General features: G+C 42.3%; 4 protein-coding genes, 1 long non-coding RNA gene and 1 other non-coding gene across 13 annotated transcripts; 4 read left to right on the top strand and 2 right to left on the bottom strand.

Annotated features, from left to right (window-relative positions):
• Positions 1–16,991: 16,991 nt before the first annotated feature.
• On the top strand, positions 16,992–19,059 carry Comtd1 (catechol-O-methyltransferase domain containing 1). Its single transcript, XM_020175039.2, has 7 exons — positions 16,992–17,201; positions 17,367–17,479; positions 17,762–17,867; positions 17,956–18,074; positions 18,162–18,216; positions 18,473–18,606; positions 18,811–19,059. The coding sequence occupies exons 1-7, from the start codon at positions 17,108–17,110 to the stop codon at positions 18,961–18,963; spliced, it is 774 nt and encodes a 257-aa protein (XP_020030628.2). The 5' UTR covers positions 16,992–17,107; the 3' UTR covers positions 18,964–19,059.
• A 1,962-nt stretch (positions 19,060–21,021) lies between these two features.
• Positions 21,022–33,834, bottom strand: Vdac2 (voltage dependent anion channel 2). 3 transcript variants are annotated; one of them, XM_020175038.2, is made up of 10 exons: positions 33,678–33,834; positions 33,424–33,478; positions 32,317–32,385; positions 31,296–31,345; positions 27,872–28,024; positions 27,728–27,780; positions 27,052–27,279; positions 26,048–26,198; positions 22,882–22,939; positions 21,022–21,764 (listed from the first exon to the last, which is right to left on the bottom strand). In XM_020175038.2, the coding sequence occupies exons 2-10, from the start codon at positions 33,452–33,454 to the stop codon at positions 21,673–21,675; spliced, it is 885 nt and encodes a 294-aa protein (XP_020030627.2). In that variant the 5' UTR covers positions 33,455–33,478; positions 33,678–33,834; the 3' UTR covers positions 21,022–21,672. The 3 variants fall into 3 exon arrangements, with proteins under 3 accessions (XP_020030627.2, XP_073935323.1, XP_073935322.1); XM_074079222.1 differs by lacking the exon at positions 21,022–21,764 and having other exon boundaries at positions 22,925–22,957; XM_074079221.1 differs by lacking the exons at positions 21,022–21,764; positions 22,882–22,939 and adding an exon at positions 23,302–25,639.
• An 18,457-nt stretch (positions 33,835–52,291) lies between these two features.
• On the top strand, positions 52,292–113,118 carry LOC141424819 (uncharacterized). The gene is made up of 4 exons (XR_012449752.1): positions 52,292–52,616; positions 94,430–94,587; positions 95,337–95,499; positions 112,707–113,118. It is a non-coding gene; the product is annotated as an uncharacterized lncRNA (long non-coding RNA).
• Positions 68,593–127,198, bottom strand: Samd8 (sterile alpha motif domain containing 8). Of its 5 annotated transcripts, XM_020175033.2 has the most exons (7): positions 127,042–127,160; positions 107,377–107,585; positions 92,497–93,089; positions 82,166–82,261; positions 79,669–79,786; positions 73,486–73,636; positions 68,593–73,307 (listed from the first exon to the last, which is right to left on the bottom strand). In XM_020175033.2, exons 2-7 carry the CDS (start codon positions 107,548–107,550, stop codon positions 73,003–73,005), a joined length of 1,437 nt encoding a protein of 478 aa, XP_020030622.1. In that variant the 5' UTR covers positions 107,551–107,585; positions 127,042–127,160; the 3' UTR covers positions 68,593–73,002. The 5 variants fall into 5 exon arrangements, with proteins under 5 accessions (XP_020030622.1, XP_020030621.1, XP_073935321.1 ...); XM_020175032.2 differs by lacking the exon at positions 107,377–107,585 and having other exon boundaries at positions 127,042–127,198; XM_074079220.1 differs by lacking the exons at positions 107,377–107,585; positions 127,042–127,160 and adding an exon at positions 111,158–111,181.
• On the top strand, positions 100,920–101,025 carry LOC141425232 (U6 spliceosomal RNA). Its single transcript, XR_012450319.1, has one exon. It is a non-coding gene; the product is annotated as a U6 spliceosomal RNA (small nuclear RNA).
• Positions 127,199–129,992: 2,794 nt separating the features above from the next.
• Positions 129,993–142,712, top strand: Dusp13b (dual specificity phosphatase 13B). 2 transcript variants are annotated; one of them, XM_020175029.2, is made up of 7 exons: positions 129,993–130,133; positions 131,418–131,625; positions 132,437–132,640; positions 133,858–133,952; positions 137,598–137,771; positions 141,346–141,566; positions 142,257–142,712. In XM_020175029.2, exons 2-7 carry the CDS (start codon positions 131,539–131,541, stop codon positions 142,457–142,459), a joined length of 984 nt encoding a protein of 327 aa, XP_020030618.1. In that variant the 5' UTR covers positions 129,993–130,133; positions 131,418–131,538; the 3' UTR covers positions 142,460–142,712. The 2 variants fall into 2 exon arrangements, with proteins under 2 accessions (XP_020030618.1, XP_020030619.1); XM_020175030.2 differs by lacking the exon at positions 132,437–132,640.
• Positions 142,713–144,179: the final 1,467 nt, after the last annotated feature.

Below are 144,179 nucleotides of genomic sequence, written 5' to 3'. Positions count from 1 at the left end.
AGAGGGCTCATGGTCACAGGAGACAGCCCTGCCTGCACTCAGAGCAGAACCTTCCAGACATCTACCCCTTGGATGGTCTCAGGGACTGTAAACTACTTTGCTGCCTTCTCCAGCCCTCACCCTACATCTAGACCCTGGTCCTGCTCTGCAGAGGTCTCCCATTGTAATACCCAGAGACGTAGAATGGTAAAGTGAGAAGAATTCACAGAGACCCAGGACTGGATCCTGGCTCTGCTGTTGACCTGGGCCAAATGACTTGACCTCTCTGAACCTCAGTGTCTCCATCAGTAAAACTGGTGTTGATAAAAACCCATCTTGGTGAACAGGAGGAAGGATTAAATGAGATAATATACTTTAAAATTATTCTTCTCCTTATTTATTCTGCTCTCCAGCCACCCCTGTTTATTCTGGCCTTGTTCGTAGAACTCACCAGCCATCTTCCCACCTCAGGGCCTTTGCACTTGCTGTTCTCCATGCCTGGAATCTTTCCCTAGATATCCACAGCTCAAAGGTCACCTTTCAAAGAAGCCTTCCTTTACCAGGCCACATAAGACAGACCCTCAACAACCCCAACCTTCTCTACGTTTGACCCCACTTTAATTTTCTTCAAAGCCCTACAGTTCCCTAACGCACAGAAGTACTAAGCTCCCTCACCTGCCTTCTCTCCCCACAGGAGGGCAGAACCACATCTGCGTTGCTCCCTACTGTGTTCCTAGCATGAGGACAGCGCCAGGCACATAGTAGGCACTCAACAAGTGTTTAATGAGATGACAGGAGGAGAAATGTCTGATTGCATGAGACAGTTGCCTTGTACAGAGCCTGGGCCACACTGGGCCTAGCAAACAGAAGTCATTGTTTCTAACTTGGACTTGCTGGAGAGGCCCCGGAGGAGATGGGGCTGGACTCGGCAGTGGGGTCACAGAGAACTCAGTCAGACTCGGAGTTTCCCATGACCTGTGCTAAGGCCAAACACCACAGGCCAGGGAGGTGCCAGCTCCCCACCCCCACCCCGACAGCTCCCAGTCTGAGGGCCCTGAGTCCCACCCATGGAAAGCCCTGCTTCCAAGATCCTCTGGGACCTGGGTCGGATGGGTAGGAGACTGAGACAGGCCTGGCCCTAGGCTGGACAGGACCCACACCTACACCCTCACCTGGTCGTGTGTCCCGCTGGCTCCTGCAAGGGGCCTGGCAAGAGGCTCTCTGTCCCCAGAGGGAGTCCCAGCAGCAGGAGGGATGTGTCACAGGCTGGCATTTGCCATGAGACTCCAGGCCAGGTAGGGAACAAGGCCAGATCCCAGCCAGAGGCACGAGAGCACAGAGTCATGAGTGTGGAGCCCTAAACTGTGACACAGGGGCCTCGCACTGTCCAATTCAGAAAAGCCAAACTCTAGAATTGTGGAGGAAAGGGCAGCTCCATTCCCCTAGCTATGTGATGTCTGGGAAAATCATGTAACTGCTCTGAGCCTCAGTTTCCCCATCTGTCAGGGGAAACTAGTGATATCCATTTCAAGGTGCTGATGGGATGATTATTTTTTTTAAAGAAAACTAACAGTTACCATGTACTAGCACTCTGCTATGTGTACGTTAGGGGTGACCTCCCTCAACTTTCCATGGAGGAAAGCAGGTTCAGAGAGGGTAGTGACCAGTCCAAAGTCACACAGCTAGGTAGGATCAGACTGAAACTGGACTCAAGTCTGCCAACTGTGAGGCCCCATTTCAGCCACCATCTAGAGAATGACCACACTGACACGTGGCCACTGGCCATGCCCACACAGGTCCCCAAGGGATGGGACTCTTTTTCTTCCTTCCCCTTTCTTCCTTCAGATCTTAGGGAAGGTGACCCTGCCTATAGGAGCTGGGAGGGTAGGGGGCCAGGTGGCCCTAACCCAGCACAACACTCCTCCCCATCCCAGGCAGGCTAGGGTCATCCTCCCAGCAAAAGTTCAGCGGGGGCAGGCCGGCCCCTTTCCCACAGCCCCTCAGTGACCCTTGCTGTATTTCCATTTACCTTTGGGAAGAGTCCCCTGAGGCTCCCGCACAGAGCCTCCTGGCCCAGGCTGCCATTGGCCTTGCACCCTCAAAAGGGACAGTCCAGCTCATGTGTGACCCACACCCATAAATCAGGGAGGGGCAGAGGGTGGAGACATCCATAAATCCATATCAAACAGCCCCCAAATTATGACAGATGACATGGCAGTCATAAAATTGCACAAGCAAAACTCACCAAGTCATTAATTTCATGGCCGTAGAAAATAAACAGACACATTTTTTCGCGGCCCTAATAAATTTTTAAAAACTCAAAGAATGGTCCATCTGCTTCGAATAATTTTTAATTTCCTATTCTGTCTCATTCCCATTAGCTATTCCACTGAGATATTTGCAAAATTCTTTCATTTACCTCTTCCCATCTGTATTCAATTACCTTATTCCCAAATAGAGCGAGGTTTTGTTTCTCCTATGCACGGGACAAAATACCCCCACCTGTACCCTAAAGCAAATGTTATGTGTGTTTTATTATCTGCTAGACCGTATGAGTCATTCTAACAACTCGATCGCCGGTTCGGAAAGGCTTGGAGAGCAATGTGATTTTGATGTTTTCTGGCTGGGGTGGGAAACACCTGCCCAGTTCTCAGAGGTAATCTATTAACGTGGTAAACGCTGGAGCAGATGTTCCCGAGTGAGTGAGGGGCCACACGGGGCTGTGACCAGGCCCAGTGTTGGGCGCACCATGGAATGCTAGAGATCAGAGGCCAGTGGCACCAGTAGGGGCTAAGCTGTCACAAAGCCACATTTTCTGGTTGTTCCCCTGGCTCTGGCTGCCTGGAGGCTCCCTGCTGCCTCCCTGGGCTCTCGGCAGCCACTAAGGCTACAAGGACATTTCAAGGTCATGTGGTCCACCCAGCCCCATCTCATTTTTACTAAAGGGAGACTGGGGACCAGAGAGATGTGCCTTGCGCGATGTCACACAGCACACAGGAAATGGAGCGTGTCCTAAGAGGTTGCAGGTAGGTGGGAGGAGATGAGCCGATGGTTGGAAGCATATCTCAGCACTTTCTGTCAGGGAAGACCACATCGCTTACAGTATTTTCAGTCTTAAATTCTATGTGGCTGTTTTTCCTTCTGTGTGGCCAGGCGTGTAAGTCAACTGAGAACTGAGAACATAGCTGAGGGGCCACAGCCTCGCTTCTGGGCAGTCTGGCAGTCTGGTTTCAGGACTTTACAAAGTAAAGTCCTTTGTAAAGCAATGTGATTTTGATGTTTGTAAAGCCCCGGAACATGGGCTTCCAGGCTGAGCTGCAGATCCAGGGGATCCAGGGTCCTCCCAAAGCCACACAGGACAGGACTCTCACAGGTGCACTGTGGATGCTCACGTCCCCGCAGCCCTTGTTACTGCCACACTGTGATCCCTGCATCGCTGCCCGAGAACTTGTTCGGCCTGGCATCGAGTCTAATCGGCCCTTGGGACAGGCCAGAAATACAGGATGTTGACATCCCCAAGAGCAGCCCAAATGATGAACTGAAGCTCATGTGTAAGTGCCTCATCAGCCTTGCCGCTTGGGTGAAGCATGCTGGGACACGCCCTTCCCCAGTGGTTCTCAACCACAGATAATTTTGCCCCAATGGGGACATTTGACAATGCCTGGAAACATTTTGATTGGATGGTTGCTATTGGCGTCTAAGATAGAGGCCAGAATGCTGCTAGACACCCCACATCACACAGGACAGCCCCCACAACCAAGACTTAACAGCAGTGCCGAGGGTGAGCAACCCTGTCTGTAGCCTCTCCCAGTTCCCACTGGGATTGCAGGCCAGAAACCCACAGCCATACCCACTCATCTAGAACACGCTCCTGTCCTTCCCCCTCCCTGGCTCGCACCCCTTACTGCCCGGCCTATGCTACCTGGTACCACCCCCCAAATAACTGCTTTCACTCAAATCCTCATCCAGAGTCTACTTCTTGGGGGACACAATCTAAGATCGCCCATAACAGCAGTCATGGTGAGAACCTTAGGAGAGTCTAAAACCTTATGTTTCCATTATAGCCGTGAAGACTCTCACCACACACTCAGTCCCAGTGACACCCACACTGACGGGGCCACCAGAAGATGCCATGGGCCTTGGGCCCTACTCTAGTGGACCAGCTCATTGAGGAGTGCTCACCCCACCCAGTGGAGCACAGACCCAGTGTAGCCCCATCAAAATCCAGATGACTTCTTTGCAGCAATTCACAAGCTGATTCCAAAATTCATATAGACTTGCAAGAGATCTGGCATGGCCAAAAAGACCTTCAAGGAACTAGCAGGAAGACTCACACTTCCTGATTTCAAAACTGGCTCTAAAGCAACAGTAATCCACAGAGCACAGTACTGGCACTGGATAGAGAGTAATAATAGCAAAAGCTAACTCAAAAGGGATCAAAGACCTAAATGGAAGAGCTAAAACTACAAAATTCTTAGAAGAAAACATGGGCTTTGTGTGGTGCTGCCCGCCTGTGATCCTAACACTCAGCGGGAGCCTGAGGCAGGAGGACTGCAAGCTCAGGGCCAGCCTGGGCTATGTGAGACCCTGTCTCAGGTAAACAGGAAAAAAAAAAAAAGAAGAAGGGCTGGCAAGAGTGGCAGAAGAGCACCTGCCTAGCAAGTGAGAAGCCCTGAGTTCAAACCCCAGTACTGCCGAAAAAGGGGGGAGGGGGCGTGCAGAGACAGAACATGGACTGTGTTCGCACTCTCCCTTGGGAAAAAAAAAAGAGAGAGAACATGGAGGTTAGATGGATCTAGCAAACGATTCTTAGATATGGCCCCAAAAGCATGAGTAACAAATTTAAAACTTTTGTGCTTCTAAAGACAGTATCAACACAGCAAAAATACAAGCTACAGAGTGGGTGAAAATGGTCATAAATCATATTATCTGATGTGACGGTTTACCTTGTCAATTTGATTGGACTGAGAAGAGCCTGGGGGATCTGTAAAGCCCACCTCTGGGTGTGTCTGTGAGGAGCAACTGACGGGGAAAGACCCGCTCTGAGTCGGGGCACAAGTGGAAAAAAGGGAGTCTCTCTCTACTCTCTAAGGATTTCTTTCCTTTATTGCTTCTTTTTGAATCAATTGAGCTTTTTTTCTCTCATTCCATTTTTTCCCTGATGTACTAGTTTGAAAGACAGGCATTGTTGTTTGCTCAACAACATGTCCTCCTGTTCCATTCACGTGACCATAAGTGACAAGATTTCATCCTTTTATAGGTGAATAGTTTCCCACTGTGTATATCTACCACATTTTTATCTGTTCACCCAACATCTTGGTTGATTCCATGCCTTGGCTATTGTGACGAGTGCTGCAATAAACGTGTGTGTGCAGGTGTCTCCTTGATATAATCATTTTATTTCCTTTGGGTATATACCCAGAAGTGGGGTTGGTAGATCATATAGTAATTGTATTTTCAGTTTTTTGAGAAATCCCCAGTTTTCCATGAGTATACTAGTTCACATTCCTACCAACAGTGCATGAGAGCTCCCCATCTCAGCATTTGTCATTTTTTGTTTTGTCTTTTTGATAATAGCTGTTCTAACTGGGGTGAGGTGCTATCTTATTTTGGGTTGTTTGTTTGCTTTTTGCAGTACTGGAGTTTGAGCTCAGGACCTCACACGTGCTAGGCAGGTGCTCTACCACTTGGGCCACTCCACCAGCCCTGTTTTGAGTTGGGTATTTTTGAGATAGGGTCTCTCAAACTGTTTGCCTGGATTGGCTTCAAACCATGGTCCTTCTGATCTGCCTCCTGAGTAGCTAGGATTACAGGTGTGAGCCACCAGCACCTAGCTTTATTGTGAATTTTATTTGCATTTCCTTGATGATTACGGATGTGAAGCATTTTTTCATATATTTGTTGACTATTTGTATATCTTCTTTTGAAAAATATCTATTCAGATAATCCCTATTTCCTTTCTTTGTGGTGCTGGGGATGGAACCCAGGGTCCCTTTCATCCTAGACAGGCACTCTAGCACTGAGCCACACCTCAACCCTCATTTGCCCATTTTTAAGTGAAAGGATTTGGGGTTTTTGCTGTTGACTTTTCAAAGTTAATATTCTTCTTTCATTGTTACAATTGATACTGTTACTACTGTGGTATTCTTCAATTTGACAAAGTATGGACTTCTTTTTATTTACAGTGTTTGAGATTACTGGAATTTCTAAATCTTAGAACTTAATGGTTTTTAAGAATCACCAAAAATCTTCAGCTATCATTTTGAATATTGCCTTTTTATTCTATCCTGCATGTCTCTTAACCACTTTCATATTTTCTATTTTATATACTGCATTATGTGTAATTTTTTCACATCTATCTTCCAGTTCACAAATTCCATCTCCAGCTGTGTCTATCCTATTTAACTGTATTATTGAATTTTTTTCATGTGTAATATATTTAAACTTCTTGCTTGGTTCTTTATCAGATCTTCCTGATCATTTTTATAATCTCTTGCTTCTTGCACAAAGACTCAAGGGAAGTTTTAGGCTACCTTGATATCCTCGAGGTGTAGAGCAGTTTCAGTAATCACTTATTTCCCTGGGCCAATATTTTTTATTTGTTCCTGGTGTCTGGTAATTCTCCTACTTTTTTATAGGCTCTTCCATTAGTGGAAAGGGATTTCAAACATTTTATTCTAGCATTGTTAGATGATATGTGCCTGATAGATGTGTAAATATTTAGTCATCACATGTGTATTTAAAATCCTTTTGTTCTTTTTCCAGAAAATGACTATAAGAAACCTACTGTTTGCCAAGAGGACCCAAGGAAAAACAAGACAGAGCCTGTCCCTGCTCTAGGGTTGTTTACAGTCTCCAGGGAAGCCAGACACTTACCCAGGCAACTGCACTGCACAGTTAATCAGTGTTCTGATGGGGTACACCAGGCCATCCTGAGGTACACAGAGTCCAGAAACACTCTAACATTCAAATTTACTCTCTTTAAATAAATGTTCAACATTTACTTAAGAGGAGGAAATATTCCACAAAGCAAAACCCAAGTTCTTTCCCTACCTCAAAAGGCATTAGGGAAGCTACCTGTGGTTATTCAAGTGCATGTTGTTACTGAAACATACATATTTGGGGCAGAAGATCTTGTTCCGGTCCCAACTCAAGCTATTTAGAAAATCAATCATTCCAACTACAGGTAGCAGCCTCCTGGGGCTTGGGGGGGGGGGGGGGCGGGGTTCTGGGAAGTTATTTCATCTCTTTACATTTCTACTGGTGTTTTAGTTGGAGGCAGCCATCCCTTCATTCTATTGTTCTGAGTAACCATGGCTACATAACGACCACTCCAAATGATAGAAGTTGAACTTTGTTCCCCAAAGACATATCTTGAAGTCCTCACACCCAGTGTTTCAGAACATGACCTTGTGTAGAAAAGGAGTCATTGTAGATGTAATCAGTTAAGATGAGTCAAGAATGAATAGGGTGGCCCCTTTCCAATAGGACTGGTATTCTGGTAAGAGAGGGAAAATCTGGATGCAGGTAGAATCCACTGTGAAGAAGGAGGCAGAGACTAGCGTGATGCAGCTACCAGCCCAGGGAGGCCAAGCTTCGCCTTCACCACCAAGCCACGGCCAGGAGCAGATTCTGCCTCAGAACCCAGAAGAAGCCCACCATATCAATACCTTGAGTTTGGACTCTCACCTCTGCAACTGCATCCCTAAGTTTCTCTGTTTTACCCAGTTGATGGTCATGGTCACCTAGGAAGCCGTTGGAAATGAACTCTGCTTATGAACCTAAAGGCTGCCTGTACTCAGGTAGGCAATTCTCACTCTGGGTCCATCATGCATTGCAGACATTTGGTGACTGAGGCTAGAGACATCTCAAAGCTTCTTTGTGCAAATGTCTGACATCTGTGGTCCCTGCACATGGTGACCTCTGGGCAGAAAGACTTTTTGCAGGGCAGCTGATGGCTCACATAGCAAGTTCCCAAGAGAACCTGGGAGGAAGCTGGGTGGCCTGTTCTAACCCGACCTCGAAATCACACAACATCATCATTATATTCTGCTTGTTTAAAGGTCATCCCAGAGGCCTACACAGGTTCAAGGCAGGAGACAGATGCCAACATGTTTTTAAACTACCACAACAGCTGGGTCAAGGAACATCTGGCCAGGGGACTGGGGAGGCTCCTGAGACAGCAATGCCTGCCTCCCTGGAGCTCTAGGCTCAGGGACTGGCCAGGTAAGTAGGGTGAGCTCCAGGGAGCAGAGCTCATAGCCTCCTGGCTAATGGCAGAAAACTGCCCCCTTCCCTTCTTCCTCCACCAGCCTCCAGGCCTGATGGAGCCCCAGCTCTGGGTCAGACCCAGGAGATGCTGCTCAAAGTCAGCCCTGGGTTCCTCTCTGCCCCCCAACAAAGGTGGCAAAAGAGAAAAAGGTGTTTCTGGGCCTGGCAAAGGTCCTTCCTTTATTTGGCGGGGAGGGGAGCAGTACTGGACTTTGAACTCAGGGTCTTACCCTTGCTAGGAAGGCATTTTACCACTTAAGCCACTGCACCAGAACCTTTTTTGAGATGAGTATTTTTGAGATAGGGTCTTGTGAACTGTTTGCCTGGACTGGCTTTGAACCTCGATCCTCCTGATCTCTGCGTCCTGAGTAGCTAGAATTACAGGCATGAGCCACCAGCACCAAGTTGGGCCCTTCCTTTCATCCTATCTAAGGTCTCTGTGTCCCTGCCTTCCCCCACTATTCTGGAGCAGACAATTGGTCCCTCACAGCGGGCCTCCCACAAGCCTCCAGGATTTAGGAGCTCAGCCCCAGGGTCTGGAGCATTACTCTCCCCCTTCTAGCCCAGCTGTGGCTGCCCCCACCCCCAATTCTCTGCCTTCTTTTTTTTTTTGTGGTATTGGGTTTGAACTCAGGGCCTTACAGTTGCTTTTTGTTGTTTTTCTGGATAGGATCTTGTTTTTACCTGGGGCGGCCTGGGTGGTGATTCTCCTACCTATGCCTCCCTTGTAACTGGGCTGACAGGCGTACACCACTAAGCACAGCTTCTTTGTTGAAACATATCTTGCTAACTTTCTGCCCAGGCTGGTCTTGAACCTCCGCTCCCTGAGTAGCTGGATTACAGATATGACCCACCATGCCTGGCCCCAGCTCTCTGCCTTCTGAAGGATCTGCTTAAATCTCCCTGCCCTCACCCCACACACTCTGTGGATAAGGAGAAATTGGCCAAGGGCTCTAGGGGCCCAGGTCAGGTATTTCCAGAGAAACAGCTGGTGCCCCAGAACTGGATTCCATGTGCACGTCAGCAAGGTAAGGGCAGGAAGATTTCCACAACCCAGATCCTGCCACAGGCCTTCAGAACTGAGAGATCCTAGAGAGTTTCCTCTCTCCCCAACCACACAGATGGGGAAACTGAGGCCCAGCGTGAAGTGACCTCCTCACAGTCACACAGCAGAGTCAGAGCCAGCAATTGTGAGCGCCGAGCCCCTCTTGGTGTCCAGGGACTCAGGCCTGGCTTCTGTGACCTCAGTTGCCCGGTTCACAAAATGGGTTCCCTCCCAGCTCTGCCTTTCTGAGCTCCTGTGGGTCCCCATCCTCCTCCAGACTCCTCACTTCCCCAGCAGTGGGAGAACAAGTCACCTCCATGTCACCAGGCCCCAGCTCACCAGGGCAAGGCACTTTCTTGTCATGCCCACCTGCCTGCCAGGGACAGATGGAGTCAGGCCTTGTGCGTGGCTGGTGCCACCATGACAGATCCCAGCCCAGAGAGTCTGCCAGGACTGGAAGGCACAAGGAGAGCCTGGTGTTCCTAGGGCTGGAAGGAGTTATATACAGAGGACAGTCCTCTTCATCCTCTAGGGAACCGGCTGAGGGCACCTGCAGGGCCACCTGCTCCAGGAGGCCATGGACAGAAGATCAGGGCTCTCCCTCTTCCCACTGTGTGACCGCCAGCAGGTTGTTCATGAGCCTTGGTTTCTTCATGTATAAAACGCAGCAGTGATGTTGTGTTCCTTGCACCCATACTCCCTTTTCTTAACATGTAATCGCTAAATTAAGACTATTTATTGAAGAAAGGGTGACTTTGTGAATAAGTGCTGGTCAAGGGAATGCAAGAAAAAACATCTATGAAAACTCTCAGGAAGTTTTTTGGGTGTTTTTTTTTAACATGTTTATTAGTATCCAAGAGTTGTACAGGGGATTTCACTGTCGACATTTCCATATATTCTTACAATGTACCCCAATTTGGTTCATCACCTCCATTAGTCTCCCTCCTGCTTTTTAAAATGACTTTGACAGTTTTCAGTGCTCCATATTCCCACATGGACAGGAAGTTTTCCAATTTCCTGAAGACTGAAGGGAGTCCTGTTTTGTCCCGTTTTTCCCTGAAAATTAGAGTGAGAATGTAATAGCAGGAACTCAAGAAGCTATCTTGCTCAATGAGGATAAGCCATACAATATGGTGCTTAAGAACCATAAGCCTTAAAACCAGAGGACTGGATTCAAATCCCTACTCTACCATTTATAAGCTATACAATTTGGGGCAAGTTGCTTAACCTCTCTATGCTTCAGTTTTCTCAACTATAAAATGGGGCTGAAAATGGATCCTGGCCCTGTTCAGTGAGGATGTGAGGATCAAATGAGTGCATATGAAGTCATAAGAAGTGGCAGGCACACAGTAAGTGTGCTCTCTGGAGGGAAAGGACCCCCAGTGCAGTGGGGCACCCTGAACCCCCAGGTTGGAGTCCAACAGAGGGGATGCCCTCTGGAATCCCAGTGAGGTTTTAGCTCTGAGTGGAGCAAATCCGAGCTTAGGAGGCAGAGGCCAGCACAGAGGGACCAGAATGGAGAATGAGCGGTTTGAGGCCACAGGGAGCTGTGGGGTACCGCCGTCTGGGGCACTCTGCAGCCAAGCAGGCCAAGGCAGGCCAATCCCCACTCAAGTTGGAGTTCTTTGTGCAACCTGCTTGCCCAGTGCTGGCACCATTAGCACCAACACACCAGGCAGGCCAACGTCAGCCATGTCCCCGGCCAGCTCAGTGGCCTGGGTCCTGCGGGGAGGGAAATGGCTGTGTGGAGTGTAGGGTGTGAGGTGACGAGTGCAGGGGTGGCTAGAAGGAAAGGGCCAGGGACCTGTCCTTCCCTAGGCAGATGCTGGGGTGCACTAGAAGAGGGGCGCCCACCCTTGCTTGGGCCAAGGTCCCCCTTGTGCTGAGGCTACGCAACTCCCTAAACTTCAGGGTCTTCTCTGAGACTCAGTCTTTTGGCTTTTCTGCTGCCTCCCTTATCCAGTGGGAGGCAGATATGATGAGGCTGGGTCTGGATTAGGAGAGGCCATGGGGCCAGGCGTCAGTTGGCTCCCCAGGAGACAGCCTCTCCAGGCCAGCTCAGCCCAATATGGGGGGATGGGGGTGGAGGGGAGCTGCACCCAAGGCTTTGGGACACCCTGGGGCTCTGAGGACATGTTAGACTGGATTGCTGACCACACAGGGCCACCGCACAGAGGGTTTGCTCTCACACTTACCCAGGTAAGAAAAGGCTAAGCAGAAAAAAGTTTATTATCAGAAAATGTCCTGAGAAGTAACCCTCTTGTCTGTAGCCAGAAGTGGGACACATGGTCTCCCCTAGCAACCAAGGAGAGAGAGACAGCAGAGCTCTTGGGAAAAGGACAGGGATGAGACTGATCACAGCTCACCTCCCCAGGGTTGGGCATGTTGCTGAACAAACAATATCAGGCTCCTGGTGTTGAGGCAGAAGGAGGACAGGCTCTGAGGTTGACAGTCACAATGTTGGCTAGGGGTCCAGGAATCAGAGTCACGAGGAGGACAGTGTGCCAGGCAGGCTCTTCATCGTAAACACAGAAGCCACCTGAGGCAAATGGCATGCTCCAACCTCATTGCAAACAACAGAATTCACTTTGCTGCAAACACAGGCTCAGGGAGGAGCAAAGAATCAGGCTGGGATGCTGCAGAATGGGTCCGACACAGCAAGGAGCCCCATCCTGTCCCACCATAGGACAGCTAACAGAGACCACCGCAGCCCACCACCACAGCCAGGCTTGCTTCCCAGAGCGTGTCTCCTTCACTCTGCTAGTGCAAGGGCAGCCTGAGGTGGACAGAAGCCAGGCCCTGTGTCTGCAGGGGAGCTGGGAGGACGTTTGCGCTCACTGCGGACAGAGACAGCTGCACGCAGACCTTTGCCTGTTCTCAAAATAGCCCTGTGAAGTCTTTGCCACTTGAGGACTTGTGAGACTCAGCCAAAGTGCCCCGCAGAAGCAAGGACACACTCCCGGGAGTCACCCGGGAGTGACTGTGACGTGGTCATCCCCTACCAACAAAGAGGAAACAGGAAATGCCCCAAAACATACATGTCACTCTCTGGGGACTGCCAGGACCTGAACTGAGCCAGTGACATTGCTGGCACATGGCGTTCCCTCCCCTAAGAGCAGAATGAATTCCTGAAGGCTCCAGGGGCTCTGGACTTGGGCCCAGCAGTGAAATGACAAGATTTGATGGCTCTACCACTGTTGCCTGACCTCTGGAATCTCAGTGTGTGCATTTGCTCCTTTAGTGGGGTGCTGTGAGGCCCCTTCCCACCCTGCAGAAGGTAATCGGGTATTTAAATATCCAAGCCCAGGTTTGCAGTGCATACCTGTAATCCCAGTTACTTGGGAGGTGAAGATTGGGAGGATCAAGGTCCAAGGACAACCCTAGACAAAAATCAAGACCCTACTTGAAAAAGACCTAAAGCTAAAAGGTCTCGGGGTATGGCTTAAGTGGTAGAGAACCTGCATAGCAATCACAAGGCCCTGAGTTCAAATCCCAGTACTGCCAAATAAATACACACTCACACCCCCAAGCTGTGCTTCTTGAGGATGGAGAGAGGGACCAGGCAGGGACACTGCAACCTTATAGCCATTCTGGGAGGCTGGAGGCTAGAGGCTGGAGCAGGCAGAATTTTGGCCCTGTGATCTCCACCACCACCATTACTCCCTCAGATCTTAGCTTACATGGCAGAAGACTTGCAGCTGTAACTAAGGTGACTGCCAGCTCACCCCAACAGAGAGATTATCCTGCCTGGGGGGCAGGGGGTCGGGGCCACAGTGATCACTTGAGCCCTTAAAAGCAGAAGAGGAACAAAGAGCAGTTTGGAGCAGACAAGATTCAAGGCACCTTCTCTAATCTTGAAGATGGAGGGTTTTCCTGAGAAATGGCTGAATTGCAATGAGCTTGGAAGAGACCCCCAACCCCCAGCTAAGAACTGCAGCCTCTGACCTGAGCCCCGAAAAGCCAGCCTCACCTGACCTCTGACCTACACGCTATGAGACAACACAGGGGTACCATCTCTGTGTCCGTCAGATTTCCATCACTGACAAAATCCCTGAGAAATCAAGGAGTGCCGGGCATGGTGGTATAGACCTGTAATCCTAGCACTCAGAAGGCTGAGGCAGTAGGCATTCCAAGTCTGAGACCAGCCCAGACGCCGTAGGAAGAAATAGAAAAGAAAATAGAGGAAAGGTTTATTTTTGCCCATGGTTCCACAGATCCACTGTCACTTGGTTGGTTGCTTTGAGCCTGGTGGCAGGAGTCTTCCAGAAGGAAGACTCTGGGGTCCAGAAAGCAAAGAGAGGTGGAGGAGGGGAAGGTTGGATGTCCCCTTCAAGGACACACCTCCCATGACCTAACTACCTCCCACTAGGCCCCACCTCTTAAAGTTTCCACCACCTCCTGGTTTACTTTTTCATTTTACAATTTTCATTCTATCCTAAATATCATTATTCTAGCCTGTCCATATCTTTTTCAAAACAATCCATTTTATCCAGCTGAGAAACTGCACTCGCCCAGAAGGAACCCATGTCCATCTGATTCCAGAGCCATGCTGTCACTCTCCCATTTGTCTCTTAACTAAGGAAACTGAGGTACCAGATGACACTGCCGGTGTCAGCTCCCCAGCATCTCAGTACAGCAGCTGTGGAAGCAGGCTATGTGCCCCTCAGCCCCTCCCCAGCCAGTCTGAGGCACCCCAGAAGTCCCTGCATCATGCTCTGTGTCCTCGGTCCTCACACCAAAGGCCAAATTTCCAACCTTTCTTAAGGAACCAGAAGCTCTGGCCACACTGGGCCCATTTTCCCACCTGACAGCGAGAGCTGAGTGGCTGCAGCATCTTCCAGTGGAACGTGAGCTCTCAGGTGCCACAGCCCACACGTCCCCTATCATCCCCTATCACCCTCCCCTTGGTTGCCCCACCTGCCTGGCCCCTGGAAACAGTTACGTCCAATCCCTTGGCCCAACTTCATTCTGCGACCTTACCATTCTGCCCTGGTCCTGTCCAGTCCTGGGAGGCCCAGAGAGGAGGGCCCAGACTGTGTGATGGAAGCAGAACTGGGAGAAGCAGGAGTTGAGGGCATTAGGCGAGATACTCCAGGGTCTCTTCCAGACCTGTCTTTGTGAACAGCTGTTCCCAAAGACTCAGATTGGATAAAAATGTCTAGAAGTCTGAGTCCCTCTGCCTCAGTCTACCCGACCTGAATTGGCCCCGTTGCTGCCTGGTGTGGGCCTACAGGTAAATACCAACACTTATTTTTCTTCTTCTTCCTCTCCTCCTTTTCCTCCCCAACCCTCCTCCTCCTCCTCCTCTTTCTGTGATACTGGGGATTAAAATTTAGGGCCTCGTGCTTGCTAAGCAAGCATTCTGCCACTTGAGCCACAATCCCAGTCCCCAACACCCACTTTCTTTGCCCTAGGGAGCCTGCTGTTTCCTTGGGACCTACCAGTAGAGGCATTTACACAAAAGCCTGACACAGTGGGCGTGATCCTGTCCTCCCTGGGGCAGCTGCCCATACCAATGTAGCCCTTCGGGAAATCCCAGTGCCCTCCCCACGATCAAGACCACTGCCAAGGAGAAGCATCAAACCCTTCTCTGTCTTCAGCCCCCAGTCTTCTAGGAAAAGGTTCTGCCACACATTTGGAGGTGACACTCTGCTCCCTCATTGCGAGCTGAGATGCCGATGCCGCAAAGAAAGGGACAAGAAATGAGTAGCAAAAGGGGGAGGTGGAAAAATTAAATTTTGCATGATCAGCAAGGTTTCAAACAATCGCTCGCCAACTGAAGTGGGTGCCACGTCTATAAGTCATTCTGTTTTATAGACCATTAGGATCTCCAGAGAGAACCTGCATGGAGACCACTGCTTTTTGTTGAAATTAAAATGTCAGAGAAAAAGAAATAGAACAAAACAGGGAATCTGCAATTAATTACCAGGCCATAAAAATTCAATAATCAGGAGGCAGAGCGGCCGCAGGCCCAGAGGTATCAGAGCCAGCGTAACAAGAATGGAATACATTAATCTTTTCAAATTAGTTTTTTAATCTGACGGGGATATATGGTGACAAGCCTCCCCTCCCTGCCAGTTCACCCCACCTCTGCAGATCCAGCCTAAAGCCAGGATGGGGGAAGAAAGCTCTGTGTGAGCTGGGTGCCTGCAGGCAACCTGGATGCCCAGACAGTGAAGAGAGAGCCCAGCTGAGCCAGGGGCCCCAGGCCAGTTCCTTTGGTGGGACACACTAAAGGTTTCAGGAAAACCTATTCCCACTGGGTCCCAAGGCAAGAGATGTTACAGGTGCATGAGGGCCCAGGGTTTGGGAAAGCAGGACAGCGTGTAGGGTCCAAGCTTGGCCGGGTGGCAGGGCTGGTGGCAGGGTGGCAGGGAAGGAATTTCAATTCCTTCTCTAGAAAATGAGAATATCACTGCCCCATAGAGGCGCTGGATACCTTGTGCTGGAACCCAGCAGGTGCTCAATAAAGTGCTCCTGCTGTTACTGTTTTCACTGCTGGCAGCTCTGGCAGCAAGGTGTATGGGCACAGCCAGAACGCTATTCAGAAAGCATTTATTTAGCACCTGCTGTGTACCTGGCCCTGACAGGAAGGTTTGGTCCTTACCTGTGGAGTAAGATTCACAGTACATACAAAGCCAAGCAGGAGGCAGAAGGTCAATGAGTAGAGGACAAGGAGCTTGATCTTGGAGCAGACCCACTGCCTGGTGACAGGTCCTGGGAGGAGCTGGGAAACGGGGCCACTACTCACCCACCAACCTGGGTGAAAGCAGGCTCTTCCCCACCTTAGAGCCACCACTCCAGAAACCTCTGCAAGGCAGCAGCCAATGGCCTCCTGCCTTCAGACTGTACCTCCTTTGAAAGGTAACTTGGGCAAGGCCTTCACTTGGATTTTCTCATTGAACCTGGTAGGTGGTGGGAACGCTTAATAACTTCATTGTACAGAAAAGGGAATCGTGAAGCTACCAGTTCTGCCTGCCCTGTTGTCTGGAAACCACTACAGGGTCTTTTGCCTGTGCCAGAGCTCCGCATACAGTAGGCATTCAATCAATGGTCAACTGCTTAGCGTCCTGGCAGAACAACCCTGCAAAGGTGCCTCTTCCGCTGGCCTGTCACTAACCACCCAAGATGTCTTCAGTCCAACCAACGATCATAGTAGCTGCCATTACTGAGCTCCTGCTGTTGCCAGGCTGAGGCTCAGGGAGACTCACAGCCTCAAGATCACACAGTGATGATTGCCACCCAAGGGTAAGATTTCAGCCGCTATTGTCTCAGAACCCCATCAGCTAGGCCAGACCCAGGGCTCCTAAAACCCCACCGCTGTGTGTCCAAACCAAGTCCTTAACTCCTTTACCCTTGGGCACCTCACCTTGATTCTCTCTAGGGTTCGTGAATTTGTATCACTTGTACTGGCTACGTTAAACCGACATCCTACACACATACACAACCACATATGCCCTAGGGACCTCAGCAGAAGTGGTGGCAAGGGAAATAAGTCTATCGGGGGAGATGAGAGCAGTGGAATTAGATTTGCGTCCTGGGAGCCAGGCGTCTAGACCGCGGACTCAGGGCAGGAGAATTCAGACACTAGCTGCAGGGTCTGAGCCTCTCCTCGGCGCAGTTCCGAACTCGGCCACCAGATGGCGCGGGGCTCCCTCGGGCGGAGCTTGCAGTAAGACGATGTGGTCACCAGATGGTGCTCTCAGCCTTGCCCGCCGGGCCGGGACAAGGTGGAGCCCAGCCGGCCGGCGAGAGAAATCGGGTCCCAGCGGCTCCAGTGCTCGTGACCCGCCGCCGCCTGCTACCCGCGCCATGACGCAGCCGGTGCCCCGGCTCTCTGTTCCCGCCGCGCTGGCCCTGGGTTCGGCTGCGCTGGGCGCCGCGTTCGCCACCGGCCTCTTTCTGGGTGAGCATGGCCGTGCTGCCGCAGCCGCCCCGGGCGGGCGGGAGGGCGCGGGTCAGAGCCTGCGAGCCCGCGCAGGTGGCCGCGGCTCCGCGCAGGTGGCGTGGCTCAGGCTAACCCTTGGCGCCTCTGAGCCCCAGGTCCTACCCAACACCCTCTCCCCGGCAGGGAGACGGTTCCGGCGACATCAGCGCCTACTGCCCCCTGAGGACAATCCCCTGTGGCAGTATCTGTTGAGCAGGTCCATGCGGGAGCACCCCGCGCTGCGCAGCCTGAGGCTGGTCAGTAGGGTTGGGGCCAGGAACGGGCATCCTGACCGGCTTGGTGGGTCCCACGTGGCTGTGTGACCTTGGGCTGGAAGGTGGCCCTCTCTGAGCTTCCGGGTTCCGCAGTCCGGTGTTAATGGATGTTCCCAGAGGGACTGTCCCCCTCTAGGCAACGCCCACGGCCGCACCTCTGGGGGGGTAAGGGGGTACGGAACTTATGGCGAGGGAGGGAGGTACGGAACCTGTGGAGAGGATGGGTGACTGGCAGAATTGGTGTCACCCTGTCCCCACACACAGCTGACCCTGGAGCAGCCGGAAGGGGATTCCATGATGACCTGTGAGCAAGCCCAGCTTCTGGCCAACCTGGCGCGGCTTATCAAGGCTAAGAAGGCACTGGACCTGGGTACGGGCGCGCGGTCTGGATCTCTGGGGCCCGGGTCTCTAGGGTGTCCTCCACCCTGGTCTGAGCCTATCCATGTCCCCGTCCCCAGGAACTTTCACCGGCTACTCCGCCGTGGCGCTGGCCCTGGCGCTGCCCCCGACCGGGCGCGTGGTGACCTGCGAGGTGGATGCGGGGCTCCCCGAGGTGGGGCGGCCCCTGTGGAGGCAGGTGAGGGTCCCACACACTGAGGCCGCGGGGGCTCCGGGCGAGGGGGGGCAGGCATGCCGCCTCTGACCTCGCTCGCTCCTTCCGCAGGCCGAGGTGGAGCACAAGATCGACCTTCGGCTGAAGCCCGCTCTGGAGACCCTGGGTGAGCACCGGAGCAGGAAGGGCCTTGCTCTTTTTCCCAAACGGGACCACTGACGGAAGTTGGTGGCCAGGTCTACCCGGAGGCACTGACAGCGCCCCCCAACCGCCTGGCCTCATGGTAGGCGGCCACTCATGGGTGACAGGCCTGGCATCCCAGCCCGATGCCATGTGTCACAGCGCCTGGGCCGGCCTGGTCAGGGGCTTCCTGCCACCGGGACTGCAGACTCAGCTGCACCCGCCCCTCTTTCCCCCGTAAGACGAGCTCCTGGCGGCGGGCGAGGCCGGCACCTTCGACGTGGCGGTGGTGGACGCGGACAAGGAGAACTGCGCTGCCTACTACGAGCGGTGTCTGCAGCTGCTTCGCGCTGGAGGCGTGCTCGCCGTGCTCAGAGTAAGGGCTCCACCCGGCTGGAAGTCAGCACCCTCTCGGGATGGGCCCTTCCCTTCGTCCCAAAGCCCCGTCCAGCACTTGCAGGCGCCTCCGCTGGGGTCCTGGGTCTCCAGCTCTCGCCCCGCCCCCTACTCGAGCACCTCCCCCGGGCCCCGCCTCCGCGGCTGTCGTCCCCACCCCTCGTGATGCCCCGCCCCTCCACAGGTCCTGTGGCGTGGAGAGGTGCTGCAGGCTCAGCAAGGGAATGCAGCAGCGGAATGCGTGCGAAACCTAAACGAGCGCATCCGGAGGGACACCAGGGTGTACATTAGCCTCCTGCCCTTGGGCGACGGCCTCACCCTGGCCTTCAAGATCTAGGACTGGCTCCCAGGGAGTGGACTTCACAGAAGGAACCTAGGAATCCCCAGGCATTGATCCAGAAGTCCTAACAATAAAGTGGGCTGGGACACATGACTTTCTGAGTCTCCCTAACTGGCCATCGAACGGGGGGTGTGAGGGTGGGGACCCGGTGCAGGCAGTTTTTCCGCTTAAAGGAGGCCTTCAGATCACAGCTGGTCACGCCCTCCTTGCACCAGTGTTGTAGCTCTATGGCCAGGTAGGATGTCTTTTTAATTTATCTGGCAGTGTACCTAGCTCCTCAGGCTTGCTTCCACCTGGCAGGGGCTGATGGTTAGATACAAGGTTGAACTCTCTTGGTCTCCCTCCTACATCTCTGTCCCAGGCAGGTGAAGTTCCTGGGACTGGTGAGAAGACCACTCCTGGGATCTGACAGTGGAAGAGAGGACCAAATACCAAGAATTTTTGTAGGTTATGCCAGTTGTGCTGGCAGTCTGTCACGTTCTCACAGAACTGCCAGCTTATCCAGCCTCACCTCTGCCGTAGAAGCCCTGGTCAGTGGCCTCTTGGTCTAGACCTGAATACCTCAAGGTTGACTTGAAATCTCCCAGCTCTCCCCCTGAAGTCCTGAAGGAAGGTGAGGGGACTGCCGCTGTCCAAGGTAAAACCGTTAATCTTTAACACATTTCCTTGAGGAAGACAAAGAACTTCAGGCTTTCCTGTACCACCCTTTAGTGGGTACTAGAGCCAGGCTTTACCCAGCACCTTCAAGCCAGGTATTTTGCTTCTCCTTCAAATCTCCCCAATCCCACACAATGTTACCTCACTAACACTACTTCAAGGCCACAGGCAGGAGTAGCTGTATGGAACACAACACTAAGGCCAGGGTGGTAGAAGTGCACCCGGAAACTGTTGGAACCATAGCCACAGGAGCTGCGAGAACCCAATCCCACCACTCATAGTTTACCTTGCATTCTGCACACCCTCAAGACCCTGGTAAACACTGCTCTTTCTCCCTAACTCCTAGAAGCATACTGGGGTACACATGGGTGACTAGATCCAATCTTATTTAAGGAAATCCTTGACAAACTGTAACTTACTTGGGCACTTCAGTCTACACTACTGAGCCAGGTGAGCTCCAACTGCAGCATGAAGCACACTGGTTAACTGAAGGGCAGCAGGCCATCCAGAGGGCTTCAGGGCCAGCCAGTCTTGTAACCAGACTTCCTGCTGGGCACCAGGAGTAGTTTGATCAGTTATCTGTGGGTCTATGTTGAACTGACATGCTTTCATGCCTAGCTTGGACATTTACCTTTTCCTATTACCTTCCCACCTGAATAAGGTCCTGACTCAAAATTCCAACCTGTTGCCATTGAGACATATGTCTGGGGAAAGCCTTTTGAAGAATCAATCTGATTCATGTGGGCCACCCCAGCCAATCCATTAAAACAAACCTAATGAGACCAGAAGGGGTTTCTGTGTCCCTCTCAAGTCAGTGTGGAGAGCTTGCTTGAACTCCACCTCATCAGATTCATCTCAACCTACAGGATTTTAGCATATACCTAAGGGTATACCATTTTCTTACCTGTTTCTCAAGCTTCAAACTCAACTTCAGGTCTCATATTCCAGATGTGCTAAACAAATCTCCCCCCCTTTCTCTAACCTTTCATTTTATCCTTCAAATTGCCTCCTCCCACCAGAAAATTTGCTCTTTTCCAGTGTTTCAAGCAGAATCACCCATCAATCATTCACACCCATAGGAAGTCCAGGTAAAGGTCAGGGAGGTTGCCCCTGGTCTCATACCTTGGTCCAGCATTTTCATGTATCTGCTGGAAGAAAATGAGTAATAACATCAGGCTAGGGCCCGAATATTTCCCTCGCAGCTCTTTCAGTTTCAGACACTGTCTACACTTTACTCCATCCACTGATCTAGAGCCTAGTTCATCATCTACAGCCATGGCTGAGGTATGCCCTTTGTGCACAAACTTTCAGCACCATTCACACGTTTCCCTCTGCCACTTACTCTCCAATTACCTCTAGAGTTAACCAGGATTCAATGTAACTTTGCAACAACTTGGAAACTTTAGATGTCCTCTTGTTTTTATTGTAATCACGTTATTCTAGGGACACAAGGAACTTTGTGGCACAGATTTAAGTAAAGAGCAAAATGCTCACCAAAAAAAAATCAAGTATTAACTAGATACCGGGGAGATTTGACCCTAGCTGGCAAATTTTTAACTCTGCAAATACTTGGAGTCATTAATTATGTACACTTGTTTTATTCATAATTTGTAATGTTCTGGAATACCAAAGTAATTCTAATGATGGTTAAATTTAACAAAAAATCTTCAGCCTCACCTTAAAACATCCACTGATCTATCTCACTTAATGGCAATAGTCAATGTTTTGGAGCATAAAAACAAACATGCACACATCGCACAGTTTTCATAAAGGTCTATTTCATTATTGGTGGGTAGCGCATTTAACAGTTAAATACATTTAAATAATGTATGGGTGACTGCACGACCGCAGCATTGGTAACTAGATAACCAATTCAACTAGAAACCAGCTAACAAGTAACTGTCTAAATATTTAAAATACAGCTCTTGTTTAGATTATCCTTTGTTTTGATCACCTTCTTAGGGGAGAAAAAAAGCCTGCTGGTCACAATGGAAATATATTAAGGCCAAATCTTCTGATATCCATTTCCAGAGGTTTCTTTCGGCTGGATTAAGCCTCCAATTCCAGGGCAAGCCCAAGTTTGTGGCCTCCAGCATTAATGCTCTTCCCATCTACCAGAGCAGACAGTGTAAGCTTCACACCTGTAACAAAGCAAACCATCATGATGACCCTGGAAACACTTCACTCCCAGTCTGAGTCTTCACTATCACTTGCTCAGCCTGTCACTTGACATACCAGTGCCAGCCACCAGAGGGCACGTGGAAGTACTGAGAGACTAATAAGGCACCAGGCTGGGTAAAAGTAAGATGTCAGAGCATAAAAAGGTTAGTAATAAGAAACACATTCAAAGTGTTCTTAAAACACTATCCATATTAAAAGGTACTCAGAAAGATTTAATAATGATTAGACTCTACAAAGGAAAAAAAAACCATAAAGAGACATTTGGGGACAAGTGGGGAAATCTGAATACCGATTACATATTAAGAAAATTAATGCTGATTCTCTTAGCTGTGACAATTGTGACAGAGGAAAATGCCTTACTCCTAGGATACGCATGCTATGGCTATAAAGCACACACTTTTAAGGTATGTAAGAAGGGAGTTTCGTGTACCAGAGAGAATGGTACTGTCAGTAACTGGACAGGTTGGGTGTTCACTGTATCATTCTTTCTAGGTTCCAAAATAGTTAAAATAAAATTGGGGAAGGAGGGGATCCCTATTAGGAGGGGAAAAAAAATCTCCCAGTACTTTAGAACCTTGTAAGTCAAATAGTTTATGAAGCTGTGAACTGAGCTCATCAGAAATGTAGAAGTCCCCATCCTGCCCTACTGGATCAATTTCCATATGAACAAGACTCCCTAGGTCACTCAAGCCCACAATGACATTTGAGAAGTGCTGGTCTAGAACACATAGCAAGGAGCAAAAAACATTATGTAAAATAAGACTTCAGAGATAGAACCAATGAAATCAATGGGTGAACTTTTCAGACACAAGTAAGGAAACTGAATGGGGAATGGGTGTAAATAATGAGTCAGTGCTAACTTTCTTAGGTGTTGACAATAGTATTGTGGTGATGCAGAAGAATGTTCTCATTCTGAAAAGAAGCATGGGGGGAATGATAAGCTGCAACTTCCAATTTAAAAAAAAAAGGAATAATCAATTCTTCTATATGCATGAGACATATGTAATTGAAGCTAAGAAATAAAAATTAATTCTTAAAATAATGTCAAAACAATCCTACTTTATCAAGAATACTTACCAGGCCTCAGAGTCTGAGTGTAGCCCACTCCAATTAAACTAGAGTTATTAACTTTTGCCTAAAACAAAATGAACAACTGTTAAGAATTTTTGAATGGAGAGACAAAACTCCTGCACGTTTTGCTATCATGCATTATGAAGAGTACAACTTTTTAATTCACATGTAATAAAATTTAATATTGTATACTAAGCCAAAAAAAAAAAAAAAAGTGCCACTTAAAACTTATACATTAACAAGCCAGTGCCAGTAGTTCACACCTGTAATCCTAGCTACCTGGGAGGCTGACTGGAGAACTGTAGTTCAAGGCCATCCTGGGTAAATAGTTTATGAGACCCTACCATCTCCAAATTAACCAGAGCAATAAAATGTACTGGAGATGTGGCTCAAGTGGTAGAGCACCTGTTTTGTAAGCACAAAGCCCTGAGTTCAAAACCCAGTCCCATCAACTAAATAAAAATTATCCATCAACTCAAAATCAAATTTTAAGTAGAACCCAACAATACCCTTGACACCAATTAAGATGTGTCCACAGACCGCCCCCCACACACAAAATGCCCATACAACACAAAAACCAAACTGCTCTCATTAAAAAAAAAAAAAAAATCATCCTTACTGAGGATTGGTGGAATGGCTCAAGTGGTAGTGCATCTGCCTAGCAAGCAGAAGGCCCTGAGTTCAAACCCCAGTACCAATAAATTAAAATAATAAAATAAAATCTACCTTTAAAAAAAAAAAAAACCCCATCCTTACTGAGTCTAGTCTAAGCATAAAAGCAGGTCAAAATGTGGCTGGTGAAGCCTCCCAGGCTCACTACAGGTAGTACACACCAGCTTTGAATACAGGGTGTTAAGTTCCATTCATGATTTAGAAAAATATATTACTACTTTTAGAGCTCTTCCTAAAATCTTTAAATGACAAGTACTTCCTCATATCTCTAAGTCACTGGGTCTAGCTTTGGGGAACTAGTCTGTACCTCCAAGAGGCTCCAAAGGAACATGGCCTATCAATCAAAATTCTGCCATCCTTACATAATACTAACACTCACATTTGAGGATTTAGTCACAGACCTTTCAAGGGCTGGGAGGAACCCAAAATATGGAGGGCAAAATATGTTAAAACAGAAGCTCCTTCTAGCTCTATTCCCCACCTCTGACATCATGAGGCTATACTAGAGACTCTAAATGGGAACACCTTGCGCTCATCTCAGGGCGTAGGCAGCCTAGCCAGGCAACCGTGTCCTCCAGATCTGAAAACTATGGTATGAAGGTAACATACAGTCTGTGAGGAAAACATATTTGGAACGGATGTGGTAACTATACTGTTAACACATAACATGGAAACACATAGTCCAGAGAAAGAAATGATTTAACTGTACAGGCAAAAGTCATACAACATGTGCGGTCACTTAATATTATAGCCAAATCTTCGTAAGCCTCCAATGACCATGTGAGTTATTTGTCTAAGGAAGAAATACCCTCACTAATGACCATCGTTGGCCCAACATATTAAAAGTCTCAAATGTCACATACAAGTTTTTACTATTTATCAATATTTAATAACCATCAAACTAGCAACAGCAGCTCTATCTAGGTGGGAAATGCTAGTTAACTTTCCAAACTAATTCTCAGTAGTCACTCAATGAGACATGAATGCCAAGCTTCCTTCCCATTTTAGCCTAGTGGCTGAAAGGCACTTCTGACAGCTGGCCTTCAATCTGTGATGGTAGCTGGGCTCTGGTGGCTCATAACTATGATCCTAGCTATTTGGGAAGCTGAGATCAGAGGATCAAGGTTCTACATCAGCCTGGGCAAATAGTTCTAGAGACCCCATCACCAAAAATAACCAGAGCAAAATGTACTGGAGGTGTGGCTCAGGTGGTAGAGCACCTGCTTTGCAATGAAGCCCTGAGTGCAAACCACAACCCCACCAAAAATAAATAAATAAATAAATTCTGTGATGGTGCCACAGACATACATTTGAAGAGAACAGCAACTTATCACAGAATAGTGTGTTGGACTTTGCCAATGGGAAAAGTTTTCTGGATGTTGCCGTTCTATCTGATTATAACTGTGCTAAAGTAAAACAAGAATGGGAATAAAACTTCACTGCCTAGACTATAGAACCCAGTATGCAGCAATGCCTTCCTACTGTAAACAGAGTGAGGCATAAACTTTCAATGTGTTTGGCAAATGTAGGAGGCCCTGTTTGGAATGGTGAGAAATTTATGGTAGAACCAGCTTATATAACTTACTTCAAAGCCAAAAAAAAAAAAAAAGAAAAACCTTTGACTGCCTAAATTACCAAAACATACTGTCCTCAGGCATAAAGAGTACTTTATGTAACAGAAATAACTCATGGATGGTTTAACTTTCTTTCATTTCCAGTACATACAGTACAGGCAGTCTCTGACCTGTAAGCAATTAACTCACAGGAACAGCTGCTGAAAGGAAGCCAGCCCCTCAGTACCCTCACACTGTACTTTCTCCTAATTCAACTCACTGTGAAGGGATAAACAGCAAAAAAAAACTGAAGGACAGGACTAGAGTGGCCAACCATCCTGTTTTCCCCTTTGAAGAGTGGGTGGGATTCCTCAGACTGCTGAGCTTTTTACAGGGACTGACCCAGGCAACACAGGATATTCTGCTTACCCCAAACGTACTGAAATCAAGACATGGGGTCCACTCCTGACTCCCTTCCCCTGCCCACTCTACAGCAGTATTGTTAAGTACTTTCCCTTGCCAAGCTTCAGTTTCTTCACCTGTAAAAATGGCATGTGTACCAATGACCAGTGATCAAATCTGAAGTTACTTCATAAACCATAAGAAACAAAGAACGTTTCAAGTACTATTATTCCCTAACACAAGTAAGAATTGCCCAGAGCCCGAAACACTGGCTACCCCCAGGAGTAAGACAGGCTCGGAGCTCAGGATTATTATCAATACTAATTCAACAACTTTTGAGGTTAAATGAATTTCTGTGGCCTGGCCTGGAAAGAAACCTCTAATACTGTCTCCATGGGAAAAGCAGCATTCCAAATTCTAATCCCAATTGATCTGCAAACTGGGGATGTTTAAATCACACTTTAAAATTTCAACATGACTCAATATACCCAAAGATTAATTCCCACAACCAAAAAACCCCATTCTAAAGCTACAGAAGTACTCACAGAAATGGAAGCAGTGGGATCCAACTGATATTTAGCTGCAATGCCAAAACGAGTACAGTTGGTACCTGATGTCCAAGCAAGATTTACTGAAGTATCAAGATCTTCACATACTTTCTGATAAATTGATCCTCCAAATTCTGTTCCATCATTGCTATAAAATATTTTAAATTAGTAAGTCTGCAATAAACAATGTAATCATCTCTAAGGCAGAGGCTAATATTGTAACATTACATTTAAATGGGCCACTGCTAGAGTTGGGGAGGTAGCTCAATGGTAGAACATTTGCCTAGAATGCACCAGGCCCTGGATGCAATCCCCAGAACCAATAGAAAGCCATTGCTCATGTTGGTCTCTCCTGTCTATTGAAAACTTCAAAGTCTTAAAAGGTCTTTTTTCTAACCTATATCTCAAACACAAGGATTGATAAAATAATTCACAGTACATTCATCCAGTAAAATTCCCACACAATCATGCTGTAAAACACATAATACGATGAGAAAATCATCAAAATTTAAAAGGGTTTTAAAACATCCCAGGCATGCAGACAGACACAACACAACCTGAGGGTGTGGCTCAGTGATACACTAAAACATTAACATAAAGACTACTCAAAGGGAAAAAAAAATCTAAGTCCTCTCTATTATATAATTTGGGTTAGGTAAAAGCCCCACACATTTTAGACAATCCTATCAAGTTGGCACCACACACATCACAGCTAGTAAGTCAGAAGAATGCACTGGCAGCAGTCTACCAATGTCTAATACCTCTAGTTCTAAAGACACAGAGCTTATCAAGCCAAATGTGAACAACATTTTCTCTCTCATCACTCAAAATCAAACTAACATTTTCATTATATACTTCTGAGGTACACCTTTTGTTTTTGTTTCAAATGCTGAAAGAAAACCTTTAGGTTGCAACAGGAGTGCTAACAGGTGACAAGAGATGACATCAAATACCATCCTCTAAGGGCCTCTATCACAATAATTTACAAAAGAAATACTTACACATTAGTATGTAGCTGGAAGTCTCCAGTCCTGTAGCCCACTGCGAAGTTATTCCTTGTCAGCTTTGATTTGGCACTGTCAAAGGTCATCTGGTACCCAGCAAGCCAGCCCTCATAACCAAAGACAGCTGAACCATGGATTGCAGGCCCAGCAAAATCAAAGTCAACATCACAACCAAGGTTTATACACTCCCTCTTGTAAGAGGACTTGATTTTACCACTTTTCTTTCTGGAAGAAGAACAAACTGACTTAAAAATGATGCCAGCAAAAAAAAAAAAAAATTGATACATATAATTTCTGCACATAGTGCACAGTATGACTGGAGTAAAGGAAACACCATAGGTTAAAAACAAAATCATAGGTTAAAAAATAGTAAATGAACTATGGACAAGGGCACAGGGTTAACTGGACTGCCATCATAGGAAGACTGCTTTATAAACTGGCAATTATTCACAAAAGCCTCTTAGAAACAAGTTAATTACCCAAGTTAGTGCCACAATAAAGAGGCAAATATTTGAAAGAAAACCATATGATAGCAACCATAGCCTTCCAAAAGCAGAAACAGATTAGCCACTAAAAGGCAGTTTAGTAAACAGTCAAATAATAAATGTGCATCTTTCCTAAGGAGACAAGAAATGTTTTTAAACTTAATGCAGGTTAAAATATCCAGCCTTACCCTGTATTTGGTGAGAAGGTAGTATCAAATGTAAGTTTCAAACCTTGACAAATCTATTTTGGAAGAAAAAAGTAATTTATGTTCAGTTTTATTTCCTTTTTGAAACACAAAACTAAAAATACTACAGCATTTTTGAAATGTTACCTGGTCTTCAATTGCAATTTCTGTTCCCAGAGTATTATCAGTGTTCCATTTTTCTGTGAAAGTCAGACCATACTCACACCATTTGTATTTGGTCTCCAAGGTCCCGGTAACTTTACCAGTGTCTGTATTAGATGAACCAGATGTTGAGAATTCCTAAAAAGACAATAAATAACTTCATGAACCTTCTCATAAGCCTAGAAGAATGCACTGCCTCACCTACACTACACTCTTCACACTGTGCCACTCCTTCAGTATTAATAGTGACAAATTCACCTTTAATTAACTGACATCTTATTTACAGCTGACATTTCCAAAAATCAATCACAAATTAACCTGTAGCTAAGTTTCAAGTGGACAACAAACTGTCACCTTTTTAAGACAACTTCTGCTAAGGCAATATTGTTTACAATGCAAAACTCAATGGAGAGGAGCTAATGATGTAGTTCAGTAGTAGAGCACTTGCTAAACATGTACAAGGCCTTCAGCTCTATTACCAGCACCACAAAAAGCAAACAAACAAAAAACAATGAGGAGAAAAGCATCCCACAATAGCAATCCACGCCATGAACGAGAGTTTTTAAAAAACTTCTTTGATAATTCCAACATCCAGCTTTTCTGAGAGTCTTCACCTAGTTACATGCCTTTCCAACACATTTTCATTTAAAAAAAAAAAAATTGGAGGGACTTACAGAATTACTCTATAGCTGGTTTATATAGCACTTAATATAAACTACATTTTGTATCATAGGTATCAATAGAAAAATAATCTAATGAAGGGATCAAGTTGAAGTGCAGTATACAATCTTACATTTGTAGCAAGGAGAAATAATTTGCCAATCCCTAACTGTACACCAAATGAAAACAAAATGAATACTATGAAAGGCTTATCTGAAATTTAGATTTTGCTACGGATAATCTAAGTATCTAATAATCTTATAGAGTTCAATACATAAGCAAGCAGTTGTAATCTTCTAAGAAAAAACAGTATTTTAGGGCTGGTGGAATAGCTCAAGTGGTAGAGCGCCTGCCTAGCAAGCATGCAGCCCTGAATTCAAACCCCAGTACTGCCCAAAAAAAAAACCATTATTTTAAAATGCCCTCTGAGGATTCTGATTCACAATTTTTCTACCAATGGTGGCTCTATACTCTGGCCACTGGAAAGCCAAGTCTAAAGATGGCTGATCTGAAACAATTAAAAGAAAAAAAAAAAAAAAAAAAACTGTGACCAGAAATTGTCACACCTGCAAAGTGAGAAAATATCAAAGCCTGTATCAAGGACAGAAACCAGTTATCCTTCACTTAGAAAACAGAACATTTTTGTGACTATAGGTCTACAGTTAAACAGACCCAAATCTAGTTTCTCCTGAAACTAGAAATATTTATTAACAGGAATTTCAACATAGCTTGGCACTCAATCCCATACTAAAAACCACTAAACCAGGTTATGTTAGGAAATAACATACTTAATTTTGGGGGATGTTTCCTAATAACAAAGTCTACCTGTGGAAGAGTAAATTGAACCTGACACCGTGAAGGCTTTTGCATACTTCCATACTTTCTACACAAAAGGATATCACTATTGAAACAGTATATATAAAGCATATTCTTCTAGCATATAGTTTAAATGGGAAATGTGTACAATAGTCATTTTTAATCCTCAGTGATAATGACTAAGTACAAGGCCCCACCTACTGCCATCTATCAGCCCACAGATCAAGAGCCAACCTATGTACATGGGAAGAAATCTTCAAGGCAAAGAGCAACATTAATCACCCTGGTTGGGGGGGGGGGGTGGGGGGAGCACAGATGATGCCAAGTGGAGCTATTCACTCCATCACTACACATTTTGACTTCTACATTTTAGGGCAACTTGAACATCTGTACAATTCAGGTTAAGTTCCTTAATGGGACTTAATTAGAGCTAGGAACATATTATAGTGTAACTACCATTTTATATATATAAACTATAAACAAAACATTCTCTAAGGGCTGGGAGTATAGCTTAGTGGTGGAGCATCTGCCTAGCATGTACAAAAATCTGGGTTAGATCCCCAGCATCAAGGTGGGGGGTGGGGGAGAGGAGGAATATGAGGATATGACAGGGACTCTAATTTAGTTCCTATATATCCTCATGATCTTAAACCTACTTTCACATAACTTTTCCAAGCCCTATCCACACAAGCCTTTCCTTTCTGATAAAGATTTTTGATTTTTTCAATCTAGTACTAGATAAAATTCCCTGATTATTCCCAATTTAAAGTTTGTCTCTCTAGCTGAAAGAAAACGTTTGAAAAACACAAGGATCAAGTCTTCCATTTTTTAGAAGGCCTTTAGTATTTCAACAAATGCACAACCATTTGTAGGGGTCTCAACAGATTTTAAAATGAGAAACACACACACATAGGAAAACACAGGCTGGGAAAGTAGATCAATGAAAAAAGTGTAAGGTCTTGGGTTCAATCCCTGACAACACAAAAAAGAAACCCACCTCAACTGATCTGTAAGCTGTTAACTTGATCAAGTAACTCACTCAACTATAACTAAAATGTCAGGCTTCCTTGCAGACCAAAGAAATCAAATTACAGACATAAAACCCCAGAAACTCAACAAGTCTGGGCACTGGAACTACAATAGGATTAACTTTAACAGATGCTAGTTATATGCACCACACCAAGAATTTATCAAAACAACCAGTAATATTCTAATGTACACAATACACCCACTCCAAAAATAGTCTCAAAACAAATTTTAGGGAAAAATGGCACAAACAATGTATGCACATATGAATAAATAAACAATTTTAGAGCAAGAAAAAATTACACAAACTTAAATTTTACTTTATCCCTTCTGTAGGAGTTTGTGGGAGGACTGACACCCACATATCAAGATATTAAACCCTTTGAAGATCTTCAAATTGGGACTCCATAAACTCACAAAATGTGTAAGTCTCCGTAAGTGGCTAGAATATGGCCACCATATAAATGGTTACTATACTAAATAAGTTACTGAATACTTTCATGCCCAGAACTGTGACAATCATTTAAGAAAATGGGTTACAAGAATCTAACAGGGTGCCTTTAAGCTTGCAATCTACATGAGGAAATGACCAGTATCTTTCCCAAATTCTTTGTGCATATACAGTAATGCACATATACACCGTAATATGGCAAAAAGACCACATGAAAAGAAATTATATACAAAACCAAAATAAATCAGGTTACATGCAACTCACTTAAAACAAAATAATATCTGCCCTTTTTTTGGTGGGGCTGGGGTATGAACCCAGGGCCTTGCACTTGCTCTACCACTTGAGGATTACCCCCAACCCTTTGCCTCTTCTTTAAGGTAAAACAGGTAGACATCGTTCAATTATGAATTTTTTATGGGTTAAAAATTATAAACTTATTGGATATCCAACACTCACCACACCACTGCATGACTTTGTTTTCACATCCAATTTCACCAACCCAAAGCCTTTAAAAAAAGAGTAAAAGGTAACAAAATGATTCTTCTGTATAAAAGACACATACCTGTCACTGACAATACATTTTCCACATATCCACAAGGGAATAAAAATGTACTGATACACTATGTATTTTATTTCTTTGGCAGTACTGGGTTTGAACTCAGGATCTTGCACTTGCATGCTAAGCAAGTGCTCTATCACTTGAGCCATGCCCCAGGCCTTTTTGCTTTAGCTTGTTTTACAGGTAGGAATTTTATAGTTTTTCCCTGGGCCTAGATCTTTTACCTCTGCCTCACTGGCATAGCTGGGATTGCAAGCATATACCAAATTTTAAAAAGTAGTCTATTTAAGACTGACTTGATAAAGGACAGAATATCTCTATGCTGCTCTGCCTAATGTGTTGCTATATAGCTGTCTCTGACCACCCCCAAAAAAAATGCTTTCAAGATTAATCTAATGGTTAATCTAAATTTAACCATTAGATTAGAAAATCAATTTGATTTAAATCTTTGAGTGGCCAACAGTTTATCATAACACAGACATTTAGGGCATTTATCCCAAAGAGGCATGTATCTCCATGAAGGGAGGAGAGAGTGTATGGAACAAAATCTTCAAGACAAAAACTCAAATTCACTTTAAAAAGCCAATAACTCTTTAAAGGTATCAAGAGTAACAAACACAAAGGTGAAACAGTAATACATCACAACTTCAGTCAGCCAGGCCTAAGCTATAATTAAAGATAAAGAGAGCACAAGCTGCTTTTTCTTAAAGATTAAAATCCATGAACTATGGCTTGAAAAATCTGTGGGAAACTGGGGTGGACTGTAACACTTATTTCCATAGAAGTTTAACCTAAAATGTATCTAAGAGAAGAATCAATGCCGCAAGTTATTTACAGTTTAAAGAAATGATTAATTTTTCTAAGAGATCCAACCACGTATTTTCGCTTCTGTTCTAAAATTAATGGAAAAGTTCTTACCAAATCCTTTGTTGAAAACATCTCTGGCAGCTTTGCCAAGGTCAGCATATGATGGAGGGATACACATTGCTGGTAAGAAGAAACATTCCAGTGTTAATGTTCCTGTTCTCCCACCATCTGTCCACTACACTATAAGACACCACTGACCGTTTAAGTTCAAGTAGTCCAATTTGCTGCAATTATGTTTTTGATGCCACCAGGGGCTACAATAAAACTATGACAACACATGGAAGAGACATTCCTAAAAGTCTTATTTCAAAAACATGAACAGCCAGGCTGTTACACAAACTTGAGAAAATCATTCCAAGATAAATAATCAGACTTGCACAGTTAAATTTTACAGTGTCCACACCTCTACAACCTCACTTCATAGAACCAAACTGGTACAAAGTGTGTACACACATCTAACGAAACCCACCACTGAATGCGACAAAAATCAAAACTTAAGACGAGGCCCTTTCCTCTGACATACCCCTTGGCACCCTCCGCGAGATCAAAACCCGCACTCACAGAAGGGAACGCAACGCTCTGGGAACTTAAATATTGGGACGTAGGAAAACAAATACAGCCCTCTATGTTTCCGCTCAAGTATCTACATCAACTAAATATCAAATGGCACTTTAAACGTATTAATAGGACTCCCAAGTCCTGGGCCATGCAGCGAGGCTTAAGGACACGCAATCCGAGCTATCCCACCAGCTCATTCATTCTACAAAGCACGTCCACGCCCTTAGCAGCACATGTAATGACCTTGCGCTCTCCCAGGGCAGATAACTACTTCCTCTAGAAAGTAACCGATCTGATTCCCCAAAGGCGGAATCCAGCGCTTAATAACTTCTTGCTTTCGAATTCGTCAAAGCCACATCCAAAAGGTGAAGGTGAATGCGGCCCGTGCACCAACGCCCTCCCCCCGACCCTCCCCAAACCACGCGGCCCAGCCCCTCCTCCGCAGAGACGGTGACCAGACCTCCGAGTGGCCACCAAGAGTGACTTCCAAATTCTTAGAGGAATGGGGGGAGGGGGAGGAGAAGTTGCGGTTTTCTGGCCGACTGGTTCCGACCCCTGGACACCGCCGCCCCATCCCGCAGAGGTCCCCGCTCTACTTACGCCGCGCGCAGCTCTGTCCGTAGGTCGCCATGGCGAGGCCGCGGGAAGAGGTGATCTGTAGAAGGGACAAGAAGTGCGGTCAACGGGGGTCAGAGGCGGGTCGCGGGGGGTCTCGGACGGAGCAGGGTGAGGGGCCGCAGGGGAGCGCGGCCATCTTAGAGAGCCAGGGCCAAGCCCAAGTCCGGCTCCGGCCTCCTGCCTTGCCGCCGCGGCGTAGGCCCCGGGGAGGTGGCGTGAGGTGGCCACAGAGGTACCTGGTGGTCTCCTGAGTGCGCCGCCGCCGCCGCCTCTTGGCTCGCTCAGGGTCGGGCTACAGCTGCCGCGGCTGGAGGGCGAAGTGAAGGAGACACCGTTCCGCCCGCCGCAACCCTGTCCTCCCCCAGCCAGGACCCCGCCGCTGCCCTCCGGGCTGTCCGCTGCGCCTGTCCCCGCAGAGCTACCCGCCGCCCACTCCAACCTGCTCCTTTGCAGCCACGTGGACCGACAGCACCTCTGCTCCCGGGATGGGCTGCCTCGGTCCGTCGGCCGTGACCGGGGGAGCAGAAGCCGTCGGGCCTCGGTTCAGGCAGGAATCTGGACAGCCCCAGAGGTGAAGGGGCGTGGAATGGCGGAGGCTGCGCCGCGGCGCCCGCGCGGGCGGGGGGGATGGGGCGGAGGCTCTGTGCGCGTCACGGGCGGGGCGGGGCATCGGACGCGCCCCGCGAGGTCACGTACATCCCTCCAACGCCCTCTTGGCGCTGGTGGGCGGGTTCCCTGCTGGAGACTGCGGACCAGGGAGCTCCTGGAAGGAGCTAGCAAGGCCTCATCGCCTCTTTCCTAAACTAGTGCAGCGTGCACTTCTGAAAGACCGTCAGACTCTCCAGGTCCAGCGAGGAACCTGCAGTCCTCGCGCCCTTCCTACCGTGGTGTCATTGTCACAGGGGACTGGACTGTGCACCTGAGGGTCCGCCCAGAGTTTCCCCTCCCTGAACATACTTATGCACGTCCCAGACTGCCCTGCCCGTCCCCACCCTCTGCCTCAGGGTTGCTCTTCTGGGGCTTCCTCTGCACTCGGGCTGGGACTGCTTTACACACACGCAGAACCGTAGCCTCCACTGGGTGAGACTTGGAGAAAAAGTAGGAACCATGCTGACCAGGCATTGTAACACTGCACCCAGTTCTCTGGGTGTGCAGGAGGAGTGGGGAAGCCAAGAGAAGAAGAAGAAAATGAGCAGTCTGAGAGAAATGGGGTCAATAAAGACTTCCATTCTATCACCTCGCTTAGCCATTTAGCCCAAGTACCTGTTTCTTCATCTATAAAATGACAAGGTTGAATGAAAAGAAGTGATCTTTACTAGTCATTCAGCTGCACAGCCACAGGTCTATGTGCAGAACATCTTCGCCCCCTTTCATCTCTGAGAGCCTCCTCGAATGCTGTCAAGGTTCTGCTGTCCTAAACTAGGAAAAGGCTAACTAGATGGATTTCCACAGTCTAAAAGCCAAATTAAAGCATTGGCCTGATAGATTTCCCTCCCCAGTGCAAGCTCAGCTTGCAGTCTTGCCTGGTCGCAGCTGGGTTTACTCTAGTTGTAAAGCATTAAAAGGGAAGTCTTCATTCCTAAGAGATCAGGCTCCAGAAGGTCTAATTCGATTTTTCATTCGGGCAATCAACTTGACTCCAGCAGAGCTAATCTGCTTTAGCTGTTTGATGCTATTGCAAGGCTGAGGGCGGAGCCTGACATCTCAGTTGCCCCACACCACTACCTGCCAGAAAAACTAAAGCCTCTGCTAAGTTAATCACCTCCAGTTTCTTGCAGCACGACTCACACACATTGTAAATTATCTGTCTTGCGCTTTTTAACTTCCAGAGAACTTCAGTTTCTGTGGCACAGGTCTGAGGCTTTACCCTCTGCCAACCCAAAGAATGCAAACAATACCTAATAGACAATAAAAGATCTGTGGCTCAATAAAGAACTACAGGGGTGGGCTGGGTGCCAGTAGCTCAAACCTGTAATTCTAGCTACTTAGGAAGCCGAGATCTGGAGGATCAAGGTTCCAGACCAGCCTGGACAAATAGTTTGTAAGATCAGCCATCTCCAAAGTAACCAGAGCAAAAAATGGATTGGCAGTGTGGCTCAAGCAGTAGAGTGCCTGATTTGCAAGCACAACACCCTGAGCTCAAACCCCAGTCCCACCAAAAAAAAAAAAGAAGAAGATGAGCTATAGGGGTGGAAAAGGAAGTGAACGTTTTCCTGCCTGTCTCAAAGACTCATGGCCAACACCTCTATACAAAAGACAGGTTAACAATAGAAAACCATAACAAATTTATTTGATCATGGTTTTAATGTGACACAGGAGCCATTGGGTTGAAGACCCCCAGAGATCCAGGATGAATTGTCCATTTTTATGCCTAGTTTCAATGAAGCCTGGACAGTCATGTAGAAATATGATTGGATGGAAAGGGTGGTGTGACTTATGGTAATAGGCAAGACCCGTCTGTTCAGATGCTTCTTGATCTCTCTGTGCAGCATTCTTTCCTCCTCAATAAAAGTCTTATCACCTACTATCAGTCAAGGTAGGTCAGAGAATTTTTTTTTGGTGGGGGGGCGGCACTGGGGTTTGAACTCAGGACCTCATGCCTGCTAGGAGGCGCTCTTATCCTTTGAGCCACTCCAACAGCCCTTTTTTTGTGTGTGTGATGGGTTTGTTTTTGTTTTTCGTTTTTTGAGATAGGGTCTTTCAAACTGTTTGCCCAAGGCTGGCTTCAAATTGTGTTCCTCCAGATCTCTGCCTCCTGAGTAGCTAGGATTGCAGGCATGAACCACCAGTACCAATTGAGTGGGTGCACCAGCATCAGGACAGCTCTGAGACAGAAAAGCAAGAGAAAATTTGAGTAATATTTTTAAGCTTTTAAAAAGGGATCCTAGTTTCTGTGACCTGCCTTGGAGAAGAGAAATTCTAATTTCTATGGTTTGCCTTGGATGGGGGAGCCTGGCAACAGGAGGACAGAAGTTCAGAGATAAATTTTGCTTTGAGATCTTCATTTTGAATTGGATTCAGTCAATACATCGGAGTCCTGTAGAGCAAAGCTGCCTTAGTAGCAGCTGCGTTTTGGGTTTTTGGGGTTTTTTTGGGGGGGGTCGTTTTGGGGGTGCTGGGGATCCAACCTAGGGCCTCACACATGCTAAATTTGCATGCTAGCTGCTACATCCCATGCCCTGCAGCAACATTTTTTGTGCAACTTGAGCAACTTTGTGTCACCTGTGGGTGACACAGGTGACACAAAGTCCATTGAAATAGAGTCCCTAGTCTCCAGGCATTTAGAGACAAGTGTGTGCAGAGGTCTCTAGAACTGTGAAAGGTCCAGGATTTTACCCAACTTGCAACCTAACAAGTTAGTTTGGCTTAGTTGCAGAGGTTCTTGGATTCCGACAGGACAGAGATTCATGGGTCAAAGACAAAAGACTTCATTACTTGTGCACAGCAAATAACATAAGCTTCTGTTTGCATTGGTTTCCCTTATTCTCTACATCCTATAGTTGTAATGCACAGTGGCTGAGGTCGATACTGTGCACACTGTGTTAGTTTTTCATTACTGTGACAGAAACAATTTAATGAAGGAAAGATTTATTTTTGGCTTACAGTTTCAGAAGTTTCAGTCCATGGTCCACTGGCTCCATTGTTTCTGGGATGTGGTGAGGCAGAATAGCCTGGTGAAATGGTGTGGCGGGGCAAAGCTGCTTACCTTGTGGCTGCCAGGAAGCAGAGAGAGTAACAGGAAGAGGCCAGAGCCAAAATATGCCCTTCAAAGGCACATCCCCATCTACCCACTTCCTACAAGAAGGCTTCACCCCCAATAATGCCATCATATTATGAATCCATCAGGGAGATTACTCCACTGATAAGCTCTGAGCTCTCATATCTCTCTAATCACTTCCCAAACCCCACCTGTGAACGCTGCTGCATTTGGAACTAAGCCTTCAAACCTTTCGGGTAAGACACCTCATATCCAAATCCTAACACCATGCATTTGTGTCAAAGCTGAGGAACGCTGAGCTTAGGAAAACCCCCATCTAGGTTTTTTTGTTTGCTTGATTGTGACAAAAAAAAAAAAAAACCCACTAGATAGCCTAGACTGGCCTCAAATTTGTGATTGTCCTGCCAGGGCCTCCCAAGTGCTTGGATTATAGGTGTATGTCACACAGACAGCCAAACCCCCGTCTTACGAGGGCTACTAACAAATCTGTCCAACCTTTGCCCCAGAAGGAGACGTTATTATGCTGCTCAGGAAATAAACTGCTGTGTCCCAGATGGAGCCACTACCTTTCTTTCAAGGCTATTTGCTGTGCAAACATCTTTGGGAAGATAGTCTGAGACAAGAGCTGTCATGAAACATGTAGAAACACCAGGGAGAATTGTCCTCCAACAAAGGATGGAGACTAGGAAAGACATGTTCAAGGGCTATAAAGACAGTTCTAAGGAGTGAATATGGAGAACCATGGACATAGCCAGACTGAGGAACCATAGCAGTAAAATTTGAAAGCAAAATTAAAGACGGCATTGTAGAAAAAGGCATATGCAAAGCCATAGGGGTGCTTGAATTCCCTGGAAACCACAAGTAATGAAATAAATCTGGAATGACCTATAGGAAGAGTGGAGAAACTGGACTACAGATCCTGGCTGGAGCCACATGCCGAACGTCCTGAAAGCAGCAGGTCAGGAGGGATATCCGAGGCAGCTGGAAACATTTCTCACTGAGCAACTAGAGGACAAAGGTTCCACTCACTGTGAAAAACTTCGCAGGAAGAAGGACAGGTGTGAGAGTAAAGTGATGATTCCACTGCTAATGAACTAAGTATGAGCAGCCAGGAGCCTCATGTAAATGAAGTTGCCCAAAAGGCAATTACAAAGCTTCAGAGAAAGATCTGGGTAGCAGGTATCAACCTGAAAATTTTCATTACAACTAAACCCTGGGTGTGAGTAAGTCAATGAGAGATGAGATAGGGATAAAGATGGACTAAGCCTAAGGATGAGGCCAGGGGAAGTATTGGTGTTTGATGGGCAAATAGCTAATGAAAAAACTGACAAGACCTGGGCAGAGGCCAAAAGAAAACTCAGGAAGGAAAACTCTCAAGGAAGTCAGAGAGGACAGCACTGTGTGGAGCAGAGCACTCAACAGTGTCACATACACTGAAGGTCAAGAGAGGTCAAGACAGAGCATTAGTTACTTCAGCTGTGTAACAAATTGCCCCAAAACTTAGTAGCTTAAAACTAACATTTTATTATCTGAAAGTTTCTGTGGGTCAAAAATCAGGGAATGGCTTAGCTGGATGGCTCTGGTTCCAGGGCCTCCCATGATGCTACAGTCATCTACTGTCCTGAAGGATCTCCTTCCAAGCATCTCGCATGGCTCTTGGCAGGAGTCCCCCGTTCCTTGCCATGTGCATCTCCACAAGGCTGTTTGAGTGTCTTTGTGACATGGCAGCTGGCTTTCCCCAGAGCAGGGGATCCAAGAAAGACTAAAGCTGCAATGTCTTATCATAATCCAGCTCCAGAAACCACACTGCCATTTCTGCCTTCCTCTGTTCGTTAGAAGTGCATTGCTGGACTGACAGAGTGGCTCAGGTGGTAGAGCGCCTGCCTAGCAAGTGTGAGGCCCCGGGTTCAAACCCCAGTACCACCTTAAAAAAAGAAAAAGAAAAAGTGAGTTGCCAAGACCAGACCAGTCTCAAGAGAGGGAAATGAGGCTCCATCTCTTGAAAAGAATGTCAAAGCATTTGTGGAGGTACGTATTTTTGTTTGTTGGTTTGTTTTTTGGGACAGGATCTCACTACGTAGCCCAGGGTGGCCCTAAATTCATAATCTTGCTTCAGCCTCCTGAGAGCTAGGGTTGCAGGCATGTGCCACCCCACCTAGCTAACAGCACAGTGCAGGCTGTGCAAGCGCTCTGCCACTGAGCTACATCCCAGTCCTTGCGGGCGTGTTTTAAACCCTCCATGGCCTCATTGTGATTGCATCTGTTTCCACTCTTGTTAAATGCAAAGTACACTTACTCCCTTCCAAGACCTCCCCCAAACCTCCAGCCTTAATAGCAGTAAAACAAGACTACTTGGGTATTCCCCAAGTCCACTGCCTCAAATACAGTTCCTGTGAGCTCAAGAGAATAGCCTTCTGACCCAGCACACTGTGGTGGGATAGGCACAGGATCACTGCTAGAGAAACCCCTATTCAAAGACAAAGGAGCAGGAGTCATGAGTCCACCACTGCTCCGATACCTAGCCAGGCAATCTCAATTCTACCTGTGCCAGAGGTGGCCACTGGGGAGAGTCAGCCCTAGACACACATTTTCTCCCTTTCTGCCCTGCCCCTGGTTCTGCCCTACACTGGTAAGGGGCCATCCCAGCCCCACGTCCAAGCTCCATCCCCCTCACATACACACACTCCTTGAGTGTGGTTGGGATGGAGGTCACTGGCAATGTAATCCATCCTGAGGAGGAAAGACCTGGGAGAAAAAAAATCCATCCAGGCCCTAGAAGCAGACTCAGAACTATTCAAGAAGGAATCCCGAGGTCTCCTGTGTGCAGAGTTGGGTCTAGATATGGAGAAGGTGGGCATGGGCCCTGGTGACTACACTCCTTTGTCCTTAAGACTCCACTCCCCTCCTTCTCAGAATGGACCAAACCTGAGAAGTGGTCCTCTAAAGTATGAGGCTCAGGGTGAGGGCCCCTTTTGCTTAGACCTGACAATACAGGGGTTAGGAACTTGGGACTCTTCCTGTGGTTGAATCATAAACTGACAGACAAAGAAGCATAAGCTGGGGTAGTGGTTAGAATATGGGCCCACTTGGCAGTGGGCCATTCTAGATGGTGAGTAGACACAGAAGTGTGGAATGGAAGTGAAGTTCTCTGTAGTTGAGGCAGGGACTAAGATAAGGTGCTAGGACATTGGCTCTGTCTGTTTCCCACACATCCAACACACAATGGTGGGAGGGACACGGTATTGGCGGAAATGCTGAAGTCACTAGGGTGTTGCTAGGATAGGAGGCAGAGAAGACACGAGTCAAGAACCAAAGTCCTCCAGGAACAGGGAGCAGTGACCAGGAAGCTAGTCATAAGTGACAACAGAGCTGGGGTGTGGCTCAGAGGCAGAGCACTTGCCTAGCATATGTGAGGCCTTGGGTTCAACTCCTAGCACTGGGGGATAAGTAGAAGACAGTGGAGCTTATGGTATGAACCTCAAAGGTGGGGAAGGAAATCTTGTAGGAGGCATGAGGAAAGTGGCAGCTCTTCTATCCCCAGGCCCAGCCCTAGGTGTCTTCCCTGGGATCCAATATCCCTGTGGAAAGGGTAGGAGAGTGAAGCATTCAGTGGTGCAGCTAAGGACTCTAGAACAGGCTTCTAGAGGGCACAGTGGGATGGGGCAGCAGGGAATGTGGAGTGGAAGTTCAAACCAGGAAGGAGGGAGCACAGACAGGATAGTGATGAAAGCTGGGAGAGCAGGGAGGAGCAGAGGGAGTTGTATTTTGGGGGAGTTAGCACCCATGGCCAGGAGTGAAGGGTAACTGGGCTTAAAAGTTAAGCCAGTACCCATGCAAATACTTAAATTGTGCATAACAAACAGTGTGCCTAAGTTTCGGGGTATACAACTTTAGACTGCCATTCTTGGATGCACTAAAGCATAAAAACCACTGATTTAGTCTAGGGGAAAAGAGGTGCATTCTGCAGCTCCCATGCAGGGTAGACTGCACCCTGATTTAGTATTTAACTTAAGATAGAATGATTAAGACAGTTAGTGGAGTTACAGCTTAATAGTCAGGACACAAATTAAGTGTCCTCCCAACTAACATTCCAGTATAATGATTGTGGGTTGATGTACAGACTGATGTAAAAGGACTTTGCTATTCATTGCCTAGTCAGGAACCTGTAGTCTTCCTCAGAGTTCCAATTGGAACACTGGCAAAACATTGCTTTGTTCCTTGAAAAAGTTCAGCACTTTCAATGGGAAAGCTCAGAATGATAAGGAAAATGCAAAAAGTTCCCTGCTGAAGAATCTTCAAAGCTGAGCATGATGACTCACACCTGCAATCCCAGATATGTGGAGGTGTAGGTAGGAGGATGGGGTCCCAGGCAGACACCAGGCAAAAAAATGTAAGATTCTGTTTGAAAAAATAACCTAAAAAGCAAAAAGGGCTGGAGGCACAGCACAGCACTAGCTAGTGAGAGTTCCTGAGTTCAATCCCCATTACCACAAAAAAAAAAAGAGTTCAGTATTTGATTATAGTTCTTTATAAAGTAAAATTTACCTACATATCACTTTTTAAAAAATACTCCACTTTCTCTACCAAGCTCTGTATTAGCAAGAACTGGTTCCTACTCAGCTATCCCTATCCGCCTAGTATCTAATGATTCTAGTAATGAATGATACACACAATGAAAATATTCATGCTAACACGTGCCAGGCACTTACCTTGTCCCAAGCATTGCTCCAAGCAGTTGTGTGCTTTAATTTTTATATCAACTTTCTGAGACAGGTATTAATGATTTTACAAAAAAACAAAACATGGTTAAGTGCCTGGCCCTGGGTGTATGGATAGTTCTTTACATAATGGAGGCAGAATTTAAGTCACAGTCCTGGGCATGTGCCCTCAATCACTAGTCACACTGCCTTCCATTGTCAAAGCTTTGCCCACTGAGGGTGACTGATATTTAAGGAACAAGGAGTCAGCTACTTTGAACCACCCCTGTCATGGCTTGCATCTACTGACAGATAGTTGCCTTCAAAACTTCCCTTTTAAATTTGTGGTGAGCTGGGTGTGGTAGTACATGTTTGTAATCCCAGCCCTCAGGAGGCTGAGGCAGGAGGATCATAGGTTCCAGGTCAGCTTGAGCTACATAAGAGAGCCTGTATAAAAGATAAATAAATCTGTGGTGAGGGCCTGAGCCTCCATAATGGAGGTAAATGAGGAAGGGGGAGCTGGCTTCTCTACAAACCTGCCAGCGGGTCACTGCCAAGACTGTCTCATGACTTCATCCCACGCCTGCCTGCATCTACTGTGTGGCTGCCCTGTGTCTCAGGGGCTGGTGTGGGAGGCAATGGAAGGAGGCCTGGGAAGTCACAAGGGCAGTTTGGCTGCCTGCCGCCTGGATGCTCCATACGGAGGGAAGCTGATGAGGAAGCCAGAGGGACAATGGGTCATTATTTTTAGCTGTAAGAGGTTGGCCAGTTTGATATTGGATGACCCACCTTCTCTCCCACCAATCTTAGTTCTCCCAGAGCTTTGCTTGGATGTGAAGCAATTGGATTTCAAGTGAATCACATCCCATGTTGTGTGTGTGTATGTGGTGGGGGGCAGTCCCAGGCTGTAAGAACTGATAATCAGTGGCTGACTTTGAGAGCCTCCCTCTTCTCCAGTCCTACTACACACCACTGCCAGATGAACACAGCTCTGAGTACCTGACTCCACTTCAGAACCTTGCCATGAAGCAATCCACACACGAGGTTAAGCATAATCTAAAGCCTTCTACTCCATGGCCTTAGCCTAACTTTCTAAGCCAGCACAGATTTGCTGAACACTTAATTGCACAAGGCATTAATAGAATTTATAAGTAAAGAAAAAACCTGATGGAACAGGTTGGAGAACTGTTGGATTAAACCAATAGTAACCCATTTCTTCAAGTGGAACATCTCAGAGGCCCCCTGTTGTGCCTGATGAATCGCTGAGAGAATGTAGTTGTCCCCAGAGGCCAGTGAGAGGCTAGTGTTCCAAAGAAAGTATGCTGTCTTAAATATCATTCCCAACACAGCCACTTGTGAAATTCAATCAGTTCTTCTAAGCCTATCATGGCAACCATGAAGATGCAGTGTTCAGATCTGCTGTGTGAGGCACACTGGGCTGAACCCACAGCACAGCTCCCAGCCGATGACTGAGTGTGGCAGGGGCACTCATGACAATCCATCCCTTAAAACATGGGACTCCTCTCACAAGCAGCTTTGGCTTGAAGATGCCCTTTTGTTCCAGTCAACTTTCCATCTGAAACTCTTCCTACCATAGGTTTCTTTTATTCTAGATCAGTCTGAAGCTTCTCCCCTTTCTCCTTTGCAAGCTTATCCTCTCAATGCATCTCCTGCATAGCTGATTCTGTGTGGGCATGTGCAGCTCAGAGGGCCACACTAGTGCGCCTGCCTCAGGTGTGTTTTTAAAGTCTTTCCAGATCTAGTGCCTCATGGAGCCTCAGCACTTGATTTTTGGTGGGATAGGGGTACTGAGGTTTGAACTCGAGACTTTGTGTTTGCTAGGCAGGCACTCTACTACTTGAGTCAGGCCCCTAGACCCCTCTTGTCACTTTTGTGGCTTCTGCCTCTTCTGGTCTGCACCAGGAGTTTTCGTAGTACAGTGGGGAAGCTCGAGGACTCTGGGAGACAATGGTACAGGTTCGAATCCCAATCCTTACAAAAGTTCCTCAACAAGCCATACAATGAAGAGTAGTACCACTGTCTTGTGAGGCACACAGGGACTAAATGTTAAAGCACCAAGCACAGAGCAGGTGCTCAATAAGCAGAAAGGCCAGGATCATGTGCTTTTTTCTACTTTTCCCTATTAGATTATAAACTCTTGAGGATGATCTTATATATGAATATATTATACATATATTATAATATACATGTATTAATTATATGCACATATTAAAGAACCATGATTTCAGACATGACTTTAACACAGGGCTGGGAAAACCTTGGGTATGTCCTGGGTCCCTTTGGAGAGGTGGTTCTCTTTAAACCCTGTTAAACATAACCTAGAAGGGCTATTTTAGCAGTGAAAACTGTAGCTCAGTGCAACTGGGAACAAATGATAGGAAACCAAAGGAAGGAAATTGCAAAGGCTGGTGACAGACAATATGTCAATGAAGGGACAAATTACAACATGCAGAACCTGGGCTTGGCCTGGGGGCATGGCTTAACTTATAGAGTACCTGCTTAGCAAGCGCAAGGCCCTGAGTTCAGACCCCCATACTATCTGAGTCTGAGCTTTCTTGCTTTTCTTTTCTTTTCTTCCTTCCTTTCTTTTATTTATTTATTTATTTATTTATTGGTGGGTCTCAGAGGCCCTAGGTTCAATCCCCAGACAGATGAAAGAAAGGAGAGAGAGGGAGGGAGGGAGGGAAAGAGAGAAAGGAAGGAAGGAAAAAGAAAGAAAAAAAGAGAAAAGTCACAGCTGGAAGAAATGCTTAAGGCCCTGTTTGGCACAGCCCAGCACTAAAGGCCTCTTTGCTCTCTGGTACAACAAGATTTCCTCCCCAGTCAACCCCTTCTGTTCTAATGATATAATTCTCCATGACCAGTCTCAGTTTTTCTTTATTTAAGGCCCATATGCTTCTGGCAAGTTCTATGTGTAAGTATACAGATGTGAACTTTTGTTCTAGGGCTATTTTTTGTTTGTTTTGGGGAAGGTTGTGAGCAGTGCTTGTTTAGTCAGGGCCACTGTCACGGCTCCCCTACAAGGAGAAATCCACTAAGCTCATGAGGTTCCAGTGTGGAGGCCAGAGCTTACCAGAGACCTCCTCCTTCATATCCTTCAAACCAGCATCAATTTTCTCCGAGTTTTCAGCAAGTTTATGACACAAGCTACAAAGACACATCATTTAATGAATCACTGTTTTCTGTGGTGCCAAGAACTTCAAGTATAGTTAATTCAGAATAACTAGGTCCAGCTGACAAGAGCTGGTTTGACTGAATCATGTAGTATATTAAGGGAAATTCCATTTATTGCCTTCAGGAATCTAGTGGAACTGTGATAATAAACTCCTCAATGTAGGCTTTACGGGAAATCTGTTTTAATGAACAGATGAGAATATTTTCTGATTCAGTCCATCCATTGTTTATATGGAAAGGGATGTTAAGATTACTTGACATGCTTGCAGTTGTTGACATCACAGTATTTTAGCTTAACAAATCTTGTTTTATAAGTGGTAAAATTATTCAACTTGTCATTCCCTGTAAATTAGTAAAGTCTTAGTCAATGCCTGTATGGCTCTATTGGCATGACATCAAGAGTCACGTGTGCCTGAGGGTATACTCAGTGGTAGAGCACTTGCCTACCACATACCCTGGGCTTGATCCCCAGGACTCTCACCAACACCAAAAAGGAAAAAAAAAAAGTCACTAAAAGGCTTTTGCACAGGCTATCCTTTCAGCTGGGGGTGGGGGAGTATCCCTATTCTTTCAAATTTTGTGACATGTATTCCCCATTCTCTCCTTCCCTTCCACAAACATTTATTAAGGAATGAGAATAGGTCAGGCAATGCTCTGGGAACTAATTAATAATCAACAGTCTAGAAAGGGATGCAGACTCGAACAAGTATTTTAAAGTGCTGTAGTTCAGCTGTGTGAACAATGCACAGTGGGGTTACAAAGGAGTCAGCTCACCCTGGAGCATCATGAAGGCCTCAGAGATAAATGAACTCTTAAAAAAGGATGTATTTGTCCTGCAGTAAGGAGGGGAAAGACAGCACATATAGGAAAGATGCTCAGGCCTGATTCTGCATGGCGTATATGTTCATGGCAAGAATGGACATTAAATAGATGGAATGTTAGGGGTGAATGTAGCAGGAGGACTTGGCAAGACCAGGCTGCAAAGCCAGCAAGGTCAGATCAGAACCTACTAATAAATATGTCTGCTTAGGTTCCACCTCTTTCATGAGATGAAAAGCTTGAAATGTTGGATGTATGAGCCCGGTCGCCTGTATGCCCAATCCAGATTAATGAGGACCATGGGCTGACTGTCCTCGGTCCCGGGCCCCGCATCACATCTGGAGTACCATACTGGTGACCAACTAGGGGACATAAGTGAGGTCTGTAAACTCAGTCTGTATTACTTGACCTTAGCTATAGGCAGAAGTCCAAATCTGCAGTTTCATAACTGAAAAATTTAAAAAGCAAAACCAAGTGAGAATGCACCAGCAAGTCACTAGTGAGACTACGTTGAAAATCCAACCACCTCAGAGCCAAGATCAACCTTGCAAAAAGGGACTTCAGGGAGAAGGAGTGAAGGTGCTGGAATGAGACACACCAAAGCCAGCTGGCCTCTGGGCTGGGGGTGAGCCAACTCCCTGGGGGGGTCAAGTGCATCTGCTAGACATTCAAGGAGTTTTTGCATTTCATCCAGAAGACAGAAAAAAATGTGGCAGAAGAACAGAACAGAAAATTGCTCCTCCTTACCTCATGGAGGAGAGTGGGTATCGACACTAAAGCAAAGGTTCCTTAGCACAGGAAGACCATTCTCCTCGATGGCGGGCAGTACAAAGGCCTCTATACACGCTGGGCAAATGTCCTACTCCTGACTGCACCCCCAGCACTTAGGTGCTGTGATACCTCCCTTCCGAAAGAAAAACAGAATTCTGAACTCAGGACTTGATTCAATCAGAGTTTGAATGTAGAGGGCTGAAAAGCAAATATGTCATATAGAATATAGCACACTGAAGAAACTGAGGGGCAGGGTGGCCATCAAACTTCTGCAGGACCAACCAAAGCATTCAGTGAGTGCTGTTCTGAAGACAGCCATCTAGCAAAAAGACTAAATGGGGGGCAAATAGGCCAACAAGAGAGCGCAGTGTCAAAAGAGGGCATACTATTCACACATCCTGAATCTCTTCAGAACTCACTTTTAGGAACTCAGATAAGGTAACTCACCAAATAATAGTATAACCTGATACTCCAGTGATAGCTTTCTTTATCATATCTGGGATTATTATCTTGCTGTCTTCTTTCAAGTCCCTTATGAAGTGAGTAGAACAAGGACTCTTATTCGTCCCTTAGAGACAAGGAAACTAGGATGGAGGGACCATTCTCTAGTCCCCCTGAAGGGACTAGAATTCAAGCTTCTCAGAATTCTCTTTTTTTGTTGTTGTTTTTGCACCACTGAGGTTTGAACTCAAGGTCTAGTGCTTGCTAGGCAGGCGTTCTACCACTTGAGCCACTCCACTCTGCCAGCCCTTCTTTTTGTAGAGGTGGTTAGTTACATCATTACCTGGAAAGTGATGTCTTCAGTTCTTAATTCAGCAGCATCTGTAAATACCTCGAGATCAGTTTGTGGGCAGAACAATTGCCCAGGCAAGAGCAGCTTATCAGGGCTTTGGGAAAGTGAAACTCAAAAAGCAAAAGCACTCCTCAACCTGCTGGCTGAGAGTAACTAACTTCACTATTAGATACTTTTGGTAAGAAGGTAGTAGTAGTCAGTAGATGTCACTTATGTTTTTTTTTTTTTTTTCCTTTTAGCAGTACTTGGGTTTGAACTCAGGGCTTTGTGCTTGGTAGGCAGGCACACTACCACTTTTCAGTTTCAAAATACTTTTACAGTATGAACTCAGTGGACCCTTATCATGTGATAATAATAATAATATCTAATACTTCTGATGTACCAGGTACTGTCTTATATCTTTGCATGTTCAGGTTGAGCATCCCTAGACTGAAGATTCAAAAGTTTTTAAGTGTGAGTTTCAGATTTTGGAGCATTTAGGATTTGGGACCTTCAGATTGGGGATGCTCAACTGGTAAAGTCTATGAAAATATTCCAGATCTGAAATCTGTCTGTTACGGGAAACTCGAACAGACATGGGACTCTGAGGCAAGGAAGCAATGCTTCATTGAGCTGGCACAGACTCAGCACACTCGTATCCAAAGGCTGAGCCCCAAGAACAAAGGGGTGTCACCTCATGTACCCTTGCAAGCAGGTTACAGAGGCAATAAAATAAAAAAACCAAAGTTTAACCCATATGTGGATATATACAATTCTATGAGCTACTTCACCCTAGTGCTAAGTGCCCCTCTACCCCCGCCCGTGCTACATGACCTTCTTCACGTTTGGATTCTTTAGGTTTTATCTCTCTGCTATGCCATCCCTTCCCCCCTGATACTTTATCAGAACACAGGCCTGTCTATTTCTCTTCTGGTCTTCCTCCCTGCTACATGTCAAATCAGAAACACTTCTTTTTGATCCCAAACATTTTGGAAAATACTCTACCTATATTAACTCATTAATCCTCATAATAATCCTATGAAGGTAAGTACCATTATCACCTCAAAAATGGAGGGACAGAGAAACTAAGTAATTTCTGAAAGTCACACAGCTATTAAGTAGAGGATCCAAGGTTTGAATCCAGACACTTGGCTTCAGAGTCAATGCCCTTAAACCACAATGCTATGCTACCTTCCAAATAATGTCATCCACGATAGCAAATGATGAAACAGAGTGTGGTTTGTGACCTGTCTGAATTTGAACATAGTCCCATTACATCAGGACTAAAACAGAAGCAGGTCTTCTCCCTGGGCACCAAGCTCTAGTACAGTGTGGCAGTTGAGGTTACCAGCCATTCCCATTTATTTTTTCATTCGGTACTGAGGTTTGAACTCAGGACCTCACATTTGAGAAACAGGTGCTCTACCACTTGAGCCATCCTCATTTCCCCATTTTATTTATTTATTTTTTCATTTATTCATATGTGCATACAATGTTTGGGTCATTTCTCCTCCCTCCCCCTCTTTCCCTCCCCACTCCCTCCTCCCTCCCTTACTCCCCCTTACCCCTCACTACCAGGCAGAAACTATTTTGCCCTTATCTCTAGTTTTGTTGAAGAGAGAGTATAAGCAATAATAGGAAGGACCAAGGGTTTTTGCTAGTTGAGATAAGAATAGCTATACAGGGAGTTGACTCGCACTGATTTCCTGTACATGTGTGTTACCTTCTAAGTTAATTCTTCTCAAACTAACCTTTTCTCTAGCTCCTGGTCCCCTTCTCCTATTGGCCTCAGTTGCTTTAAAGTATCTGCTTTAGTTTCTCTGCATTGAGGGCAACAAATGCTATCTAGTTTTTTGGGTGTCTTACCTTATCCTCATACCTTCCTTGTGTGTTCTCACTTTATCATGTGACCAAAGTCCAATTCCCTTGTTGTGTTTGCCCTTGATCTAATGTCTGCATATGAGGGAGAACATACAATTTTTGGTCTTTTGGGCCAGACTAACCTCACTCGGAATGATGTTCTCAATTCCTTCCATTTATTTACCAGCGAATGATAACATTTCGTTCTTCTTCATGGCTGCATAAAATTCCATTGTGTATAAATACCACATTTGCTTAATCCATTCGTCAGTAGTGGAGCATCTTGGCTGTTTCCATAACTTGGCTATTGTGACTAGTGCTGCAATAAACATGGGTGTGCAGGTGCCTCTGGAGTAACCTGTGTCACATTCACCAAGAGTGGTATTGCTGGATCAAATGGTAGATCAATGTTTAGCTTTTTAATTAGCCTCTGAATTTTTTTCCAGAGTGGTTGTACTAGTTTACATTCCCACCAGCAGTGTAAGAGGGTTCCTTGCCAACACCTGTTGTTAGTGGTGTTGCTAATGATGGTTATTCTAACAGGGGTAAGGTGGGATCTTAGTGTGGTTTTAATTTACATTTCCTTTATTGCTAGAGATGGTGAGCATTTTTTCATGTGTTTTTTTGGCCATCTGAATTTCTTCTTTTGAGAAAGTTCTGTTTAGTTCACTTGCCCATTTCTTTATTGGTTCATTAATTTTGAGAGAATTTAGTTTTTTGAGTTCCCTGTATATTCTGATTATCAGTCCTTTGTCTGATGTGTAGCTGGCAAATATATCTCCCACTCTGTGGGTGTTCTCTTCAGTTTAGAGACCATTTCTTTTTTTTTTCTTTTATTATTCATATGTGCATACAAGGCTTGGTTCATTTCTCCCCCCTGCCCCCACCCCCTCTCTTACCACCCACTCCACCCCCTCCCTCTCCCCCCAACCCCCTCAATACCCAGCAGAAACTATTTTGCCCTTATTTCTAATTTTATTGTAGAGAGAGTATAAGCAATAACAGGAAGGGACAAGGGTTTTTGCTGGTTGAGATAAGGATAGCTATACAGGGTATTGACTCACATTGATTTCCTGTGCGTGGGTGTTACCTTCTAGGTTAATTCTTTTTGATCTAACCTTTTCTTTAGTACCTGTTCCCCTTTTCCTATTGGCCTCAGTTGCATTTAAGGTATCTGCTTTAGTTTCTCTGCATTGAGGGCAACAAATGCTAGCTAATTTTTTAGGTGTCTTACCTATCCTCACACCTCCCTTGTGTGCTCTCGCTTTTATCATGTGCTCATAGTCTAATCCCATTGTTGTGTTTGCCCTTGATCTAATGTCCACATATGAGGGAGAACATACGATTTTTTGGTCTTTTGGGCCAGGCTAACCTCACTCAGAATGATGTTCTCCAATTCCATCCATTTACCAGCGAATGATAACATTTCATTCTTCTTCATGGCTGCATAAAGATTCCATTGTGTATAGATACCACATTTTCTAAATCCATTCGTCAGTAGTGGGGCATCTTGGCTGTTTCCATAACTTGGCTATTGTGAATAGTGCCGCAATAAACATGGGTGTGCAGGTGCCTCTGGAGTAACCTGTGTCACAGTCTTTTGGGTATATCCCCAAGTGTGGTATTGCTGGATCAAATGGTAGATCAATGTTTAGCTTTTTAAGTAGCCTCCAAATTTTTTTCCAGAGTGGTTGTACTAGTCTACATCCCCACCAACAGTGTAAGAGGGTTCCTTTTTCTCTGCATCCTTGCCAACACCCGTTGTTAGTGGTGTTGCTGATGATGGCTATTCTAACAGGGGTGAGGTGGAATCTTAGCGTGGTTTTAATTTGCATTTCCTTTATTGCTAGAGATGGTGAGCATTTTTTCATGTGTTTTCTGGCCATTTGAATATCTTCTTTTGAGAAAGTTCTGTTTAGTTCACTTGCCCATTTCTTTATTGGTTCATTAGTTTTGGGAGAATTTAGTTTTTTAAGTTCCCTATATACTCTGGTTATCAGTCCTTTGTCTGATGTGTAGCTGGCAAATATTTTCTCCCACTCTGTGGGTGTTCTCTTCAGTTTAGAGACCATTTCTTTTGACGAACAGAAGCTTTTTAGCTTTATGAGGTCCCATTTATCTATGCTATCTCTTTGTTGCTGTGCTGCTGGGGTTCCACTGAGAAAGTTCTTACCTATACCTATTAATTCCAGAGTATTTCCTACTCTTTCCTGTACCAACTTAGAGTTTGGGGTCTGATATTAAGATCCTGGATCCATTTTGAGTTAATACTGGTATAGGGTGATAAACATGGATCTAGTTTCAGTTTTTTGCAGACTGCTAACCAGTTTTCCCAGCAGTTTTTGTTGAAGAGGCTGTCTTTTCTCCATCATGTATTTTTAGCGCCTTTGTCAAAGACAAGTTGGTTATAGTTGTGTGGCTTCATATCTGGGTCCTCAATTCTGTTCCACTGGTCTTCATGTCTTTTTTTGTGCCAGTACCATGCTGTTTTTATTGCTGTTGCTTTGTAATATAGTTTGAAGTTAGGTATCGTGATACCTCCAGCATTGTTCTTTTGACTGAGTATTGCCTTGGCTATTCGTGGCCTCTTGTGTTTCCATATAAATTTTCAATCTCTTTGATGAATGTCATTGTCATTCCCCTATTTTAAATGGTTTTCCTAACAGGAAGAATGGTGGTGGTGGTGGTGGTGGTGCCACAGGGGTTGAGTCCAAAGTGGGAGGCCCAAGGCACTTCCAATTTTGAATACATTCCAAAACACGCCATCCCACAGCTAGAGAAATGAAAATCTAATGCATTTTAGACATGCTAATATTTTTAAGATGGGTAACCTTCAAACTTAGAAGCAGGGAAAGAACAAGGCTGTGTAATTGGGAGCTGGGCTCAGAAGGTAGTCCTCAGGAGCTCGGCCAAGGGAAGTCATGGTCCTGGTGCCTATCTATGAAGGCACCAGCAGGGGGTAGGGAGAGAGGACACATAGTACTTTGCTCCCCATTCCACTACTGCTCAGGAACAAGGGCGAACTCACCCTTCCTGCTTGCCTAGATTACACACTCTAATTTACTGCTTTCCTTTTGGAGCTCTCCAAGAGAATGCAGCTATCAGTTCCCATTCGTTGCCTGCCAAGTGGGCTGAGGGCTACCTCCACCTCTGCCAATCCCTGTTCTACTTAAGAGTCTCTTGGATGCCATAAGCCTGAACCGCCGGAAGCTCCTGCCTCACAGTGCAAGACTGTGTTCATGGCTGGGCTAACGGCTGGAGCTTAAAGTCCCCACTGGAAGAGGGAAAGGATTCTGGATTCTACTCCCTAGCTCTGGCCAAGGAGAACAAACTCTCTCATCAGGTAAGGGCTCTCTCTTCTCAGGGCACTGGCCTTATCACCATTTTCAATGTTTTTCCCCCAAGTGTTCTCAGCGGTCTTTGCTGGGTTCAGAATATTGACACATTGCTCTGTGCGTTATTTGCTCCTGAATGTCATGACAGAATGAGGTCAGCAGCTGTGCTTCTGGCCACCAGAGAAACAAGGGTTCAAGACAGAATTGGGGAAAGGGCAAAATTGTCCCTATTCATAGATGATGTGGCTGTCTGTGACTATGCAAAAAAAGACAAAAAAGATCCTAAAGAATCTGCACGAGAACTCCGACAACTGCTACACGAGTCAGTCTGGCAATATGAGAAAAAAGTCAGTACCCAAAAATCACAACTGGAAACCAAAATTAAAAGATGGAATGGGGGGGAATAAAAAGTTAGGTAAGATACAGTCATCATTTGTACAGAGCTTTACAATTTGGTGGGACTTTCCCGTAACCAACAAAAAGAAGAAGGAAACTGGGAGGCTTTGGAAACACCCACATTCTCACTCCAGCCTTTCTGAAATGCCCCTAGGGGCGGTTGCCTCAAGACATGTTGAAAGGTGCTCTGGTGATTCTTATCACTTCCTGATGGAGAAACAATTCAACCTAGTGCCTCACCATCACCTGGGAACCTAGTACAAATGAAAATTCCTACCACCTACTGAGTCCAACTCAAGAAGTAGCGCCTAGCAATGTGTTAGGCGCCCAGTGGCAACTTTGTAGTTTTATTCTGTGCCTAAGTGGGCTGCCGGAGGTTTGGAGCACCCTCTGCTGGTGCCCACCTGCAAAGGCTGAACTCTAAAACCAACCCAAGGTTTTTATTGCTCTGGTTTGCCAAACTGAATTTTTAAAAAATTTTTGAGCTAAGTTTAAAAAAATCTGCGTCCTACTATATCCACTGCTACTCTGCTCCACTGCAGCTTTTCTGAGTTCATGCTGTATTTCCCTTTGGTTCTGCTGCAGTTTCCATTTCCTTCTGCATCCTTCACGTCTTCCAGGCTCCTAATAAAGGACCCGAAAGGGCTTGATGAAATTTTGGGGGATAACTTGCCTGACTCCAGGCCCAGGCAAGGTGCCCCATCCAGGAACTGGGTGGAGGAGGCCTTTCCACCTTAGCCTAAGTACAGTATCACTTTGGCTGCAATAGAGATGTGGAATGAGGAAGTGAGTCATCCGCCCTACAGAATCCTCCAATGGCTGCCCATGGCACTTGAAGCTAAATCTAGTCTTGCTGGTACTGGAACTTGAACTCAGGCCCTCAAACTTTCTAGGCAGGCACTCCAGCCAGGCCCCAGCCTCCAAAATTAGTCTTTACCAGGACCTTCAAGGTCTGTATGACTGGAGCCCTAGTTACATTTCTAAGTTCACTTCCAATCACCCTGTTCTTTTACTGTTTATAAGCCAAGGCTGATAGCAAGGGCATGCAGCCAAATGTACACAGGAGCTAGTACCATGACACTGGCTTTGCAAAAAGAAAGAGCTTTATTGGAGGATCAACCAGCACGGAGGACAGCAGCAAAAGCTTCAATCTGCCTCCCAATCAGTTGGTATGGAGGGAATTTATTGAAATGGAGATGAGAAGAGCTGCCTATTGGTTGGATGGCAAGAAGGGAAAGTTGAAGGATTCTTTTGTGAAGGTGTAGGCAGTCATCCTGAGTCATCATAGGGTGTGTATTTCTTTTTTGGGAGGAGTTACTATGTTTTATGTGGAGGATTTTGAGTTTGTGATGTCAAAAGATCATCAACCAGAGGCTTCTGAGCCTGTCCATTTTTGAAAAGTCGCCAACCTTGAGTGGATTCTGGAGGTACTTCCTGAAAATAACATAAGCACTGTTACTTAAGGAAGTTGTGTCCAGGTGAGTCCAGGCTTTAGCCAGTTTCAGCTACTCCAGAGGCCAGTGTACCTACTAACTCTACTACCGTATTTACCTGCCCCCCTCCTTTCAGGCCTCTGCCTAAATGTCACCTCTGCAGGCCTTCTTTCCTGCTATGTCAGGTAGGTGCTCCCTGTCACTTTCTGTCCTTTTGCCTGTTTCATATTTACATTATTTATTTTTTGGTCATAGCACTTTTGGTCACCTAAAAAGTCAATATTCACCAAGCAAAGATCACCAGGGCACACCTTAGTCAAACAAAGTTAGGTTTTGTTTGGTTGGTTTTTTGATAGTACTGGGGTTTGAACTTGGCCTCATGATCACTAAGCAGGTGCTTTATCACTTGAGCCACTCCACCAGACCTTTTTTATGTTGGGTGTTTCCAAGATAGGCTCTTGGGAATTATTTGCCTGGGCTGGCCTCAAACCTCAATCCTCCTGATTTCTACTTCCCAAGTAGCTAGGATTACAGGCACGAGCCACCATGCCTGGCCAAAGTTAGGTTTTTATTAAATTTCCTGCAGCAAGAAACTAAACATCATGAAGAGGGAGAATCTCAGTAAGAGGGTGTCAGGAGGGGCTAGTATTATAATGGATACTTAAAACTGCTTTTTCTAAAAAAACAAAACTCTGATTCCTCACTTTGGTCCACAAGCTAACTAAAAGCAAGAGAAAAACCTGACATTCCTGCCTCCATTTTGCATCTATTTTTTTTGCTCTGAGTCTCTCTCCTAAAGTCACCTTGGATACTAGAAATGACAGGACTAATAACATCTTTATAACAAGGGACCAAAAGTACCTCAAGGAATAGCAGAGCTTCAAAGGACAGATCACCCTCCCCTCCCAGAAAAATGAGGGCTATTACCTATAATGATGAGGCTGTACCCTGGAGCAGGAGTAATCATCTCATGGGGACCAGACTGCTCTCCTCAAATGATGACAGCTTAACAACTTCTCTAGACCAGAATGGAGATAGTCATCATCAGTTAGGACTGCTTAATTAAGCATACCTTTGATCCTACCCCAATTTTTTCTCTATTTAAACCTAAAGCTTAGGTTAGTACCCCAAAGATGGGTTGCAATCCTTTCTGCCTGTTAATAAATCTTTCTCTGACTTTCACCACTACTCGTCTCTTTAATTGGCATATTGGGGCAAGGTGGCTGGACCTGCCATGCTGAAACCCCCAGAACTGGGCATTTGGCCTAGGGACTTCAGTTATGGTAGAGGATTTGGGCTTTTTGCGACATGATGTCAGGAAAGGTTGAAGAAAGCAAGGAAGTGGGGTGTTATTCTGGATTTAATTCTTTCAGAAAGATGGTACAATTAAGTATCTTACTTTTTATGAGGGAGCAAAGCAATAGTTACTCATGGTAATCAGGAGATGGGGGTGTATGGTTATGCCTGGCTTTGCTTACTGTCTTTAGTGCTGTTGAGGCATAACGAGTGAAGCTGAGCCACCATTTGTAACGAGTCCTCAGCTGATGCTGATATTCTATAAACTGTGTCCACTAGGAAAACTCCACTGGACCCAGGCCAGTTAGCTGCTAGTTGACAATTGATGCTTTTCTTTTTTTTGCATATACTTACTTATTGTCTAAAACGATTCCTGACAGCAGGGACTTAGTTTTATTATTGAAGCTTGGTGCCTGGTATAGAATAGGTGCTTAATAAATGTTTAACAAATAATTATTTTAAAACATCTTCCATCTCTCAGGTCCTACACATCTACAACAGAGCTTTCCATTCAAAACAGGTAAATTTGAGTTAAGAGTATCCCCCTAGGTGACAGCAGGACCAATAATAGGTGCTGGCAGGCAGACAGGTATTAACATTACTCTTCACAGGACTTTAATAGAACAGATCAAGCAATTGAGCCCTCCTGACTCTCCCTAGGTATAGATAGGCTTTAGCCTTGGAAGGTACTCAGGAAAGACAATGGTCAGAAAAGTTACTTTCCAATGGCAAAGGATGGCCAAGTTAAAGAATATGCTACAAAAATGGGAGAGCCATTCCTGGACTTAAGTCATCCTCCTTTTCCTAATCTTCAATATTCTATCATATCCTACCCTGTCTGAGTTAGTTCTCAAGAGGAACTACAGACCTCTGCAGACACAGGAATGGCTCTGAGCAGCTGTCTTTCAGTAATGGCACATGTATCTACATTAGTAACAGTCACTGCAGGGAGAGGCTCTTCTCTCTGCTAGGCCCCTTCCTGCCTAGGGCTGGCTCTTCTTTTCATAGGAACAGACTGGGGACTTGAAATCGGGCCTGGACAGAGATGACCACAGGTGGCTGTTACTTAGGAGACTTCTTCGGCATAATGTGACAACTCCAGCACCTCTTCCTCCAACCATAGATTCCCACCTTCCTTCCCCCAGAAGCCCAAGTCCTACCCCTTTGTTTAGCTCTGTCCGAGGCACGGCCATCAGACAGATGGCTCTAGGCTTTGATTTTCATGTTGTGTGTGGCTTCCATGCTGACGCACATTAGAAAACCTGTCTGCTACTTTCCTGTTAATCTGCATTTCACAGATTAAATTAAACCTGAAGAGGGAAAAAAGTTTAAAACAGTCTGCAGTTTAGCCTTCCAGAAAGATCTACATTCCAATAAAGTTGTCACCAGTTCACCATATATTACTGTTTTTAAAGTACTTATGCAGCTTACTTTTGTAGAAAGGGAATTCAGATACCACTCTTGGGATGGGATGTAGCTCAATAGTAAAGTACTTACCTAGCATGTGTGAAACCCCAAGTTTGATCCCCAGCATCACAAAGAAAGAAAAAAATAAATAACACTTGAGAGGTGAGGAGAGGAGAGGGGAAAGGGAGAGGAAAGAGAGACAGACAGACAGACATGGTGGCACACACTTGTAATCATGGCAGCAGCAAGGCTGAGGCAGGAGGACCTTGAGGCCAACCTGGGCTACATAGCATGACCCTGTTTCAATGCCCCCCCACCAAAAAAAAATACAAAAAAGGAAAAGACGCCATTCTTTACCCTATCAGAATGGCAGAAATAAGAAACCTAGTAATACAGTGTTTTAGCAATGGTGTGGATTAACAGGAAAACTCATATATTGTTGGTGGAAGAGTAAATTGGTACAACCTCTTTTTTATGCCCTTGTCTCTTTTTTATTTTATCATTTTTACATTTTTAAATAAATTTTTATTAGGCTATATTCATGATACAGAGGGGATATATAGTCACAACTCCAATGAGACTTATATTGTACATTATTTACATTGCCCCCATCGTCTCTCCCTCTCAGCCCCTTCCCCACCCCACTTAAAGCAATTGCAAGAGGTGTCTTAGATCTGTTTCATATAGGAATATGAAGTCCATCTGCCATACATCATCACCTTCATCTTCCTTCATCCTCCCCCCTCCCACTAGTAACCCCCCCACACACACATACTGTACTTATTTTACAGTCCTGGTTTTCCTAATATTTGAGTTGACATTCAGAGGGGTGTCTCAATGTATGCCCTCTGTGGGTGTGCTTGACTTTGGTCTGTTCAATCCTTTAGAATGCCCTCCCTTACCCCTTAACCTCTCACCTCCCCATTTTCAACACTTTCAATACACATTCTTACATCCTCTACCTTCACATCGTATGGTATATGATATTACTATTGCTCTATTATTCTTTTCCTTTCCCTCTTTCCTTGAGTTCCATAGAGTAGTTCCACTGTTACAAACATGTTCTACAACTGAGTTTGTGTATGATTGGTTTTGTATGTATGTTTATCTTTTCATTTTTACATTTACTCACGTGTATACAATGTTTGGGCCACCTCCCCTCCCATCCTGTACAACCTTTTTTAAGATTCACTGGACAATACCTAATAAAATTTAAAATTCACAAAGCCATTAGCAACAGCTTCACTTTTAGCAACTTATTCTACAGCTAAGCCTACACTCATGCAAGTAACATATTACTGTGGCACTATTTGACCATCTCTTAGAGAATTAGCATGTAAGTTACAACATTTACACAATGGAATATCATGCTCCATTATCAAGTATGAAATAAATCTCATTCTTTACATACTTTCATGGAGAGAATGCTAATAAATGACGTGAGAAAGAGGAAAGAAACTCCTGATATCAGGATTCAGCCTAGTACTATTGGGTGGAACTTGGCAATGCTGGAAAGATGGCCTGGCACTCACGGGTGGGCCTTACTGTTATGCTTTGCTGTTGAACATAAGAAAATTTCACAGACTGACATAAGACAAGGAGATCTGTGAGCATGATGAAGATAAAAACAAGCTTACTCAGTAATCACGTCTGAACGCAGATGAAAACATGAACATTATAAATCACAAAAACAGCCCAGATAGATGGTACATGCCTATAATGCCAGCAATTGGAAACTGAAATACATAGCAAATCTTTTCTCAAGAAAAAAAAAAAAATCATGAAAATACCTTCATGCCCTGAAAGCACTTTATCCAGAAAAAATTTCTGTGTACTTAAAACCTTTTCCTGAATCCATCTAACCCTATAACAAATCCTTCCTCACACCTTCTACTGAGGTTCCCCACGTGGAGAACCATGGAACTCATTGCAATGAGCAATAAACCCAACTTATACAACTAAGGGATGTCCCTGGTCCTTGGCACATGTTAAGTGAAATAAGCAAGATGCAAAGCCATTTGTGTATGGGCAAATACATTACAATTTGTGTAAAAGATACAAGCAAAAATGAATATATATACATATATATATTTGCATAAAATACCTATGGAAAAACACACAAGAAACTAGTTAAAAATGGTTGCCTCCTGGAAGAGCTAAAACCTTAGGCATGGGGGTAGGAGAAAAAAGAGTTCTCAGTAGTATGTAGTTTATTATCATGTTCATAAATTACTTAAAATTAGTAACTTTTTAAAAAGATTTTAAGAATCATAGGTACCACCATGGAATGAACATTGAAGAAAATTTAGAATCTTGCCTGAATAGTTGTGCTTATCAAATTTCTGCATAAGAGATTTCAACTCTGTTGAAGTCCCTCAAATTGCATCACTGCTGTCAAAATGCTCTCCAGTTGGGCCTCCAAAATCAGTCTTCATGGAAGAATAGATTCAAATTTCATACACTTGGACCTCTTTTTAATGAAGGCTGCTGATAAGGCTGTATCAAAGAACTATTAAGTGAAGTATTGTCTTCATCATGTAATTCAGGGCTCGTGAGGCTGGACTATGAACAGACTGTGATGATGTTCTGTTTCTGGCTCATGTGAGCACTGTGACCTAAGAACATACAGCATTTAAGTATCACCCATAAGGTATATCTATAACAAAAAAACATTGTAAATTATTTAAAATTCATTTATTCTAAAGGCAAAACTAAAAAAAATTTAATACAGCATCTTTTTACACCAAAATATGGTGTTAATTCATGCTGTCCATCATAATTATTATTCTAAAATGCGACATACAATAAACCTTTAAAAGCATTCTAACCTCAGCTGTTCTCTGCTGATATAAAATTAGGCTTACAGCCAAGAGGTCAAAGAAAATGGGTTTTTATATATGGATATTTTAAATAGGCAATTTAATTAGAGGTTTTATTCTTAACAATTATTTTTGTTTTAAAATTAATAAAATTTTGTTCTCCAGAGCTCAAAGTAGTATGTCAAATTCTTAACTGGAGTGAAGTCCTTTCCAAGCTATAGATCTGTAAATGGCTGGGTTCTACAGGGTTTAGATTCTTGGCTTTTCAAAGCCCATTTATAAGAAAATCCAGGATCTACAAGAAAACGTGGTATCTATACACAATGGAATTTTATGCAGCCATGAAGAAGAACGAAATGTTATCATTCGCTGGTAAATGGATGGAATTAGAGAACATCATTCTGAGTGAGGTTAGCCTGGCCCAAAAGACCAAAAATCGTATGTTCTCCCTCATATGTGGACATTAGATCAAGGGCAAACACAACAAGGGGATTGGACTTTGGGCACATGATAAAGCGAGAGCACACAAGAGAGGTGTGAGGATAGGTAAGACACCCAAAAAACTAGATAGCATTTGTTGCCCTCAACGCAGAGAAACTAAAGCAGATACCTTAAAAGCAACTGAGCCCGATAGGAGAAGGGGACCAGGAACTAGAAAAAAGGTTAGATCAAGAAGAATTAACCTAGAAGGTAACACACACGCACAGGAAACTAATGTGAGTCAACTCCCTGTATAGCTATCCTTATCTCAACCAGCAAAAACCCTTGTTCCTTCCTATTATTGCTTATACTCCCTGTTCAACAAAATTAGAGATAAGGGCAAATGAGTTTCTGCCAGGTATCGAGCGGGTGGAGGGGAGAGGAAGAGGGCGGGGTGGGTGGTAAGGGAGGGGGTGGGGGCAGGGGGGAGAAATGACCCAAGCATTATATGCACATATGAATAATAAAAAAATAAATAAATAAAAAAGAAAATCCAGGATCTAATTATAAACACCTGGAGTAAACTGGACAATAACAAAACCTTTTAAATCCCACCTTAGGTTGCTTCAATTTATCTGGTCTTTTCATAAGCATGCCTAACTCATAGACACTTGTCTCTCAGGAGGAAATGTCTTTTATTCCTATAACAGATTGCTATTTTGAGTCTGTATGTTACATGTAGCATGTCTTTGTGTTTCACTTGAGAGACCCTTTGGAGAGACAATGTAGTCACAGGAAATGCCACCATAAGGGAGCCACCATGTGTACAGCAGCATTTTGCTACTCCCTAGGAGTAGAAAACTAATGGGTGATGCCATCTTGCCTTACTCTAGGAAAAATAACTAACTTGTTTTTAAAATTCTCTAGATTAATAAAATTTCTATACATGCTGTTTTTACTGCATTAATCTGTTAAGGATTAAGCCAAAAAGGGAGTACTTATGTTAAAGATCTGCTATAAACTACTTAGGAATCTAGCTGACTAATCTAAAAATATGACAAAGAAATGGTTTAAGAGTGCACTCTAAATTAATGTGACTGTTTCATATGTAATTGTGTGTGTTTTCTGTATGTCTTTATCTCCACCAATTTTACTTTTTTGAGCTCATTATGCACACTTATATTCTTTGGCATGCCTAGGACATAACTCTATGTGTCTGTGCATGTGTTTAGATTTCTTTAGGATGGTTCTTAAACTACATTTATAAAGTTTATGTGCACAACTGTCTCAAAGGTTATCTAAATTCTAATTCCAATGAGGCCTAATTATTCTCTGCTTTAGGACTAAAGAAAATTTTATAAACAATAATCTCAATCTGTTTTATTCTATCATGAATGTAATTTACATTTAACTCTTTTATAATTAGGTCTATTGACCCATAAGGACACATAGAATGCTATAATTAAAAGATGGATTAACTTAATTTCTTCCTAAGTCTTTTAAGTTATAAAGTTACTAAGAGCTTTATTTAAAACAGTGCTATTAAATTTGGGTTTTTACAAAGGTTATTTCAATATACAAATTAAGGTCTTAAAACTTCTAAGTTTATAATTTAACATTTGCCTAAAAGTTTTCCAAGGTTAAAATTTAAGTTACCAATATATATTTAAAAAATACATCGGGTACCAATATGTATTTAAAAATGAGTTTCTGCCATTTTCCCTAAAGTCAGGAATGAGACAAGGATGTCACTCTTCCCATTCCTATTCAACATAGTCTTGGAATTCCTAGCCAGAGCAATTACGACAGGAAGAAGAAATAAAATGAATACAACGAGGTAAAGAAATAGTCAAAGTATCTTTATTTGCAGATGACATGATCCTACAAAGACCAAAAAACTCCACCCAAAAAACTCTTAGACACCATAAACAGCTTCAGCAATGTAGCAGGATGCAAACTCAACTTATAAAAATCAGTAGCTTTTCTATACACCAACAATGAGCAGATTGAGAAAGAATATAGGAAAACATTTTCATTTATAATAGCTTCAAAAAAAATCAAATACCTAGGAATAAACTTAACAAAGGATATAAATGACTTCTATAAGGAGAACTACAAACCACTGAAGAAAGAGATTAAGGAAGACTACAGAAGATGGAAAGATCTCCCAAGCTCATGGACTGGCACAATCAACATAGTAAAAGTGGCTATACTACCAAAAGCAATCTACATATTCAATGCAATTCCCATCAAAATCCCAATGACATTCATAACAGAGATTGAAAAATCTACCCTAAAGTTCATTTGGAAACACAAAAGACCCATAGTCAAGGCAATACTGAGCAAAAAGAGCAATGCTGGAGGTATCACAAAACCCGACATAACTATACTATAGAGCCATAGCAATAAAAGCAGCATGATACTGGCACAAAAACAAATATGAAGACCAGTAGAACAGAATAGAGGACCCAAATATGAATCCACACAGCTGTGCCCACCTTATTTTTGACAAAGGTGCCAAAACATACAATGGAGAAAAGACAGCTTCTTCAATAATTGTTGCTGGGAAAAGTGGCTATCTGCCTGCAGAAAACTGAAACTACATCCATGCCTGCACCCTGTACTATTATCAACTCAAAAGTGCACTAAAGACCTTAAATATGAGACCCAAAACCTAGCAGTTAGTACACAAAAGAGCAGGGAATATCCTAGAAACAATAGGTATAGGCAAGGACTTCCTCAGTAGAACTCCAGCAACCCAATAACTAAGAAAGGATGGACAAATGGGACTACATGAAATTAAAAAGCTTCTGCACAACAAAAGAAATGGTCTCTAAACTGAAGAGACCACCCACAGAGTGGGAGAAAATATTTGCTAGCTATACATCAGACAAAGGACTGATAACCAGAATATACAGGAAGCTCAAAAAACTAAACTCCCCCAAAATTAATGAGCCAATAAAGAAGTGGGCAACTGAACTGAACAGAACTTTTTCAAAGGAAGAAGTCCAAATAGCCAAAAAACACAAAAAAAATGCTCACCATCCCTGTCCATAAAGGAAATGCAAATCAAAACCACACTAAGATTCCATCTACTCCTGTTAGAGCAGCTAGCATCAAGAATACCACCAACAAATGTTGGTGAGAATGTGGGGAAAAAGGAACCCTCATACACTGCTGGTGGGAATGTAAGCTAGTACAACCACTGTGGAAAACAATATGGAGACTTCTTAATAAAACTAAACATAGATCTGCCATATGATCCAGCAATACCACTCCTAGGGATATACCCAAAGAACATGACTCAAGTTATTACAAAGGCACCTGCACACCCACGTTTATTGCAGCACTATTCACAACAGCCAAGCTATGGAAATAGCCAAGATGCCCCACTACCAACAAATGAATTAAGAAAATGTGGTATTTATACACAATGGAATTTTATTCAGCCACAAGAAGAATGAAATTTTGTCACTCGCAAGTAAACGGATGGAACTGGAGAACATAATGTTAAGAAAGGTAAACCAGGCTCAGAAAGCCAAAAATCTGTGTTCTCCCTCCTATGCAGAGTACAAACCCAAAACAAATGCAGTAATATTATTGGACATGGGTCACACACTAAGGGGAGAATACAGAAAGGGAAAGAAACCTAAAACTTGAATGTGGTTGATGTACTCACTGTACAGGAGCAAATGAAGTAATCTTAAACTAGCAAGGGACCAGGAAGTAGTGAAGAGGTCTGGCAGAGATGAGTCAATGTAGGTTGCAATACACAAGAGCATGAAAGCAACACCAGGAATCTCTCTGTATAGCTATCTTTATCTCAAACTAGCAAAAATGCTATGTCTTTCTTATTATCTCCTATTTTTCTCTTCAACAAAATTGGAGAACAAGAGGGCAGAACAGGTTCTGCATGGAAGTGGGAAAGAGGAGAGGTGGCCCAAACAATGTATAAACATGTAAGGAAATGTAAAAATAATAAAATAAAGAAAAAAAATAATTCCACCATCTAAATTGAATTTTCAAAAATTACTAACATTAAGGTGGTATAGGAATATTAACTTGAGAAATAAAAAACTGTCTTCATATTCTGTATACATAACAATGAATTGCTTACCAATGATATTTTAGTGAGAAAGTCTATTAAATAATTTGAAACAAGAAAAAAAATTAAAATAAAAATGGGTTTCTGTTTTACCAAAGTAACTATCAAGATCTTTTGGTACTGTAGGCTAATACAAAATTTTACCAAAACCAAACACTCCCCCTCCAGATATAATAATATGCTTAACCCCTTATTCCTGTTTCTACATCTAATTACTTGAGACATTAATCTGAATTGGTTTATTATTAAAAATTATACTTGTAAACTGAGAAAAATGGGAGGACAAGCTGACTACAACCCCATAGCCTGATATGAAAACTAACCACAAGTGATGGGTTTTTATCAGCTAAGCTACTTTGGTACAGTTTGGATTCTGTACTGGCCATAATAGCTTTGATGTTTTAATAATTGGGACAACATTCAGGATCAACATCCCAGAAAAAAAAACATCATGCTGGGGTGGATGAGGCTGGCCCTTGGAACAGTTGACTTGGAAGCCACAGACATGTGGTGGAAACAGATAGAAGGAACCTGTGTTGAGGCTTTCAAAAGGTTTAAAAAGAACGCCTTGAGAATCTAGAAAGTTCTAATTTTTCTCTCTCTCCAAAAGGAACCTCCCCTTTCCTCTCTCTCACTCTCCACCAGCTGGCATAGGGAATTCCACTCAGGAGCCCTTGTGCAGGGGTAGAGGGATGAATGGATTCTCCCCTCCCTTTTCCCTCTCTCTTTCCACCAGCCAGCATAGGGAAAGTCAACATATTCATTTGGCTGTATCCTTAAGTGTTGGGAGATGCTTTGGTTCTGCTAACCAAAAATAAGATGACTAGTTCTCTTCATAGCCCATTTAAGATCATTTACTATTCTTTACATCCTGCTTAAATTATTCTCATGCCAGATACTGGATTTTTTTCAATAACACTAAAGAAACTAAGTTTAAACTAAGTGAAAATTCCTTAAATGGTTCTAATACTCCTAGTGTCTTATACGTGTATATTAATGTCATCAATCATTTATAGAGTTAAAAGTGTATACATGTAAGCAGCTATAGTTCTTTTAAGGTACCTTCTAATAAGATCTTTGACATTTCTGCTCTTTATGACAAATGCTAAAAGCTCTATCATTTAGGCCTGACATCTGTTTGTCAGCTAAACACTGGTTTGTCTGACATCTACTCATCAAATGAACATTGGTTTATCTGACATTGACAAGGTAAACATCATTTTATATACAATATACAACTGAACATCAAAACAGGCTATTTGAAATTACTAACACTGCCTTCCCTTAACCATTGACAAATGTAGGGTTTTTAACTGTTACTACTGTATTGACAGTGCTGACAATCACCAACTTTTTACTTTACCTAACCAAAATTCAAGGTTTAAATTGCAATTAACCATGATTAGAGTTTTCTCATTACAGTCCTGATCCTACAAGAACATTCACAGGCAAGTCCATAAAAAACGACCCTGACAAGTGTTTTATCTATCAACCAGGACAAACTTTCTTAAGTACTGGGGTCATGTTGTATTTTCTTTGTAAAAGCTTTATAACTGTTACCTGCTAACACTTTACAGCAATGTAAAGTTGTCAGTACCTCCCCTATGTGACAAACAATTAGATTAATTAAGCCCAGCCTAAGAGCCACTTTTTTATAAATCTCTTTGTGGCTTAATTTGGCCAAAAAAGTCACATTGGCACTGACTTCTGATCCGTTCAAGTTTTCTTCCTCCAAGGGACAGAATCTGACTTTCTGGACTTTCCAGGGGAGCACTCCCTCACTGAGGGGCAGAACTGACAAACTGACAAAATCTTCAGAGACAACTGTTCAGACAAACAGTTTAAAAGAATGCAACTCCCTCCAAGCGGTCAGAGTCCCCCAACTTCTCAGAGAAACAAGTGGCATTCAGCCACCCGTGACAGCTCGAAAGGACTACACGAATGAGGGGACTTCTCCAGATCCAGATGGAGTCAATGATGCCAGACCTCTAAAAGTAATCAAAGCCAAGAGATGTTCTTTAAAAATGGGGGCTCTTACACATGTGCTCTAGGCTTACACAAAGCCTTCTAGGCTTTTGGCAAAAGGCATACTCATGTCTTTGGCCAAGGCCTTCTGTTTAAACAAAAACCATGTAACTTTCAATGGCATCTAACTTCTGCTTAGGGACGCTGTGAGTCTTCTTTCTGTACAGAACCGACTCCTTAATGTTTACGCTCTAATTGGACTCACACCTGCCCCAAAACACCTGGCCCCTAATGTAGTCAGCCCTTAACTACAGTCCAAATGGAGGGTCACCTAAGGGTTAAAAATAGCTACAGGTATAAACACCCATAGGTAAAGTAACTATAAGGCTCCCTGTTAGTTTCCAAAATTACTTTGTCCTTCCTGCCACACCTGGCAGGACCCCTTCTGATTCTCCTACCAGTGTTAAATGTTCAGGTCATGCCTTCTAAATCAGATTTCTCTCTTCCAGAATAAAAACCTTTAGGACCCAAATCACGAGGCAATAAGGCTATCGAGCCCTACAAACCAGATCTCCATAAGAAACCTTAACTGTGCTGGACAATAATTGACAACAGACATCTTGTGTCCAAATGAGCCCCAAGGGAAAGAAATAAGAGAGACAATTTCCCTTTATAGGTAGTGTCTGCTGCCCCTTGTCAGCTCAAAGATACTGAACATGGATTGTCCCCCTTCAACAACACCCCCAAATAAGAATTTTTTGGAATATTGTCTTTCAGAGGAAGTTTGAGGCAGTCTAGAAGTAGGAAAAGTTTGGGGCTCATGCAGGTTGCCTGGGGATGGGCCAGACCACCCTCACCTGCCTGGGAACTGCCATGCCCCTCTCCACTTGTTCATTATTGGGTGGGAACCTCCTGAGTCTGCCCTCCATGGAGTAGCGTAGGTTTAAAAGGCACCTGAAAAGAAAAGCACCCTCTCTCTGCTGGCAGACTGCACCTACACGCACCATGCCCTCTGCTGCTTCTTCCCTTCTTCTTCTGGCAGAACAGAAGAACTTTCTCAATAAAGTTATCCTACCTCACCCCATCCATGTGCTCTGCTTAGATTTTCCCACTTGGAGCACAAAAACCAGGATCTTCTGCACCAGCGCCATTAACACCTGCACTCCCCATTTAACACATATAGTTAAAGGAGGCTTAAGGAAAATTTTGATTTTGTCAGTGGCAGAGATGCAACTCATACCCAGATCCTCAGAGTCTGAAGCCAATGCATTTTCCATTTAACCAAGCTGCCTCGAGATCTGTTCTGGATGATTCTTTCCTGTGACAATTGTTAGCATATCCATGGTTGTAGGCTATTAGACCCCTAACAACCCTTTTTCCTTTACTCCTGGTTCATCATCATCTCCAAAGCTCATCTGATGCCATCTTCTCACATAATCTATAATAAACCAAATAAACCAAAACCAAGCGAACAAAAAACTTCAGGGGCTGGGATGTATCTCAGCAGTTCACCCTTGCCTAGCACATTCGAGGACAGGGTTTAATCCCCAGCACCATAAACACAGTAACAAGAACCACCAAACCCCCAAAAACCTTTAAGATGTTCATATTTTTTGCTTCCCTTCCTTTTCTCTCGAGTGTGTGTGTGTGTGTGTGTGTGTGTGTGTGTGTGTGTGTGTGTGTGTGTGTGTGTGTGTGTTGCTGGGGATCAGGGCCTCCTACATGCTAAACAAGCTCTCTACCATTGGGCTACATACCCAGTCCTCAACTTCTTAATCTAAAATTATTCTAATAACCTCAGGAAGATCACTTTTCTTTCCCAGTTTACACAAAAGAGGAAAGGGAAATTATCTAATGGACAGAAGAATTAGTAAATGCCAGGTATTATATAGTACAGATTTAAAGTTGCAGAGCTCAATCATTTGCAAAAATTAAAATTCATTATAAAAATGACCTGCTAGCCAGGTGTGGTGGTACCAGTGCTTGGGAGGCGAAGGCAGGAAGATCTCAAATTCAAGACCAGGAGCTACAATAGCAAATTTGAGGCCAGCCTCGGCTACACAACAAGACCTTGCCTTAAAAAAAAAGAAAAAAGACATGCTACATTAATAATGCAAAGACCTTTAAATAAGAAACTGCAAGCTTACTTACAAATATTTTATTTTTAGTGTTTTTAAACATTTTAATACAACAAAGATATAAAATAATATATATTAGTTAAATCTGGATTTAATTTAGAATCAAGGTATTTACTTATGTACAATACTGTGCTTCAAGGTATGGCTACCCTAGGAACTTTCATATCTTCAAGTAATACTAGCTTTTCTGTGGACAGGGAGACTTAAGTAGAATTCTCAAAACTAAACGTGCCCACTTTAATCCAAGCTAACTTTATTTCCCCTGCTGAGTATCAGTTTGCACTTTCTTTGTTCCATATCAGAAGTATTTCACCACCTTAACAATTCATGGATTTTCTGAATGAAAAATCATTTTTAAGATGACATTACAATAATACCAATTGGCTTTGCTCAGTTCCTCAGACAACCCAGTAGTTCTGATTGAAACAGACTTGAAATAACAATGAAACTGACAGTGTTATTTCGCCTGCCATGTCAAGGCACAAAGCTTCCTTATGCTGAGATATGGAGTACACTGAATAAAAAGTCCTTTGGTTAATTTAAAGAAGAATGCATTCTAAAAACCAACTTTATTGGAAGCTTAAATGATGGCTTATAGATTTCATAAATTTGTATAGAACTTGATACAAGTAATTAATCATGAGTTATTTGAAATTAGTAGCCTTCAAATGGGGTGAGGCTAGGCAGTCTAACATCTATTTCCACACTAGTTTTAGTCATTCAAAGCCACTCACAGAGAGGAAACAAAAACAACTCAAATTCTTCTCATCTGTCACCTGAAGCATTCTGACTTTTGGTGTTACTTAGTAATTCTCCACTACAGAGGTATAGGAGTAATTCAAACTAAACTTATAAATACCAACTGTCCAAACTGCCAAGTAAAGTTGATAATTAAAACTGACATGCTTTATTGGCTTTGAAAGTGTCTGAATGAAACCAATACTGTTTAAGAAAGCAAACAGACTATCCTAAAAGAGTTTTCTTGTCTCAAATGCCTGAATACTTTAAAGAACTGACAAATAACTATACACTGTAATGACTTTTAGTATGGGATATCAGTTTATAAAAAGACTATCAAATACTTAAACGTATTAAAGAGTTTAAGTCAAGAATGTGGTTAACATTCTTCAGCATTTTATATCTAGAATTCTTTAAGTTAATGATGAAATTGACTTTGCTGAATATAGTCATAGCAAGTCTGTTATGAGTATGATTTTGTGAGTGTATGAATAATACTTTTAAAACAGCTGTTCCTAAAACAGACAGTTTCCTATCAGCTATAAAAGGATTTGGCTTCTCTGTTACCCATTCACATATTACAAGGGTTTTGGGAATTCTTATTCCTAAAGCTCAAGCAGGCAGAGTAGGGCAGATCACCACTCACAGTGTCAGTGTTGTGCTCTTGGCAGCCCCCTCAGCCAATAGGTTTTTCTTGGGAACAGCCCATATTTATTCAACTGACTGGTTCTTAGGCTAAACTCATTGTTTTCTGATTTGGAAAAATAATATACAGAGCCAACATAGAGGAGTTACATCTTTGCCATAGCAATTCTGGCCAGACACACTATGGAAAGGACTGTAGCACATTTCTCAGATTATTTGGGGGTTCCCCAAATAAGCTGGTAATAAGAGCAAACTTGCCTTCTTTAAAACCTCTAATTCCCTACCAACTTCAATCAACTTTCAGCAACATGAAAAGGCTGATCTTTAAACAAAAGAATGAAAAAGAAAAAAAAAAAGAAAGAAAGAAACCCAGCTCCTAAGAACACAGAAAATGCATCAAAGACTTCAACATAACCTCCAGTTTGCATCCCCAACCCCAAAACCTTCTGGTTCCTTCTGTACTAAGCTCTCAAGGATGTAAGCCTCTCACAAGTCTACAACTGCAGAACCAAATAAAAGGTCAAAGAAAAAAAAACGTAGACCTAAGGCAGGTAGCTTCTCTACCCAGCCACACCCAAAATGTAAACATAAATTCTATCTTCAATAAAGATTTTAAACAAGAAAAACAGTTAAAAGGCAAAAATCTGGAAATTTCTGGACAAAACAAAAAACTAAAATGGAGAGTTCATGTTAAAAAAAAAGAAAAGAATTCTGTCTCAAAGTTTTCTAAGGAGACTCGAAAATGATTAATTTATGTAATCACTGCCTTAAAATAGTTAGAAAAATTTAAAGTCTAGCCTTTGCTTTTCTCAAAACAGAAATGCAAGGCTGAAAAGTTACTTTACAATCCTCATGCAGTCTTCTGTTGACAATGACAATGTCAATACCTCTGCAAAACTATCTGCATTTTTCTTTCTAGCTTGTTCTGTAATAGAATCCATATGAAGGGAAGAAAACTGATGTTAAGACATTTACCATTAATATTTACTTAACATTTTTATGGTACTGGAGCTTGAACTCAGAGCCTTGTGCTTACTAGGCAGGCACTCTACCACTTAACCCACACCCTCACAGCCCTCTTATTTAACATTTTTAAATTAATGATGACACAGACATTTTTTTGGAACATTTTCCCAAAAGCTAACATCAGTCCCTTCCTACCTAAATTCAATCTTGTTCTGTCATTTGGGCAAAAAAAAAATGGCAATAACATTTTTTTTACCTCTAGAGTCAAACCACTCCAATAAGCATAAGAAATATCTTTCACTCTTTGTGATTATGAAATCCTTTAGATGAGATGTTGGTATATTTGTCCCTGGCATATAAAAGAATCAACAATTTAAGGAATTATAAGATTCTGAAGTAAATGATTTAAAAGCATAATAAAACTTGAGTTGCCTTGTGTCACTTTTAAATGAGAAATAAATAATGTTAAGAATAGACTTAAATTGGGGTCAACTGATTGGACCTTGCTTGCATAATATTCCTTTCCTTCTCAATTCATTCAGGCTCCTCTGTAGCTTATACAGGGGTGAGGCTATGACTCTAAGTGCAAAAATAAACACTTCACCCAGATAAGGAAAGTGCAGGCTTCTTCTGTGGCCTAATTTTAGATCTCAGAATGCCAGCACCTTTTGTAAATCCTAATTTAAGATGGAATGTGAAAACCACTTAATATTCTCATTGTCTAAGTTCATTAATTGGGGGTTAATTTCCAATTCTACAATCATACTATTGTCACGGCTATTATGTAAAATCATTAAAAAATAAAGTGACAAATGTTATCGCAGAAGTGAAATTACTTAAGGTACTAAATTTCTAGTGTTGTAAACAGCAGCTAGATTATGTCATTTCCTGACTGCCAAATTAAGACTACATAGAAATAATGTATGTACACGGTTATCTTTAAAAATAAAAAGCAACAAAACTTCTGTGTATCCAAATATGTCTCAGAGTGTTTACTTCTGATGGTCAAGAATGAGAAATTTCAAAAACCAAAAAGTTAGCACTATGCCTGTAACCTGTTATAAATTTCTTTCCAAAAGACAAAAAAAATTCTTTGCATGCACACTTCCCTACTTACTGACATAAGAACTTTATATAGTAACATCTGGTAAAACATTCTTATTTGGCTCATGAAATAACATTATTAAAAAGCATTAAATTGGACTGTCATCTGTCTAACTAACAAGTATAGCACAAAGTTATTCCAGGAACATATACTACTAAAATTACACCAATCTATTATTAAGAATGCAGCCATTTTTCCCTCATGAATACTTACTGATGTTCATATTAATAGGAACTGCATCTTTTGTTGCATCTTTGGTGTAAAATACTAGCACAATATTTGCATTAGTGAGAAGGCCAGTGACATCCTCAGCAGTACCTGTCACTTCACATATGGCCCCTTGCATTCTCTTCTAAGTTTAGACATACTGGTATGCTCAGTATACTTTTTTTTCTTTCTATTTTTTTGGTGGTACTGGGGCTTGAACTCAGGACCTTGCATCAGTATACTTTTCTTAAAGATGGTTCAGAAGGCAAAACAGTATTTGTCAGTAAAACAATCACTTTCCAGACAGACATAGAGATCACTTCAAAGAACAAGTATTGCTTGCTTGGTGGTAGGATTTTTTTCTTTTGAAGATAATAAGAGGCCCAGAAAATATTACTTCTTGACTAGAGTCCCACTGGAAATCAACAGAAATCCTTCAGCCAGCAAATTGCTAAAGCTGATTTGCTTAAGTTCAACAAGCAAATACTCAATAGGTAAGGGTACAGCCTGACATCGATCAAACATTGAATCTTCCTGAAATGAAGGGCAGAAAACCTCTATTTAAGCTTTCTGTTCAAACAACTACGTAAGGAATCCTGATTGTTCTTTCTTGTTTTTTAAATCATAACCTTGCTCAGAACATATAAGCCAAAATGCAACACATCCAGGAACAACCTGGGGGAGAAAGCAAAGTTACTCATTTTCAACAAACTACCGAGTATTTAACCACAAACTCATTGCAAAGATAAAGTCTTCATCCAATTAATCTTTTCATTATTGCTGGTTTTGAAAATGGCCAACAATATTCATTAGGTACTGTGCCATTAACATTGCATTCAAAAAAAGAAAACATGGGAAACCAAATTCTTGCTCTCCTACTCTGCTGATAAGCTCTGGTATTGGCCAGAGTATGGTAGTACAAAAAGAGTCTTGTTGTGATATAAAAGGCAATAAACACATCAATGGAATAATGTTCATGGGCAGCCAAGATGAAGAAGATTCCAAAGAGGTTGAGAACCCAGGATAAAGTGTGCAAGAAATTCCAGCTTCTTGGTGTATCTAGGAAAAGGGCAGAAAGATCATTTTAGAACCACATTTCTTCCAGTGCTTCTCAGCTATGTGTTTCTAAGATTAGGCTGTTTTGCTCATTCTCCACAGGACTTTCCACCTCCCCCCCAAGTCTTCTCTACAGTTAGTTGTATAAAATGCAGAGACAAAGAATTGAAGAGATACTTACATTCGGTGACAAAGAAATTCAGCATTGTTAAGACAACTGTGTGACCACTGAACATGTAATCTCCACAAGTGTGAACGCCAGTCAGGGTCATACCAAAGCCACTCCAAATGGCAAAGGCCCGGTGTAATTTCTCCCATACACTGCCATATATCTATAAAAAAAAGTTATGAATTAGTGCTTCAAATACTTAGGGAGATAAGAGCTTCCCAGCATCCATTCCTGGTGAAATCTAAGTGAGGAATGACTTAGAAATAAGATCTAAGCAAAACCAAGCAGGCTCCTAGCCAAATTAATTCCAGACTGACCTCAAGAATGGGTGATCAAAGTTTGACTGTACTCAGAAAAATTTTGGTAATTAAATGAAATCACTATAACTCAAAGTACTTACAATAGTTCTTTATAATGAAAAGGTCACTATAACACAAAAACATCTCCAAGTTCTTAATCCACTATTACAGTAATGTCTTTATCTGTGGTTATAGTAATGGTTATTCTTGCCATTAAAAAATGGGCTATGACAGAGATCAAAGGCATATCCTCTCTCCCCTTCTTCACTGGTAACAGAAACGCAGATATACTGATAAGGTGTGAACTCAGCCAGAGCACTACATTTCCAGCCTGCCTTGAGCATGTGACTAAGTACAGTAAGACGCAAGCACAAGTATAAAGGATTTCTGGGAAGGGTATTTATACAGGAAAGAGACCAAAGCTCAGGAGGTCTCTTCTACCATTTCATACTTCCTTCTTCTAGTCTACAACTCAGACATGATAGCTGAGGCTGCAGTAGCCATCCTGGACCATAAAGTGGCCTTGAGGATGCAAGTCAAGAGTTATATAGGAGAGTAAAGAAGAAAGACAAATGAATCACGGGGTTCTGATGATGCTATAGTCATCATTCCAGACCTGGAATACCTGCCTTCAGACTTCATGCTTATTATTCAATAGCTAGAATTTCCTGTTATCAGCAGCCAAACAACCCCAACTCCTACAGATAAACTTAAAAAGCAACCCATTTTGAGGAAATGTTTCAATGCTTAAAATTGGAGCTTACAAAAAGAGTGAAACCAAACGCCAGTGGCTCACACCTGTAATCCCAGTTACACAGGATGCAGAGATGAAGAGGATCTCGGTTCAAGGCTAGCCCAGGTAAACAGTTCACGAAACCCTACCTTGAAAGTATCTGAAGCAAAAAGGGATGGTGAATGTCTCAAGTGGTAGAATGCCTGCCTAGCAAGTGTGAGGCCCTGAGTTCAAACCCCAGTACTGCACAAAAAAAGGGTGGGAGGATAATCACTTATAATAAGACATTTAACACATAACAATAGACAAAGCTGCTAAAATTTTATGTGAATGTTTTATGTGTTAATTTTATTTAATCTCCACAACTACGAAGTGATTCAATTTGCAGATGAAGAAATAGGCTTAGAGAGGTCACACTGCTAGTAAGTAACAAAGCCAGGACACAAACCCAGGGAGTCCAATTCAAAAAACAAGTTTTTTTTGTTTGGTTGGTTTTGTTTTTTTGGTGGTATGGGGGTTTTAACTCAGGGCCTCTCACTTGTTAGATAAGTGATCTACTACTTGAGTCATGCCCCCAGCCTCTCCTTTGCTTTAGCCTGTTTCTACATAGGGTTGCATGCTTTTGCTGGGCCTGCCCTCGGACCACAATCCTCCTATCTCCACCTCCCCAAAAGCTGGGATTATAGACATGAATCACCATACCCAGCCCCAAAGCCATATGTCTTAAAGACTCTTTTATGGCTAATGACCAAAAGAGACAACTTCATTAAATGTCACAATCTCATTAGAAATCTCACCAAATGATTATACACTGACGAGATTTACCTTTCTGCCTCAGTTGAGGCAGAGAGGAGTATTTTACTTTTTTTGGGGGGGGGGAGTACTGGGGAGGGAGAGAAATTTATTATTAGAGAAAAAGGAAGGTATTAAATAAATATAGGTTGCTTCTCCCATGAGTACTAATGAGTATATGTATGTTATACTTGAGAAAGCAAAATAATCACAGAGAAGAGACTGTTAGGAAAATGTCTCAACCAAGGAAAAGGAACCAATGATGCCAGTCTCGAGTCAGTAACTCTCCTCACCCTTTTTCATATTAAATACGTCATATATTCTTATAGAAAATCAAAGCTGAAATACAACAGAGCAGAATGAACAGGATTCTTTGACTAGACAAGGTAGAAAAATTTGCTTAAAGTGTTCCCAAATTTCAAAAACAGGGGGAAGGAGGTAGAGGGGGGAATATAACAGGGGGCAAACTTGTTTAAGGTACACTATACACATGTATGGAATTACTGCAATGAAATTCCCTCTTATTATTAATGTATGATAGATAATTCAAAAATGAAATAAAAAATTAAAAAAACAAAAACAGGCATGTTGTTCTGTGATTTCAAGCAATTAATTTATGGAGTTCACTGTAAGAGATTCACTGTAAGAGATTTGATTGCTGGTTGCTATCTCCTTAACTTTGTATTTTTAATGATTACTGCAAATAATCCAGGTCAGTAAGTAGGCTATAACATATATCAAAGCAATTAACAGTACTTAGGGCAGATTTGATTAGGAATATCTATATATAACTAACTGATAATGGAGAAACAATCAGAAAAAGGGTGCCCATACTGTAGAGGATGGCATCTTATTTATTTTTGTAGCACACGTTGCAGCCCAATTCACATAGATCCATCCTTCTCTTTGGTGGCTGCTCCACAATTAAATCCTTCAGTGACAGGGTATTCTCTTGTCTGTATAACAAGCTTTGTAGGGGAATAAAATATCCTACCCCATATATACTTCTTTGGGCTCTTCAGAGAATGTTATTCAGAACTTCAGACAGAAATAGCTCTGAAAAATCTGTCCTTTGGTAGAAGAAATTCACATCTAACTATATTAACAAAGTAAGCAATGGATGCAAATTTGCACACCAAGCAAATCTGCAGTCTCCAGATCTGCCTAGGAGAGACGTTCCACAAGAAGGAGAGATTGGGGTTCTGACAACTGCCTCAGACCTCAGAGATGACCACAAGTAGTCTTCTGAGGGCTGCTACCTGTCTGTATAGTAATACAGCCTTTAGCTGGGAGTGGTGGTACATGCCTACAATCCCAGTACTCAGGAGGCTGAAGCAGGAGGATCAAGAGTTTGAGATCCGCCTGGGCTATAGAGCAAGACCGTATCAAAATAAAAAATAAAATAATAAAATAAAATAAAATAAAAAACAGCCTTGGATGGCCGTGCAGTTACTCTCCTGAACCTCCCTAGAGTTGTGTTGCTACTTCCAACTTCTTTGGGAACCCTCAGCTTCTCATTCCTTTGTGTAATACAGGGTATAAACTTCGGTCTCATACTTTGTGTATGGCTCCCATGCTTCCACACATTAGTAAATTTATATGTTTTTCCTCCTAGTTGTCTATCAGTTTATTTCATAGACTGAAATGATCATATATTTTCAGAGGTACAAAATAATTTAAAATCTTCTACAGTTTATGTTTTTCTTCTTTGGAATCTTTTCTAACAATTAGCATACTATCTGAGGGAAAGAAACTATTGTATCCTAACTTCACACCATGTACAGAAACAATTTTAACATAAATTAATACACTGAAAGTATCAAGATATCATATTTTATTAATCAGATTGCAGTGAATAAGCAGTGTGAGCAAGAGAGATTTTGCGTTTTTGGCGGGGGGAAGAGTAGGGAGACTAGAAAGATCAATTCTTTTTTTTTCTGCAGGGTCTAGTGCATGTTAAGCAAACATTCAACCACTGAGCTATATCCCCAGTTGCAGAAAAGGATCACTTCTTTTATTAGACATTACCATCTACCACCATATGCAGCATTGTTTTTCCTTTTTTTCTGGTTTGAATTCAGGACCTCACGTTTGCTAGGCAGGTGCTCTACCACTTGAGCCATCCGCCAGTCCAACACTGTAGTCTTTGCTAACGGGCTGTTTATAGTTGCTATAACATAGGTTATACTGTGTGACTGAAACCTATGAAAAACTCTAAATTAAGGTCATAAATCGATGAAATAAATCAGTATGCGTAGATATGGACACAGTCAAAGAATAGTTGATATATGGTTACATTGCCTTCATAGTAAAATATTTAATGTTGCTCTATATAGTCTACTTCAAAGGAATATACACTCATGCTTTACACAAGTTATTAAACAACTAGGAAACTAGCTTCTAGTTTTTTCTTCTTTTGTAATCTAATTTCCAAAATAAACTTTGAATTTCTTCACTTTTGTGGCTTATAAGGAACTTATTTTTATAGAATAGCCAAAAATGTTTGACAGAGAAGCCTATAGATTTGCATAGATATGAAACACAACAAAATGGGAGAAAAATGAGCATCACTCTGATGACTATTTTTTATCAAATATTTCTGAGTGATGTATTGTTAATGTGTCTGGAAAACAAATCAAATATATTTGAAGACTCAATATCATCCTTCAGAAAGAAAAACTTACTATTTAAAAACTGGAAAGTGAATCTTTGTTCAAGTAAGTGGCCTAGAAACTAGCTTTCTCAAGTGGCCATTTTAGGAATACATTGTATGTAATTTTTAATGAGCATGCCTTTAATTCCCTAATTGTATCTCCAGTAATTTACCTTAAGAAGATAAATTAAGTGCGAAATAACAAAGTGGATGCTGACTATAACACTGTTTATAAATAGTAAAATTTGAAAACAACCAAAATGAGTATCATTTGTAGACTGGAAAATCAAACAGTGGAATATTGTACACTTGTTAAAAAGGCAAATATAATTACATGTATTTCTTCAGAAAAAGTAAAGAACAATGCTGCAATATAATCCTTCATTTAAAAAGTATCTATCTAAGAACTGGGCACCCATGGCTCAGGTCCCAGGCAAATAGTTCAAGAGAACCCCCATCTCAGGCTGGTGGAGTGGCTCAAGCAGTAAGAACACCCACCTAACAAGCGTGAGGCCCTGAGTTCAAAGAGAGAGAGAGAGAGAGAGAGAGAGACACCCCATCTCCAAAACAAAATGGATTAGAGGTGTAGCTCAAGGGGTAAAGTGCACTTGCAAAGCCCTGAGTTTAAACCTTAGTTCTACCAAAAAAATAATACATATATCCATCTATGTGAACCTTTTTGAATAAGAACTCTTTAAATATGGCTTGTGTGGCTGGAGGCATGACTCAGGTGTTATAGTGCTTGCCTAGCAAGCATAAAGCCCTGAGTTCAAACCTCAGTACACCAAAAAAAAATTTTTTTAATTTTTTAAAAATTCAATAAAACACTTGCTTTACATGAAATCTAAGTATATTAATCAGCCCCCTTTCTGACTACTCAGCCTTAGCATTCCTAACAACTGAGAAGTTTGTTAGCTCAAGGGTGTTATTTTTAGCTCTCAATCTCCTTTGGCTGCTTAATCTTCCCTAGTTGGTACATCAGCTATTTATATTGCAGGATAGGAACTGACACCTAATTTTGTCTTAAAGTAACAACAACGGTATTGAAAGATACATTTGAATATTTGGGAGCTAAAGCATAAAGGCTTAGAAAGTAGGATAATAAAATTTTTTTGTACAAATTTAACCAGTCAGTCACAACAACCAATTTTGTGTATCAAGTGCAGGTGAGATTTAAAAAAAAAAAAAATAAGCCTCTGTTTTTCTTTCTATCAGCATAATTTCTCCTCTTTTAGTTTAACCAATAGAAATATGTCTACAAACTATTAAAAAAACAAGCTATAAAGTACAAAACAAAAATCTACCATTATCTTATATATCCCAGAAAGAGCTTAAAGTACTGGGTACTATATTTTAAAAGGAGTATTTTCAAACTACAACATTTAAAGAAAAGGAGTGATGAGGACAATGAAGGGACCAGAGCATGCTATATGAAGATCTAAAGATGCTGAGGATGGTGGTAGAAAGGGAAAATGCAGGGGGAAAAGATAATTGAAAGACATTTTTTTCTATAGCACCAAACCCCAGAACTGGTATCAATGCATAGAAATAATAGGGAGACAGTGTCTGGCTTAAGATGGTTACCAAATTATTCCTACAGGTTTACTTACAGATATTAAATAAGCACATTTTAATAGTAATAGCAAAATCTAAGTCCTATTGCATACACTGTGCTATCAATCCAAAAAGAAAGAGTGATAAAGAAGGTAGCAGGCTACCTTTCCAGTACACTGCAGGTGCTGTCCTGGCACGGAGAGGGAGGTCACAAACATGGTAAAGCAGCGAAGCAAGAACACAGTGCCCATCAGACTACAGAGCCTTCGCAGAAGGATTGACCTGTGAACAGAGCGACCAAAGAGGGGGAAGATCAGAAGAAAACACACCAAACCCCTCCTCCCAGGTATCAAATGTTTACCTAGAGGAAAGCAAGCAGAAAAACCAGCAGTCTTTTTTTGAAGAGGACAAGAATCGCAGAGGCCATCTAAAGCATCACTATCCTATAGAACTCTCTATAATGATGGAAATGTTCTGTAACTACACTGTACAATAAGCTGTGGCTCTTGAGCACTTAAAATGAGGAAGGTATAACTGAGGAACTGAGCTTTACAATTTTATTTCATTGTAATTAATTTAAAGTTCAATAGCAACATGTGCCTACACCTGCCATGTTGAACAGAACAGACTTAAATTAGATTCTAAGAATCATTTCAGTGATAAAATATAGCTAAAAGAAAGATTTATGCAAGATAGAAATAACACTAGTAAGCTTAGTGTTAGTCCCACTGCTCACAAATTGCTCATATTATTTATATGTAAGAGGGAGGTAATCACTTAATAACAGTGGCTAACACTCATTCTAACTTTCCTAACTTAAACTTAAGCTATAAACTGCTAAGTTCTTTTTTTTTTAAATACTGAGTTTTATATTGGGTATCTAAAAAATTTTGAATAACAGTAATTTGGGTAATCATGAACTATACTGTGATATCATTTCTGCTGTTATATCTTTAAATGTTCTAAATTCAAACAGACTGAAATTCTTGGGGACGGGGACTTTTACATGTCTTCAAAATGCTTTTCTCTCTCTCTCTCTCTCTCTCACACACACACACACACACACACACACACAAAGCACTGAGAGCTGAGTATGGTGGTTAATGCCTGTAATCCTAGCACTTGGGAGACTAAGGCAGGAGGACTGAGAGTTTGAGGCCAGCTTGGACTACACAGCAAGATCCTATCTCACAAAAAGAAAAAAAAAAAAATCAAACACAAGGTTGTGTATGTTTCAAACTGTAGTGCACGTATTTGGAAAAGAGTCTAGGAATCTACATTGTAACAACTCTCCAGGTGATTTTAATGAAAGTGACACAAAGACTTTCCTCTGAAAACTACTTTCTTTAAGTAAACATTGTAATTGCATATACCTGGCTACCACTATGCTTTACTGAATCTAAGAAGATTTCCTATAAATTAAACTTTTCTTTTGTTTTGAAGAGTGGATAAATTCAAATCCACAGGATCTTGTGAAGCAAAGCTAACCTGAAAAAGGCAGTGATACATGTGTTTTAAAATACTTCCGGTTTTAAGCAATCCAGAATTAAAAATATTGGTGCAAAGCAGGACAAAACGGGACAGGAAAAGGCTCAATATGGCCATAAAATGTGACGAGAACAGCAATCATCAACTTTTTTTTTCACCTTCAAAGCACTGAAGTGACTGTAGCTTAGGAAATAGTCTATCATGTGGTTACCTCCACCCTTCCTGGGAAGGAGAAAGGACAGAAATTTACAAGAAAGTGACCTTATTCTTCCCCTGGATTCCCAAGACAACAGACAGCAGACAGTCAAAAAAATTTTTTTAATTTTTTTCTCACTAGGCCTTGTTTTTTACTTAAATCAACAAATATTCCCCATTAAAGTAGGAAAGGAGCCTCCCTCCCCTTACGCCTCTTTATTTTTTTGAACTCAGGGCTTCACAAAGCAGGTATTCTACTGCTTGAGCCACACCTCCAGTCCATTTTGCTCTGATTATTTTGGAGATGGGGTCTCGAAAACTATTTTGCCCGGGCTGGCCTCAAACTTCAATCCTCTTAATCTCAGCCTCCCAAGTAGCTAGGATTACAGGTGTGAGCCACCAATGCCCCGTTCCCTTATGCTTTTTTTTTTAATTAAAAAAACCTCTTCCCTTTATATTTCTTGGTGAAAGTGCCAAGAAGCATTTCCCCTATTTATAGCAACTTCCTACACCATCTGAAGCAAACTACACTTCAGATGTGCATGGTATTCAAAATAATCCTTTCTTAAACAGGCATCCTCCAAGCAGAGAACAATGTCTTCCAACCAAACATTTAACCACTGTCGTTGGAGGAGTTTCTATCCTTCTACAGAAAGTGGTATTTCCAGTTAGTTTCTTTAAAAAAAAAAAAAAACTAGTAATAATGCTAGACTGGCAAGGGTTGGCCCACAGTTGATCATCCCAACTCCCGCTTTACCCTGCAATATATATTAGGAATATTAGTAAATATGTAGGTTACTACTTTCGGCTGATTCTTGTTGCTCAAACCCCAAACATTTTCCTTTGTCAAAAACCATAATGTCACACGGGCCAGAGAAAGAAATGAATCAGGAAAATGGTAAAGGAGGGACAAGGCGAGGGGACCTTACATAAAAGAGTCAAAACAGTCTCAGTCTTTTAATGGAATAAGTGAAGTACCTGTGCTTGTGAAGAAGAAGAACCAGGATCCAAATATAGCACAGAATCATGCCACATACTTCAGTCATGGCAAAGGCCCATGGGATTCTAGGAACGCTGGAACAGAAAAAAAAGTTTTAGAACTGAAGGGGAGATGACAACCTTTTCAATAAGATAGTTGTCTTTTTCTTATGTGTGTGTTGGGTATTTTTGAGATAGGGTCTCTTGAACTATTTGCCTAGGCTGGCCTCAAACCTCCATCCTCCTGATCTCTGCCTCCCGAGTAGCTATGATTACAGGCATGAGCCACTAGGGCCTGGCATAAGACAGTTTTCTAATAATGACATTAAATGGCTTTATGTAACTTTTATTGGAGAGCATTGGGAAAAAAATCTGTTTAAAAAAGTATTCCACTTATTAGAACCTGCTTGTTGTCTGTGATGTCCAGTCATGGTTCTCTGTAAAGAAGTAACAACCCTTCTCTCCTATCCTGTAGCACAGCAGATCTGGTAGAAATGGAAAAAAGGCCTGTTTCTTGTATGATGTGTTTACTTCAGAATCCTGACAATCAGAACTTCAACTTTTTTTTTTTTTTCAGTACTGGGGACTGAACTCAGGGCCTTGCTCATGCTAGGCTAACACTCTACCACTTGAGTCATGTCTCAAGTCCTTCTGTTTTTGTGATAGGATCTCCCTAACTTTGCACTAGCTGGTTTTGAACTCAAGATCATCCAGCCTCTGCCTCCCAAGTAGCTGGGGTTAAAGGTATGCAGCACCACTATACCAGACTGAACTTGACTTTTTAAAAAAGTATTTCCACCACTAACAGTGTAAAACTATTTTAAACAATGTGTGTGTGTAATAGAAATTTTAAAGAGTTTATGTTTAAATATTCAGAAGTCATTTAAACGAATCTTTATTGAAAATTTATGTGAATAATTCTTTTCCCAGTAATGTCAAATAAATAAGGGTGTAATAGGTTTTGTTTAGAATCAGAAAGTAAGTTTTTTTGTTCATTTTTAAACTTCATTTCTATTTGTCTCCTTTGTTTTGTATCTGTTTTATCTTTTCTGTGTTTCTTTTCTCCTTACCAAATCCTGTGATTACCACTAGTAAAGACAGTTTATACTAAGAGAAGAGAAAAAGAAGGGACAGAGAGAGGGACAGAAGGGAAGTAGAAAAGGAAAGGAGATTACATCCTTTGCTTCGTGGAAACTTTCTTGTATATTTTAAGATGATTATTTTCCCATTCATTTTCTCTATGTGTTCTTTTTGGACTGTTTATGGCCAAGTGGCCCAATCTAAGTTTTTCTATTTGTTATCCCTTTGTTCTATGTGCTAGGCAATTTCATCAAATCTAGATTCCAATTGTCCTGTCAGATTTTTTAATTTCCTTCATTTTTAATTTTCTGAATGCTTTCCCCTCTTGAATTTTTTTTATATTTTCATTAACGTTTCATACAATGTAACATTTCTTATCTCTCTGAGAATATAATTTTTTAAGTGTTCATCTGCCCCCTATTTTGTGTTTCCCAAAGGATTTCTTTTTTTGTTTGTTTGTTTGCATTGATCTGTTTTCTTCAAATGTCTGGTTATTCTGGACTCATCTTTCATATTTGACAATGAAGTACTAAAAAAAGATAATGAGACCTTCTGTATAATCAGATGTTCTAAGTGCATGGATTGAGCTTTGGGAAATTTGGGATTTGCTGCATAGTGATTGGGCAAAGGTCTGATGGATTATATGAGGATATCACCCCAACCACAGTTACCTACAGTAAAGGTGTAGGTTTCTAAGAAGAGGAATCTGTTATTCTGCTTGGAGGACTGGAACTGGGAAGGAATGAAGATGGGATATGGATCTGGCTACTTTCAGGAAGGGAGCTGGAAGTCTTGGTGGTTACAATGTAGACTTTTAGTTGATACCCTTGAAAACACAGAGCACCTTTGCTCTCATAGTGTTACTAAGTCCACATACTCAAATGAACTGAGGAATAGTCTATCAGTCTTCTGTTGGGATAGAAAAGATCTAAAACCTCCTTAGATTTTCAACCAATTCTTTCATATTTAGCTCCTATCTGTACCTGGCTTTAAATGATGGGTGCCTCCTGCTTTGTGGGTTTTTTTTCCAGAGCTCTACTGTACAAATAGACTCACTTCTTGGGTACTATCACCACTCACCCCCAAATCGCACAACAGGCACTTGGGCACTTGGCTTTCTTCCTGCCAAACTTTCATATTATCACTGTTCTTGTCTTTATGGGATTATAGGGTTTCTCCCCCTTTTTACTGTTCTTTTAGAAGAGAATATCTGTCAAATATTTAGTCAATCCTTCATATTTATTTTTTGTGCAAAGCTTTAAAAAATACATTTATATATGTATTTGCCTTTTTCTGGGCAGCACTTATTCCTTTAGTAATTCAAAGTCATCATTATGAACAATGATTATTATACTGTACATGGTACATGGTAATGACCTCAGGGACTACTGAGAAATGAAGGGCAGTTAAGTCCCAGATCAATGTGATTTTTCCATTATTTATGTTTGCTTTTTATAGTGCTTCTGTTACCTCTCTTGCTATTTTCAGCTGCTTCTCACTGCTGTAATTTAGCTTGCCTCAAGAAATACACTTGGGTCTTTCTAATTTTCTGAAGCTCTATGTGCTGAAGCTCTTAGAATTGTGTAAAACAGCTATCAGAGGCAAATCCTGGAACAAGGATAAGTGTGAAAGAAATTTATGAGAAAGGGTTCATACCATAGGGTAGTAGGACAGGAAATCAGGAAGGAAGAGAAGCAAAGTAAAAGGTGAGACATCAAGCAAAACTTTGTGGTGAACTCAGGAATAGATAACTTTGGGTCAGTCTGATGGGGAATTTGGAACTGTGTAGGTTCAAGGTAACTATTGCCCCAGTTACAGCAAAGAGAAATGAAATATTTATATACTACCTCATCAGTCACTGGTTAAGAATTGCTGCTAGAGGGATGTGAATTTCTAAGCATTTTTGGCTCTCTTTTTAAGCAGGCAAAGTATATTCCAGTAGCTCAAAAGCAGGCCCCCACCAGACACATCTGCTAGGTATTGGGAGCATCGACGTGCAGGAAAATGGGAAAAAGATGTGAGGGGATACAGGAAAAAAACATTGACAACTTCTAGATTATTCTCTGATGAATAAAGTTGAAATTCATAAGAGTATTAAGCTTTAGGCTGAGCATGATAGGTCAAACCTGTAGTCCTAGGGAGGCAGAATTTGGAAGGATCGTTGTTCAAACCCAGCATGGGGGAAAAGATCAGGAAACTCCAACTCAACCAATAGGTGGGTGTGGAGGTGCATGCCTGTCCATCCCAGCTACATAGGGAAGCACAAATAGAAGAAAAGTGTAGGCCAGCCCCAGGCATAAATGTGAGACCCAATTTCAAAACTGAGGGCTGGAGATAGGTCAAGTGGTAGAGCGCCTGTCTAACAAGCACAAGGTCCTGAGTTCAAACCCCAGTGCTGCAAAAAAAAAAAAAAAAAAGTCTAGCGCTTTGTAGTGAATGACACTGCAGAGAAAAATTTGGTTTCAAATTCCCATTGTAAGTTGAAAACATGTGCCTGCAAAAAGTTTCGTACATAAAATGTTCATAGCAACATTGTTAATAATAGCTAAAAGGTAGAAACAATCTCAATTTCCATAAAATGATGGATAAACATATTACTTGGTAATAAAAAATGTTATTACATGCTACAAAATGGATGAATCTTAAAATCATGATACCTGAAAGAAGCCAGAAGAAAAAAAAGACCACATATTGTGTAATTTCCAATGCCATAGAAGCAAAACACATTAGTGGTTGCCAGGGTATGAGGGAAGAATGGAATGAGTATGATTTTCTTTTCTGTTTGGAGACAGGGTCTTGCTACACAGGCCAGACTGGCCTTGAACTCATGATCCTCCAGCCTCAGCCTTCCCAGTGCTGGGATTACAGACATGTACCACCATGCCTGGCTGAAGTATGGTTTCTAATGAGTATAAATTTCCTTTGAAATGATGAAAATGTTCTGTAATTAGTGGTGATGGGTATACAACTTTGTAAATGTACCCAAAACCACTGAATTGTGTATTTGTTTTCTCTCATTTTTGATGGTACCCAGGACTTCACTCATGCTAGGCAAGCACTCTACCACTTGAACCATGCCCCTAACCTGGGTCTCACTTACCTTTGCCAGGGCTGGCCTTGAACTCACAACCCTCCTCCCTCCACTTCCTGAGTGGCTGGGATTATAGACATACACCACCATGCCTGGTGAACTGTACACTAAAATAAAATCTTCATTGCTCTTCCAAACCATTTTCTCTTCTTTCTTCTCTTAGGTCTTGGTATAGTCATTCACAGAAGATCAATATCTGTTCTCTCATTTTAAAAAATTATTTTTAAGGAGCCAGACATGGTGGCTCAGGCCTATAATTCCAGCTACTCAAGAAGCAGAGATCTGGTGTATCATGGATTGCAGCCAGCCGGGCAAAAAGTTAGTGAGACCTCATCTCAACCAACAGCTGGATGTGCTGGCACATGCTCGTCATTTCAGCTACACAAGAAGAATAAATAAGAGGATGGAGGTTCAGGTTGTTCCTGACAAAAACATGAGACCCTATTCCAAAAAAAACCAAAGCAAAAAGGGCTGGGAGGTAGCTCAAGCAGTACAGCTTCTGTCTACCAAGTACAAGGCCCTGAGATCCACCCCAAGTGCCAGCAAAAAAAAAAAAAAATTATCTTTTGGATCACTCTTTCTTTCTCTCCAATACTTCTCCTGTTGTAGTTTATGTTCTTGCTTACTTCTATTTTACTTCTCTTCCTATGATTTTATCTTCTATCCTACTAGAGCAACTTAAACTCATTGGTGTAACCCAAAACTTCTCATTACTATTACTCCTAATAACCTCAATTTCAATAACTCTAGTTGTCTAATACGCCTATGCTTTAGACATGTAATAAACTTTTTTTGGGAGGGGTGCAGGGGATTGATCCAGGACCTTGAGCACACTAAGCATGTGCTCTACCACCAAGCTATTACCCCTCCCCCGATCATATGTAATAAATTCTGTGTGTTCTTAAACAAACAAACAAAAAATCTGGTATTAACCAATACTTCTTGTCTTTCTAGCTTATTTCTTATAATAACCCAATTTTGGTAATTTGGAGACCTAACATCCACTGATCCTATAACATTTTCACTATCCTTCACCTACCTCATATTTCACTCCCTTTCTGATCCACTTGAGTCCATGGTCCATCATTATAAGCACTCCCTTGCCTCTTTTTCCTTCATAGAACTGCCTAGCAAAACTCCAATCCTGCTTAATCAGTTCTTCATCTATTCTACATCTGCATCTGTTGTTGAATGAATACCAAGATAACTACTAACCTCAAGGAGGACCCTAGTGCTACTACATTACACAAATCTGTTCTTTCCTACTCAACTAGATGACCATTTTATATTTATCCTTTCTCTTCAAACGCCCATCCTTTCCTCCATTCTCATGCTCGGTAAACAGAAAATGAAAGCAATCCTTATGCTTCACCATATGTAGCAAAACTTCTGCCTGTTTCTGTATTTTCTACCTTCTGCTCTATTGTGGATTAATGGTTCAAATGTTTAAGGTCAGCCTCTCCCTGCCACTAGGTCCCATCCCTGTTTTATCTACACAAGGACATGGCTCCAACAATTATACCCTCTCTTTCCTTTAACACCGAACCCTCCCCAAAAAATTGGGTTATTATTATCACCAAGACAAACATGCTGTAATATTATAGCCCATCAAAAAACAAAGATACAAAACCCTTTGATCCCATATCCTTCCCAAGGTACAACTCCACCTCTCTGTATCCCTTATAGGAAAGAACTGATTGTCTCCAGTTTTTTTGTTCTCATTCTCTCACTGGCAGAGTGACTCAAGTGGTAGAGAGCCTCCCTAGCAAGCACGAAGCCCTGAGTTCAAACCCCAGCACTGCCAAGAGAGAAAAAAAATGTAACTCATTCTCTTTCTCTCATTTATTTTATTAGTTATTTTATTTTGAAAAATTCTGATTGTACTGAAAAAAAGTTATAAGAATTTATATTCTTTACCTAAATCCCTCAATTAAACAATAATATTTAACAATAACATTGTGCCTCATTTGCTTTATTGCACTTCTATATGCGATAAAGCATATAGAAAACCTATGTTTCTATATATAGGAATATATAATACATACATAAGTATGCATATATTTTGGGCTTAAGTCTCCCAAAATAAGTTATAAATATTATTAGTACTTTTTTGTAAATGCTTTGACATCTATCTCTAAGAACAAAGATATCCTTTTCATAACTCAATATACTATCACACCCTGAAAACTCTAACACTGATTTAGTATCATCAGTTACTATGCAGTCCATATCCAAATTTTCCTAATTATCCCTAAAATGTTCTTTATAGCACTGTTTTTTTTCTTGATATAGAATCCAATTAAAGTTCATGTATGGCTCTCAGTTATGTCTCTTCAATTTCCCTTACAATTCCCCTGGTTTATGTTTGCCATGACACTGATATTTCTAGAGAATCCAGATCAGTTATCATGTACAATGTTCCATGTTTTTGATTTGTCTGATTATTTGTGATGTTGTGAACAGTACATCCAATCTGCATGTCAGTTTGTTCCATTGTGATGCTATATTTGGCCATTTGGTTAGATAATGCATGCCATCTCTTACCATTCATTGCAAAATATCTTCCCTCTGTGTTTAAGTAATATGTAAGATGATACTTTCAGATCATAGGACTATGTTGTTTCCCAATGGCCTTTTACCTAATGGATTTTAACATCCACCAATGACTTGTCTGAATCACACTGAATCATGCAAAATAGTCATACCATCCAAATTTATTTGCTGGTTATTGTTCTTGCTGGGATTCCCTGCTCACCCACTATTTTTATTACTATAGATTTACAGATTATTTGTCTTACTCAACATACTATAATCCATTATCATCATTATTGTTTTGATGCCCCAACTGTCTTGATTTCGTCAGTAGGGGCTGATCTTATGAAACACTTACATTGTTTTTTGAGCACTTCCTTGATTTATGGCACAAGATCCGCCTCAGGTTTATTTTATACTTCCTTTGCCCTAGACTTAAAATCAGCCACTTCTTCAAGGTGTCCTTTTCTAGTTCCCTTTAGTTGGAATGGTATTTGGAAACCACGAACTATATATTCACAGTGCTCACTGCTAGCAAGTTTTTCCTGCAAATCATTCCATTTCACAAAAATTGTCTGCATTTCGGGGGGGTGGGGAACTGAAGTTTGAACTCAGGGCTTCACACTGGCAAAGCCAGTGCTCTACTGCTTGAGCCACATGCATCGAGTCCTGTCTGCATTCTTTTTTGTGATTAAATAGCACTCAACTGTGTAGACATGACACAGTATATTCAACAGTTTCCCATGGTAAGTATTTAGATTATTACCAGTATTTATAATTATTATAAATAATGTCACAACAAGTAACATTTTGTACATGTTCTTTCATTTTTGTACAGGAAAACCTTCAGGTAAATTCCAGTAAGTTTCACATTCTCTTGAGCCCATTACAATCAGGCCTTATTAACTGTTTTCAGTTTTCCTTTCCCTCTGTCTCTTTCCCTTCTGGTTTCACTCCCTAGGAAACCTGGCTTTACTTATATTGCTAACTCCCTGATTTCAGCCGAGTCTCTCTCTGAACTTGAGCTCATATTTCTTCCCATTTCTATAAATGGCAACTCAATCATTACAGAAGCTCAGGTCAAAAATCTTGGAATGAAGCTGGACATGGTAGTTCATGCCTTTAATCTTAAGATTCGGGAAGCAGAGACAGGAGGATCTTGAGTTTGAGGCCCGCCTAGGCTATGTAGCAAGTTCAAGGACAGCTGGGCTATATAGTGAGACCCTGTCCCAACACCAATGCCTCAAAAAAAAAAATCTTGGAACAATCCTGACTTCTTTCTCCCTCTTATATGTTGCATACAATTCCACCAACGAATCTTGCTAGCTCTACTTCCAAAATATATACAGGATTTGACTCTTTCTTATTACTCTACTTACTACTGCTAGCCTTATCCAATTCAGTATCTTTTTTGTCTAGATGAATTCAGTAACCTCTGAACAAATCTTTGCTTCTTTAGGCTATTCTCAATACTATAACTAGAATGATCTTTTAAAATGGAACTTTCAGCACTCTATTCTTCTCAATACTTTCCAATGTCTAAAGCCCTTAAATGGTCTTTAAGTCCCTACACAATCTGGACTTCTAGATTCTCTGAGACTTCATCTCCAGTTGCCTTCTCCATCTCTTACTTGTTCTTCCTTAAAAATTCCAGGCACACTCCCAGTTCAGCTTTTTTGTTTTTTTTAGGGAACTGGGGTTTGCACTTGCAAAGGTGTCCTACCATTTGAGCCACACCTTCATTCCATTTTGCTCTAGTTATTTTTTGGAGATAGGGGTTTCACAAACTATTTGCCCTGGCTGGCCTCAAACCGCAATCCTCCTGATCTCAACTCCTGAGAAGCTAGGATTACAGGTGTGAGCCATTAGCACCCAGCCCAGTTTAGCATTTTGTGCCTAGCTGTTTCCTTATGTCTAGAGTACTCTTTCCTCAGATATTCACACGCTTCCTTACTTATTTCATTAGGATCTTCTGTTTACAGTTCGGAAAACTAGAAGAGAAGAGATACTGGGATCTACTGGCTTCTTAAATCAGTTTTCCTGAGTTTAGCATTACCTCTTCACTAGTATCCATAAGCACTGAGAAATCTGCAATATAAACTGGATTGGTTCTAAGTTTTTCCCATTGTTTGTTTATTTATTTATTTATTTTTAGTGCTGGGGATCAAGCCCTGGGCCTTAGCGTACTCTGGAAAAGCACTCCACAACTGAGCTACATCCTCAGCCCCCCCTACTGTCATTTTAGAATTAAATTGCTCATATGCCTTCAAACTTCCAAAAATCTATAGCTATTTTTTCCTTTTATCTACCCTATCCCGTAGGCTTACTACTTTAAAAACAAAAACCTTTTTACTATAGTTTTAGTCAGGTTCTTTTTTTATTTTATTTTATCATTTTTACATTTACTTACATGTGTATACATTATTTGGGCCACTTCCCCTACTCCCCTTAGTCATTTTGACAGTGAGCAAAATGTAGGTTATTCTATCATCTTAACATGGACATTTAAAAATTATTTTATCTTAAAATACATACTACAGGAAAATCTTATAAAAAGATTTTAAAGTCACAAATATAAAAACAGTTCTGAGTGTTGTTCCAGTCTTATTTTTCATATATTATACACACATTGTACTCTTTTTTTACTTGGTATCTATGTAATATGTATACTATATTTTTATTTAGTTTTACTCAATATTTAATATAAACACATTACTATCATTTGTACGATTATAATTCATCTAGTGATATAAGAGACTGCCCACATTTTTGGAAAGGCAGAACCCTGGTCATCATTTAAACAAACAAAAAGGCACTCACATTCCATTTGTTACAAATATCTTTCTAGGAAACCCTTTTAAAAATCTACAGTGTTTAAAGAGTAAAAGCCCATAGAAAACTAAATTAAGCGGTAGTCTTTTTCAGTTACCTAGAATTCTAGTTTAATTTGCTTTAAGTTACTTAAAAACATATCATTTTTTCTTTTATTTGTTGGCAGTACTGAGGATTAAACCCAGAGTACTGAGTAAGGATGACACTCCCACCCATTTTTTTTTTTTGGTGGTGGGGTGGGGAGCAATACTGGAATTTGAACTCAGGGCTTTCCACATGCAAGGCAGGCACTCTACTCTTCCAGTCCCCTCTTTGCTCTGGTTATTTTGGAGATAAGGGTTTTGCTTTATGCACAGATCAGCCTGGACTACAATCTTCTTATTTTATGCTTCTACCGTAGCTGGGATGACAAGTGTGTGTCACCATGGTCAGTTAGTGATTGAGACCAGTTAGTGGTCACACTAATGCTTTTTTGCCTGTTCTGGCCTTAAACCATGATTCTCCCAATCTCAGCCTCCCAAGCAGCTAAGATTATAGGCGTTAGCCACAGGGTCTTGTTAAGTTGTCAATGCTGGCCTCAAACTTGCAGTCCTCCTATCTTAGCCTCTGGGGTAGCTGGGATTGCAGGCATGTGTCACCAAACCCAGCAAAGCATATCCTTTTATGCCACCAGATATAGCAAATGGAAAGTGCATGACAACTACAATTCTAAAAATAACATAATGATCACACAGATATTACCATCTGTTATTATAGCAATCTTCTACAAACTTAGCATATAGAAAAAAAAACTTACCTGTCTAAGAATATATCTGGGAGTGGTGGATAGGTCTGCATGTCAGGCACTCGCTCATGGACTATCACCATAATGAAAGATGTAAATCCAAACACTATGAAAACATATATACAACTCAGTATAGTCTTCCAGTACTCTGGGTCCAATCTTCGGACAGAATGTTTGTTTTTGCCATTCATGTACTGGTACTGATCAGAATTCAAGTCAGTGATGGGTCCGTCACAGTCATGTGAAGGCTCTCCATTACAGAGCCAGTCTGCACTCTGAAGAGCACTGATGAGTGGGGTCATAGGACCCATAGGACTGTCACTGCTGTAGCCCATTTCTTCTAAAACATCAGTATGTATTTTCTGCAATTTTCTAACTGATAGCATTAGCCTTTTAATGTCCCCTAGGACTTTGATTTCCAGAGGAGGAGATCTTAGATCATATTCAGTCAATGTTAGCAATGTGATTCCATCAAGGCGGTGCTTATTGCATAAAATGTCCACATATTCAAAAAAGCCTTCATCCTTCAGCCACACAGCTACGTGCTTGGTAGTCCAGCGGCGAATGCAGAGTTGATTAGGACCTGCCATTTCTTTCTCTACAGCCTGTCAAGGGAAAACCAGAAAACAAAACAAAAACTTTAGTATCCAAACAACTTCCTTGAAGACCAAATACATGGAAACATACCAGAAATAGTAATTTACCTATACTTCCCTATTGGCTTCTAGAGTCAAAGAAACAAATATTACTCAATAATGAGTGATTTTTAATAGATTCTAATAATTTTACACATATAACCCCAATAGCAAAAGAAAGACTAATGATTTAAGTTTTGTTATATGCAAAAAAAATCAAATCTCTGAAATCTTCATGTTCATGGAAAAATAAACTCCCCACTTGAGGGGGAAAAAAAAAAACACAAAAGAAAATAGATAACTGTGATTTCAGGAGACTATTAAGATTTGGCATATTTCTATCTATTATATATAAAATGATTTACTTAATATAAATTTACATCTAGGTATAACTTGATACATATTTATGTAAGTATATAAACAATATATTATATATCTATACATTATATATTTCTATACATATAAATTTATAACTAGATATAAATTTGAGCCCTAATAAAGCTCAGTTCTTTTTTTATCTAGAATATACCATTATAGAACTGAATAAGGCATTTCTGGGATTTCAGTGTTAAATTTTTAAAAAGAAAACTGTCATTTCACTGTAGTCATAAATCTGATGATGCATACTTTATATTATAGCCATGAAAGGCCAAGAATGTGCTACACTTTAAAAAGTACTTAAAAATTTTATTACTTTGACCCTACTCAGTTGTTTTTTTTTATGTCCTTTTTCTATTGCAAAACTTTCAGTTCCTTAGAGCTGAATAGGTTTATAAAGTGTATCAGATACATGGAAGACAAAGGCCTACATGGGAAAAACAAAGAAAACAAAAAAAGAAAAAAGAAAAGAAAAAGAAGGAAGCAACAGCTATTCTCGAAAGATTTGCTGTATTTCCTTCTGACATGATGTTTAAAACAAACTTTAAAGCATTAAAAAAAATACAGAACAAATGCCTATGTGCCCACAACCCAGCCTGAAAGATAAAGATCAAACAGTTCCAATGTAAATGTTCTTTTTCTTTTTTCCCTTTCCCTTCCTTTCTCTTCCTTTTGCTCTTTTTCTTTCTTCCTTTCATCGCTCTCTCTCTCTCTCAAATTTTTGAAGACAGGGTCTTGATATATGGATGTGTTTCTTTTGTGAAAATTCATCAAGCTATATACTTATAATCTGCACTTTGTATCAAGCTTTACAAAAGAGTTTGCTTTAAGAAGCAAATAAAACATTAGCACAAATGAGTATCATTCTATCTTGAAGGACAATGATTACTTTTCCCAACATTCTAGATAGCATTCTCTTCCTCTCCTTTCAGATTTGGGTGTCTATCGTGACTTTATAACATGCATTCTGGGCTATGAAAACCTCCCATGCTTCTCTAGGCTGAGGAAAGAAAAAGACAAATGCTGTGATGCATTCTTCTTCTATCCACATGAACTTCTGCCATGAAGACTTATAAGCATTCAGCAAAAGGTGATATTTTAACTAATAAGCCTCCTTGTATCATAAAAAGTATTCAGAAAACAACAAATGCACTTGATAAAATTTGCTTGCAGATTAATGCCATGGAAATGGCAGTTAATCATAAAATATTTATTTCTTAATTACTAAAAAAGCAATCCTAATTTTTTAAAAGCTTAAATCATTTTGTTTCCAAACAGAGCTTTTGATATTTTCAGCCCACATTATAAAATTAACATCACATCCATCTACAAGGAGTTTATATTTAAAAGTTTGCTGCAAACTTACAAAAAATTCTTACTCAACTCTTTTGCTACAGTATATACCTTCACCATCCCAAAGGTCAAGGAATTACAAATTACTCACTTTAACACATGGAATTCATGTATTTCTGTATTATATATTATTTCATACCATTATTACATAGTATATATAAAATTCTACTAAAATATAGTTTTGCTATATTTGCTATCTTCTTTTTCCCCAGATACACTCTGACTAAATTACTTTATCCTTGGTTATTCAACAAGCACATGCTGCAAAGTGAGCAGCAGTTACAATAAAGCAAATCTGATCAAGAAGCACATCTCATACATTTCTCTTTTTTGTTTTTATCTTGCTACCTTTCCCCTGTATCTAACAGCTTACCACCAATGGGTTCCAAGTCACTCCCATCTTGTAGCATTATTCTTCAGTATAGTTTCATCTCATACTGTGCTCGAATGATTCTTCTCTCTTTCATGTTTTTCTCCCTATCTTAGCTCATCAGTTCTTCACAACTTCAATCAAGCTAATAGGCTTTGATGTGGATGTTTAAGCTGCTTGAAAATATGAGCGATCATACATAGGTGCCTCCTGCAAGTCTTTGAGCCTGCTGTGGGAATGCCCTAAAAGTATGATACATTTCACTGTTGGCTTCATCAGGTCAGTGCATGTCTTTTAATTGTATGCTACTACGTAATAGTTACAGGCCCAATAATACCTAACTACTTAGCTATTATTTTGAAAGCCTGAATTAAAGAGGTATATTAAAAGATGATAAAAAGCTTTAGGGGCCATTTAATATTTATGTTGTGCCATAGGAATTACAGGGAACAGAAGACTTTGAGCCAAGAATATGACAGAAACAGGTTTCATACTAATCAATAAAATGAAGAAATTAGGTTAGCCAATGTTCAAGAATGCTTTCAACTTTAACAGAGAACTGATGGATCAATTATCGGTTAAAGGGATTTCTGCTTCCACCCTCTGAACTAACAACCAAAATGCAGATAAACTATGTGAAAAATAACTCAAGACACTGGGTATCGGCCAAATGCCTCAGTTAGGAAACAAACAGAATGGGCTCTATCAGCCATTCTTACTAGCCTGAGAACTTCTAAGCCATGAGAGGCACAAGATGGGAAACCCAGGTGAGACCTGACAGATTGCTAAGTTGAAGAAATACAACTGAGAGTCTAGCGTAATCAAGGTGGCTAGTGATTGTGAGACAGAATACCGTAGACAGAGGTAACAGACAGAGCACTCAAGAGAACTGCAGAGGGCTGCTCTTGGATATAGAGCTGAATGTTGATCAGTCTACCCATGCACCAAGACTGAGGAAAGACCATCAAAAAAGATTCCCAGCACTCACACGAGGCCAAGAAAATGTTTACTCCAAGCAGCAAGGCTGAAAAAAAGATGATGATTCCTGGGACTTTAGGCAGACTATACAGAATGACCTTGCATAATTAACTCTAAAGCAGTGGTCTTCAAATAAGGATAACTCCCCTTGTTCTTCATGGATATTTGGCAGTATCTGGAGACATTTTTGACTGTCACAACTAGAGGGTGGCTGTTACTGACATCTAGAAAATAGAGGCCAGGGTGCTGATAAAAATTTTATGCTAGCTGGGCACCCGGGGCTCATGCCTGTAATCCTAGCTACTCAGGAGGCAAAGATCAAGAGGATCACGGTTTGAAGCCAGCCCAGGCAAATGGTTCTCAAGACCCTATCTCGAAAAAACCCACCACAAAAAAGAGCTGCTGGTGGAGTGGTGCAAGATGTAGTCCCTGAGTTCAAACCCCAGTACCACACACACACACACACACACACACACACACACATACACAAATTCTATTAATGTTTACTGGCAAGGTAGTAGGTACCTGCAATCCCAGCACTCAGGAGGCTGAGGTAGGAGGATCATGAGTTGAAGGCCATCCTGGGCTACAGAGCAAGACCCTGTCTCAAAAAAATAAAGAAAGAAACAAGCAGGAATTCTCCTCTCCCCCACAAACAAAGAATTATTTGGTCCAAAATGTCATAGTGTTACTAATGAATGAGTCACTGCCCTCACTGTTAGTCTGTGGTCCAGCCTAACAATGTTTAAACAAAAGACTCAAATGATCAAACTGTTTTCAAATAATTTAACTACATCTCACAATAAGCTTAGGAATATGAATAAGAGAAATATAAAAGTATCAAGCATCTAATAGGTAAAATTCACAATGTCTGGCATCCAATCAAAGATTACTAGGCATACAAAGAAGCAGGAAACTATAATATATGAGAAAAATAAATCTATAGAAATTGACCAAGAACTGACTCAGATAACAGAATTAGCACATAGATAAGGAAATTGCACAATCATGCTAACAGTATTATATATGCTTTAAAACTTAAGTAGAAGCTGTGTGTGGTGGTACAATCTGTAATCCCAGCACTCAGGAGACTGAGGCAGGAGGACAGTGAGTTTGAGGCTTGTCTGGGCTATATAGCAAGACCCTGTCTCAAAAAAAGTGAAAACGATAAGCTTAGTGATATATATTGAACAAAAGAGGAAAGGAAGGAAGAAAGGGAAGGATGGAGGGAGAAAGGAAACAAACATCAGTAAGGATAGCCTAATACACGTGTAAATGGAAACCCCAAAAGAGGACAGAACAAAAAAAAAAGTAGCTTAAGTAACGATGACCAAAACTTTTCCAAATTTGGTGAAAACTATAAACACACAGAGAAAGTTTAATATAAAACACAAGAACTAACATAAAAAATAAGAAGAGGGTTGGGGTTATGTAGCTCAGGGGTAGAGTGCTTGCCTAGCAAAACCAAAGCACAGCCCTGGTTCTATCCCCAGCACTGGGTGTGGGGGGAATGAAAAGAAAAGGGGAGGAGAGAAAAAAAGGAATGAGAAAAATATAAGCTATATCATAATTAAATTGCTCAAAATCAGTGACAATCTTAAAAGCAAAAAGAGAAAGTAGACATATTATGAATATGTCTCACTGGAAACATAAACTAGAATGCAGTGAAACAGTATCTTTAAAGTACAAAAAGGGAAGGCTGTTAATCCCACACCTGGAGAAATATATTTCAAAAACAAAGGAGAAATACCTTTTTCAGACACATAAAAGCTGAAGATTTCATCAGCAGCAGACCTGTACAAGAAATGTTAAAGAAGCTGGGTATGCTGGTGCACAGGCCTATAACCCCAGTGACGTGAGAGTTGGAGATAGGAGGACTGTGAGTTTGAGGCTAGTCCAGGCAAAGTTAGCAAGACCCTATCTCAAAAACAAAACAAAAGCAAAAGGGCTGGCATAGCTTAGGTGGTACAGCACAAGACCTTGGGTCCAATGCCCAGTACTGCAAAAAAAAAAAAAGTTAAAAGTCTTTCAGGCAGAAAAAAAAAAATTCACAGAGGAAGAATACTGTAAGTGGTAATTACATGGGTAAATATACAATTTTTTTTTCTCATTAGTAAAATTTCTTTAAAAGATTATTTGCTGGGCTGGGACTATAGTTCAATGGCAGAGCATTTGCCTAGGTTTAATCCTCAGCACCTCAAAAAAAAAAAAGGCAATGTAAAATGGGATTAATTACCAAGTAAATACGGGATGATAGTAAAATATATGCCAACAGTAGAACAAAAATAGGAAAACTACTAATGACTGCTGAAACAATATAATGAATAATGGGAGATAAAACTGAAAAACAAAAAACCCTAAATGATGGTATTTAAAAAACAAAAGGGCCCCAATGCTGGTGGCTCACACTTGTGATCCTAGCTACAGAGGAGGCAGAGATCAAAAGGATTGTGGTTCGAAGCCAGATCTAGGCAAAAGAGTTCTCAAGATCCTATCTCGAAAATATTCAACCCAAAAAACGGGGCCTGTGAAATGGCTCCGGTGGTAGAGCACCTGCCAAGAAAGTGTGAGGCCCTGTGAGACCCTGAATTGAAACCCCAGTTTACTGCACCCCTCCCCACCAATTAAAAAGGGAAAAAAACAGATGGGACAAATAAGAAACAATGAAGGAAATGACAGATAAACATAATGGCATCAATAATTCCATTAAGTGTAAATGTTTTACATATCCCAATTAAAAGACAGAGATTGTCAGAATGGATTAAAATATGCAACTATGAGCTGCCTATGAGAAACACAATTTAAATATGGGTTGATGAGATAGCTCAATGGCAAAGTGTTTGCCTTGTATGTGTAAGGCCCTAGGTCCCCAGCAACACCAACACACAAAGGAAGACAAATTATGCTAGGCATGGTGGTACATTCCTGTAATCCCAGCACTCAGGAGTCTGAGACAGGATTACAGGCCATTAAACAATTCCTGGAAAATGCAGTAAGTTTCAATTCATACAAAGTATGTTCCGTGACCACAAGAGAATTAAATTAAAAAACAGCAACAGAAGATCTCTAGAAAATTCCCCAAATATTTGGAAATACTTTTTTTTTTTTTTTGGTGATACTAGGGATTGAACTCAGGGCCTTGCTCTTGATAGGCAGGTACACTGCCACTTAAGCCATACCTCCAGCCCTTTTTTAGTTTGTTTTTCAGATAGGGTCTTGCACTTTTGCCCAGGCGGGCCTAGGACTAATCCTCCTCCATGTGTGCCAGCACATCTCGTTAATACACTTCTAAACAATCCATAGATCAAAGAAGAATTCAAAAGGAAAAATATGTGATGTATTTTGAACTGAATGAAAATGAAAAGACAGCATACCAAAACTTACAGGATACTGCTACACTAGTATTTGGGGAATTATCACAGAACTAAATACCTATATAGAAAAGAACGAAGGAAGGTCTCAGATCTGTAGTCTTGGCTTTTTCTTCAAAAAGCTAGATAAAAAGAAAATTAAACCCACAGAAGAAGGAAATAACAGAGATAAGAAGAGAAATCAATTACAAGGATAACCAACAATAAAGAAAAGTCAATAAAATCAAAAGTTGCTTCTCTGAGCAGATCAATAAAATTGATAAACTTCTCGTCAGAATGATCTGAAGACACAACATCAGAAATGACAGTGATGACATAACTACAGATTTTTAGATATTTAAGGATTTGTGTGAGCTTTCCACAAAGAAGTTTGGTAATATGGGTGAAATGGACAAATTATTTGAAAAATGTTAAGTTACCAAAAGTTGCAAGAACTGGTGGTTTCAATAATTCTACATCTATGAAAGAAATTGAGTATATAGCTAAAAACATTCTCACAAAGAAAATTTCAGGGCTAGTGGCATGGCTCAAGCGGTAGAGCACCTGCCTAGAAGATTTCAGGCTCAGAAAGCTTCACTAGAGAGTTGTACAAGCATTTAAGAAAGAAATAAAATCAATTCTCTACAAATCCTTGCAGAAAAGGAAGGAATATTTCTGAATTCATTCTTTGAGGCTAGTTACCCTGGTACTTAAACCAAATAACCTATAAGAAAATAAAACTACCCACTGATATCCTTCATGAACAGTGATGCAAAAATTAAAAACAAGGGCTGACACAGTAGTTCAAGTGGTAGAACACCTGCCCAGCAGGCTAGAGACCTTGAGTTCAAACCCCAGTACCATCACCACCAAATAAATAAATATAAAAACCAACCTTAAATCAAATCCAACAACATATAAAAACAATATATCATAACCAAGTGGCATTTATCCTAAGAATGCAAAGTTGGTTTGACATTTGGAAATCAAAATAATTCACTATTTTAACAAGTTGAAACAGAGAAACCACAGGATCATCTCAAAAGATGGGAAAAAAAAAAGCATCCTATGAAATCAGCATTCATTCCTGATTTTAAAAAAAAACAAAACTCTTAGCAAACTTAGATGGAAATTTCACCAACTTGTAAAGGGCATCTTTGAGAAACTTGCAGCTAATATCCTATAATGATGAAAGACTGAATGCTTTCCTCTTACCACCAGACACAAGGCAAGATTCTTACCATTTCTATAAGATAACAGAAGTTCTGAGAAGTGCAATAAGGCAAGAAAAAGAAATAAAAAGCATACAGATAAAAAAGAGAAAATAAAACTGCTACAGATAACTTGATCATTTATATAGAAAATTCAATAGTATTTGCTTTGGTAACACACACACTAAAATGCGAATGATAAGGAGAAAATTAGCATGCCCCTGCACAAGAATAACAAGCAAATTCATGAAGTGTTCCCTATGTTTTGGGCAGGGGATATTGTTCAGTTGTAGAATGCACAATTAGCATACATGAAGCCCTGAATTTAATTTCTAGCACAAAAAAAGAAAAAATAAAATTCAATGTAATCCATCAAAAAAAAGTATGAGAATGTCAGATTAGCAAGACTGTTGCATATAAGGGCAACATACAAAAATTGTATTTATACATTGTAGCAACAATCAAAAACTGAAATTTATAAAATACCATTCACGACAGCATCAAAAAATATAAAACATTCAAGGATAAATCTGAAAAAAAAAAAAACATAGGAAAGCCTGAACACTAATAACTATAAAACACTGCAAGAGAAATTAAAGATGTAAGCAGTGAAAGATGAGTAGATAAGAATACTCAATACTGCTAAAATGTCAGTTCTCCCCAAATTCACCAATAAATTCAATGCAATTCCAATAAAACCCCTCAACAGGCTTCTTTTTGTAGATACCAATTAAACATTTCAAAAATTCATATGGAAGTACAAGGGGCTCAGAAAAACTGAAACAACTTTGAAAAATACCAAAACTAGATAGATGACTTAATTCAAAATATTATACCGCTACCTGTATTTGTTTTCTATTACCATATACCAATTATAAACTTAGTAGCCACCCATATTCCTTTCCAGATGGCTGCCTCTTATCCTGAAAAATCTGTGTTGAATTCCTCTTATGCCTGGAATCTCTTTCACTAGTAAAAGCCCAGTCACTTTTTTTTTTGGAGGTGGGGGGGCAGGGGAAGACAGTACTGAGATCTGAACACAGGGCCTCACACTCGCTACATAGGCACTCTACCAACTTGAGCCACTCCATCAGTCTTCTTTTGTGTTGAGTATTCTTGAGAAAGGGACTCTCAAACTCTTTGCCCAGGCTGGCTTCAAACCACAATCCTCCTGATCTCTGCCTCCTGAGTAGCTAGGATTACAAATGTGAGCTATCAGATCCAGCTGCCCAGTCACTTTTAAGGAGTTGTCTAATTAGGTCAGATCCATCCTTACTTAGTCAACTGTGGCATATAACAAAACTTAATCATGGAGGTGATATTCTATCATATTTATAGGTTCCTCCTATTATACAAGGGCATAGGTCTTTGGGGTCATTTTAGAATTCTGCCTATCACAGTATGCTAATCAAGCAGAATGGTATTGAAGTCAGGTGTGGTGATGCAAACCTGCAATACCAGCTACATGGGAGGCAGCAGTCAAGAGGACAGAGGTTCAGGGGCAACTAAGCAAAAAAGTTAGCAAGATCTCATCTCAATAAATAAGCTGGGTGCAGTAATTTGTATCTATAATCCAGGCACATGAGAGGTATAGGTAGGAAGAATGAGTTTGAGGCCAGCCCTGGGCAAAAACATGAGACCCTCCCCTACCTGAAAAATAACTAAAGCAAAAAAGGGCTGAGGACCTACCTGCTAAGTGGTTGAGTGCCTAGCAAGCTTTAGGCTGAGTTCAAATCCCAGTACTACGGGGTGGTGGGGAGGGAGGGAGAGGGGAGACAAAGTGGTACTGCCATAAAGATAAATCAGTGGAACAGAATGAAGACGCTAGGAAAAGACCCACAGATATCCCTGACGTTCTACAAATGTGCAAACGCAATTCAGTGAACAAAGGACAGGATTTTTTTCTTTCTTTTTTTTTTTTCCAAATGATGAGTCTTGTTTTATTTTCAAATGGTGCTAGAATCTGTATGAATAAAACATCAATTTATATCTCCCACCACATATAAACATTAAATCAAAATGAATCATATATCTAATGCAAAACCTGAAACTACAAAATTCCTAGAAGAAAACAGAAGTAGTCACAGTCCTAAGTTCAAACCGCAGTACCCCTCTCCTCCCCAAAAAAGAAAGAAAACATAGAAGAGCTGTGCATGGTGGTACATTCCTATCATCTCAGGAGGCTAAGGCAGTAGGATTTCCAGTTCAAAGACAGCCTGGGCTACCTAATAAGACCCTGTCAAAAAGGGAAGGAGGGAAGGATGGGAGGGGAGGGGAGAGGAGGGGAGGGGAGGGGAGGGGAGGGGAGGGGAGGGGAGGGGAGAGGAGGGGAGGGGAGGGGAGGGGAGGGGAGAGGAGGGGAGGGGAGGGGAGGGGAGAGGAGGGGAGGGGAGGGGAGGGGAGAGACAACACAGCAGAAATCTTTCTGACCTTGAGTTACATGAACATCTCTAGATATGACACCAAAAGCAAAACTCATAAAGGAACAAACTGATAAACTGATGGGCTGAAGGTGTGGCTCAAGTGGTAGAGCGCCTGACTAACAAGATGGAATTCCCTGAGTCCAAACCTTAGTATGACCAAAAAAATATAAAAGAACAAATTGTTATACTGGCCTTTATCATTCTATGCAGACTGAAGAAAGATTTTATGTTTTTTAATCCACAAATTTTTGTACTGTTTGGATCTTTGTTTGTTGTCTGTTTTATTTTTTTGAGACAGGAAACCACTATGTAGCCCAGGCTGGATTTGAAATTTCCATACTCCTGTCTCCCCTCCACTGTTTCAATCTTTTGTAACAATGTATTTCTACAGTAAGAAGACAGAAATACTCAGAAGCAATACATTCATCACAAAACCATTTTAAAACGGTGTAAAAATTATTACCTAGAGAATGACTGCTTATAATGTTATATTTCTCTCACACACAAAATTTTCTAGAGAAATCATAATTCTGTATCATTTTACCTAACATTACTGCATGAGTCATTTTTAATATTAAATCCTTCAAAAATATAGTTTGTAACATTTCAGTGTAGTACTATATAATAATTTGTAAATCTCCTTATTGTTAGCGATTGTTCACAATCTTATTACTGTGACAAATAGCCCTACATTGCCCTACTTTAGATTCTACAAGTAGAATAACTATCAAAGAAACTAAGCTGTTATTTAAGCACTAATTTAGTTACATTACTAAAACCTGATCTATGATCTAACACTTAAGCAAAAGCTTAAGTACTTGAATGCAAAGCCTGGTACTTGTTTGAAGAGGGGTGGGTAGTTGAGGAAAATTTGTTGTTTTGTTTTTGATAGTGCTGGAGATGGAACCCAGCCTTGCATGTGCTAGGCAAGGGCCCTACCACAAAGGTACATCCCCAGTCCTAAATGCTATATATAAAGGAATTTTCAATTTGAGATGAAACCTAAAAATATATTCTGAAATCATGAGCTAGTAGAAGGTACTTGGGCTGGAGGAGTGGCTCAAGAAGTAGAGCACCTCCTTTGTAAGCATGAAGTGCTGAGTTCAAATCCCAGGCCCATCAAAAAAAACAAAAAGTACTTAAGCATCAAAGGTCCGTACTGTATTAGCAAAACTGAAAAAACAGCCTACTCCTGCAGAATCTGACTACCAGTAGGCATTAGTCAAACTTTGTTCCAAACTATAGGTAACATAAACAAAAGCAGGTGACCATCCTGTGTAATGTGCAATAAAAGATACCTTATCTTTTGGGTGGACACTGGTTACAAAATATTGAAAACTGTGGGAAAAAAAAGTTTTGACCACTCTTAAATTTTGAGGTAACTCCTTTCTTTTCTCCTTCCCAGCAGTGCTAGAGGTTGAATCCAGGGCCTTGACACGCCAGGCAAACCCTTGACCACAGAGCTATGATCCCAGCCTCGAATCGACTCTTAAATTCGTTTCTTTTCTCACCAAACAAATTTAGCTCCTATTAATTAGAGATTTCAGCAGCCTAAGAGCAAGAGTTCAACATATTTTCTATGACATTCTTATACACATACTTAATGAAATGAAAAAAGCATAAGCAAAAGTTTCAATCTGGTATTCCTGAACCTTAGCATAACTACTCTTTAACCAATGACTCTTGACCATGTTTCATTAGTTGACCTAAATCTGTTCACAACAATATAAATATGTCAGTTGGGTTCTACCATATTAAAACTGATAAGCTTGACAAACTAAACCCAATCGGCCTATACTGCAAAAGGAGAAAATGACTAACAACAAACCTGGTCCCTCTTGTGCCTTGTTGAGACTATCCATTTTGCCCCACTTACCTCTGTGATTGACCAGCTGCAGGACAAGCTGGTCACCATGGGAAAGAGGAACTTCACTACAAGGAGCATTACATCTATGAGTCACCACTGACTCAGTATCTGGGGAAGAGAAACGAAGTGGTGCTCAGCATGCTCACCAATCTATCTCTAGTTTTCTCCTTCCATGGAACCTGAGAAGCTAAAAATTATTCACCAGGATCCCTGGTAACTAGGGTTCTAAATATGAATTAGGTTCAGCCAACAAGAAGCTCTGATGAGATGTGGAAAGCAAAAGGTGAAGTAGGGACCATGTTCCTAAAGTTTTGGTTATTCAAAAGGAAGAGTAGGAAAATGTTATTTTTGTGTGTATGACCAGTTTTTAGTCACTAACTTTGTGAATGTCAGGAACTAGCTGCAGTTGGCTTCCTAATACCTGCTACAGAGATATGATATGTTCTTTATTCTATGTGGTAAGCTGTACATAGCATACACTTTCATTTCAACCACTTTTAAGTGTTTGAAACCATCAACACCACCATCCATCTCTGGAGCTCTGACATCACCTCAAACAGAAATTCTGTGCTCATTAAGAAATAATCTCTCAACCCCAGCCCCTGGTATCCTCTAACCTACTTTGTATTGCCATGAATTTTACCTATTCCAGATATTTCATATAAGTAGACTCATATATTATTTGTTCTTTTCTGTCTGACATATTCCACTTAGCATAATGTCTTTAAGGCTCATCCTTGTTGTAACATGTCAGAACTTCCTTCCTTTTTAAGGCTAAAAAATATTTCACTGTGTGTATATCGTATTTGTTCATTCATTCATCTACTAATGGACACTTGGGTTGCTGTTACCTTTTGGTTACTATGAATAATGCACCTCTTAATATGGAGTTGCAAATACCTGTGCAAGTCCTTGCTTTTGTTTCTTTTGGGTACAGACCCAGAAGTGAAATTGGTAATTTGATTTACTATCTTCTAATTTCTCTACATTCACACCAATAAGCATGTTTGGTCTGGGGTTTTGTTTTGTTTCTGTTTTTAATAACAGTAATTCTAATAAGTGTGTGTGTAGTAACACTTTGGGTGGGGGGCAGTACTGGGGTTTGAACTCAGGGTTTCACACTTGCTAGGCAGGTAGTTTACAGCTTCAGTCATGCCTCTAGCCCTTTTTGCTCTGGTTATTTTGGACCTAGGGTCTCACTTTTTGCCCAGGCCAGCCTGGACGAAGACCCTCCTATTTTATGCTTCCTGCTGTAGCTGGGGTGACAGGTATGCACCACCATGCTCATCTTTTTTCCATTGAGATGGGAATCTCAAAAACTTTTTGCCCAGGTTGGTCTGGAAGTCTGTGATCCTTTTGAGTGGCTTGGGATGACAGGCACCTGCCACCACACCCAGATAACACTGTGGCTTTGATTTGATTTCCCTAATGATTACCGGTGTTGAACATCTTTTGATATGCTTACTGCACATTTGTCTTTGGGGGAGTGGGATGAACCCAGGGGGTGTGCATGTTATACAATATACAAACACTGTGTCACTGTGCTACATCTCCAGTCTTAGTTTTTTGAGACGGGGTCTTGCTCTGGCTAACCTGGAATTTACTATGTAGCCCAGGATGGATGTCCTTGAACTCATGATCCCTCCTGCCTCAAGCTCCCAAGTGCCCAGATTATAGACATGCACCACCATGCCTGGCACATATTCTCTGAAGAAATGCCTAGTGAAGTCCTTTGCCCATTTTTTAATCTGTTTTTTCTGGTGCTGAGATGGTATGTTCTCTAACTCAATAGTTCCATGCTGGTCTCCTATTACCAACTTTCTCACTATGGCTAAGGTAGCACTCCTTTACAGGGCAGTTCAAATTGTGTTCTAGAAGTCATTATTAGCAGCCTAGCCCAGAGCCTAGGGTAGCTGCTGTCTCCTGCAACTGAACTCTGATGGGATATACCAACATAAACCCTTTAGTCCTTTGACCTGCCATTTTTCAGAGCAAGTGAAATACCCAAAATTAAGAAGCTTCAAACTCTGATATATGATTCACATTCTGGCTCAAATCTAGGTAAGGCAAAGCAAGTTTATGTTGTTACCTAGGAAACTAAGGATATGGTTTTTTTTCTTCCCTTATACTACTGCATTCTTTGTAGCACTACATGTTTTCTTTCAATAAGCTGTACACTAATTTTTTTTCTGCCTAGCACTTAGTATCAGTGGAAAATGACTTGAGGGGTAAAATGTCCCATTAATTTAAACAAAACAAAGGCTCTGATCTGGCTACTTCATCTAGTAGATTCAATAGTATCAACAATAAGAAAGTACAAGCAGGACCTGGTAGTGCACACCTCTAATCTCAGCCACTTGAGAGGTGGAGATCAGAAGGACTGTGATTTGAGGCCAATCCCAGCAAAAAGTTATTGAGATCCATATGAACCAACAGGCTAGGCGTAGTGGTGTACCACTGTAATAACAGCTACTGGGAGGTATGGGTAGGAGAATCACCATCCAATGCTGGCCCCAGGCAAAGCATGAGACTCTACCTGAAAAAAATAAAGTAAAAAAGATTTGGGTGCATGGTTCAAATGGTAGAGTTTTGCCTAGCAAGCATGAGGCCAAGTTCAAACCCCAGTACCATCCAAAAATAATTAAATAAATAATAAACATCACACTATAAATCAAAGAAAAGGAAGGGGGGAAAAATAAATAAAAAGGAAAAAGGGAGGGAGGGAGGCAACAAGAGAGAGAACTTAGTGAATTTTTATTTGTTATTTTGTTTCATTTTTTGGGATGATGGTAGGCATTCCCAAGAAAATTACTAAAGCCTGTAAGATTAGCACATAATAATTTTCAATAATCATTTGATAAATGGATAGCAATAGTAATTATTAAATAAAAGAGGCAGCAATCAGAATAATTTGATCACTTAATTACCCAAAGCCCTTCCAAACTGGATCTTTAAAAACAAAACAAGGTGAAAAAGTTGCTTTTAGACGGCTATTTCATTTCATTCTCAGAGCAAGACAAATTTTGAAATAAATTTCCTTTTATTTGTATCTTTTACTACAAAACTTTATGATAGGGGCTGGAGGCATGGCTCGAGAGACAGAGCGCCTGCCTCTAGCAAGCGCAAAGTCCTGAGTTCAAGCCACAGTAACACACACACACACACACACACACACACACACACACACACACTTTAAGATAAGTTGTTCAGTGTTTCAGATAATTGGTTTTGTTATTACCTTGGTGCTGGGGATGGAACCAGGGCCTTTCACATGGTAAGCAAGTGCTCTACCCCTGAGCTGCATTCCCCAGCCCATTTCAGACAAGTCTTATTGTATATGGGGGCTGATGGGGGAGAGTACTGGGATTTAAACTCAGTCTCATGCTTGCTAGGGTCTAGTGTTTTGCCTGGGGCTGACCTCAGACTGCAATCCTCCTACCTATGCCTCCCAGTAACTGGTATTACAGCTGTATATCACTACATGCAGTTTGTTGATTGAAATGGAGTCTCACTAACTTTTTGCCTGGGCTGGCACCAAACCACAATCCTTTCAATTTCTATCTCCTGAGTAGCTGGGATTACAGACATGTACTACCATACCCAGCGCCATCAAACAATTTTATACCAATAAATGTACAATGTTTCCAGGAGTGGTAGCACACGTCATTAATTCCAGCATTTGGGAGGCTAAGGCAGAAAGATCATGAGTTTAAGGCCAACTTAGGCTATATAATGAGTGCCTATCTCAAAAGAAAAAGCCAACAGCCAAGAGATAACAAAGGGTCACAAATTTCATAAATTCACCAGGAGTCATAGGTTCAAAACTTGATCTTGTCAAAGAGTTGACTAAACCAAGAGAAACTAAGAGCAAAATCACAAGGTGATGATGAATAAACTATAGTACTAATTCTACATACTCTAGTGTCTTATAATTTTGAAGTATTTAGAAAACTAATAATCAGAATGCTATGTGTAGAGTAATTAAGAGGAAAGAAAAGCAGATCATCTTAAGTAAATCTAATCCATACTCTTAGGAAACCTAACATAGGTAATCTGTCAGTAACAACACAGCAAGTACTGCCTAGAAAAGGTTGTTGGCATCTCTGTTTCAGTCAGTGTCTCTCTGTCTCAATTTGTCTCTCAGGCAGGGAAGAATATAAAAAACCAATTCTCTTTAACCCCTCCTTTGTTTAAGCTCCAGAAAACAATGTAAATACAGTGGTATCAACCCTGCCTACAAATTAGAATAAACTGAAATTTAAAAACATACTTGGAACGGGGTGCCAGTAGATCATGCCTATAAGTCTAGCCACTTTGGCAGCAGAGATCAGGAGGATCATGGTTCCAAGCCAGCCCCAGGCAAACAGTTCAAAAGACCCTATCTCGAAAAAACCCATCACAAAAAAGGGCTGGCTGAGTGGCTCAAGTAGTAGAGCACCTGCCTAGCAAGTTTGAGGCCCTGAGTGCCCCCAAATAAATAATAAAAATGTACCCATGGTGATGTTCATGCTTTACCCCAAGACAACTGAATTAAAATAACTAAACCATAAGAAAGCAATCTAAGTGTTTTGAATGCATAGTGAAGGTTGCTAGGTACTGTATAAGATCTTCCAATCTAATTGTTCTGTTCTCCCTCTAGCAAGGATAACTTTAGTCTTTAAGGTATCTTTGCACGTATTTTATTTCATCCATTATATATTGATTTCATGTTTCTGTCTTTCCTATATTATTTACATAATACACGTGAATATAGCTTAAGCATATACACAGAACTGCCTGAAAAGAAAAACACACTCTAGGATTGGCTGCTGATATGAAATAAGAAGAAAAATTATAGGTGATTTTATATTTTTAAAAGTACATCAGGCTGGGTATGGTGGCACATACCTACAATCCCTGTTACATGGGAGGCAAACAAAGGAGGATCACAGATCAAGCATAGGCAAAAAGGTTAGTAAGACCTATCTCAAAAACAAGCCAAATGCGGTGGTATACCTTTACACTCCCAGCTAAATGGGAGGCCTAAGTAGGAGGATCTTGGTTAGAGGCCAGCACAGGACAAAAGTGAAACCCTATCTGAAAAATAAACTAAAGCACCAGGCGCCAGTGGCTCATGCTTATAATCCTAGGTAGTTGGGAGGCTGAGAACAGGAGAACTGCGGTTCAAGGCCAGCCTGGGCAGACAGTTCTCTAGACCCCAACTCCAAAAAATAACCAGAGTAAAAATGGACTGGAGGTGTGGCTAGAGCAATATAGCACCTCCTTTGCAAATGGAAAGCCCTGAGTTCAAACCCTAGTCCCACCAAAAAAAAAAAAAAGAAACTAAAGCTAAAAAGGCTAAGGTATGGCTCAAGTACTAGCAAGTGCAAGACCCTGAGTTCAAACCTTAATACTGACAAGTAAATAAAAGTACATTCCAAATAATTAAAAGTGTAGAGTACCATATATAATACAAAAATATAAAGTCCAGAAAACAGAATTTTGGTTATAAACAACCGATTAAATTTATATAAATTTCTGATCATTACAAGAATAAAGAAATAAAGAAGTCTTTAAAATATGCTAAGAATGTTTTTAAAATTCTATAATACTTTTTTTAAAAAGTATAAATCCTTGGTAGGATTTAGAAGCTTTGATTTCTTTAGCTCCAAGGCATAGCAGCATGATGTAGTGGAGAGAGCACTGAATTTAAAATTCTTGAAGTTTAATTTCAAACTCCAGGTGACTTAAAAATAATCTAAACTTAGCACCTCAATAGCTTCATATTTGACATTTTGTTTGATTCTCTTTCTCCTTCTCTCAGGGCTTTTACAAAAAAAAAAGTATATATATATATATATATATATATATATATATATATATATATATATATATATATACATATATATGTATTTATATATATATATGTGGATCTTCTGAAAAGTTTTTTGAGGTGCAAGTTTTTTCTTTTTATTTTTTCTCTTTGTTAATGGACACAATGCTGAGAGTCAATCACTACATTAAACGACTGGCTGTGAAACAAAACAGAAACCCTCTCGGGCTGTTTTCCAAACAGCTCCAGGGAAGCTCCCAAGAGTCAGATGCCAGCTTCAGACAAATTCGTCCCACCTTCGTCTCTTTCCTCTCCTCTCTTCAAGAAGGAAGTTGATCCCAGTGATTTCAGCCCATGCATTAAACAGAAAACAACAATAAATGTGCAGAATTCATATTTTTCTAAAGGGAACTTAAAAACTGGTGCTACATGTTATGTACAAAACTGGTTTATGCCACATGAACAGAGAAACACAAGTTCGGTTTTGGTACTTTTTGTTCCTCTTTGTATTCAGAGTTGTATAGAACTTCCAAATTCAGAATGAAAAGAAAGCTGTTCTGTATCAAACCATCTAAGCAATAAATGTTATATTTTAAAAAATGACAAAAAAAAATCTTCATATTTGTAAAATGAGGAAGGAAAGAGGAATAACAAAAACTAACATTTATGAACATCTACTACAAGTTAGACAGTGTGCAAGGTTAAGCACATATGTGATCTCATTTAATAATAATAATAATGTTATTATTCTTATTTCTGCTCATCTTCCTTAGTAGCTTGGAGAGCTCTCCTTGCCTGGTCTTCTGTTTTGTGTTTTTCATTCTTGAGTCTTCCAAGCATCAGACAACAAGATGAATACAGAATAGTAATAACAGCAGCAGCAGTCATATTTGTTGATGTTCACACTGAGACTACTATTCCGTCTGAGACTACCTGTATCATCCTATGATCTTATTCAATACTCACAACAGTCTTACAAGTTAGACATTACTACAGATGAAACAATAATGGGTCAGAAATTGTAAGTAAAGTGACCAAGGTCCTACTTGAAATTGGCAATGCCAGGATTCAAATTCAGGGTTTGAACATTTTGCCACATTTGGTTTATACACACACGTGCACGTACACATAACACAGCTGAATCATTTAAGATGAAGACATACTTCATCTGAAGTATTCATCATAAATACTTCAGCATGCATATTATAATAAGGCCAACTTCTGGAAGGCTGGTGGCACACATATGTAATCCCAAGCACTTGGGAGGCAGAGGCAAGAGGACTACAAATTTGAGGCCAGCTTGGGCCAGGCTGGCCAGTCTATATAGTGAGATCTTGTCAAAAAAGAAAGAAAAAAAACCCTATTTTCTATAAGTGCACAAAAACTATAACCATACCAAAGAAAGTTAACCACAGTATCACCCATATGGGCCTTTTACATCTGTTTTCCTTCCCAAATTAGGATTTAACTTAGGTTCATGAATCATATTGAATTATCCCATCTTTTTAGTCTCCTTTAATACAAAACAGTTCCCCATCTCTTGGTGAGGGGCAGGGACAGCAGCAAGGGTTAAGTTTGGTACAATTCTTCTGTAGAATAATCTACATTCTGGATTTGCCTAGTTGTTTATTTACTCTTAACTACTACCCTGTGATGTCTGAGAGTTAAGATCACAACTAAACACACATCTCCAACAATAAGGATTTATGTAACCCTCTAATGGTTTTAGCAGTGTTTCTTAAAACATTAAATGGCTTTAACCTTTACTTACTATATACCTAAGGTTATATAAATAAATCATTTCTTATTATCTGTAAGACTATAAAATTTGTTTCTCTACCATAGATAACAAATTCAAATCAGAAGATGTCAAATGAGACTGAACATTTTAACATTAAAGAAGATGAAAGAGGATAAAATAAATTATCTTGAAAAAAGCACTCTGGAAACAAGAGCCAGATGCTTTTTAGGTGATTAGTAACGCAAAAGGAAATACCGCTGGGGATGTGGTCAGTGACAGAGCACTTGTCCAGCATGCACAGGATGCACAGGGCCCTGGGTTTGGTCCTCAGCACCAGGAAAAAAAAAAAGAAAAAGAAATTTCCTCCAGAAAGGAAACATGAAGGAAGAAGGAAAATAGGACTTCTTTTGTTAAGAGACTTTTTTGCAGATAAGTATATATATATATATATATATATATATATATACTCTCTTCAGTGTTTGTCTGAAACTTGTGCTAACTACTTAGATACCAAAACCAGCCATATGCATGCATTAATAACTCAATATAAACAGTGAAATAAAAAAGCAAATCTTTCCATGTCAGGCTTGCACCTATTCACTTCCCTCAAGCTTTGTAACTACCACCAGGTTACCAGCCCAGCATCGCTGTGCACAACTCCTAATCAGTAATATCCTTTTCAGTGGTGGAGGGGGTGAATTCAAGTATGATATATTTGATATATTGTGAGAACTTTTATAAATGCCACAACATACCTTCTCCCAGCACAATAAAAAAGAAGTCCTTCTCTCCACCTAATAACCACAAACTCATCTTTGTAATATTTTTAAATAGTTTTACCACAAAAGCATGTATCATGTCTGTTTTCATATTTTACATGAATAGAATTGAAGGAGTTAAAGATGTGCCATTTCAAAAATATTAGTATATTATTTTTCAAATTGAAAACACTTGAAGAACTGTAGTATCTTTTTTTTTCTTCTTCTTCTTTTTTTTTTTTTCTTTTTCTACATGCAGCAAGCCACAAAGATTCTTGTGAGAGGGATGTCCTTACCTTCCAAGGTTGGAAAATAGTCTTGATCATCAAAAATGGTAATGGGCATTCAAAGAACCTGAGTAAACAAACTCTGAACTGACCCTGATTTTCCACTAGCTTCCACTCCCCCATATATATCTTAGTAACAGTTCTAGAATTTACTACCTTAGTCCACACATCCCTTTGTCTGATCATTCCTTCATGAATTTTTTTTTAATTTTTATTTTATTCATATGTGCATACAATGTTTGGGTCATTTCTCCCCCCTTTCCCCACCCCCTCCCTTACCCTCCTCGCCCCCTCCCTCTCTCCCCCTTCCCCCTCGTTACCTGGCAGAAACTATTTTGCCTTTATCTCTAATTTTGTTGAACAGAGAGTATAAGCAATAATAGGAAGGAACAAGGGTTTTTGCTAGTTGAGATAAGGATAGCTATACAGGGAGTTGACTCGCATTGATTTCCTGTACATGTGTTTTACCTTCTAAGTTAATTCTTCTTGAACTAACCTTTTCTCTAGTTCCTGGTCCCCTTCTCCTATTGGCCTCAGTTGCTTTAAAGTAGCTGCTTTAGTTTCTCTGCATTGAGGGCAACAAATGCTATCTAGTTTTTTGGGTGTCTTACCTATCCTCATACCTCCCTTGTGTACTCTCGTTTTATCATGGGATCAAAGCCCAAACCCTTGTTGTGTTTGCCCTTGATCTAATGTCCACATATGAGGGAGAACATATAATTTTTGGTCTTTTGGGCCAGGCTAACCTCACTCAGAATGATGTTCTCCAATTCCATCCATTTACCAGCGAATGATAACACTTCATTCTTCTTCATGGCTGCATAAAATTTCATTGTGTATAAATACCACATTTGCTTAATCCATTCGTCAGTAGTGGGGCATCTTGGCTGTTTCCATAACTTGGCTATTGTGACTAGTGCTGCAATAAACATGGGTGTGCAGGTGCCTCTGGAGAAACCTGTGTCACATTCTTTTGGGTATATCCCCAAGAGTGGTATTGCTGGATCATATGGTAGATCAATGTTTAGCTTTTTAAGTAGCCTCCAAATTAGAATTTATTGTTCTTCCTCTAAAAAAATATAAAATCATTATGTTTTGGTCACTTCTTCAGACTTCAAGCTTGTGACAATCCTTGGGGACATGTAAAGGTAATAAAACTTTCATGCTTTACTACTGTTAATCAGCTCTTGGATTAGTTGTGTTCTCCATGCAGCCAAAGATCCCACATAAGAACTAAGAGAAATAGAAGGGATCACATCTTTCTCATAACAATGAGACTGCCTAATAATGATAACTTTTTGAGTCACACATATTGCATTCTTCAGTCACAATTTTGCATATACTAAGTGCCTGCTTTTTAGAGTGCTAGAAACTGAGAACTAGGGATACAGACAGTTTTAAGATGTCTTCATATGTAATCTTTATTTACCTACTAAATATTTACTGTGCACATACTACGTGAAAAATATTGCAGTAGGCAATGAGGCATGTACTAGATGAATCCAAAACAGATCCTGTCCTCAATGGATTTACATATCCCTCTAAAAAGGGATGTTACAGAGTTATTTTTTAAAAAGGAAAAGGAATTCTAGTTGCTAGATCTTTACATAATTAGTTCACGCAATCCTCGAAACAACACTATTAAAGTGGTATTTATGTAACTTATTAAAAAAACTGGAAAAATTAAGGAGTTGGAAAAAGTTTGTGAGAACAGAGCAAGATAACAGTTCTTAGAAATATTTGAGCTGAGCCTCAAAGTAAAGATGAAACAATGTAGATAGAGTTGGAGAAATAAAAATACACTAAGGAAATTGCATAAGCAAAAGTGTATAAAGGTAGGAAACAATAGAGGACCATTAGTATTCAAAAGGGAGTATCAGGATAAAGAGGAGAAAGTATAAATTGGGGCCTGATCACAGAAACCATTAACTGTCAAACTAGAGAACAGAAGAACCACAAGAGATTTCTGAGCAAGAGAATAACACAGTTACAGTGTTTTAGAAAGAATAATTGTCAGAAGAGTATAAAACAGATCAAGAAGGTTGAAGCCAGAATGAAAAGTACTGGCACATGACTGATGGAAACTGCTTCTAAAATGTAGAGGAACAGAAAGAGGGAGAACAACCTTCGAGTAATTTTCACTATGCATATGCTTTTGCACTGTTAACTTTCTGATGGTTCATTTAAAAAATAAAAAAAGACTGGAAGAGTAGCTCAAGTGGTAGAGTACCTATCCAGCAAGCACAGGCCCTGAGTTCAAGACCCAATACCACAAAAAAAAAAAAAGGCATTTTTCTGTTAGTAGGAACATGGAGTAGAGAAACTTTTCCCTATTACTCCGTGGAGATTTTATATAAAATAAACATAAAACTTAAGACAATTCTGAAAGATAGGAAAGTACACTGACTGCACTTTGGGACTTGAGGAACAAATAATAGTGAATTCTCTTGGGCATTTTTAGTTGTTTATTAATTTGTTTCCCCACATATATATCAGATTGGGTAATAAAAAACCAGCAACCCAGAAAACCCAGGTACAGACAAAAAGAGCTCCAAGAAAAGCCTCTTATCTCTAGCCAAAGGACCTGAAAAAAGGCAGCCTAGCAAGACAAAAACCTTCCAGACAATCACCACTCTACTCCAGCCAAACACCACAGAATAAAAACATGGCTCCATTTTTATCCCCACCCCCACCAGCAAAGGTCAAGTGGAAAGCCTAGTTTTTAACCCTGTCAGGCTGAAACCAAGCTATACTTTTTTTCTTTATACCAGGTAGTAGCAAACAAAGCCAGGTAGAGAGCCAGGACTGCCTTCCCACCACCACCATGGTATCAGAGGAGAGGATATGGGGAGCCTGGACTTTAGCCCACCTAGTACTGATGAGGCACCCCTTTCTCTCCTTGCTGAGGTGCTGCCACAGGAGGCCTGGTAGAGAGTTAGGACTAATACTACCACTCAGTAGTAAAGATGTCATCCATAAGCCCCCATCCCCTCCATTCCTCCAACCTCCCCATAAGGGAGCAATGGCTCCTTTCCTTCCCAGCTAGCACAGTGGAAAATCACTAAGGAGGTGATCCCTATAGAAAACTATAAAGAAAAAACATATATTGTATTCCTATACATTAACAATGAGCATATGAAAAAGGGAATTAAAAATATAAAACCACTTATAGTCACTCTGTGTTACTAAGCTTTCTGTTACTGTGACAACGTACCCAACACAATGAACTTAAGGGAGTTATTAAACTCATGGTTTCATAGGTTTCAGTCCATCATGGGGTTCCACTGCTTCTGGGCCTATGTGGTGATGCAGAACATCAGGGAGGGGACATGTGATGAAAAACAGGCTCACTTCACAACAGATAGGAGGCAGAGAGAGACAAACAAGAAAGGGCAGGGAACCAGATTTGTCCTTCAAAGCACCCGGCCTCCACCTACTTCCTCCAATAAGGCACTGATACCTAATAGTCCCTTCAGCTATAAACTCAGCAATGGATTAATCCACTGATGAAGTTAGTGTACTCATGATATAATTACTTCTCAATAGCACCACCAGCTGGGGACCAAACCATCAACATATGAGCCTCTGAGGGGATACTTCATATCCAAGCTATAACATAATTTTAAAAAGTGAACAGAATAGAAAAACCAGAGGTAACCCCACACTAAAATGGCCAACTGATTTTTGACAAAAGTGCAATTTAAGGGTGGATAGTTGAAAAATAGTGCTAAAGCAACTGGATATTCATAAACAAAAGAAAGGAAAGAGGAATGAACTTTACCAAACCTTAAACCTTATGCAAAACTTAATTCAAAAACAGATCACAGATTTAAATGTAAAGTATAAAACTATAAAAGTTTTAGATAATAACATAAGAGAAAACCTTCAAGACCTAGAGCAATGACTTCCTAGACATGACACTTAAAAGTACTCACACACACACACACACACACAACTGGATAAATAAGACGTCACAAAATTAAAACCTTTCACTTTATAAGAAAGACCTTGTGAAGAGAACACAAAAACAAAGCACAAACTCAGGGAAAATACATCCCATATTTGTAAACCATATAGCTGAGAAAAGACTAATACCTATAATGTATAAAGAACTCTTAAAATTAAACAATCAAATAAAATCTAATTAGAAAATGGGCAAAAGTCATGAAGAGGCATGTCAACAAAAAGGATGTATGAACAGCAAATAAGCCTTTAAATAGATGTTCAATATCACAAGCTATTAGGGAAATGCAAATAAAGACTATAACAAAGCTAAGTGAGGTGGCACGTCTATAATCCTAGCACTCAAGAGGCTGAGGCAAAGGGATTGACTATACCAGTCTGAGCTACACAGCAAGACACTGTCTCAAAAGAAGGGAAAAAAGGAAGAAAAAGAGGACTATGATGAGGTATTACTACATAGCTATTAAAAGAGCTAAAATAAACTGTGACAATACAAAATGCTGTCAAGAATGCAGAGAAACTGGATCTCTCACCCATAGAGTGGGAATGTACAATTCTACAGCCATGCTGGAATATAGTTTGGCAATTTGTTTAAATACTGAATTTTCACAAAACAAAACAAAAAAGCCAGGCACTGGTGGCTCATACCTTTAATTCTAGCTACTCAGGCGGCACAGATCAGGAGGCAAAGATCAGGAGGATTGTGGTTCGAAGAAGCCCAGGAAAATAGTTTGTGAGACCTTATCACTAAGAAACCCACCCACACACATGCAAAAGTAGCAGCAGCAGTACTTATAGTAGATTTTTTGATTTTTGGATGTTTTTTTTTTTTTTGGTGGTACTGGTGTTTGAACTCAGGGCTTTATGCTTGCTAAGCAAGAACTCAACAACTTGAGATACACCTCCAGTCCTACTTGTAAGAGTTGAAATGTGTTTTAAAAAAAAGATCCTACAATATGTGAATTGTTAAACTGTGGTACACTCACCATGGAGTATTACCCAGCAATAAAAATGAATAAACTTAGAATAGCCATCATCAGCAACACCACCAACAACAGGTGTTGGCGAGGATGCAGGGAAAAAGGAACCCTCTTACACTGTTGGTGGGAATGTAAACTAGTACAACCACTCTGGAAAAAAATTTGGAGGCTACTTAAAAAGCTAGACATCGATCTACCATTTGATCCAGTAATACCACTCTTGGGGATATACCCAAAAGACTGTGACACAGGTTACTACAGAGGCACCTGCAAACCCATGTTTATTGCGGCACTATTCACAATAGCCAAGTTATGGAAACACCCAAGATGCCCCACCACTGACGAATGGATTAAGAAAATGTGGTATCTATACACAATGGAATTTTATGCAGCCATGAAGAAGAACGAAATGTTATCATTCGCTGGTAAACGGATGGAATTGGAGAACATCATTCTCAGTGAGGTTAGCCTGGCCCAAAAAACCAAAAATCGTATGTTCTCCCTCATATGTGGACATTAGATCAAGGGCAAACACAACAATGGGATTGGACTATGAGCACATGATAAAAGCGAGAGCACACAAGGGAGAGGTGAGGATAGGTAAGACACCTAAAAAATTAGCTACCATTTGTTGCCCTTAACACAGAGAAACTAAAGCAGATACCTTAAAAGCAACTGAGGCCAATAGGAAAAGGGGAACAGGAACTAGAGAAAAGGTTAGATCAAAAAGAATTAACCTAGAAGGTAACACCCATGCACAGGAAATCAATGTGAGTCAATGCCCTGTATAGCTATCTTTATCTCAACCAGCAATAACCCTTGTTCCTTCCTATTATTGCTTATACTCTCTCTACAACAAAATTAGAAATAAGGGCAAAATAGTATCTGCTGGGTATTGAGGGGATCGGGGGGAGAGGGAGGGGGAGGAGTGGGTGGTAAGGGAGGGGGTGGGGGCAGGGGGGAGAAATGACCCAAGCCTTGTATGCACATATGAATAATAAAAGAAAAAAAAATGAATAAATGACTGATAAACACAGTAACTGGGATGAGTCTCAAGGACATTATGCTGAGGGGAAAAGACAACCTCAAAAAGTCACATATGCTGGGCAAATCCTAGCTACTTAGGAGGCACAAATCAGGAGGATCAAGGTTCAAAGCCAGCCCCACGCAAACAGTTCAGGAGACCTTATCCCGAAATACCCAACACAAAACAGGGCTGGCAGAATGGCTCAAGTGGTAGAGTACCTGTCTAGCAAGCATGAGGCCCTGAGTTCAAACCCCAGTACTGCCAAAAAAAAAAAAAAAAAGTGGGGGGGGGTCACATATTGTATGATTCCGTTTATGTAATATTCTCAAACTGACAAAATTATACAAATGAAATAGAATTAGTGGTTGCCAGAGGTTAGAGACAGAGATGGTATATGCTGGAGGGTAGGGGGTAACTGCAAAGGGATAACACAGGGAGATCTTTGAAATGATGGAATAGTCTGTACTTTGATTGGACCGATGATTACACAAATTTATTCATGATAAAATGACACAGAACTATATATACATTGAACCAATGCCAATTTCCTGGTTTTTGATATCTCTGTACATCTTTACAATGTCCTACATTTCAAAATAAAAAGTTTAAAAACTTTAAAAGGAGCAGAATGTCCTAAAAAACAGCATGTATGTGTATTTTTTAATAAAGAGAATATCAATCTATTTATAGCTGCTCATGGGATGGGCTCTTTCATTTCTAAATTTTTTTATTGTTTATTCATTTATTCATATGTGCATACACTGTTTGAGTCATCTCTTCCCCCTTAGAAGCCCCCCCCTACCATTTCTAAATATTTCTAAAATTTATTTTATCAGTAAAGAAAAAAATTTTTGAGAAAATGAAAACATTATTATTTCTCACTGAAGCATATCACACTTAAATAGATACAAGTAGAAAATTTTAAAAATCAATTAAAATCAAGTATTAATTGGTAGCTGGGTGCTGGTGGCTCACATTTGTAATGCTAGCTACTCAGAAGGCAGAGATCAGGAAGATCACAGTTCAAAGCCAGCTTGGGGAAATAGTTCATGAGAATTTATCTTGAAAAAACTCAGTACAAAAAAGGGCTGGTGGAGTGGCTCAAGGTGTAAGCCCTGAGTACAAACCCCAGTACCACAAAAGTATTAATTGGTAAGAAATCTTGAAGTAACAAGCAAAAGCAAGAAGTCCAAAAGAAGATTTTGATTATAGATTCTGCTCCATCACCCATTAATAGCTGGACTTTGGAAAATGGCTTAACCTTTACACCATAAAGAGTCAAGAGATTATAAATAGACAGTTATCTGAAGATTTAAAAACATCACATTATATAAGTCAAGGGACAGAATTTTTACAATGTTAGAAGTGGCCTGAGAGCTCTAGTACAATTTTTCAATTTACAGCTGAAGAAACTGAGGCTACAGAGTTAAATTTCAGAGAGCTACTCACCAACAAAATCAGACATAAAGCCCAGAAAACACAGGGATTAAGAGTCTGGCTCTGATGGGGGCTCCCTCCCTCCCTCCCCAGGGAGCCAACCTGAGCTACCCTGGTGCCTGCCCACACTGATTAACCCCTCACTGTATAGATGGCATATCACGTGCTCAGGAAGACAGGTGCTAGGATCCATTTGGTAGTGGTGATCAATGCCAGGGTTTGCTTCCAGGCCATTCCCACAAACATACTTGTAAAATTCCTACAGGCTCAGCCTCATCATTCACGGTCTACCCCAACCCTCATGGGAAAGCTTAGTAATTATTTAAGACAATCATCATGGCTTTAAATATCTTAGAAAGAATTTAAAAAAAAAATCTCCTAAACATTTAAGGAAAAAGGAGAGTTCTGGCTCTGGAATCAGACTCCTAGGTTCAAATTGTGGATTTACCACTCTCAGCTATGTGACTGCTGCAGAAGTTTTGTAACATATTTGGACCTCAGTGGTGTCTTGATCTGTAAAATGAGTTCCTAGCTTGCTTTGAAGATCACAGGATATAACACATGCTATGCATTTACAAAAATGTTTGGCAAATAGAAACTGCTTAATAAATGTAAGCTAGTATTGCCATCATTGCCAATCCCTCTGCCATACAGTGTTGCCACAGGCCTGAAATTAAATCATAGTCCATCAATAAACAACTATAGGGCAAGAGAAACTCTTGAAGTTTGAAACCTTTTGGGTTAAAGTCCAAAAATCATATGTTCTCCCTCATATGCGGACATTAGATCAAGGGCAAACACAGCAAGGGGACTGGACTTTGACCACAAGATAAAAGTGAGAGCACACAAGGAAGATACGAGGAAAGGTAAGACACCTAAAAAATTAGCTAGCATCTGTTACCCTCAACGCAGAGAAACTAAAGCAGATACCTTAAAAGCAACTGAGGCCAATAGGAGAAGGGGACCAGGAACTAGAGAAAAGGTTAGATCAAAAAGAATTAACCTAGAAGGTAACACCCATGCACAGGAAATTAATGCGGGTCAACTCCCTGTATAGCTATCCTTATCTCAACTAGCAAAAACCCTTGTTCCTTCCTATTATTGCTTATACTCTCTCTTCAACAAAATTACAGGTAAGGGCAAAATAGTTTCTGCCGGGTATCAAGGGGGTGGGGGGTAGAGGGAGGGGGCAGAGTGGGTGGTAGGGGAGGGGGTGGAGGCAGGGGGGAAGAAATGACCCATGCATTGTATGCACATATGAATAATAAAAATTTTTAATTAATTAATTAATTAATTAATTACTTATACTAACACACACACACATACACAAAAAAGCTTTTGGGTTAATGGAAAATAAGTATGAATATTTGAAAAACAATTACTAAATCTTATAAAGGTTTTGTTTATAATTAAATTTCTTTTAATCAAAACAGCAATGCACACGGTACATGTCTGTTATTCCAGTTGTTCAAGAATTAGAGGTCAGAAGAATGGTGGTTCAAGGCCAGCCCAGGCAAATCAGCAAGTTAAATGAGACCCCCATCTCCACCAACAAGCAGGGCATGGTGGTATAGGCCTCTAATCCCAGCTACATTGGAAGCACTGGTAGGAGAATTATGGACCAAGACTAGACAGGGCACAAAGCACAGGACCCTATCTGAAAAAGAACTTAAAAGCAAAAAAGGCTGAGAGAGTGGCTCAAGTGATAGAGCACTTGTCTGGCAAATTCAAGGCCCTGAGGTCAAACACACGTGCCACGAAAAAAAAAAAAAATCCTCAAGGAAATTACACGGTACAGTTGCACTCATGATAAAATAAGCCTAAATCCTATTTAACCTAATACAGTTAATCTAATATGCACACAATATATCCAAATTATACCAGTTTGCAGATCCATAACCAAGGGCATAATGTAATCCTCAGGAAGCAAAAAGCATAAAATACAATGTTAAAAGTTAAGCTTTAAATAATAAAATAAAAGGAGAAAGGAAAATAAAGTTAAGTTTTACTTTGGGCATTTATATCCAATTTTTGTGATTAATAACTTTGTAGCCTATAGTATTTTGGACTATGAAGCTTTTTTTTATTCCATTTAAAGTTTTAATCCTATGCCTATGAGCAAACAGAATTATATTTATCCAAAGTCCAAAGATATTTTACTTTTTCTTAGTAAACACAGGACACTGTTTCTGAAACATCTATGAAATCTTCGGTAATTACAAGCATTTCAAAGACCCTGAATGGATTCCTATGATCCATTTTTGAAAGCCTTCAGTAGTGATTTCCTATGGTTTTGTTGCGTCCACTTCTGAGCAGAATTTGGAGCAGCACATGTGAAAACATTAAACTTCTTCCTCAGTTACATGATCATGATCACTCTTGGTTACACATCACTTCTGAGACATTTTCTGCTGTCATGACCCTGCACTTTTTTTTTTTTTTTTTTTTTGCAGACTGGGGTTTGAACTCAGGGCCTCAGGGTGCTTGCTAGGCAGGTGCTCTACCACTTAAGCAACACTATTTTGTGTTGGTTATTTTCAAGATAGGGTCTCAAGAACTATTTGCCCTGGGCTGGCCTCAAACCAGCCGAGTAGCTAGGATTATAGGCATGAGCCACCAATGCCAGGCCTGACCATGCACTCTTACATGTACTACTGAAAAGTTGTCACATATATCAAACACAAATCTTTTCTGGCTCCAACTTATCTTTAAACTAAACTTCTATTATCAGTGGTAATTCCATACCACACCCAGAACTATCTGAGCTCAATGAATAGGAATCTAACAGGTGGGCTGGTGGGGCGGCTCAAGCAGTAAGAACACCTGCCTAGCAAGTGTGAGGCCCTGAGTTCAAACCCCATCCCTCCAAAAAAAAAAAAAAAAAAAAAAAAAGAATCTGATAGGCATTACTGCCCACTTTATAGTCTCAGTTATACCAAAAGTTTTCACACGTTAGCAGTAAATTGAGTGAAGGGTTCCTGGGGCTAAATTCAGGGCCTTGTGCTAGGAAAGCAAGTGCTCTTCCGCTTAAGCCATGCCTCCAGAGGTGAAGGATTCCTGACCTAGCACCATGCCACAGTACACTAGTAAAGAAGCCATATTATTACATACTATGAAAATGTAGTGGGTTTGGATTTGGCCTCAAAGAGGGATAGAACTGGAAGACAGGAAAGACTTCCATCTTTAAAGTTAATGGCCATACTGGGTACAGTGAACTATTAACATTCTATTATATCAAGGCTTGGAAGTAAAAAAATCTTCAAACAATAGCTAGTTAATATGGCGTTCCCCTCACCACCACTACCACCCCCAGTACTGGGGATTGAATCCACTAGACAAGTACTCTACCACTGAGCTACATTACACAGCCTAATCTGGCATTCTTTTTTTATGGCAGCACTTGGGTTTGAACTCAGGGCCTCATGCTTGCTAAACAAGTGCACTACCACTTGGGCCACACCCCCAGCCTTAATATGGCATTCTTATAAGACGAAATAACAACATTCATTAGAACATCTCTGATTTAACAGTGTCTCAAAAACAGCAGTCCAATTCTTAGAAAAACCACAAAAATGTCTCAATCAGTTATGAGCAAGTTTTAAAGAAGAATTGAGGATCTGGGGATTGAGAAAATAACACATTTATAAGCAATTGTGCAGTGTGAATAAGAGTCTTTGCAGAATGAGGAGTGTGCTACTGAAATCAAGTCCAATTTATCTAAGTGTTCTGCCACCGCACTTGTGATGGCTGCTTCTGTCTTAGAGTATCTGCTTTACAATAAAATAGATTTTCTTTACAACTAAGAGGCCCTGAGAATTGACAGAGGGAAATGAAAATGTGATAGTCATTCTGTATGCTAATCTATTAAATATATAATTCTGACAAGTTTTCTCTTTAATTTTGCAATAACATTAAGATGTAACCTTAATAGAGTTCTTATATTTCAGTTCAGTTCAGCAAATTTTTCCATGCCAAGACTTATTCAAAGCTAAATATGAAGAGAGGTTCTCTGGAGGTTCTCATTCCGGTGAGGGAAAGCAAAAGCATAAACAGTAATACTATGCAAACTTCTTCAACCAAAGGTCATTTTTATTAAGAAAAGGAAGCCAATCTTTTGACAACCTCAAAGAGGCAAAGCTAAGAATTTGCCTCTCCTTTGAAGATTATTTCACTGAATATTTAGTGAATAGACATATGGTCTATTCACATGAACTAATTTAAAAGCTTGTTGCAGTCAGTAAGTTATCATCTTATGAAGATTAAATACTAGCTACTTGCTTAGAGTAGAAAACACTTGACTGAAAGTTTATTTTGAAATGGCCAACAACTTTGCAAATCTTATAATCAGATAAAAAGGTTGTAAAACATTGTATGAGATGGAGCTAAAGACAGACTTTATGAAGTCCTATTACAATTTAACAATTACAAAGGGAATATAAATTTTCCAATCATTAGTTTTCCTGCACAATTATGTTTTTGGTACTATGTCTTCTATAAAAAGCATCTGTGTACTCACTCACCTGTCCCAGTTCTTTTCACTGCCAACAACGACAAGCATCCTCTATCCTCATTTTTCTACATCATTCCACTAAAAATATTATTCACACAAAATCTTCAAGATAGCACCTGAAGATTGGTCCTGAAAATCTGTCCAAAGTACACGTCAAAATTTAAAAAGATTAATTCCAATCCTGGGTTTATCAGAGAGAGGAAGATCCAGCAGGCTCCTGACTGTGGTGCCTACTTCTAGTTTTACATGGCCTTTTAACCCAGAAACTTGAACTGACCATAGTTTTACCCTGAGGCTAATACATGTGTCATCCCAAGCTGGGAAAGTGTAAACAAGTCATGCAGAACATCTGTAAAATCCAAATCCTCTTGTTTCAACGTTAACTTTTAAAATTTAAAGGTTATATGCTAAATCTTTTTTAGGATTTAAACTTGCCTGATATTTAAACTGATTTAAGAAGCACAAGCCCCGCACTGGTGGCTCACAGCTGTAATCCAGCTCTCAGGAGGCGGAGATCAGGAGGATCACGGTTCAAAGCCAGCCCGGGCAAATAGTTCGCCCCTATCTCTAAAATACTCAGCACAAAACAAAACAGGGCTGGTGGAGTGGCTGAAGTGATAGAGCACCTGCCTAGCAAGTGTAAGGCCCTGAGTTCAAACCTCAGTACCACCAAAAAAAAGAAAAAAAGCACAAAGAAAAAGAATACACCATCACCATTACTGTTAGAAGAAATCTGAATGACATCTTTATTTTCAGAATCACTCCCTCCACTGCCTTCTTCAAACCTCACTTCCTCTCCACTACTTCCCCCAGTGCTGCAGGCAGATCAGTGATGAGCACTGACTGCCCCCCCGCACTCGGGATTCTTAAAAGGATCCACTGGTTCACCAACAAGACAGCCCTGTGATCCAAGTACACTGCCCTGGCAATCTCAGATCCCTTCAAAGACACCTGACTGTAAAAATGCCACAATCCTGAATTAGATCCCCAAGGGCCTCTTTTCTTTCTGAACCGTGTTTCTCTTTTCAAAGCTACAGTCAACCTTTAGCAGGACCACTTCTCACGCAGCAGCCCCTCCCTCCCGTAGCCGACGCGAACTCCAGCCCTCCCTAAGCACCATCCCCTCCCTGGGCAGAGCCCCGAATCCCTCATCCCCACTGCCAGGCCCTGAGCATCTCATTCCCGGGGACCCCACTACGCGGCTCGTACGCCCCAGCCCCCGACTCTCCATTCCGGCTCGCCCTTCAGCTCCCGCAGACCCCGCAGCCTCTGGCGTCGTCTCCCTCTCAGGCCGCCGGCTCAACAACCTCCATTTCCTCCAGATTCCATCCTAGAGTGGACTCTCCAGGCTCCCTCAACCGTCCCCCGCGGCCCCCAGCTTACCATTCACCCTTGACTGCAGAAGTCCTCCCCGCTCCGACCCACCCCCTCCCCGTCCCGGCCACTCTCCCTTCTCTTCAGCTCAGCGCCCGCTTACCTCCGCGGCGGGAGTCGGGCTCCGCGAACCCACGTCGGCGTCGGCGTCGGCGTCCGAGGCGCCGTCGGAGTCCAGGACCCTGGGCGTCTTGGCTGAGTGGAGCGGCTGGAGCGGCAGGAGCGGCGGGGGCGGAGCCCGGGGCGGGGAGCCCGAGAGCGGGCGGGGGCGGGGGCGGCTGCGCGCAGGCATCGCTCGAGCCCGGTCAGCGCCGCGCCGCCTGCTGCTCCCAGCCAAACCGGAACTGCTTCGGGAGGCAGGGTCTATCTGTGGGAGGCGGAGCAAGACTGAAGGGGCGGGGCCAAGGCCGGAAGGGACGCGAGGCTCCTGACTGCGGGAAAGAACGGAGGCAGAGAGGGGGCGAGAGCGCATGCGTGGAGCATGAGTCCAAAGCGGGAGGGCTGGTATAGATGGGACCGGACCTATGGGATTGGCAAATAGATCTGGGGCCCAGGAGGAAGTTATCCTGAATCCTTTCGAGGGGGCCAGCTCCTCTTCAAAAGCAAATCCCCAGTGATCATTGTTATCATTTACTGCTCCTTTACCCTGACGGTGTCGATGCCAAATGCTTTGTATTTCATTTAATCTTTGTTTCAACTCCACAAAGTAGATCACACAATACAGAAAGGTCAAGAAAACATACTGCCTTGACCTATCACAGTTAATATATACTCAAGCTCGTATTCCAACCCAAGTCTATCATCAAAACCTATGTTCCTCTCGCTTTACTATTCTACCCCACCCTAAGGGAAGGCCCCCTCCCAATTCAGGTCTACATGGGCCAAAACCAACTTCAAAGTCAGCTACAACCTGGGTACTAGCCCCTCCTTGCCCTTGTCTCCCTGCACAGTACAGGACCAGCTTTGGTGGCTCTGAATGGGAGTTGGAGCAGGTTCTGAGGTTGGCAAAACTGCAGACCACTTCCATGGGGTGCCCTGCTGTGGTCTTTCACCTCAAGCTGGACTCAAGACCACGGGCAGTGGGGAACTTGCTGACTGAATTTCATACTCTTTGAGCCCTACCAGGACCTCCATGAAGTCACATGAAACAGAGCAAGACATCTCATCTCTTTTGGTGATAACCAGCTCTGGCAGGACAGGTGGGACTTTTTTTTTTTTTTTTTTTTTCCAGTTTCTATTCTGGGGCCAAAAGCCCTGTAGGCAGAGGAATCTCCCTCTCTCCCTCAAAATGTTTCTTATGTCAGGCTTTTGGGCTCGCAAAGTTTGGGGCAACACTCAAATCTCTTCTTTTAAATATAAGGCCCCTTCAGCCTGCTCTTTTGATAAATCAGCCATCTTCATTATAGGACCATTGTTCAACCCTCCTCCCTCCCCCATGAATCTTGTGGGCACCCATTAAATGCTTTATTTCATGTCTCTTCCTCTGACTCCTTGACTCAGAAAACTGCCCCCGAGCTCCTGTAATCCAGAGGCTCATCCAAGGCATCCAACTTCTCCCACCCATTTGTGGCCCACCCAGATCTGCATTTTTTTCTATCATTCATCCTTGGAACCAGCCACTTCTTCACCATGAATCTCTGCTTTAACTCAGTTCTCATAACCAAATAACCTATACATGTCTCTAAACCTATCAGTTCAGCAAATGTTTCAAAGCTCTTACTATGCATTAGACACAGCACATCCTTTGTTTTGTTTAACACAATTCTCAGGCAGGTGTGATTACTCTTATTCTACAGGTGAAGAAACTGTGGTTGAGAGAGGTAGTGATTTGCAGGGGTCTGTCTGTCTGATACCATGTTCTCAGGAAGTTTGGGGATAGAGGCTGGCTTGGGAGAAATAGGTCTTGTCCTCTCTGAAGGACCCGGGACTTGCTGAGTCACTTACTCCTGTCCCACCTGTCCCTGCCACTCTCCAGGAAGGAGAAATGACATTGGAGAAGCAAGAGAGGAGTGACTGCAGAGGCAGAGGGGTGGGCTGGCTGGCCCATGGCTGAGGCCTCGCTCCCAGAACTGGGGGGAGACCCTGAAGCCACGCCTTGCCCCAGTGTCCTGCAGCTGGAGGAGCTCCTGAGGGCAGGGAAGGCCTCTTGCAGCCGGGTGGATGAAGTTTGGCCCAATCTTTTCATAGGAGATGCGTGAGTGGCCACTGGTACAGGGCTGTGGGGGTGGGAGCAAGGAGAACCAGCCCTTGAACTCTTTACCCGACATGTGGGTGGATGGTAAAAGGGAAATAACTTCTGTTCTGAGTGTCCCAGGTAGGAATTTTCTCCAGGCCTGGGAAGTGCTGGGAATAATGTAGTGACCAGTCTCTGCCACCGGGGGGAGCAGAGATTTTTGCATGCCTAGAAGAACAGAGCTTTCCAGAGGTCCCTGGAGTCTTCTGGCACATCCAGGACAATGGGCCAATCTTGGGGGGCAGAAGCTAGGGAATAGTATTTGAGGTATGAGATGGAGTAGACAGAGATCCACCCCCTTTCTGGTCCCAACCTCTCTCTTCTGGAAACAGAGTGGAGAGTCTGACTGAAGGTGAATCAGGGAGGTGTCACCTCTAAACATTTGCAGATTAGAGTCAGGTATGAGGCATATTCCACATATGTGGAATATGTATGAGACAACAAGGGGCAAGAAGGGAGGGGAAGCCAGTTTCCAGGGCTGAAACAATCCCTTCCTGCCTGCCCTGTCTAGAGATAGCTATCTGAGGAAGCTGGGAGTCTAAAGCTAACCCCCGTGCCACCAACTCTCCCATCAGAAAGCTCTCAGGGTGGAGCTCTTGGCTATAGACCCAACTGGGGATTGCCGGGCACTAGCTCTCTTTGGAGCCTTACAGCTTCATCTTTCCGAAGCAGGGGGCCAGGCAAAGCCTCCCTCCTGGACCCCACTGCTCAGCCAGAATCCAGCCCCCTTCCTTCCTTCTCCAGGGCCACAGCAAATAACCGCTTTGAGTTGTGGAAGTTGGGCATCACCCACGTGCTGAACGCCGCCCATGGGGGTCTCTACTGTCAGGGTGGCCCTGACTTCTATGGCAGCAGTGTGAGCTACCTGGGGGTACCAGCCTACGATCTCCCTGATTTCAACATCAGCACCTACTTTTCCTCTGCAGCTGACTTCATCCACCGTGCCCTCAACACACCTGGAGGTAGGAATGGAGCCAGAGTCCATATATCCCACCCGCTTATTGGTGGGGAGGATGCCCTATTTCCTCCTTAATCATCAGTGCCCTCCCATCCCTGGTCCTTAAAAACCCTCCGCTCAGCATTCCAGCATTTTATCTAACCCCATTGCTTCACAGATGGAAAAACTGAGGCCAAAATACAAGCGCATGCCATGATTAAGGGCAGACCTAGCCCTGGAAGCCAGGTCTCCCAAACAGCAGAACAATCCTTTCTCTGTAGCACTCAGCCTTTGGAAATCACTGTTTGGTACCCAAATGTCTGCCCCAAAGTATTTCCAAATGAAAAGTTATCAAATACCTAGGGTATAACCAAGGACCCTGGAACCCTGGAACCCCTGCTTTGTGTTTATCCTGGATGACAGCAGTGCCCTTTGCTATGTGACCATGGGTAATCCAGTGTCCCTCTCTGGACCTCAGTTTCCTAATCTGTAACTCATATTGCTTAACACCCAAAGCACTTTGGCATTCTTTTGTCCTTCATCTATTCCACCATCAGCTGTTTATTGAGTATCTGCTATGTGCCAGGCACTGAACTAAATTCTGAGAATCCACACTTAAATAAAGTAGGGTCCCTACCCTCAAGGAACTTGCCAGTGAAATTGTGAAGTATTGTGAGTGCTGTTGATATGAGCAGGCACACACATGTGAAGAGCTGAGGGAACACCCAGTGCACAAGATCAGGTTAGTGGGGAACCTCCCTCTACAGTAGTTTGCGCCGGGTCACATGCAAAAGTGATGAGCTACTCTGTGATTCAAGGGATACTTGAGTGGTCAGGAAAGCCAGTGGGAGGAAGCCATGTCTCAGCTGAAACTTAGTGGATGAGTAGTAGAAGTTAGTCAGACCAAGACCATGGGGAACATTTTCCAGGGAGTAGGACTATCGTGTGCTAAGGCTAGAGGTCAGAGATCATGACAGCTTCAAGAAACTAAAAATTAGCTGTTTCCTTGAGCCGAAGGTTGGTGTCGGTCTGTCTGAGGTGAGGCTGCAGGCACAGGAAGGACCAATTCTTGGAGAGTCCTGTAAGCCATGTTAAGGACTTGGACTGCATCCCAAGGTTAGGTGAAACAGGTCTTGATCTACTACTTATTTGAGGGATTGAGAAACTGAGGCCCATAAAGGCTAAGTGACTTGCCCATGGTCCCAGAGTGTATCTAAGGCAGGGTAAGGAAGGGAAGTTGGGTCTCAACTCCAGCCCCTGCATGGGCCAGCTAGTGGGAAGGGGTGTTTCACCAGGACATCTCTCTCAGCCAAGGTCCTGGTACATTGTGTGGTGGGTGTGAGTCGCTCTGCCACCCTGGTCCTGGCCTATCTGATGCTGCACCAGCAGCTGTCGCTGCGCCAAGCAGTGATCGCTGTGAGAGAGCGCCGATGGATCTTCCCCAACCGTGGCTTCCTCCACCAGCTCTGCCAGCTAGACCAACAACTGCGGGGTGCAGGCCAGAGCTGAGGGGCCAGGTAAGTTGAGGTTAAGGGGGTTAAGCTGTGTGTGGTTAGCAGTGAGAAGTCAGATGAGGGCCTAGCAAGGGACGTAGGATGGGTTGGCTGGCAGTGCTGTGTGTGATGGAAAGTGAGGGTGGAAGGGGGCCTGACCCATTCCCCAAGCTGCTGGCCTCCCTTGGTCTACCCAAGGTCTCACAGGGCCTGGCAGGCAATCCTCCTGTAAGATCCCTTCCCTGTCTCCCTCAGCCCACCCAGATTATTCAGACCCCAGGGAGAAAAGCAAGTCAAGGAAGGGAGGGGGTAGGAAGCACTATATGGAAGAGGTGAGGCCTTTCGACCTGCACCTGGGGCTGCCCTACCTTGCCTTGGCTGAAAGCCTGTGGCACAGCCAGGTTGGGCTGTCCCGTACCTCTACACTAGGCTCTATCAAGAAGGACAGGTCCCCCCATGGAATGGCAAGCTCCCAGCCTGTCTCTCTCCTTGAGACAGGATTAAGGAACCTGGCAGAGCAGATCTCTGATCATGCCTAATCACCCTAGTCCTCAGCCTCTGGCTGACACCTGACCTCTGACCTCAGCATCTTGTCTATCAGTCACCTGGCTACAGTATTGCACAACCTGTGGAGGCATCATCCACCAAATTGTGTAACTGAAGACCCCAGGAGTTGTGCAGTGCACAGCCTATGACTGTGTATGTCCTTGGCCTTATTCACAGAACTCAAGGCAGAAGCTGGGTTAAGAGACAGCTTTTCACCCAGTCCTAACAAGTCTCAGTCAGAGTGAGCCTTGGTTTATCTGCCTGTAACACAATCTTATCTCTCTCCCAGAGCCGGTCCTCACTCCCTGCCACAGGGCTCTGCCACTTTGCTGTCCTGGCATTGGCCCTACTGATACTGCTGGAGGCTCTAGCCCAGGTGGATGCCCAGATGACAGCAAGAGCCCGGTGTGGGGCCCATCCTCAAGCTAGCTACTCCATCCACTTCCTCATATATCCTGCACCCTTTCTCAGCTACTGTCTTCAGTCCCCACAGGTGGGAATGGGCTGCCCTCTCAGTCAAGCCCAGAAGCATTTTGGCCAGGGACACTATGTTCCCTGGAGGGGGTTAGTAGGATTCTAAATGTTCCTGATAGCCCTTGGCCATAACTGCCTCACCAGCTCTCCCCAAGGTTGAGAGAACCCAGCAGTTGCTGAATCGTAGCTTTTGGGAGCTCAGACTTCAGAGGCCCAGTGGAAGTGTGGCTGGAGGGGGGGTATGTGTGTGTGTGTGTGTGTGTGTGTGTGTGTGTGTGTGTGTGTGTGTCGTGCCCTCTGAGGGTGGAGTGGGATGGAGTATCAAGGTATGGGTGTATGACAAGGGTCTCTGAATAATAAGGAGGATTCCTAATAGGCTGAAATCCAAGGTCTCTGATCAAAAGTATCCTTGAGAGAGACCTAGAGACCATCTCACTGGTCACATAGGAGAGTAGGGCCTTGGCCAGGGATATTCCAGGGTTTGAGGATCCCTGTCTTTGAGTAGGTGGGAGTCGCTCCTGGACAAAGCTTCTGACTACAGAATAGGGCTGGTCTAAAGACCTGCTCTGTACCCACTTACTTATACCTGTGTCTGCCTGCACTGCCTCCGACAGTCTGAATCTGCCAGATCTTAATCTCATTTCATATCTTCTGCATCCCTGGGACTGGGCACTGATACTGGCCATGCCACCACTTTGTGTGTGCTTTGGGTGGTACTTCTCAGCGATCCTCCATAGAGCCTTCCAGCTCTCACTTTTTTTGTATTAAGATATATTCATTGTACAGGGGGAATTCGTTGTGACAATTCCAAATAGGCTCATAACGGCCAGCTCTCACTTTTGGCCCTTGCTCTACATGACCCTTGAAGGTCAAGGAAGGTTTTGTTTGTTTTCCAGTGCTGGGATCAAGCCCAGGACCTCATGCATGTTAGGCAAGTGCTCTGCCACTGAGCTACAGTCCCAGCCCCAGAGGGAGCTTTTAAGGTGGCTTATTAGATCTTCCTTCTCCCTGCCCAGCTACTCAGCACTCACATACACACATACCACAGGCAGACCCTCCAAGTTGCCTCTATGTCAAGCAGGGTCAGAGCTGAGGCCCAGCCCTGGGAGAAGGTGCCTTGCTGGGCTTTGCACTGCCCATGCCATGGGACCAGTGGCAAAATTGGGTGTGGCAGGGGAAGGCTGAAAAGGGGGAGCAAACAGAATGCTTTATAATTAACCTCCAATCAAAAAATAGAAACAGCATCAAGTGTGCAGAGGCAGACAGATGGAAGCCAGCAGCACAAACTGCCCGTCAGAGAAGACCACAGTCTGGGCCGGATATTCTCACAGGTGGGTGAATGCTACTAATTCATGGGGGCTCTGAGCATGCTGGGTAATGGGGACAGGGCACCTGTGCCCATGTGTGTCAGGCAAGTAAGAGGATTGGGTTAGGGGACCAAATGGGTCAGAGATAGAGGCACAGACAAAGCATAGGAGAGGCAGAAAGACCTGGCCATGAATCCTGGCTCCCACACCTATTGGTTATGTGACCTTGGGTATATTGCTTAATTTCTCTGAGCCTTACTTTTCCCTTCTGTAAAATGGGAATGATAATATAACCTGCTTCATAAAATCACTATGAGGATTCAATGAGAAAATGTACGTCCTGAGCACTGACTGTCTGGTTTATAGAATATCCTTTCTCAATAAGCGGTGAATATAATAGCTGTTTCTGGATAAATAAACTGCAAGAGAGACAAAGAGATACAGACCAATCCCATTGCCCCATAGGCAAGTTGCCATTTACGTAGGACTGTAGCTCACTGGCAGAGCACTTGCCTAGGCTGACGTTTGAAAGGGTAAAGTAATTCTAGTAATGATAATAATAGCAAGATGCACAATTTACTGGGCATCTAGCATGAGGCAGACTGTGTAGGAGGCACTTTCCATTTATGATTTTGTGAGATTCTTCCAGCAGCCCCACTAAAGATACTGGCTCAGAGAAGAACACATAGATACAAGCAGCAGACCTGAGAATTCTACCCAGGTCTGTCCTCCAAGGCTGCACCACCACACCTGGAAGTTGCCTGCCCCAGGCTCCTCACTGTGGTGCCCTGACAGCTCCAGCCCCACCTGGCCTGTGTCCCCCTGGAGAAGAGGATTGGCACCAGGGGAAATGTCTCCTAGAGCCAGCCACAGCTGAGGTGGATGGCTAACAGCTGACCCTGCCCCGGAAGCCTGGACTTGGTTTGCAGCCACAGGCATGCTGGGTGGGGGTTCTAGGAGGCTGAGGTTCCTGAGAGAGGGTGGGACACAGGCAAATGGAGAGCAAGATAAAGAAGAGAGATTCAGTGAAGACAGAAAATAAGGGTGCGCACTTGTAAGCAGCAGCACAGGAGCAGGAAAACCACTGCCCACATAGACCAAGAGGCAAGGCAGAGTGGGGAGCAGATGAGGTCTAGAGTGAGTGGGATGGAAGCGGCTGGGCTCTGGCCCTGCTAGACCTTGGGCCATGCTTTACTCTGCTGAGGCTCAGAAGATGCAAGAGGAAGTGTCAGACAGGGCCCTTCACAGCCCAGGGCTGGGAGCAGCAGAAACCAGGGGAGCTGCAGTCCCTGATTCCCTTCCCTGGGTGTGCCTGGAACTTGAAGGACTGGTCACTTGATGTGTTGCTGAGCCTGGCGCTCTGACCAACAAAGTGGGTTGTGCCCCCAGTGGACCACAGCAGATGGCTGAGGGTACACTGAGCATTAGGAGTGAGGTCCTAGGTGGGACCAGACCAGGAGTAGCCCCAAATGCAAGAAGAAGCTCCATTCTTCAGACCTGAGTCAGGTCTCCTAGGAGGGTGAGGCCAGGGTTGTGCCCTAGCAACCTTCTGTTCCCTGGCGTCCCTGGATCCCTCAGGAGGGATGGAGTTCAGCTCTTCCCAGCCAGAGCCAGGCTGCCTGCTGTCACAGCTGGGCTGCGTGGTACCCACTGGCCACTTGGGGGCGACCTTACCCCACACCAGCCCCATCAAACCTGAACTGGCCTGCCGTCTTCTTCAAACCGGATCTGGTCCTGCCTGGAGCTAAAGCAGCCCCACCAGGTGGCTCCAGACCAGTGTGACTGTTGGACTCCACTGGAGCCTGGGGCCTTATCCACTCCACCATACAACACTGCTCTGTTCCTTTATTCAGCTGTTCCTCTCTCTTGCTCCAGACAGAATCCTGAGGAGTCAGGCAAAGCCAGGAATTTTTGGCATTTTAGAAATTGTGGCCCAGGAAGGAGCAAAGACCTGCTCCAGGCCACAGGATTAGTCATGGCAGAGCCCTACAGGGAACCAGTCTCTTCTCCCTCCCTCTAAAGTTCTCTTGACACCACTTTAAGTCCCTCTGTGTTGAAGCGGGTTACAGGCCAAGAACCTTCCATCTCAGAGATGCCAAGAAGGGAGCCTGGGATTGTAAGGAATGCTGCTTCACAGTCTACACCAGCCTAGGTTTGCTGTCAGCCCCAACCCCACAATCTCCCCTCCCCCATGGGCTCCAAGGTCACGACCTGGAATTCTAAGCGCTTCACAACATTTGTGTTCTGGGCGGAACCTGCCCCAACCCTGTTCCGCTCACCTGCTGAGTCCTGCCCCTGCACCCGGTACCCCATTCCCAGCCCCAGACCATGCCCTAGGTACGTGGCAGGCCATCCAGCCTGCCCCAAGAGGTCACAGTGAGGGATGAGGGGGAAATCTGGGTCTTCACTCCCGCCCTGCGCACCAGCCACCCGCTGGGTGAGCTTGGCCAAGCCCGTGGCCTCCTGGGTGCCTATTTGTCTTTCTGGTCCTGGCACTGCCCACCAGAAGGAAAAGATGTTCTTCCCAGTTTGTACCTTCCCTAGTTTCTGGTTGAGGGAATCAGGGACAGTTGGCCAAGATAGGCCCTCCTTTCTATCCCAGCACCAGGCCCAGGTTCTGGTGCCACTGACACCCCAGCCCTGCAGGGTCCTGGATGCCCTGAGCCAGCTGACTCCAGACACAACCCACCCTACCCGGGTGAGGCCTGCGGAGCCGCACTGGCCTGAGTCATGGGGGTAAGGAGGAAAAGCCCGGGGCCTGTAGGCAGATGTATAGTTCAGCTATGCCAGGCTCCCCTGAGGAGATGCACGAATTAGTAACCACTCTCTGGAGTCCCCAAAGATGGCAACTGGAAGGCTGGGAAATGGAAGATGCACAGGATGGGAATGGAAGATGCACAGGAAGAGATTGAAAACCCTGCCTTGCTACTCATTGGTCACGTGGCTTTGGATGTCACTGAACTTCAGTGTGCCCCTTTGTAAAACAGGGACAACCACAAGAGAGACGTTAGATATATGAGGCGTCAGCTCATTCACTGTAGAAAAACTGACAAATACCAGTTCACAGTCCCCAGATCACATCCTGGAGAAGGGCTCTCATCTCATCCGATCGCAACACATCCGATCGCAAGCACCTGCCAGTGGGAGATGGGAGCCTGAGGACCAGCCCTGGACACAGAGGGATGGAGGCTTGAGATGAGTTGCCCAGGTTGGAGGGCAAGAGCCTCAGTCATCTGGGGTATCCACCCCTCTGAAGTCCAACTGACCAGCCTCTTAAGGGGCTAGCGTCACAAATAGGGAACCCCAAAAACCAAGTTTCCGATATCCATGGCTCAGGAGAGGAGAGGAGAGAGGTCTGCAAGCACGATGCACTGACAAGGGACTTCTGATTCCCCTTGTTCCTGGGGAGAAGGTTCTAAGTCCCAGCCCAGCTGAGCTGGTCAGTAACCTCATCCAAACTAATCTCATCCAGGCTGAGGGCGTGGCTCAAGTTATAAAGCACTAAGCTTGAGGCCACAATACCACTGAAAACCAACAAAAAACCTTCAGCCCAGGCCCTTCCCACAGCTTCCCAGCAGCACCTGGGCACTGTACCTCAGGCCTTGCTGTCAGCAGAACCCATCCTTAGGGCACCTGCCTCCAGTCACTGCAGTGTTCCCTCTGTTCCAGGATGGACACACTGCAGAAGCAAGACCTCCAGAGGCCCAAGATCCATGGGGCAAGCAGGGGGTCCTCCTACCAGCCACCCACACTGGCCTCGCTGCAGCGCTTGCTGTGGGTGCGTCGGGCTGCCACGCTGAGCCACATCAATGAGGTCTGGCCCAACCTCTTCTTGGGAGATGCGTGAGTAAGGCCCACATCGGGAGTGACAGATGGGTGTGAGGTCCACATGGGAATGGCAGCACAACCTCTCCTAGAGCCCAGGAGCAGAGGTGGCACCTCCCACCATCCCTTTCCACATTTTTCTTTCCTCTCATATTATTATTACTACCTTTTACTGTGGAAATAGAACAAACAAAAGGCCAGGCATGGTGGCTCATGCCTGTAATCTCAGCTATATGGGAGGCAGAGATCAGATCATCATGATTTGAGGCCAGCTCAGATAAAAAGTTAGTGAGACCTCCCGCCCCATCTCAATAAACCAGGCATAGTGGGATGCACCTATGAACCCAGCTGTGTTAGAGACTATAGGTAGGAGAAGCAAGGTCTGAGGCAAGACCCTATCTGAAAAATAACTAAAACAAGGAAGATGTGGCTCAAGTGGTAGAACCTTGCCTAGCAAGTGGGAGGCCCTGAGTTCAAACCTCAGCAGCAGCAACAACAGCAAAAAAGTAAGAAAAGAGCACATAATGACAGTTTCACCTCTTGGGCCAAGAAACAGAACATAACTTGTTGGGAGCCCTCCTGAACCCTCCCCTTACAACCTTTCCCTCCCCCAGTGGACAATCATTACTTCCTTGCCTTTATTTCAAGTTCTACTACCTATGTACCTAAACAATCTCCACTTCTTTTTTGTCTCTTGAAAGTTATATGAATGGAACTATATTGTCTAGTTTGTGTCTGCTATCATTTGCTTAAAATTGAGAGACACCCACTATTATGTATAGCTGCAGTTGACTCCTGAACAGTATTCCACTGTATGGTAATATGCACAAATTTTGTTGTATACAGACATTTGAATTGCTTCCACTCTTTGGCTATATGAACAGGGATCCAAGGAATGTTTAAGGACATGTGTCCTGGAAAACACATGTGTTTCTCTCTAGGTTATGTGAGAGAGAGAGAGAGAGAGAGAGAGAGAGAGAAAGAGAGAGAGAGAGTGTGTGTGTGTGTGTGTGTGTATGAGAGAGTAGAATTATAGGTTATTTTTCCTAAAAGTTATCTTAAATTTCAGAAAATATAGGCCACATATGTAACTTAGACATTTCCTCAATATTTAGAAAACAAGGATTAATATCTTCTTAACAATATGACAAATACAATATTCCTCTTCCCACACAGATGAAATCTTTGTAGACATTTTAAAAATGCATACACAAATGCATGCCTCTTCACAGTTTTTTTAATAAAAATGGTGTCACTTTATAATACTGTTTTGTGAACTGCTTTATATAGAAAGCTTTTTAAATGAAATCACTACATATTTTAAGTTTTACAACAACATTCTGGTTTGTATCCTGTATTTTGACAGGTTCTTAATAGAGCATAAACATCTTTCCTTGTTTACCTGTGCTACCACATTTTAGTGGTTATTTAGCATTTCATAATTTAGATATACAGCAGTCCTTCTTATCTGTGGGAGTATTTCCAAGACCCCCCCCAATGGACTCCTGAAACTAAGGGTAGTACCAAACCCTGTATATGCTATGATTTTCCTATTCATGCATATCTATTAAAAGTTTAATTTTTAAATTAGGCAGAGTAAGAGAACAACAGCATACAAAGTAATTACTGTATTAAGTTAGGGTTACTTGAACAATAGCACTGCATTACCACGACAAACTAATAGTGAGACAGTTATGCAATGACTAAAAGGTAGATAGCATATACAGTGTGGATACACTGGACAAAAGAATGATTCATATCCTGGGCACAACTTAGCAGGACAGTGCAAAATTTCACATACTGCTCAGATGAGTACAAAATTTAAAATTTATGAATTGCTTATTTCTGAAGTCTTCCACTTAATATTTTTGGACTATGTTTGATTGGGTAAATGAAAGTGGGGAAAGCAAAACCTTGGAATATTTAATATTTAATATCCTGTTATAGGATACTACCAGGTTTCTTTCTTTTTTTTTTTTTTTTTTTTTGGTAGCACTGAGGTTTGAATTCAGGGCTTTGCACTTGCTAGGTAGGTGCTCTACCACTTGAGTCATGCCTCTAGCTCTTCTTTCTCTGGTTACTATTGAGATAGAGTCTCACTTTTTGCCCAGACCAGCCTGAACCACAGTTCTTCAGTTTTATGCTTCCCTGTTGTAGCTGGGATGACAGGCATGTACTACTGTACCCAGCTATTGGTTGAGATGGGGTCTTATAAACTTTTTGCCCTGCTTGGCCTCAAACCACAATCCTCCCTATCTCAATCTCCCAAGTAACTAGGATTACAGGCTTGAGGTGTCCCTGTTTTTTCTAGTTTTTTACTGTCTTAAATATCACTAATTTCAGTTCACATACATCTGTGGCACTTATTTTATTTTTAAAAATTTTATTAGCATATAATAGTTGTATAGGAAGATACATTGTAATATTTACATATGTGTTTACAATATATCTTATATTTACCTCCTCCAAGTTCTCCCGCTTCCCCCCTACCTCCCTTCTTAGAATAATTTCAACAAGTTTTCTTCTTCTATTTTCATATATGGATAAAAAAATACATCCATTATATTCATCCTCATTCCCCCTTTCCTTTTGCCCACCTGCATCCCACTGGTACCCACCCTGGGAAAAGACCTATTCTACCCCCTGCCCTTCATTTTTCTGAAGTGTCTATTGGTAGTCCAAGGGGGTTTCACCTTTGTACTTTAGGCTTCTATATATTGCATTTTAATCAAATTAACCCCCCCATTACTCATTCTCTATCACCATGCTCCCCTAATATTCAACAGCTTACAGTGCAGTACATGAAATCATATTCATATATAGACAGGTTGTTTCGATCTTTTTCACTCTCTAACATTTTCTTTTCCTCTCCTGCCTCCCATGGTCCCCTCTGACAGACTCACTTAAACAATCTTGCTTTTATATATATATATTTTTTTGTTTATATATATATATATAATATATATGACAATATATGTGTCTATATATACATTTAACTTAAATATCTAGTTTCCACATGAGGGGAAAAAACATGCGACGTTTGACTTTTTTGAGCCTGACTTACTTTAAGATGAAGTTCTCCAGTTCCATCCATTTACCTGCAAACAACATAATCTCATTCTTCTTTATAAAACTCCATTGTGCAGATATACCACATTTTCTTAATCCATTCATCAGTCATGGGGTATTTGGGCTGCTTCCAAACCTTTACTATTGTAAATAGTGCTGCAATAAACATGGGTGTGCAAGCAGCTCTATCATATCCTGGAGCACATTCCTTCAGATATATGCTGTGGACACATTTTAAAATCTTTTTTTTTTTTGTGCTCCTAGAAGAAGAATTACTGGGACAAAATATATGTACAGTTCTAAGGCTTTTAGTGCATGTGGTCTAATTGCCCTCCAGAAGGGCTGCCCTCAATGGGAGTCTTAAACTCCAACTAGAGGAGCCCCTTCACCAGGGCAGTTCACGGGTTCTAACCTCCACCCTTGGAGGGGAACAGTGTGATTAAGGGCAAGCTCCAACCCAGCCAGTGCTGACTCAAGTGAGATCTCCCCCTACCTCCTAACTCCTCTTATGCCCCTCCTCCAGGTACGCTGCCCGGGACAAGAACCGGCTGATCCAACTGGGCATCACCCATGTTGTGAATGTTGCTGCAGGCAAGTTTCAAGTAGACACAGGTGCCAAGTTCTATCGTGGGATACCCTTGGAATACTATGGCATTGAGGCTGAGGATAACCCCTTCTTTGACCTCAGCATCTACTTTCTGCCTGTTGCTCAATACATCGGAGCTGCCCTCAACACTCCCCGAGGTGAGCTGCTGGGGAAGGCACTGGATGGGTTAGAGGTCAGGGTATGCTCTGGGCTATCCATTTTTCCAGTAGCACTGATGGGTGGGGAGTCCAGAGCACCAAACCTATTAGCAATCCTCCCACCCTATGGGCATTTAATGAGTGTCACCTTCAGGGATGCCCTGGAAACCAACAAATTCAGACATACAAAGATCCACCAAGGTCATCAGTGTGACCATAGCCTTCAGTAAGTGCCAGGCATTGGCCAGAAGGCACAAGACCTTCCAGAGGCTCTTGAGCAGGATCCCATCAGAGGAGGACTTAGAACAGGGCTGCAGGGGTATGGGAGAAGGCAGTACTGGGAGGACAGGAAGGCAGGTGGTCATCCCCTATAATCTGATACAAATCTAGGGGACCCCAAGATTTCAGCAACCACCTCCAAGTTGTAATGGATGCCAGAGGAAGCAACCTGGGCCCAGAAAAGGGAATCCCAGCTTCTTACCTTAGCCCTGTCACTAACTTGCTGTGTGACCATGAGCCAGTCTTATTCCCTCTCTGGGCCTCAGTTGCCCCAAAGATATTGAAAATAGTGTTAGTTTTCCAAAATGCTGTGATGGGTGGGCTGAAAAGATGGCCAGGGGTGTCTCTTCTTCCCAAAGAGGTAGATGATGCGGGGGCAGGTAGCTAATGCTAGATTGGGTCTCCCTACAGGCCGCGTGCTGGTACACTGTGCCATGGGGGTAAGCCGCTCTGCCACGGTTGTCCTGGCCTTCCTCATGATCTGCAAGAACATGACGCTGATGGAGGCTATCCAGACGGTACAGGCCCACCGAGACATCTGCCCCAACTCAGGTTTCCTCCGGCAGCTCCAGGTTCTAGACAACCGGCTGGGGCGGGGGACAGGGCGGCTCTGACCCAGAGAGCAACCAGGAGCCCTGACCCTCCATCCAGTGTGGCCCAACCCGATCAGCCTGGCCCTGGGGATGGCAACCTCTGCTGTTTCCGGAGACTCTGAGATGTCAACAACAGGTTGGGGCTTAGCTTAGGCAGAGGCAGGGATAGCTGAGTGGCGACCTTTAGCAGGTAGATCCCCTGACCCAATCCAGAGATTCTTTATACAAAAGAGAATTCAGTCTGTCTCTATAATAAAAGGTTCATCATAGTAAAGACAGGAGACTTTCTGGTGATTTTTGAGACAATGGCTTATGCACATTGAGGCTATGAGGTTCCAGATGCCTGGGCAGCTGAAAAGAAGTCTGAGAGCCTGCACCAAGGCCTAGTGAGGAAGGAGAGCAGGTAGGGATAGTTACTGATAGAGTGGCTCTGGATGGGAGAGAGAGCAGTCGGGGTACAAGTACTGAGGACTGCAGACTTCTTCCTCATCTCATCCTTCTGATACTCTCCCCAAAAGATGAGGTTGTCTGATAAAGACCAAAGTTCCAGGGATCACATCCTTTCCATGCCCACCCCATCCAAAGCCAACAACCAAAACTTGCTGTTGGAACTGGAAAAGTAGCTTATTAGTAGAGTGCTTGCCTAGCATGTGTAGGCCCTGGGTTCAATCCCCAGAACCACAAAAAAACAACAAAACACTTGCTATGCCCAAATAAGCATCTTTTGGAACCAATCTTTTCATTTGCATCCCACTTCTAAAAGGACTGCTTAACATTACAGACGACTAAAAAGTAGAGGCTTTAAATAAGAGGAGGATAGGTTTGGGATGAAGACACAAGAAATCCTAGGCAAAGGGCTGTTATGTGATGGAACAAAGCAGTTAGCTCTGAGTGTCTTAGATTTTTAGAATACAGAACACTCCCTTCTCAGTTCCTCACCTGTAGATGGTACATACCCAAGGTGTTCATAAGGGTGCCCGCCTTCCTTCTTCCTCTCAGCCTTGCTTCCTCTGGCTGGCCCTAGAATGTTAAGGTTGGTCAGGGTTCCATCCTCTGCCCCTTGTCTCTTTCAGGGTTCCTTCTCTTCTGGGGGGATCCTCTGCTCCCACAGCCTTTAGGCTGATGATCCCAGACAGATAGGGCCTAATTCTCTTTCCTGAGCTCAAAACCTCTGCCTCCCACTGACCACCTCCATTTGAATATTGCCTTGAATTTCAACTCAGCTGAGCTTTCCATCACCCTGCATCCAGACCCGCTCCTCTTACTGATTCCTTATCTCACTGGAGGGTTCCCACAGCATAGTTCCCAAGCCACGTATCATTTTGGACTCCTAAATTCACCCCTGAGGTGTGCTCACTTAGCTTCATCTTCCTCGTGCCTACTCAAAATCAATCCATCCTCATCTCTCACTTGGCATCTTGTGACGCCCCACTAACAGTCTCTCTGGCTCCAGCCTTGCCTCACCAAGGCAGACTCCTACTAAACTGAAAAATCCAATCATGCCATCCTTCCACTTAAAACCACAAAAGTACAAACACCTTGACAGAGGATAAAGGTGCTTCATCACCTGAGACTTTCTTACATCTCCAGCCATACCATAATTCTGTTCCTATACATACTGTGCAATTAAAAAGTGGTAAATCCATGTGCAGTTCCCAGAATGCACTTCAACTCTCTTACTGCTGGTGTGCATAGGCTCCAGGTCACACCATCTGACAGTACCACCCTCACCCTCTTCTCC

Source organism: Castor canadensis, chromosome 7, assembly GCF_047511655.1.
Source record: "Castor canadensis chromosome 7, mCasCan1.hap1v2, whole genome shotgun sequence".
NCBI classification, from domain to species: Eukaryota; Metazoa; Chordata; class Mammalia; order Rodentia; family Castoridae; genus Castor; species Castor canadensis.
The sequence above is the reverse complement of the archived record's forward strand: the minus strand, read 5'-3'. Positions and strand labels throughout refer to the sequence as shown.

What these genes read in the sequence shown, in the direction of transcription:
- Comtd1 (XM_020175039.2), top strand. Translation starts at nt 17,108, where the DNA reads ATGACGCAGCCGGTGCCCCGGCTCTCTGTTCCCGCCGCGCTGGCCCTG. An exon ending in CGCTGCGCAGCCTGAGGCTG is followed by an intron (nt 17,480 to 17,761) that starts GTCAGTAGGGTT and finishes CCCCACACACAG; the next exon opens with CTGACCCTGGAGCAGCCGGA. An exon ending in GCGTGCTCGCCGTGCTCAGA is followed by an intron (nt 18,607 to 18,810) that starts GTAAGGGCTCCA and finishes GCCCCTCCACAG; the next exon opens with GTCCTGTGGCGTGGAGAGGT.
- Vdac2 (XM_020175038.2), bottom strand. Translation starts at nt 33,454, where the DNA reads ATGGCGACCTACGGACAGAGCTGCGCGCGGC. An exon ending in TGTTTTCAACAAAGGATTTG is followed by an intron (nt 31,346 to 32,316) that starts GTAAGAACTTTT and finishes CTTTTTTTAAAG; the next exon opens with GCTTTGGGTTGGTGAAATTG. An exon ending in AAATTGCAATTGAAGACCAG is followed by an intron (nt 27,781 to 27,871) that starts GTAACATTTCAA and finishes CTTCCAAAATAG; the next exon opens with ATTTGTCAAGGTTTGAAACT.
- Samd8 (XM_020175033.2), bottom strand. Translation starts at nt 107,550, where the DNA reads ATGGTGATTCTCCTACCCATACCTCCCAGTAGCTGTTATTACAGTGGT. An exon ending in TTAGAGGTGTGCACTACCAG is followed by an intron (nt 93,090 to 107,376) that starts GTCCTGCTTGTA and finishes TTCCCTTGACAG; the next exon opens with GCTGTAGAGAAAGAAATGGC. An exon ending in CTTCTTCTTCACAAGCACAG is followed by an intron (nt 79,787 to 82,165) that starts GTACTTCACTTA and finishes CTCTGTTCACAG; the next exon opens with GTCAATCCTTCTGCGAAGGC.
- Dusp13b (XM_020175029.2), top strand. Translation starts at nt 131,539, where the DNA reads ATGGATCTTCCCCAACCGTGGCTTCCTCCACCAGCTCTGCCAGCTAGA. An exon ending in TGGGCCGGATATTCTCACAG is followed by an intron (nt 133,953 to 137,597) that starts GTGGGTGAATGC and finishes CCTCTGTTCCAG; the next exon opens with GATGGACACACTGCAGAAGC. An exon ending in TGCCCTCAACACTCCCCGAG is followed by an intron (nt 141,567 to 142,256) that starts GTGAGCTGCTGG and finishes GTCTCCCTACAG; the next exon opens with GCCGCGTGCTGGTACACTGT.